Here is a 132,004-nt window from a genome sequence, read left to right as displayed (position 1 = left end):
CTTTGTACTAATGTAAATAATTTTTATGTATTTCATCTTGAAATTCATTCTTAAAGAGAAAGCAATTGCCCCAGGAAATTCAACCACATGTTTTTACATTTAAACAACAGACCGAAAGGATTTGAGATCTGTGATAATTTTGGGAGATTATTTTCTATTGTTCTAGCTATTTCCACTGGGAACCTATTACCTCCCTCTTCTCTGACAGATTATTTACTTCTCTCATCCCCCGCCCCCCTTTTTTTTCTAGAGCAAAGCCTGTGGATTTACTTGCAATTTTACTCGAGTGCAATAGAAATTTTACATTTCTAATAGTGCAGCCTATTGTAAATCAGGATGAAGGGGGCAGGCGTTTGCAGGAGCAGATAAGATGCGGCTTGGGACACCTGACATTGGATTACTGGGTGCAAGTCCCAGCTCTAATTCTAGCTCCCTTCTGGTGCTCACTCTGAGACAGCAAGTGATGACTCAAGTGATTGAGTCCTTGCCATCCACGTGAGAGACCTGGGTTGGGTTCTTGGCCCCTGCTGTAGCCTGTTGGTGGCAGGAATTTGGGGAATAAAGGATGGAATATCTCTCTTTCTGTTTCTCTATCAAATATAGTGAAAATAAATAAGTAAAAATTAAAAACATCAGGATATGACTATCATCTCTATTAAAATGCAGAAATTAGAATTTTTCTAAAAAACTCATCTGACCCAAATTTACCATCTAGGTAAATTTCCTAGGGGCAAAAACTGGGAGTAGGAATATATATTTTTTTTTCTGACAGGCAGAGTGGACAATGAGAGAGAAAGGTCTTCCTTTGCCGTTGGTTCACCCTCCAATGGCTGCCGCAGCCGGCGCATCGCGCTGATCCGAAGCCAGGAGCCAGGTGCTTCTCCTGGCCTCCCATGCAGGTGCAGGGCCCAAACACTTGGGCCATCCTCCACTGCACTCCCGGGCCACAGTAGAGAGCTGGCCTGGAAGAGGGGCAACCGGGACAGAATCTGGCACCTCGACCGGGACTAGAACCTGGTGTGCCGGCGCCGCAGGCAGAGGATTAGCCTATTGAGCCATGGCGGTGGCCAGGAAAATATTTTTTTTTAAAAACAACATCCAGGGGCTGGCGCTGTGGCACAGTGGGTTAAAGCCCTGGTCTGAAGTGCTGGCATCCCATATGGGCGCTGGTTCTAGTCCCGGCTGCTCCTCTTCTGATCCAGCTCTCTGCTATGGCCTGGGAAAGCAGTAGAAGATGGCCCAAGTCCTTGGGCCCCTGCACCCACGTGGGAGACCCAGAAGAAGCTCCTGGCTCCTGGCTTCGGTTTGGCGCAGCTCTGGCCGTTGCGGCCATGTGGGTAGTGAACCAATGATGGAAGACCTCTCTCTCTGCCTCTCCTCTGTGTAACTCGGACTTTCAAATAAATAAATCTTTAAAAACAACAACAACATCTAGTATTACAGAGTGCTCTTTTTCTACTTCTATGTTTTAGCCAATTTTTGAATGTGTGTTTTTTTTTTAACTTTTATTTAATGAATATAAATTTCCAAAGTACGACTTATGGATTACAATGGCTTCCCCCCCATACCGTCCTTCCCACCCACAACCCTCCCCTTTCCCACTCCCTCTCCCCTTCCATTCACATCAAGATTCATTTTTGATTATCTTAATATACAGAATATCAGCTTAGTATACATTAAGTATGGATTTCAACAGTTTGCTCCCACACAGAAACATAAAGTGAAAAATAATAGATGATTTTTTTTTAATGATGATGAAATCAGAGCAGACCTATTGTCATGTTTAATCCCAGTGAGAGTCAAGTTGGGAATTGATAATTTCTTTTTTTTTTTTTTTTAACAGAGGATCAGTTTAGTATGCATTAAGTAAGGATTTCAACAGTTTGCACCCCCATAGAAACACAAAGTGAAATATATTGTTTGAGTACTCATTATAGCATTAAATCTCAATGTACAGCACATTAAGGATAGAGATCCTACATGAGGAGTAAGTGCACAGTGACTCCTGTTGTTGACTTTACCAATTGACACTCCTGTCTATGGCATCAGTAATCTCCCTATGCTCCAGTCATGAGTTTCCAAGGCTATGGAAGCCCTCTGAGTTCTCCGACTCTTATCTTGTTTAGACAAGATCATAGTCAAAGTGGAGGTTCTCTCCTCCCTTCAGAGAAAGGTACCTCCTTCTTTGATGACCTGTTCTTTCCACTGGGATCTCACTCACAGAGATCTTTTGCCAGAGTGTCTTGGCTTTCCATGCCTGAAATACTCTCATGAGCTTTTCAGCCAGATCCGAATGCCTTTAGGGCTGATTCTGAGGCCAGAGTGCTGTTTAGGACATCTGCCATTCTATGAGTCTGCTGAGTATCTCACTTCCCATGTTGGATCACTCTCCCCTTTATTTACTCCATCGGTTAGTGTTAGCAGGTACTAGACTTGTCTATGTGCTCCCTTTGACTCCCAGTCCCTCCACCATGACCAACTGTGAACTGAAATTGATCACTTGGAACAGTGAGATGGCATTGGTACATGCCACCTCAATGGGATTGAATTGGAATCCCCTGGTATGCTTCCAACTCCACCACTTGGGGCAAATCAGCCTGAGCATCTCCCAAATTATACATCTCTTCCCTCTCCCATTCCCACACCCATGTTCAACAGGGATCACATTTCAGTTAATTTTCAACACTTAAGAATAACTGTGCATCAATTACAGAACTAAACCAGTCATATTAAGTAGAACAGATAAAAAAACTACTAAGAGGGATAATGTTTTAAGTTGTTCATTAACAACTTAATGAACTCATTAATAAAATGCTAAATGTCCTAAGTGGACTCAATGATTATCTAATTTTTCAGTGAACACTTATGAATAAATGGAATGACTATCAAAACTTAGGGAAAACATGTATCTTAAATAAAATCTACTTACATGCTGATTAAAACATTTGCAAGACCAGCCACATTATGGAATCTCCTCCTGCCTTAGAGATTTTTGATGACATTTAACAGAGGACATTTGGCAATATCTGGAGACATTTTTGGTTGTCACAACTAGGGGTGGGGAAGTGGAAGGTGCCACTGGTATCTAGTGAGTAGAGGCCTGGGATGCTGCTAGCCATCCCGCAATGCCCCATACAACAATGAATTATTGGGCTCCAACTGTCTATGGTGTAGAGGCTGAGAAGCCTGATGTACAGCCACCTTTCTGGATGGACTTCAAACTGCTGGACTGTCCAAGGGTGTGGACTAAAATCAAAAGAAAGGATGAAAGCACCCTAATGTCTTTTTCTTCCTTTTGATTTTTTAAGAAATCTGCAAAAGCACATGAAAGCAAAATATGAGTCCTAGTGCTTTTTATCTGGTACTACATTTGCCCTGAAGCATTGGATTTTTTTTTTTTTTGACAGGCAGAGTGGACAGTGAGAGAGACAGAGAGAAAGGTCTTCCTTTTTGCCGTTGGTTCACCCTCCAATGGCTGGCGCACTGCGGCCAGTGCATCGCGCTGATCCGAAGCCGGGAGCCAGGTGCTTCTCCTGGTCTCCCATGGGGTGCAGGGCCCAAGCACTTGGGCCATCCTCCACTGCACTCCCGGGCCACAGCAGAGAGCTGGCCTGGAAGAGGGGCAACCGGGACAGAATCCGGCACCCCGACCAGGACTAGAACCCGGTGTGCCGGCGCCGCTAGGCGGAGGATTAGCCTAGTGAGCCGCGGCGCTGGCGTGCATCAGATTGTTATTATCAGGTTTTCTTTCCTTTGCCTTTTTTTTTTTTTTTTAAAGAAATGCCTGTGTCTAACAGTATTGCTGCAAATGTAGTTTTGTGAAACTTTTTCTTAAGATTTTTTTATTTGAAAGTCAGAGTCATATACAGAGAGGAAGAGAGACAGAGAAAGCAAGACCTTCCATCCTCAAATGCCCAAAACAGCCAGGGCTGGGCCAGGCTGAAGTCAGGAGTCAGGAGCCTCCATTGATCTCCCATGTGGGTGCAGACGCCCACACACTTGGGCCATCTTCTGCTGTTTTCCCAGGCACATTAGCAGGGAGCTGGATTAGAAGTGGAGCAGCCAGATTCTGAACCGGTGCCCAAATGGGGTGCCAGTGTAACAGGAGGCGGCTTCACTTGCCATGCCACAACGCCAACCCTATTATCAATGTTTTTAAAATATTTTATTATTTTATTTGAAAGACGTAGAGGGAAGAGAAAGAGACATAGAGAGAGATCTCCCATTAACTGGTTCACTCCCCAAATGCCTATAACAGCCAGGGCTGGGACAGACTGAAGCTAGGAACCTAGAACCCCATTCCAGTCTCACATGGATTTCAGGGTCCTTGAGGCATCACGTGCTGCCTCCCAGGCTGTGCATTAGCAGAAGCTGGATCAGAAGCAGAGTGGCTGGGAATGAACCAGGAACTCTGATATGGGTTGCAAACACAGGGCCACTTCTTAACCACTGCACCAAATGACTGGCCGCCAGAGCTTTACCTTGCTCCTAGAGTTAGTATCTACCATCAAGATACTTTCCTTCATGACTCATCAAGTTAGGGTTTGGAAAATCTGATAGGCATCTTATTTTTTTTAGCAATGGCAAGTTTAGTTTATCATTTTGTTTTTGTGTTTTTTTTTTTTTTTATTCTTGTTTGCCTCTATTTAAGGCAGCTGTATCTGAAAATGGAACTCCAGTGACAGCTCAGGAAATAGTGTCCTTTCTGAATTCACATTAATTCTCTGATGATGTTTATCTAATTTTTAAGTACTCTACCTGTAGCGGAGACTAAGTGCTGAACATAATGTAATAGCAGGGGAAGAAAGAAAACAAATTAGGTAGGGGTTTGCTTTTAGATTTTATAAGCTATTTCCTTCATTAGGCTGATTTTCTGGCCTACAAATTCTACTGCAGTGAGATTCACTGGAGGATGTAGCCATGACATTAAATTCATAGGAAGGACTATTAGATGTACTGCGTTTGAATTAAAGTGATGAAGGAAAAATGAGTGTTTTTGTGTTTTGTTCCTTAAAATCCCATCTTGAAAAAGAAAAAGAAGGACATGGATTTGAAGAGCTACTCATTTGATAGGCATTGAGAAGCTGCACAGAGAATGAGCAATAAAGCATTCTTAGTTTCAAGGCCCTGGATCCACTCAGGAAATACATTTTCTCTCCAAATCTCTCTTCCCTCTAGTGTTTGTAACTATTTGCTGAGATTCTTTTGCTTTATTTTGCTTGTTACTTGAGTTTTCTTTCTTTTAGAGTAAGAACATTAATATCTGGCTTGTGGCTTTAAAAATGGGGCAAATACTTTCTCTGAGAATGGAGTTGCTTGGATTCTTGAAATTCAATGCTGCAAATTATACTGAAAGTCGTGAGAGAGAACCATGGGGATTATAAAAGGGAGAGCTGTATGGGCTCTTTAAAGATCTGAATAGCTAAAATGGGAAAGGCACATCCGCTTAAAAAACTTGGGAAAGAAACCACTCGATACCACTTAAAAATACCTACTAATTAAGAGTACATCAACCACATATTCGGATTTATTCCTTATAACACTGCAACTAGGTAAATTTTGTGTGAGAAAAATTGAGATTATTTGCCCAAAGTTGCATATAAGTGAATATCAGGATTTGAAACCAGATTTGTCTGACTTGATGTAAGCATCCTGCTATGCCTCCAGTCTCAGGCATACTAGATGGGCACTGTTTGATGGAGTAGCCAACCATCAAATGTGTATATTGAGAACTTGAAATGTGGCTAGTCTGCAGTGAATGGTGCTGCAAATTAATGTAGTTTGAAGACTTCCTACACGAAAGCATGTAAAAAAATCTCAATAATTTCTAAATATGTACTTCATGTTAAAATGATGATGTTCGAGGTACTGGGTTAAATATACATTTTTTTTTTTTGACAGAGTGGACAGTGAGAGAGAGAGACAGAGAGAAAGGTCTTCCTTTTTGCCGTTGGTTCACCCTCCAATGGCCGCGGTGGCTGGCACACTGTGGCCGGCGCACCGCGCTGATCCGAAGCCAGGAGCCAGGTGCTTCTCCTGGTCTCCCATGCGGGTGCAGGGCCCAAGGACTTGGGCCATCCTCCACTGCCTTCCCGGGCCACAGCAGACAGTTGGCCTGGAAGAGGGGCAACCGGGACAGAATCCGGCGCCCTGACCAGGACTAGAACCCGGTGTGCCGGCGCCGCTAGGTGGAGGATTAGCCTGTTGAGTCGCAGTGCCGGCAAGTATACATTCTTAAAGTTAATTTCACCCTTTTCTTGTTTTAATGTGGCTACTAGAAAAACTTAAAATTACCTATATGGTTCACATTATGTTCCTATGCAATAGTACTGACTTAGACCATTTCTACTTAAGTTTCCAGAAGTAAAAATTCAGGGTTTCCAATGGAACTTTCAAGAAATTAAAAACATCACTCAGCTACATTCAAGTCTTCTTAGTTTATTGCCTTTGAACTTAAACATAGGTCTTAAATTCCTATGGAGATATTTGAATTGTACAAGTTGGTCATCTAGGAATCCTACAGAAGAATTAGAGCATCCCATGATAATGTGGTTAAAACATAATTGATATTTTTTGTGATCCCATTTTACAAAAAAGCTCCATAAACTCCTGGAGCCATTTCACGCAGAATGAAGATGGTATCTGTGTTGATCAGGAATTGACAGTTGATCTAGAAATGTTACTCTGGTATGAGATATTAAGTCTCAGAGCCGGCGCCGCGGCTCACTAGGCTAATCCTCCGCCAGCGGCGCCGGCACACCGGGTTCTAGTCCCGGTCGGGGCGCCGGATTCTGTCCCAGTTGCCCCTCTTCCAGGCCAGCCCTCTGCTGTGGCCAGGGAGTGCAGTGGAGGATGGCCCAAGTGCTTGGGCCCTGCACCCCATGGGAGACCAGGAAAAGCACCCGGCTCCTGGCTCCTGCCATCGGATCAGCGCGGTGCGCCAGCCGCGGCAGCCATTGGAGGGTGAACCAACGGCAAAGGAAGACCTTTCTCTCTGTCTCTCTCTCACTGTCCACTCTGCCTGTCAAAAAAAAAAAAAAAAAAAAAAAAAAAAAGTCTCAGAGCATTCTCTGGGCTTCTACCACAGTTCTGGATGCCACAATAGATGCCAATAAGCAGAAATAAATAAGGCTCCTTACATCTATAGTATAAAGACTTTGAAGTCCAATGCTATGGCAGGCTATGTCCCATGAAGACTCCTTGGAGAAATGTATTCGAGATTTGTAAAAGCAAAGCCCAACTAGTTTCACTGTGAGCCTGTAAATTATGATATATCTCTTGAATAGTGTCAAAAGTCACCTCTTCCTCAAGCCTGTAAGTTAACCAAAATTAAGCCCTTAGTTACAAAATACATGTTTTATTTTTTAAAAGCCTTTGGATCAACTTTCCAAGATTACAGAATATTTTCAAACTGATGTAGCCTACATAAACTGGAAAGTACAGGAATGTAACACAGTTGATAGCATGATTAGTGAATGTCTTCCATGGGCAGAGGAGTCTAGCAAATACTAAGAGAATAATTAAGGGAGCAAAGAATACAAATTCTGCCCCCCAAGAAGGGGTCTCTCTTGTATGCAGAGCTTGTCCTCCAGCATTGGTGAATGCTGAGACCTAAAAACAAGGCAGTGGTTACATCTCAGCTCCTTAATTAGAAAAGACGGTCCTTTGGCCCCATACTTAAATGGAAAGTTTACATAAAACAATGGATGCAACCCATTCTCAAGCATGAATTAAGCCAAAGATCTTGTTATTTTCAGATAATCAGGCAGTCTTGTTGAGCAACTTTATTGGGACAGATGGAGTCCTATTCTACCATCACTGTCAACATTACCTGTCATCTGGTGTCACTTGGGCCACATTAAAGAGTAAGCAAACCTTTTTGCCAAAACCCTTGCATTAGAGATACTTATTTATTTTAAAGATTTATTTATTTTATTTGAAAGGCAAGAGAGAGAGAGAGAACCTTCTATCCACTGATTCACTCCCCAAATGACGGTAATGAGCTACGCTGGGTCAGGCAGAAGCCAGGAGCCAGGAGCTTCATCTGGGTCTCCCATTTGGGTGCAGGGTCTCAAGCAATTGGGCCATCTTCCACTGCTTTTCTCAGTCACACTAGCAGGGAGCTGGATTGGAAGTGGAGCAGATGGGACTCAAAATGGTGCCACAGGCAGCAGTTTAACCTGCTGTGTCACAGTGCCAGCCCCATCAGAGATATTTATACTTTGAAACTGAGGCATGTTCTAGCCAGAGATCATGAAATAATTGAAGATCTCCTAACTTTCATGATTCTGTTTGTCATAACAATTCAGTTCATATGTAAACTTTCCTGAGATAATTATAGTTTTCTCTAATCAAAGAAATGCCACATATATTTGATTAAATAACATTTCTACGAAGTCTAGGGTGACTGTGTCATAATGGATTACTCAAAAGTGACAAACCTTGGTGGACATTTTTCATTTTTTAAAGATTTGTTTATTTGAAACTCAGAGATCAATCTTTCACCTGCTGGTTGGCTGCAAAGGAAAGGGCTGGGCCAAGCCAAAGCCATAAGCGAAGAACTTCATCTGGCTCTCTCATGTGGGTAGCAGGAACCCAAACACCTGGGCCATCTTCTGCTGCTTTTCCTAGGCCATTAGCAGGGAGCTGGATCATAAGTAGAGCAGCTGGAACACTAACTGGCACTCATATTGAATGCTTACATTGCAGGTGGCAGCTTAACCCACTATGTCACAAAGTAGGCTGTGTGTAAAATAAAATGGTTTATTTGAGAGGCAAGGTAATAGAGAGAGACCTCTTCCATCTGCTGGTTCATTCCTCAAGTGGCCACACAGTTGAGGTAGGATGAAGCCAGGTATCAGAAGCTCTACCCTTGTCTCCAACACAGGAGGCAGGGCCCAAGCACTTGGGCCATCTTCCACTGCCTTCCCAGGCACATAAGCAGGAAGCTGAAGCACAAATGGAGGAGCAGGGACTTGAACTGGAATTCTAATAAGAGATGCTGATGTTGCAAGCAGAGGCTTAACCTGTTATCTTAAAAACAGAACTGAAGAGAAGAGGAACTGATTTAGCTACCTTCCTCTAGGATGTTAGTTCTGGTGTAGAGCAGTTAAGAGAAGACCTTTTGGGAACTTGGGAATATTCAGACAGGTAGTCAATGGGAAACTGAACTGGAGAGACCAAAAGTAGATACTAAATAAATGTACAATACATAGGGGGCTGGCATTGTGGTGTAGTGGATTAAGCTGCCACCAGCAGCACCGGCATCCCATATGGACAACAGTTCAAGACCTGGGTGCTCCATTTTTGATCCAGCTCCCTGCTAATGTACCTGGGAAGGCAGCAGAGCATGACCCGATTACCTGGACCCCAGCATCCATGAAGGAGACTCAGAAGAAGTTCCTGGCTTCAGCCTGGCCCAGCCCAAGCCATTGTGGCTATTTGGAATGAACCAGCAGATGCCCCCTCTCTGTCTCTCCCTCTCTGTAACTCTGCCTTTCAAATAAGATAAAATAAATCTTTAAAAAAGTACACTGTATGAATAAGTATGTTACAGATCCACTGAAGATATATGTAGGTGAAAAAGCCGTTTGTGCCTTTTTGATTATCAAAACTTGTACTTTATTTTTACTGAATATTTATATTTATGCTTTTTGTTACTATCCACAAATAGTTTTTTTTTTTTTTTTAAACTTGAAACACTTTGTGGTTCTAGTGTCAAAATAACCATCCTTCTTATTCTTAGGATTCCTTTTCCCTTGTCAATTTGCCTTTGTATGGTTTGTACAAAACGAGTACCTTAGAAAATCAACATCTCCTGTGAATTCACGAGACTGTATGAAAAGAGCCCGGCCTAGGAGGATTAGGCAGGTAAACCCAGTTGGAGATTAGATATACTATGATGTCCTGGGCCAAGCTACAGTTATATGCATGTCTAACAGGTCCTACTGACTTACCGTAAGTATAAGGATATCACAGGTTGACCAGTGTGATGCAGGATTGGGTGAATTGTAGTAGACAAGGCATTATACAACATTTATGGATAAAAACCTGGCTAAGTGCTTTCCTAAAAATGGTTTCTAAATAATGGTTTGTAAAATGGTTCTAAAAATAACAAAGATCTATGTTTTGGGATTTTTGTTTAACTTGTGAAGATTCAAGTCACTAAAATGTTAGTTCTCCTGGTTTAAAATGAAAGCAACTAGAGATGGACATATAGAGAAGACAGCTGAACTGCAACAGTATATTTAAAAAATTACATTCTGAATTATTATACCTTATAAAAATACATGTCAATATAATAAATACTCAAAAAAAAACAAGATATGGGACATTTAAAAATATATTTCTTTTAGATCAGCACCAAAAATATCTTTAGTTTCTGTACAACCTGTGTCAAATTCTTAAGTATACTTAATTGAAACTATTTCTGAGAAAAATCACAAACTCCACAGAAATCATTAAAGATATATCCAAGCAACTCTCAAATACATTTTGACATTAAGATCAGGCAATTCACTTGGACAGACATTAAAGTGAGTCCCAATGATTTTTTCTTCAGTAAGACATTTGATGTTAACTTTGTATTAGGGGAATATTTTACATCTCACACAAAGGAGGCACTACTACTTAGACACTTAAGAAAATTACTAGAAACATTAAGACTGAGGTACAGAATTTGTACAGCCTTCTACAATTTCAAAGAGGTAGTGATAGATACTTGACCTCCTGGCGATATCAAACGCAGTTTCTTCCAAGTTGTTTTTTAGGCCTGGTTCAATATAACGGTTCATTAGGAGAAGTTCAAGGGTATCTCTGCTGTCTCTGTTCCCAGCAGCAAGATGCAAGGGGGTCAGGAGGCCTTTTGTTTGGGCATTGATATCCGCATCATGCTGAAGTAAGAAAGAAGCCACGCTGGCATTATTCCACTTACAAGCGCTATGCAAGGGCGTCCAGCCATCCACAGTCACTGCGTGCACATCTGCCCCTTGAGCAATCAGCTCACGGACAATATCCAAGTGTCCGCTGTAGGCTGCTCGATGAAGAGGAGTATATTGATCTTCATCTCTAGTGTTCACAAGACTGGCCTTTTCAGAAAGTATTCGCTGCACTGTAGTAAGCTAAGAAAAAAAAAATGGATCTTTTAAAAATTCAAAAATGAAAACTGTCTAGTGGTGTTAGATTTAATTAAGCTAAATAAAAACTTGTTAGCAGATGACTTGAAAATAATTTAAGATCTGTGTTTTGTAAAGTAATGGTGAGTAATTTATTAAATGAACTGTAGGCACTCTGTTGCTTCTAAGAGTGTGAGTCTAAATCTCAAACCTTATAGTCACTCTTGGTCCAATTAAAGCTTATGCATAAAAGCTTTAGTCCTAGGTGAATAATACAGGCTATAATTGTATTTCACAATTTAGCTGTGAAAAAATGATTTTTTTCTGTAACAGGAGTATAATATAAATACAGATAGTATGTGAAACTTAAAAATAAGATTTAACAGAAGAATAAAATAGTGACAAGGAATCTATGGATTAAAAAGCTCAATTTCTTCTAAATACCTTAGAAGCCTATCTTCAGGTAGTGATTTTCTGTTTGGTCTATGGACCTCTGGTGAGCTAGTGTACTCTGAGTTAAAAAGCTATTCAAAAATGCACAATACTCTTTTAGTTACCAGTTTATTTAAAGAGATATGAGGGAACTTAGCAAAATGAAATACTAGAGCCCAAGGGGAAGGAATAGACACCTGATGCTAATTCTATATGGATGACACTGTGCAAATTACTACTGCCAAATCTCAATTTCTTAGTCTGTAAAAGGGAAGACTGTTACCTATCTTACAGGGAAATGTGAAGATTAAACAAAGTAATACAGTAAGGCACCTGGTATAAATGGGGTTGGTATTTAATAATAAATATTAATTCCCATTTTCCGTTTCATAAATGATATTTATCTTTAAGGTAATTCTACTGACTTCATAGAAATGACTTCTAAATGCAGATGTTACTATTTTTATAGATAACTGCCCTTAAACTCTCAAATAATACCTAACATAACACTTTCTAGCTTAGTGTGTGTTTTCACTCACATTGCCTCATTTTGATCCTCACAATCCTATAGCAAAGAGATGGGCATTATGATGGCCATTTTTTACAGATAAGAAAACAGAGGTTCAGAAGTAGTAGAATTTGCCCAGAGTTAAACTAAGTTCAAGAGCAGATTTTCTGGCTCCCAACCCAATACTTTTCCTGCTATTTAATGGTTCCCACTTTAATTTTAATTTTTTTTTACCCGATTTTTTTCAGCAGCCCAAAGTAGCAATTTGCTTGGATCTTTTTCCATTATTTTTTCTTGCAGTTGATACCACTCTTCATTTTCATCTTGCTCTTCATCATCATCAGAATTGCCCACCCAAAGACTGTGAGTACCAGTGGGAATAAGATGTCCATGTGTTTCCAATAATTCAAGTTGGTTAAAGTGCTCAGAAAACTCCAAGGAACTCTCTGGGTCTGGTTTTTCATCTTCATTTATGTTATCTTTTTCCATTTTTACCACTACTCTAAATAAAATGCATTTCAAATATCAAGGTTTGATTCATCAAGATCTGAAAAGAAAAACACAATACTTAGCAAAACTGTAATTGAGGCTTTATCAACAGCATAGATCAATCTTGTAAAAATATACAAATGAACCTTGTCTAAACTCTTCTGTGTTTCTCTAATGATATCTGCTACATATACTAAATATTGGAGCTGACAGATTTAAGTTACCAATGATCTTTAAAGATCTAAAGTGTCTTGTTTTCTTTTACTAAGTTGATGGTTCTATTATTTCAAATCTACTAGTTTAGGAATGATGGTATGCTAAGAGAAATGAATGCTTACAGTTTTAAAAATATAATGCAACACAGACAAGCACATTTGAGATTTTTGTAGGGAAGACAATTAAGGGCAGAAACCAAAACTTACAGTTCCAAGTCTCTATCAATGCACATATCTTCATCACAACATCTGTTTTAAAAAGTAGTCCTATTCACTGATAGACAGCTATAGTTCTAGTTGGCTCCTGGTTTTGAACAGAATTTTGGCTGTTATTCACTCCTTCACTCAACAAATATGATATGTGCCAGTCTGTGGGTACTGAGATTCCACAATGAACAAATCTATGTCTTATCAAGAAGTTTACTATCTAATAGAGGTGACTGGCAAAGACAGCATACTAAATACTATAACAGGAGCAAGTGAGGATACCATAACTATATGAGAGAGTAATAATTTATCCGGTTCTAAGGCATTAAAGAAGGTTCTCTGAAGGAAGTAATATTTATTCTGCTAAGCTACCGTATTAATTTATAAACCACGATCAGCTTCAAGAGTTACACAGTATATTAAACTTTAATCAATTAAAGAAAAATCACAATAACTGATATTTTAATACCATTTCTTAGCATCCCAATTAGTTGAAACTTATTAGTACTTTAAGGCTCTTTTCTGATGTTACCTCTTCCATTCTTGATCCGCCCAATTAGATCTCTTTCTGCTTCCTAGTTGTTTTGGTGCAAGTATTTTGTTTTATTTCACCATGAACTTTGTACTTGTCTTAGCCCCTTAAAAGACGATAAACTTAAGGCTAGGAACCATATTTAACTTATATTTAGGGACCACTGGTATACAGCAGAAATATCTGTTGCATTAAATTAGGATCTTATCACTTGATTTTGCCTGGAATGGATTCTGAAAAGCTATTCATGAATGATTCAAAGTTAATCATATGCCCAAAATATTGATTTCTTTCTACCTAATCTCACAAGTTTAATAGTATACAGTCTTTTTTCTTTTCTTTAAAGATTTATTTATCTATTTGAAAGGCAGAGTTACAGAGAGATCTTCCATCTGCTGGTTCACTCCCCAAATGGCCACAAAAGCTGGGGCTGGGTCAGGCAGAAACCATGAGCCAGGAGCTTCTTCCCAGTCTCCCATGTGGGTGCAGGGGCCCAAGGATTTGGGCCATCTTCCACTGCTTTCCCAGGCCATCAGCAGGGAGCTGGATCAGAAAAGGAGCAGCTGTGACTAGAACCAGCACCCATATGGGATGTCGGCTGTAGGCAGGTTTAACCTGCTGTGCCATAGCACCAGCCCAATAGCATACGGTCTTAATGTGTTATTAAATTTTATTACTAGAGGCAAGACCACTAAATTCAAGTTTTAAGTCTATCACTCATCAGCAGTAATTTCTCTGGGCCTGTTACTTTACTGCAAAACGTAAGGATGCAAGAAAGGATTTCTAACACTCTTCCAACTTTTCAGAGCTTACTGAGACCCCATCAGAACTGCCTTGTGTGTATTTTTTTTTTAAAGAGGATTTTATTTATTTATTTGAGAGGTAAGAGTTATAGACAGAGAGGAGGAGAGACAGAGAAAGGCCTTTTATCTGCTGGTTCACTCCCCAAATGGCCCTAACAGCTGGAGTTGGGCCGATCTGAAGCCAGGATCCTCACATTATTTCCTGAACCTTGCAACGCAAAAGTGATCATACATCAATTCATTAAACATGTAAGAGATGCCATAAAGTTCACTTTAATTATAGCAAATGTAGCACCATTATAGATCTCCTCCCTTTCCTTTTTTATAAAATTCCCTTTATATAAATTCTGAATTTACGGTTCCAGACACAATGAATTACTTGGTAAATTTAATGTTAAAAAGTCAAATCCAGGTGTATCGCCTTGATTCAGTTAGAAAAAAAACAAGATCAAGATTTTTATTTGAAGGACAGGTTATTGTGGCACAGCGGGTTAAGCCACCCCACATGCGACATCTGTCTCCCATACCTGTGCAGTTTTGTGTCCTGGTTGCTCTATTTCCCATCCAACCCCCTGCTAATAAGCCAGGGAAAGATAGCCCAAATGCTTGGGTTCTTGACATCCACATGGGAGACCAGGTGTGGACATCTGAGGAGTGAACCAGTAGATGGAAGATTGGTCTCTCCCTCTCTCTACCTCTGACTTTCAAATAAAGAAATAAATATTACATTTTTTTATTTGATGATATTCCACCACGAGTGGTAGGCATGTTTGCTAGTAAAGATTTAGATCATTTTTACAGCGATCCAAACTATGTCAATGCCCCACAAACCACTCAATAAAAGTGCAGCTGTAAACCCCATTTTACAGGTCAAGGCGCTAAGGTTTGGATAGCTTAAGACAACTCGCCCTGAACCGAGGGCCAGTCAATGAATCTGAAAGGCCAGATTCTAATTCAGAAGTTCCACACGATTTTTCACTACACTGTAGTTTACTGTTCTCAGCACAAAACAACAACAGATGCTATGCTCTGAAAACGGGGATTCGGGGGGCGACAACGTGGGAAAGGACGGGATAAAAACCTGCAAACCAGAGGCTCCAGACAAGGCCTGGTCACCCGCAGGCCTGCCAAGTCGCGCCTGGGGCCTTTGGAATAGCCAAAGCAGAGAGGCTTCTTCGGCCCTAGCAAAGACTCTAACGCGATCCGACCTCAAGATTTCAGCCGGAGTCGGCAGGGGACGGCCCCTATAGACCCAGAGGTTCTCTGTCGGCGCGACTCTACCACTGACCGCGGGCCAGGACCGGGAAAAGCTACCCACCTTCCGAAGCCAAAAATCGCTGTCGCTCACCTCGCTTCCGGGTTCGTTCCCTTGGCTGCACAGGATTGGCTCTGGCACGGCTGCGAGTTTTCGCTGCAACTTTGCCCGCCCCCTTATAGCTTTCGGCAACCAATGAAAACTGAAGAGGACTCGCGCTGTCTACGTCATCAACGAGGTATCGCGAGAGAAGCAGATGGCACTCTGTCGCGCCTAATTCAGGTTTGTGGCGGAGTAGGTTCGCAGACGCCAGGCGAGGCACTGCTGTTTGTTTTTCGTCTCCGGAAACTTGCCCCTTGTTCCCAGATAGAAGGTAGTCTCAGGTCCCGAAGGTGGGGCTTTGAAGAATCCTGTTGTGGGGTAATTTAGAAATCGTATCCGTCTTTTGTTTGTGTCGGTTTTCGGGCGGAAGCCCAGAATGAATTAGATGCTTTGGGAAGACGGGCCCGGTTGTCTGGAGAGGGCTGTTAGAGGATTCCTTATGGTTGCCTCAGAGGGTGCTGTGCGACCCGACCTGGGACTCCTGACGGGCGTGGGGTTCCGGGGTGGCAGCCGCTCCCCAGGACCGCCGGGCCGGGCTTTCACGTGAAAGCTTGTTTCTGTGCAGGCCACGTGTTTGTTTATTCGCGCTAGCTTTAAACGCGAAAGCCCTTACTTCGAAACAAAACCGCTCCTTTATAAAGTCTTGTGTTTGAGCAGGAAATACGAAGTTGCCTCCTTGCCCTAAGTAGCCAGGGCACGCAAACAGTTCTGCACGTCCAAGATTGATTGATTGCTAAAGCAACACTATGTGACCCATTTTGCCCATTTATTGAACGTACATTAATTGCCCAAAAGAGCAATAAAAACGAAAAAGGAGCTAAGTTTAATCATCATGGTGTCTCTAGAATGGCACTGGAATTGTGTTTTCTAAGCTCATTAAAAAGTAAAAGCACAGAAGTGCTTAGATGGAAATGAAGTTTTTCCAAAATTTCTAGTCTGTATATTTAAGAAGTCTATTCTTTGTAGCCTAAATCGTGTTGGTGACTTTTTCAATGTGCATTATATAATTTTCTTTTTAGAATTAGGAACAGAGTGGATTTTCTGACGTATTTGAACATACCCTGAGTACCTGGAGAAGAACCTTGTCCCGGTGACAATGAGTCCTGCAGATACACTGTGAGCATGTGACTCGACTCCTTGCCTTGGTGTTTCCAAATCCCATCAATTAGCATCACCATTAAAGAAAGTTTATTTAATAAATGAGCAGTAAATAAATAATTTGCAATTAGAATTGTTAGTTATCAAAAGTATATTTATTAGCTAAAAGATAATATACAGTTATAGATCAGAGTCTTGCACCAATTTCATTTGTTGCTGTAGTACACAAGCTTATGTTCCTTGGCTTAGTCTTAAAATACTGAATTTTTCTTGATGAAATCCTACTAGTGTGGTTCTTTTTAAGATTTTTTGAGTAAATAGCTCTAGTATTGAATAAGCTGGAAATGAGCTTAAGTAAATTGGAAATAAATAAAAAGACCATGAAAGTTATGTAGAAAAAGCTTTAGACTTCGTGTCTCATCTGTGTTCAACTCCTTGGTCAGTAATAGCCTAAAGATCTAGGACAAGTCAGGAATTTTCTGAACCTTGCCTTAATTTCTGCATTTGTTTAATTGGGATACTAATGTCCTTCTTAGATAAGTTTTGAGGTTTAAATGGGAGAGCACATGTGAAAATACTTTATAAGGTGTTATGGAAACATATAGTAATGTGATCTGATGTATTTGTTGGCAAAAAGTAATTAGAAAGTGTACATATCATTTTTTAAGCTTCTGAAATATTTGCTGAAATATTTTTGGATAATGTTCATTATGGCTTTGTGAAAACAGCCTGAGTTTTTTTTTTTGTAAGAAATTTGAACTTTTTTTGAGATTTGTTTTATTTGAAAAGCAGAGTTACAGAAAGAGGAGAAGAGAAAAGAGAGAGAGAGAGAAAAATCCATCTGCTGATTCATTTCCCAAATGGCTGAAATGGCCAGAGCAGAACCAATCCAAAGACAGGAGCTTCTTCTAAGTCTCCCACGTAGGTACAGGGGCCCAACGACTTGGGCCACCCTGGTGCCTTCCCAGGCACATTACGAGGGAGCTGGATTGGAAGTAGAGCAGCCATCACAGGAACCGGTGCCCACCTGGGATGCCTGCACTGCAGGTGGTGGCTTTACCTGCTGCACCACAATGCTGGCCCCCAGCCTAAGTTTTCAATGTGAATTTTTTTTGCCACTATTTGGGCAATAAGTCAGTTAATTTCTCTGTGTTAAGCATACTCATTTTTTTCTCTGAGGTAATAATAATTATATGGGAGGAGATGAGATCATAGCTATAAAACTGTTTTAAAGAATAAAAATTATATTATGCTTAGAGGGCATTAATAACTATTACATTGCTGCTTCATATCAAAGTACCCTTGAGTATTACCAAATGTCATTTGAATTGAAACAATTTTTTAGCTTGGCCAAATTTATTAATGAAAAACTAATTCTGTAGAGGGTAGAGTCAAGTGTTTTCGAGGGCCTGAATATAAGTTACTATTATCTTAGTTTAAAGTCTACTTATAAACTTGGAGAATGCCTTTTTACATTAACTCTGATTTTTCCTGAAAAAATGCAAAATCTTATAAATAGAAAGTTTTGATATAGGGGTCTAGCTCTTGGGCTTTTGTGGTGGAAAACAAGCTTTCAGGTCCACATTACTTTGCAAATATATAAAACTGGTTTCAAGGTTATAAATTTTTGAAGTAGAGAAGATTTAAAAATTTTATGTACATTTATTCTGTATTGAATTAATAGTTAGGAAAATATGTGATGTTAAAGATCTGTTGAGTATGTCAAATTTTCAGACCAAGTTTAAGACAAAAGAAATTATTTTACTCCATAACTTGTTATATATTCTATGTTTAGATATCATTTGCTTCAATATCTGTATAATGTTTTGTATTGGAATTTTTTCTTAATACAGTGATGATGAAAATACATTTAAAATCTTAGTTGCAACTGATATTCATCTTGGATTTATGGAGAAAGATGCAGTCAGAGGAAATGATACGTTTGTCACACTTGATGAAATTTTAAGACTTGCCCAGGAAAATGAAGTGAGTTTGGTTTAACATCTATGCAGTTTCTACTAATTGCCTTAATCAGTGGGGTCTTTTCCGATAAAAAAATTAAAACTTTGTTTTGTAGGCACATGTGCTCATATCACGTGTTTAAATATCACTGTACTTAAAAGTCCAAAGTAACTTTTGTGTGCTTTGTGTCTTTAATTCAAGTAGAAGCTATTTTTGTAAATTGTCTGTTAAAATTTATAAATATTTATGTGTTGTTTAGAGAGTGCAGGATCTTGTGGCACTTTATTTGAAATGTGCAGATGACTACTATAGTTTCAAAGAACTAAAATGTGAGCTAAGATAAATATCCAGAACACTCTAATGCAAGGTTATATATGATGAGAGCTCTAAAAAAATCATGAATAGCACTTCCTGGAAGTTTTGAGGTAGAAGAAATCTCATTTAGATGAGGGTAGCAATGGGAGCTTAATGAAGGCAGGGGCATTTTGCTTGGACTTTGGACGATGAGTAGACTTTTGATGAGGGATGAGCATAGAGAACGTACATTCCAGGTGAGGCAGCAGTGAGGACCCAGACCTGAGACAGCAGGAGGTGTGTGAGGGCGCCAGCAGGTGAATTTGGCTGATAAGTTAGAAAGTACACTGAAGGACTAGAAACGAGGGTGTGAGCTGTGATGAGGAGGGCTTCAAATGCCAGATTGAGGGGTTGGTTTCCATTCCAGTGGAAAATGTGGCAGAAGCTTATTAGAGCATGAGCTGGAGACCAACTTGAGACTATTTTAAAAAGTGGTGGCCTTAGGAATGGAAAAGAGGAAGTGAGTAAAAGAGATTACAAAGATAGGATTTGTGTACTTAGATTAGTTATTACAGGGAGTGGAGATGAAGGAGAAGGGTGACCATGACTGAATAGTTGAAGTAAATGGAGCTAACCAAAAGAGAAATAGGTAAATCTGAAAGAGGTATTTCTTCAGGTGGGAAAGTGGCGAGTTCTGAGTTAGACCTATTTAGAGTTTGAAAGTCAATAGCACATTTCAGGAAAGCATTCAGCAAGCAGTTGAAATGTGAGTCTAGACCCCAGGTCATGGCTGGAGAATAAATGGAAATGCTGATGACTGAGAAATTCATATCTCCAGCCTTTCCCACATAGTTCTGTTCAGTTTATCTACAAGGCCTTTTCCTCTTGAATGACATATGGAATGCCTCCACCATTCTGCAGCTTCACCTTTTAGACTTTTGTCAAGACTGTAATGATTCCTTTTTTGGTCCTCCTTCCATTCTTTTTTTCTATATCTGTTCCGCATAGCAGCCAAAGTGAACTTTTAAAATGATAAATCAGATCCTGTCATTCTGCAACTTAAAATCTCCCCAGTGGTCCTCCCTTGAATATAGACTGAGATTCACACCACAAGGCTCAACTTGATCTGATCCTTGCCAGGAGACCTCATCTGCAGCTCATTGCCTGGTTTACAGTGCTCCATTCACACTGACATGTTCCACTTAGAGACCTTTGCAGGTCTGCTTCTCTGCTTTGAAGCACCTTGATCTTGGCTTGATTGAAGTTCTCAGTTGAACTTTTAGCTTTTTGGACATAACCTCCAAGTACTCTTTTATTATATCACTCCATTTTATTTTTATTTATAGTGCTTTTCTTCATAGCACTATCTAAAGTATGTTATTGAGTTTACATATTTATTACCTGTCTTTATTAGACTGTGTTTCTTCATGCTGTATCCTAATACCTAAACAGTGTCTAGAAGCCAGTAGTAGGGGGCCCAGCATTGTGGCTTAGTGGGTAATGCCAGTTCGTGTCCTGGTTGCTGCACTTGCAGTTCAGCTCCCTGCTAATGGCCTGGGATGAGCCCAAGATGGCCCAACTGTTTCGCCCCTGCCACCCACGTGGGAGACCCAGATAAAGCTCCTGGCTCCTGGCTTCAGCCTGGCCCAGCCCTGGATATTGCAGCCATTTGGGGGAGTGAACCAGAGGATGGAAGACCTCTCTCTCACTCTTTCAATATAAATAAATAAATCTTTAAAAAATAGTAATAATAAAACAGTAGTAGGTACTCATGCATTTGTTGACAAAATGGGTGGTGCTATTTCCTTTTAAGATTAATTCTTCCTTCCTGAGGGCAAACTTATGGTTAAAGGAGGTCTGTTTCCTGCAAGAGATTCCTGCCTGTGCTTTCTAAATTTTTATTTTATTTTATTTTTTTAATTTTTTAACAGAGTGGACAGTGAGAGAGAGAGAGACAGAGAGAAAGGTCTTCCTTTGCCGTTGGTTCACCCTCCAATGGCCGCCACGGCCGGCGCACCTTGCTGATCCAATGGCAGGAGCCAGGTACTTATCCTGGTCTCCCATGGGGTGCAGGGCCCAAGGACTTGGGCCACCCTCCACTGCACTCCCGGGCCACAGCAGAGAGCTAGTCTGGAAGAGGGGCATCCGGGACAGAATCCAGCGCCCCGACCAGGACTAGAACCCGGTGTGCCGGCGCCGCAAGGCGGAGGATTAGCCTAGTGAGCCGTGGCGCCGGCCCGCCTGTGCTTTCTTTCTCTTAGGTTCTAAGACACTTCTTTCCCTGAATGTAAGCTTGTTTTACTTTGACCTTTCTTCCTCTCTGTTTCCTGTTTCCCTTTCCAACATCCACTCATCCTAACTGGTCCACTTCCCATGACCCCGTGCTGAGAATTCCAGATATGTTTGCACTTTCCCTTAAATTTATATTTAAATTTTTTGTTATTGAAGTTTAAATTCTTCCTGACTTTATTTTTAGTCCATTGTTACTTAGAGTCTTTATTATATTCACTTCTTTCTTGGAGTCTTTTTTTTTAACTTAAATTTTTTTTTAAAAATTATTAATATAAAGAGAGCAGATTTCATGTATTTTATAGGTACAGTAACAACTTCGAAATAATACCAGTTTTCAGAAAAACTGCAAGAATAATACAAATTCCTTTAGTCAGATTTTTCAATGTTTTATTAGATTTGCTTTATCCCCTCTTTCTATACACAAACACACGCACACACACACATATACACATAAATGCAAACTTTTTTTTAGTGAACCACTTGAAAGTAAATTGCATGTATAATCACACTATACATATCAAAACCAGTAAAAGAATGTTGAATGCAATACTATTATGTAATTTTAAGATGTTTACAGTTGTCATGGTGATGCCTATTTAGGAGCAAGTCTGTGACATCCGTGACTCAACCCAGGATAACGTTTTGGGTTTATTATTATCTATCTTCCCTCCTTGCCTTGATCTTTCATTATCCTGATATTTTTGAAGATTATGAACTGGTCATTTTGGATATGTCTGATAGCTCCTCATGATTAGATTTAGCTTCCACAGTAGGCAGGAATCCCATGAAAGGGAGTGTTTCCCAGAGTCACCAGTCTAAAAATTTTTTTTAGAATTCCTGCAAGAAACACACACAAAATTTATCGTCTATGTTTTGTTAGTGTTAGGTGCATTTACCTTGCTGTGTAACCAATTTTCAGAGCTCTTTTCATTTTGTAAAAGTGACACCTATTAAACGCTCCTCATTCTTGCAGTATATCTTTCATTTGCTTGTTTTGTTCCTTCCATTCCTTTGATTATGATCACTTTCTTCTTTCCTTTCTTGCTTGAAGACCTAGCTTAAAGTGAATGTTTTAATGAAAGTTCTACTGTAGCCACAGGGCTTTGTATTCTGGTGTCCTTTTGTATGATTAAGAACAAAGGTGTCTTAGATTGAGTACTTGAAAGCCTAAGTATGTTGGACTATTTTTTCGAAGGATGATCCTCCTTCACTGAGGTTGTTCCTAGATGCTATTCTACAAAATCTCATTTATCCTTCACAGCACAACTGAAATATCTCTCTATTAGCATTTGCCTGCTGATTCTCTATCCTCAGAGTAAAGTCCTCTCCTGAGTTAGAATTCATTGCAGGATCAACTGTGCCTCATGTGTATCTATCATGTGTATCTACTCTAGTTAACATAAGAGTCTGGCTTATGTTGAAGTACATAGAAATTTGTCTCTTCCTTTAGAGTTTGAAGGTATTTAGGATAGGAATATGATTATATCCTCAGGATCCAGTACTGGGATTTGCACAGTATCACTGTTGAGTGAAAACAGGATAGGTTGCTATTTCCTTTGTCTGTAGGAACCAGTGTCTATAGGAATGCTATTAATAATTACTGAATGGAGGCCGGCGCTGTGGCGTAGTAGCCTAACCTTCACCTGTGGCGCCAGCATCCCATATGGGCATTGGTTCATGTCCTGGCTGCTCTTCTTCCGATCCAGTTCTGCTATGGTCTGGGAAAGCAGTAGAAAATGGGCCAAGTGCTTGGGCCCCTGTACCCATGTGGGAGACTATGGATGGGCCCAGCTTCAGCTGTTGCAGCCATTTGGGGGAGTGAAACAGGGAATGGAAGACCTTTTTCTCTGTTTCTGTAATTCTACCTCTGAAATAAGTAAACAGATCTTTTAAAAAATTATTGAATGGATACTTTGATTGAATTAGATCTCTCCTATAATTTTGTTAAAGTGCTAAATTTGATTTGAGTTAAAAAAAATATGACCACTTTGGGTAACTTGAGAGAGAAACTTGGTATAGTAATTTAAGGATGACTTTTTTGTTTTGTTTTGTTTTTGACAGGCAGAGTTAGACAGTGAGAGAGAGATAGAGAGAAAGGCTTCCTTCCGTTGGTTCACCCCCAAATGGCTGCCTCAGCCGGCGCACTGCACCGATCCGAAGCCAGGAGCCAGGTGCTTCCTCCTGGTCTCCCATGCAGGTGCAGGGCCCAAGGACTTGGGCCATCCTCCACTGCCTTCCCGGGCCACAGCAGAGAGCTGGACTGGAAGAGGAGCAACTGGGACAGAATCCGGCACCCCGAGCGGGACTAGAACCTGGTGTGCCGGTGCCACAGGCAGAGGATTAGCCTAGTGAGCCGCGGCACTAGCCTTAAAGATGACTTTTTTTAAAGGTGATTTAGGAACTTCTGTTGGAGTCAGATTACTTAGCAGGCTGGAAGGCCCTTTGAATAAACAGTATGTAAAAATTTTAATTGCTGTAATAATGTTAGTGTTTTTTGATATTTTTCCTCCCTCTTCTATAGTTTTAAAAAATCTTACCTTTAAAACATACTAGTTTTAACCTCATTTTCTGTTCATTAGGTGGATTTTATTTTGTTAGGTGGTGATCTTTTTCATGAAAATAAACCCTCAAGGAAAACATTACATACATGCCTCGAGTTACTAAGAAAGTATTGTATGGGTGACCGTCCTGTACAGTTTGAAATTATCAGTGATCAATCAGTCAACTTTGGTTTTAGTAAGTAAGTATATTTTTGTGGTTTGCATGAATGTTTACTTGTGTATATTTTCTGTATAAGACACATACACATTAATAATTAGTCATTTCTTCACTATAATCTATTTGACAGTAAGTATACTTTTTGAATTTTCTTAACCCATTATACCACAATGCCTGTTCCAAGATAATTTTGGAAAAAATACACTTGAAATTGTTATTGTTATTTGCTTCTGAGAAGCAGACCTGGGAGGACCAGGGACGGGAATGGGCAGAATACGTGAAGTTGTACAGGTAGGAAGTGAGAGCTGAGATTTATTTTTATCTAAATCTTTTGGGTTCCAAAATATATGTTTCCCCCTTGCCCTCCACTACAAATAAAAACTTTATACCAAAGGTTTGAGAATTTTGAAGTTCTCTTAACTAAGCATTAATCAAATATACTACTCTTTCACACAATTTATAAGCACCATTTATTGTTGTTGGGTTTTCTTTAAAATGTTACACTTGGAGATATTTTCAAACTTGAATTAAAATGAATTATTGTCTATGATTTTATTTTTTAAAACTCCGAACTAGTGGTCATTTGCTGTTTTAGGTCATACAGTTTGCCTATGGTGGCATTAATATTTTGAAAGGAGATACTTAGGTGAAAGCAGCTTTGGTCTCTTCTAGAAACTTACATTTTTTTTTTTCTCCCAAGATTTCCATGGGTAAACTACCAAGATGGCAATCTCAACATTTCAATTCCCGTGTTCAGTATTCATGGCAATCATGATGATCCCACTGGGGTAACTGTTGTGTTCTTATCATTTGTTGAAATTTTAGAAATGTTTAGTTTTTCTGTGGAAAGCATTCTTCCCCCTTTTCCCAGCAGCTTCTTGTCCACAGTGAGTCTGAAAGTCACGTTGACTTTCTGTTACTGACGTAAGTGCTTATACTGCTATTTAGAACATTGTAAAATCTAAGCTAAGAGTTGGTATATGAACTGTGTTTGTATTTCATTGGTGCTGAGGTTAACAATAAGTAGTAGTCAGCAGTAGAAATAAACACCTGATAATTGTATAATGCTTTATAGTTTACCAGTGCTTTTCTATCTCTTACCTCGTGAGATCTCACACGTAGGAAATGATTGTTTCATAAGCATACTTAAATCTAAGTTAGATGATCTTATAGCTGTTTGATATGGAAGTTAAGACTACAAAGAGTCTAAATTCAAAGTATCTTTTTGTTTTATCTGGTCATTGGTATCTGTAATCTTCCCCAGGATTTTTTTTTTTTTTTTTTTTTGACAGGTAGAGTTAGATAGAGAGACAAAGGTCTTCCTTTCCATTGGTTCAACCCCCAAATGGCTGCTGTGGCTGGTGCGCTGCAGCCAGTGCACTGCACCGATCCAAAGCCAGGAGCCAGGTGCTTCCTCCTGGTCTCCCATGCGGGTGCAGGGCCCAAGGACCTGGGCCATCCTGCACTGCTTTCCTGGGCCACAGCAGAGAGCTGAACTGAAAGAGGAGCAACCGGGACAGAATCCGGCACCCCGAGCGGGAGTAGAACCTGGGGTGCCGGCGCCACAGGCGAAGGATTAGCCTAGTGAGCCGTGGCGCCGGCCTTCCCCAGGTTTTTAGATGTCTGCTTAGTATTACAAAGCACTCATTTCATGAATGATTTTTATTTTTTAGTGTCCAAGACATCATACATTTTGATAAGTTGTTAATTCTGTGTTTAGTGTGTGGTTTCAGTTGTTGTGGGTGATTTGTAATAGAAAAACATGACAAGTACTTTTATTCTTGTAATTTTGTTTTGAGAAGATACTATCCTAATCTATGTTTTTGTAATTAGTACACGAAATATGCTTTTAACAAGTAATACAATATATAGATCACTTATTTTTATATACATGTTAATATTATTTAAAAATGTTTTGTATAGGCAGATGCACTCTGTGCACTGGATATTTTAAGTTGTGCTGGATTTATAAATCACTTTGGACGTTCAATGTCTGTGGAGAAGATAGACATTAGTCCAGTTTTGCTTCAAAAAGGAACCACAAAAATTGCTCTATATGGTTTGGGTAAGATGATTTTATTTTACTATTATATTAATAAAAATTATTTAAACAGTTGGAAGAGTGATATTTTAGAGATGACTTTGTACTCATTTGGAATAAAGTGAGGCAAATCTGATTATTCCTTACTGGAAAAATATGTAAGGTTTTGGTAAAAACTTTTTAGTATTTAATGAAGACCAATAGCTGTTAATACTTTTTTTTTTTAAGATTTATTTACTTATTTATTTGAAAGTCAGAGTTACACAGAAAGAAAAGGAGAGGCAGAGAGAGAGAGAGAGAGAGAGAGAGAGAGAGAGGGTCTTCCATCCACTGACTCATTCCCCAGTTGGCCTCAACAGCCGGAGCTGTGCTGATCTGAAGCCAAGAGCCAGGAGCTTCTTCTGGGTCTTTCATGAGGACTTGGGCCGTCTTCCACTGTTCCACTGCTTTCCCAGGCCACAGCAGAGAGCTGGGTCGGAAGTGGTGCAGCTGGGACTTGAACTGGCACCCATATGGGATGCTGGCACTGTAGGCGGCAGCTTTACCCTCTATACCACAGTGCTGGCCCCAATACTTGCTTTTAATAACAGCTTTGATGAAAAACATAATTTTCCTTTGGTATATATTTAATGTTTTGTTGTTTTATTTTTGACTCAGTTATAGAATCCTGGAAATATAAATTATGGGATAATCAGCAAAATGCTTTTTGATACAGATTAAACATCCCTGGTCTGAAAATCTGGAGTGCTTCAAAATCCCGAACTTTTTGAGTACTGATATAATGCCATAAGGCAGAAAATAGTACATCATGAAACTTTATTTTATACATGGAATATTATAAAAGTTATAAAATATATGAAATTTTCTTCAGACTATGTGTATAAGGTACATATGAAACATAAATTAATTTTATGTTCAGACTTGTCCACTGTACATAAGATTCCTCTTTATGTGTATATAAATATTCCAAGTTTGGAAAAAATCCAAAATCTGAAACACTTCTGGTTGCAAGCATTTTGAATAAGGGATACTTAACTGGTACTTAGAATGTACAGAAAGTTAATAGTACAGGGCCCTGTGCCGTGGCTCACTTGGTTGATCCTCCGCCTGTGGCGCCAGCATCCCATATGGGTGCCGGGTTCTAGTCCCAGTTGCTCCTCTTCCAGTCCAGCTCTCTGCTGTGGCCCAGGAAGGCAGTAGAGGATGGCCCAAGTGCTTGGGTGCCTGCACCTGCATGGGATACCTGGAAGAAGCACTTGGCTCAGCTTTGGGTTGGCGTAGCTCCGGCCATAGTGGTCATTTGGGGGGATGAGCCAACGGAAGGAGGACCTTTCTCTCTGTCTCTCTCTCACTGTCTAACTCTATTTGTCAAATAAAAAAAAAGTAGTGCAAAATAATATTACTAGGATTATTAATGAGAAGTTGAATATAGTTCCCTATTTTATTTTAAAGGTATGCATGCCTAAAATGGAAAATGTTCTTTAAAAGCAACTAACTGGTGTTATAACAACAAACTAGAATAATACTCACTTAAAAATGATTGTAGAATTCAAGTATATCCCTAAATAATAAAATCAAATACTTTGAGAAACACATAATTTAGAAGCAAAATATATTCAGTTTTAAAAGCCAAATAAGAAACCAGTTTAAAAATATTGTGATTTCCATTTCAGGGGCCATTCCAGATGAAAGGCTGTATCGAATGTTTGTCAATAAAAAAGTGACAATGTTGAGACCAAAAGAAGATGAGAACTCTTGGTTTAACTTATTTGTGGTTCATCAGAACAGGTAAAAGTAGTTTCTGAACAATTTTGAGCCAGATACTCAGGTTCCCCAGATCCCCAGATCAGTGTTGGTAAGCCTACCTGTTTTAGAAAAAGTGCTCTTATTTTTTCAAGGTTTTCTTTTTCTTTATTTCTTTTTTTTTTTTTTTTAAGGTCAATCGATCTATCTATCTATCTATCTATCTATCTAAAAGGCAGAGTTACGGGGTGGGGGATCTATCTATCCATCTTCTATCTGCTGTTCACTCTGCAAATGGCTGCAATTGCCACGGTTGGGCCAGGCCTAAGCCAGGAGCTAGGAGCCAGGAGCTTCTTCCAGGTCTTTCACATGGATGCAGGAACACAAGGACTTGAGCCATGTTATGCTGCTTTCCCAGGCAGTTTAGCAGGGAGCTGGATTGGAAGTGGAACAGCTGAGACTTGAACCGGCTCTCATGGGATGGCGCACTCAGGCAGTGTGGGTGGCTTTACCTGCTGTACCACAGTGCCAACCCCTTTCAAGGCTTTCATGTAGGATCAGGCAGATTGCTTTGTGTGACTTCATTTTGAAAATGTTTTTCATATATATTAGATATATTTTCTATAAAAAATATAGGTATATATTATATACCTATAAAAGAATGTTTGGGGGCTGGTGCTATGGCATAGTGGGTAAAGCTGCCACCTGCAATGCCAGCATCCCATATGGACACTGGTTTGAGTCCTGGCTGCTCCTGTTCCAATCCAGCCCTCTGCTATGGCCTGGGAAAGCAGTAGATGGCCCAAGTCCTTGGGCCCCTGCGCCTGGGTTGGAGACCTGGAAGAAGCTTCTGTCTCCTGGTTTCAGATTGGCTCAGCTCCAGCCTTTGCGGCCATTTAGGGAGTGAACCAATGGATGGAAGATCACTCCTCCCCCGCCCTGTATCTCAAATAAATAAATAAATCTTAAAAAGTGTTAAAAAATGCTTGTACTATATGACAAGGTGTAAGAATAACCATAAAGTGAATAACTCCTAAATTTAGCAAAATTACACCCAATACATTATCCATCCTCTTCCCTTCAGCGTCGCAATATTTCAGGGGGTACATTATTTTCAATTTTGAGTTAATTTTTCCATTGCTTTTTTTATTATTTAAACATATAAATGTCCATAATTGATACTTTTTTTACTCTTGATTTACCTGGAATCATACTGTATATTTTACAGTGAACTTATGTTCAACATGATGTTACTGAATTTGTCCCCTTGATACCTCGGAGGGTGATTTATTCTTACTGATGTGTACAGTTATACTTTTCCTCCTGTCAACATGTTTTATTTCTAGTGTTTTTGTGTTTATAAACCTTGCTGTTTTATACATACCTCCTGGTGTATATGTTTGTCCAGAATATGTAAATATGGTTAGATTGATTTTGTTAGTAGTTTTAAGAAGTTTGATCTGTTGGTAGGGGGGATGATTGATTGAAAGGAAGAGAGGCTTAACAAAGCAAGATTTATGTGATCACTGAAATAAAGCGTGAGGTGCCAGGAGCGAGGATATTGAAACTGATACAGAGGGCCAAACTCGGGAAGTTGTCAAGGAAGACTCCAGAGAATTGGGACCTGATGACATAATTTATTATTTACTGAACACATTATTGAATAAAGACTCATGCTATGTGCTGGGTAAAGCAAAGGCTTGAGGAGGTAGACTCATTTTGCATTAGGTACATTCTGCAGTAAATAGTGTGTTTTACAGAGGAACAGACCAGAGTTTTCATGTGTGTGGTCTCCTTATCACTTTTTTTTTTCTTGACAGGCAGAGTTAGACAGTGAGAGAGAGAGAGAGAGAGAGAGGGAGAGGGAGGGAGGGAGGGAGGGAGAGAAAGGTCTTCCTTTTTCCTTTGGTTCACCCCCCAAATGGCTGCTACGGCCGGCGTGATGCGTCGATCCAAAGCCAGGAGTCAGGTGCTTCCTCCTGGTCTCCCATGCGGGTGCAGGGCCCAAGGCCTTGGACCATCCTCCACTGCCTTCCTGGGCCACAGCAGAGAGCTGGACTGGAAGAGGAGCAACCGGGACAGCATCCAGCGCAGCGCCCCAGCCAGGACTAGAACCCCGGGGTGCCGACGCCGCAGGTGGAGGATTAGCCAAGTGAGCCGTGGCGTTGGCCTCCTTATCAATTTGTACCACTGGGAATTGTTCCTTATCTTGCTTAGGTCATTTCAATTCTACTACACTTTTTAGTCTGCTAGTAAAGGTATAAGGTGGAAGGAAAATTTCTAAGTGATTTTAAGAATTTAAGCCAGAATGAACAGTAGAATTGGCAGCATTGATAAGGGGAATAGTTACTGATGTGTCTTATTGCTGGAGATAGTAACCTTGATTATTTAATTAAGGGGATGTATAACAGTTTTCTCCAGTAAAAAATTCCTATTTTCTAATTTGTAATTAATAGATATTTGGGGGAAAATAGTTTGGCACTATGTAAATACCCTGTTTTACCTTAAACTTCTGCCCACTTAGTTTAACATCCATTCTTATCTTGTTTCCTGCAATTAATACTATAGTATCATAGTTGTGGTTTTTGATTTCTCTTATTTTTTCTATATTTGTTAATTTGAATTTTGTAAAGAGTATTTGTACATTTTCCATTTATTTACTAATTTCGTAGTTTATTTGTGTTATTATGTGGCTTTAAGTATCTTGATTTTATTCTTTGATAATCCATTACCATCAGTTTTTGCTGTATTTCCTCAGATTGTTTTCAGCCTTTCATGATGGCTTCTGTGTCCTGTCCATGTGCTCCTTCCTTTTTTTTCTTTTGCGCATATTCTTGGCTTTGTGGCACCACAGGTAATCCAGGCTCATCCTGTATTTTCTTGAAATTAACCACTTTTCTGAGCAACCCTGATATTCTTTTTTTTTTGAGGCTGGTGTTTGGAAACCTGCATATGGGTGCTAGGTGTGCTTACAGCTTCCAGAGCCATATCAGCCCTATCAACAAGGTTAGGAAACACAGATGTAGGAGTAATGACCCAAGCACACATATAGCTCTCTATTTCTATACCGCTGTATTTGTGTGTTTAAAAAAATCAAAAATTTATACTGATTCTAATCTGGCCCTATAAGGCCAACTTTATCTTCCTCTTTTTATTATTTATAACTTTTTTTAAAGAAGAATTATTTTATTTATTTGAAAGGCAGAGTTACAGAGAGGCAGAGGGAAGAGAGAGAGAGGTCGGTCTTCCATCCGCAGGTTCACTCTCCAGATGGCCACAATGGTGGGAGCTGTACTGACCTGAGGTCAGGAACCAGGAGCTTCTTCCCAGTCTCCCATACAGGTGCAGGGGCCCAAGGACTTGGGCTATCCTCCACTGTTTTCCCAGGAACATAGCAGAGAGCTGGATTGGAAGTGGAGCAGCTGGGACTCGAACCTGTGCTCATATAGTATCCCAGCACTGCAGGCGGTGGCTTTACCCACTATGCCACAGTGCTGGCCACATTTATAACTTCTTAAATGGAAGCCTGGCTCATATTGTCTACAATGTATTTATTTATGCCTTTCAATCCTGACTTACACAGAGAGCAATCTCAAAGCTACTGATTTCCACCCCTGTAGAAACCAGTTTGCCACCTAGAAAGCAGTGTTTGTGTAGGTTGTTTCGCTATTTCAGTCAAAGCTCCATTTTCCAGTTACTTAGTACCTTTCTTCTCCACTCCATTATTTTTACTCAAAGTAAAAGAAACAGGTGATATTAAAAACCACTGGACATATTTATATTGATCTGACTTTAATTTTCTGTCTTCTTTTTGGTGTATGACCAGACAACATTGTAGATTTTTAGTGTTGATAGAGCTCATGCTTTTCGGACTTGCCACAGGGGAATTGTCTGTAAAGTCTTTCATGACCTCTCTCCGAATGTAGGATTGACTGCTTTTTTTTTTTTTAGGTCACCTACTTGACCATCCTGCACCTTTGCAAACCCCTTGAGGTCATTCATAGATATTGAGTATTTCTGCGTTCCCAATCCGTTGCCATTTCTGGTGCATAGAAAATTGTAATAAATCTTTAGTGAATGGAGAAAGATCTGAATAGACTTGACTAATATGAAATTTTTCTGTTTCTGTGAATTTATACTATTTTCTTAAAAACCTTGGTATAGGAGTAAACACGGAAGTACTAACTTCATTCCAGAACAATTTTTGGATGACTTCATTGATCTTGTTATCTGGGGCCATGAACATGAGTGTAAAATAGCTCCCACCAAAAATGAACAGCAACTCTTTTATGTATCACAGCCTGGAAGTTCAGTGGTTACTTCTCTTTCCCCAGGAGAAGCTGTAAAAAAGTGAGTAATTGTTATATATTCTGAATCAATGTTGCAGAAGTTCTTGCTATAATAACTTAGTAACCATCCCATATGATCAGAGTACTGGCTGTGGTGTTATCCATATGATTGATGTGTTTGTGGAGGTTGATCATTCTGGGCAGTCTTTTTTTTTTTTTTAAGGATTTATTTATTTGAGAGGCAGAGTTTCAGACAGAGAGAGGGAGAGAGAGAGGGGTCTTCCATCCTCTGGTTCATTCTCCAGATGGCCGCAGTGACCTGAGCTGCGCTGATCCGAAGCCAGGAGCCAGGAATTTCTTCCAGATCTCCCACACAGGTGCAGGGGCCCAAGACTTGGCCATCTTCTGCTGTTTTCCCAGATCATAGCAAAGAGCTGGATCTGAAATGAGCAGCCAGGACTCTAACCAGTGTCCATATAGGATGTTGGCACTGCAGGCGTGGCTTTACCCACTATGCCATAGTGCCGGCCCCTCTGTGTAGTCTTACTGTTTTTTTTTTTTTTTTTTTTTTTCAAATATTAAGCTATTGTCAACGAGAGCATCCACTGATATAGACTTTTCTGCTCATTAGGAAAATGCAAGACTAACATTTTTACTTATTAAATTTTAAATTAGATGCTATAAATCAGGGGTAGGAAACATCTGGTCTGTGGGACTTATAAGGTTGACAAAATCATTTGGTCTGGTCCTGCCAAGGCAGCTGTGAGTAGGACTCAACATTCAGTAGATCTGTAGCAGGCTAATTTTTAAATTAATGATTTTGTGTGGCCCACAGATGATGTTATAAATATCCAGATGGTCCTTGGCAGAAAAATGGTTTCCCTCCCTCTGCTCAGTGATGATTATCAGTGTCACAAAATCCATTTATAAAGGACCCTCTCCAAGAGCGTTTAATTGAGATTCATATGAGTATAAATGTAATATTACGTATTTCATTTTAAAGATTTTTCAGCAGAATGATGTGGTTTTTAAAAAAATCAGTTAAGAATGATTAAACTCAGTTTTTAAAGAAAACATTTATTTATTTGAAAGGCAGTTACAGAGAGGCAGAGGCAGAGAGAGACAGAGCAAGCAAGAAGAGGTCTTCCATCTGCTGGTTCACTCCCCAAATGGCTGCAACAGCCAGAGCTGGGCCAGGAGCTTCCTCCAGGTCTCCCACGTGGGTGCAGGAGCCCAAGGACTTGGGGCATCTTCTGCTTTCCTAGGCCATAGCAGGGAGCTGGATCGAAATTGAAGTATCCGGGACTTGAACCAGTGCCCATATGGGATGCTGGCACTTGAGGTGGTGGCTTTACCCACTGTGCCGCAGTGCTGGCCTCTAAACTCAACTTTTATAATGGCTTTTACCCTTTGAATGCACTCAAGTTTAATTGTTACGATAATAATAAGTGTAAAGAATATGGTAGAAGATGTATAGGTGTTGGATTATTCCTTCATGATTCTTTGCTGGCTCATCTTAAGTATGTGTGTACATGCATACACACATATTGCATATATATATATAATATATTCCATATACAGTACCCTCATAATCCTGATAGAATTTTATTACACTTCTTGGGATGTCTTTTATGAGACTTTATATTAGGACAGGAAAAGTGATGGATGAATGGATTTTATTCTGAGGAAGAAGAATGTTTACTGTTTTTAATCTGTGATAACATTAAGATTCCATTCCCCAAATATTTTTAAAGGTACAATTACATAAAGAAATAGTTTGTAGAAACCAAGTTAGAAATCTGATAACTTTGATGTGCATGTTTTCCTAAGATTTACATTATGACTAGGCTGACCCTTCTCTCCCTTTCAGACATGTTGGTCTGCTGCGTGTTAAAGGGAGGAAGATGAATATGCAGAAAATCCCGCTTCACACGGTGCGGCAGTTCTTTATGGAAGATGTTGTCCTGGCTAATCATCCCAACATTTTTAACCCAGATAACCCTAAAGTAACCCAAGCCATACAAAGCTTCTGTTTTGAGAAGGTAATTCTTTGAGATAAATCCATGAGCCCTACTTTACTTGAGAAATCACTTACCTTCTATCACATAATTCCATAGAGTGGTGGGAAACTTTTTTGTATTTATTATGGTCTTCTGAAGCCAGAAAAGAGCCACTATCATTCTGTGAATGAGTTCAGTAAATGAGTGTAGGTGTGTCAAACCTCTTTTTTTTTTTTTTTTCTTTGTTTAAGTTATTGGGATGGAGGAATGCTAGGTAAAGCAAAAAGCTTTCATTGAACCCCTCTCCCAGTTCCTTTTCCTCCAAGTTCCAAAAACATACACATAATTTTGTCTCCTTTTTTCTCCTTAGTTGGTGACTTGTTCATTTTATTTGTGAAAGCAGGCAGTGAGTTTGGGGAATAGGAGGATGTTGTGACCCTTGGGGAAAATCCTTAGTTAGCCTAATAATCTCCATTAAGTATCCCATTAGCCCAAAAGCTACTTGAAATAAAGTCTTTTTTTTTAACTTTTATTTAGTAAATATAAATTTCCAAAGTACAGTTTATGGATTACACTGGCTCCCCCCCCCATAACTTCCCTTCCACTCGCACCCCTCCCATCTCCCCCTCCCTCTCCCATTCCATTCACATCAAGATTCATTTTCAATTATCTTTATATACAGAAGATCGATTTAGTATATATTAAGTAAAAGTTTTTTAATTATTTATTTGAAAGTCAGAGTTACAGAGAGATTTTGATCTTCCATCTGCTGGTTCACTCCCCAGATAGATGGCCGCAACAGCCAGGATTGGGCCAAGCTGAAGCCAGGAGCCAGGAGGTTCTTCTAGGTCCCCCACATGGGGGCAGTGGCCCAAGCACTTGGACTATCCTCTGCTGCCTTCCCAGGCCATTAGCAGGGAGCTGGATTGGAAGTGGAGCAGCTGGACTCCAGCTGGCATCCATCCAAATAAAGTCTTTAAAATGTGTTTGCTATTCACCTTGTAGCTTCTGTACACCTTGTACTTTCTGTTACAAGTAGATTGCCACCCTTAAGCTTCTAGAGCCACTTCTGAAGTTGGGTGAATGCACTAATAAAATGTGGGTTGACAACTCAAAGCCATTCATTGCTGACACTTACTCAGTTCTAACTCTGTGCTAGCTGTTTTACTTTATATTTTACTCTCAAAAAATCATGTAAGGTAGTGATAACAATAATCAATATGATCACTAGTATTCACTGACTGCTTTTATGTGCTGTGCATTTTTTAAAAAGATTTATTTATTTATTTGAAAGGCAGAGTTAGAGGCAGAGAGAGAGAGAGAGAGAGAGGTCTTTCATCTGCTGGTTTACTGCCCATCTTGGGCCATCTTCTGTGCTTTCCTAGGCTCTAGCAGAGAGTTGGATCGGAAGTAGAACAGCCAGGACTTGAACTGGGGCCCATATGGGATGCCAGCACTGAAGGCAGTAGCTTTACCTGCTATGCCATGGTGCTGGCCTCCTCTGCCACTAACTTTGATGGTTTCTGTGTTAAGCTTTACCAAAAACAAGACATTTTCCCATGGTACTCCAAAGACTTATATTATCTTTATAGTTGAAAGAGTATTTTTCCTGGTATTTCCAAATCAACCCCACTGAGTTTCATTGGGCTTAAAGTTGAGTGTATAACCCAAAATTTGATCCCTGAAGCTAGAAAAAATGCACTGGAAATGGAAGATGCATTGACTGATTTTTCCATTGATTTCATCCAGTCTTGAGTCATGTGCCATTCTCTGGCATCAGCTCTAATTTTTTTGTTTTTATTTTAAAGATTAATTTATTTATTTCAAAGGCAGAGTTACAAAGAAAAATGAGAGACAGAGATCTTCCATCCACTGATTCACTCCCCAGATAGCTGCAATGGTCAGAGCTGGGCCAGGCTGAAGCCAGGAGCTTCTTCTGGGTCTCTCACGTGGGTACAGGGGCCCACTTGGTCCATCCTCTGTTGCTTTCCCAGGCACATTAGCAGGGAGCTAGATTGGAAGTAGAGCAACTGGGAATTGAAATGGTGCCCACATGGGATGCTGCTGCTGCAGGCAGCAGCTTAACCTGTTACTCCACAATGCCAGCCCTAAAATAAAGATACTGGTTTTGATGTTTTTGTCATATGCTTTATTCTAAAACCATGTAAAAATTACGATATGAAAAATTGAAGCAGAGCTTTATATTAAAATTTTCTGCTTCTTTCTCTTGGAAAGTTTTAATCCTTTAGTTCAGCCTTTTTAACATTGTGATACCAATAGCATAGATTTAAATTTCTAGACTCTAGGTAACTGAATTTTCTTAAGAAGTGCATTTCTGAGCTCTCTTAGGGGCTTTATCCTTTTCTGAGACCTTGAGATTTGTAGAAGCTACTTCAATGATTTTTTTATCTGATGTAGAACTTTCAATTATGCCATGTGGTTCTGTTGAATGGCTTAGAAAATATACATCTATACCTTTAGAAACATTTTTATTTACCATAAGTCCTTAGTGATCTTTCAGTACTTTTTCCTGGGAGCAGATGTTGATAGCATGCTAATATGGCATCTCACACTTAAATCTGTTTCAGGTATATTATTAACATTAAAGAACATCTTGTTCACGTAGATACATCTGCAGTAAGAATTTAGAAACTTAGATAATGTTAAAATTATCGTAGATCATCCTTGAATGATCCAGCTTGCTTCAGTTGTACTTAAAAGTGGAGAAATTTTACTGTATAGATGCTAGGTATAATTTTTTTAAAATTTTTTTTGACAGGCAGAGTTAGACAGTGAGAGAGACAGAGAGAAAGGTCTTCCTTCCGTTGGTTCACCCTCTAAAATGGCTGCCACGGCCGGCGCGCTGTGCCGATCTGAAGCCAGGAGCCAGGTGCTTCCTCCTGGTCTCCCATGTGGTGTAGGGCCCAAGGACTTGGGCCATCCTCCACTGCCTTCCTGGGCCACAGCAGAGAGCTGGGCTGGAAGAGGAGCAACTGGGACAGAATCCGGCGCCCCGACTGGGACTAGAACCCTGGGTGCCAGTGCCATAGGCGGAGGATTAGCCTGGTGAGCAACGGCACTGGCCATGTATAAGTTAATACTACTCATATCTTTCAAAATGAGTGTGTAATATGTGTCACATACCTAGTTGTTACTGAGGACAGAGCTGACAAGGAGACTTGAGAAAACAGGCTGTAAAAACCATTGTGGGACAAATCAAGCCAGTAGATTTCATGCTAGGTTTAAACAGAAGAATGTTGTCCTACTCCTTATCAGCATGTGACCTGCCACCCAGTTACAGTGAGAAACAAACTGATCTTTTCTCACCTTTTTATTCTGATCTTAACAATGACCCAGGCTTAATTCCACAGATTCACTCCCCTAATGGCAGCAACGGCTGGGGTTGGGCCAGGCTGAAGACAGGAGCCAGGAGCTTCTTCCAGCTCTCCCACATGGATGACAGGGTCCCAAACACACAGGCCATCTTCTGTTTCTTTTCCCAGGCCAATAACAGTGAGCTAGATCAGAAGTGGAGCAGCTGGCATTTGAACCAGTTTCCATATGGGATGCCAGTGCTGCAGGGGGTATCTTAACCCACTGGGTTTTAGCACCATCCCCAGCCCTAGGTTTTTAACTTTGGCTTAGTTGACATTTTAGACTAGATAATTCTTAGCTGCAAGAAGCTGTGTTGTATACTGTAGAATGTTCTGCACTGTTTTCCTTGTCCTCTGCCCACTAAATGCTAGTAGCACCCTTCCCCCAAGTCATGACAATCAAAAATGTTTTCAGTATTGTGACAAAATCACTTACTGGATCTAGTGTACCTAAATCCTGTGGACTTTGAATGGAGGTGTGGAATTCGAGAGGAATGTTTTTGGGGTCTGATCTAAAAAAAAATCCATGTGCATTTCAATATCCTGAAGTGTCTCCTTATGTTTTCTTCCAGTAGTTTCAATCTTTCAGATCTTACAGTTTGGACTTAAGTCTGCTTTGTGTTGATTTTTCATTCATGGTGACAGTTAGGGTGCTAGTTCCATTTTTCTGGATGGATGTGGAGATCCAGTTTTCTCAGCACCATTTACTGAAAAGACTGTACCTTTGTCAATGATCAGTTGGCTGTATCCTGTTCCATTGATGTATATGTCTGTTTTTATGTTACTAGAAGTACCTACGGATTCTGGCCTGGTGACAGGACTATTAGTATCTGCCTAGTTTGAGTTTTACCTGCACAGTCCTAAGGCACAGGCTGACTGCCCAAGGATGGGGGAAGGGTGATGAGGCAGCCCATTGATTGCCCAGTCTGACAGTAATCTGCCTCACACCTGGTCTCACAGTGGCCAGATGCTGTGCAATCTTGGGGATATATACCAGTCCCACAAGAGTCTGTTTCACTGGGACACAGGTTTCTGCCTGATGCAGGAGGATGTCTGGAAGCTAAGGTTGCAAGCACTGGTCTAGCGCTAGAGGCCTTTGGGCTTTATCAGCCTCTGGTTCTCACAGCCGCAGCCTGCTTTGACCTCCAAAACAAGGTCTTGAGTTTTCTTTCCTGCCCTATTTCACAGTGTCTGGTTTCTTGTCCGGTGGTCTGCTGGGGTTGGGGAGGGATGGTGAATTCTGATCTTTCTACCTGGCTAAGAATGGTCCAAAATCTATATATATGTATGTATATAGGTATATTTTTGAAAGGCAGTTACAGAGGGAGGGAGAGACAGAGATCTTTATCTTTGGTTCACTCCCAAAATGGCTGTCTATGTTTAGAGTTGGGCCAGGTTGAACCCAGGAGCTTGGAATTTCATTCAGATCTCCCACGTAGGTGCAGGGGCCTAAGTACTTGGGCCATCTTCTGCTGCTTTCCCAGGTACTTGGGAGCTGGATCAGAAGTGGAGCAGCTGGGACTTGAACCGGTGCCCATATTGGATGCTGGCATTGCAGACTGCAGCTTACCTCACTGTGCCACAATGCCACTCCAAAAGGACCCAAAAATCAGTCTGCTGGCACAATCCTGGGAGGATGTGGGACCCTATCAGATCTTGATTTTTAACATGGTAGGACTGGTACTGTATTTCAAGTCTAAAGTCTAAACTGTCCTCCCAAGCAGTAGATGTTTCTGTTTACACTGTGCTACCTGTTGCTGGGAGATGGGTAATACAACAACTCTTCCCTTCCTGTTTTCTTTACTGTGTCTTTTCTTCTATTGTACTAAAACCAGGCACTGTGATCTTTCACCTGGGTTCTGGAGCTGTTGTGAAAGCTACTTGGTGTGTGAATAGCTGTTTAAATTGCTGGCTGTGGGGAGAGGATCACGGGAGCCACTACCCTGGGAAGCAACAGATGATAGCTCAAATTTTGCTTTGCCCCTCTGCTGAACCATTCAAGAACAGAACTCCTGTCCAATTATTCTCTCTTAGCCCTTGACCTAGTACAAGGCAAAAAAAGTGCAGTGTGATGTTTGAATGCAAAGAATTGATTATATTCTTACAGATTCATGCCATCTAATCACTAGTACATGTGGCTATTTTAATTTAATTTAAATTACATTAAAAATTCACTTCTTAGGTCAGACGTATGGCACAATGGTTGAAATACTGCTTCTGCATCCCATATTGAAGTGCTTGGTTTCCATTCTGGGCTCTGCTACCTATTACAAGTTTCCTGGTACATTCTAGAAGGCAGTAGGTAATGATGCAGAGTACCAGGATCCCTGCCACATGCCACACATGTTGGAAATCCAGATGAAGTTTTTTTTTTTTTTTTTTTTTTTAAGATATATTTAATTATTTAAAAGGTACAGGAGGAGAGACAGAGAGAGATCTTCCATCTACTGGTTTGCTCCCCAAATGGCCACAATGGCTGGGGCAGGACCAGGCCGAGACCAGGACCAGACCGGGACCAGAAGCTTCTTCAGGTTCTCCCATGTGGGTGGCAGGGGTCCATCTTCCATTGCTTTTCCTAAGCCATTAGCAGGGAGCTGGATCAGAAGTGGAGCAGCTGGTCCTCAAACTGGCACCCGTATTTGATGCTGGCATCCTAGGCAGCAGTATTACTTTTACACCACACCAGCTCCTAGATGGAGTTACTTACTTCTGTCTTTGGCCTAACCCAGCTCTGGCTATTGTAGGCATTTGGGGTGTGAACCAGTGGCTGGGAGATCTGTTTTTCTTTCTGCCATTCAAAGAAATAAAATAAATAAAAAAAATTTAGTTTCTTACTTGTAATAGCCATATTTCAAGTTCTGTGTATCCATATGGTAATCATATTGAATTGTGTAGATATAAAACATTGCAGAAAGCTCTGTTGGACTGCTTTGTTGTAGTTTAAAGGACAAGATCAGAGGGGACAGATGTTTGGTACAGCAGTTAAGTTGCTTCTTGGAATGGCTGCATCCCGTATTGGAGTGTGTGGTTTAAGTTCTGGCTCCTTCAGTTATGATCCAGATTCCTGCTATATGCACCCTAAGAAGCAACAGATGATGGTTCAAGTATTTGAACCTCTGCCACCCATACCAGAGATGCGGAATCAGTCCTGGGCTCCTGGCTTTGGTGTGGCCCCAAACCCTACTGTTGTGGGCATTTGAGGAATGAACCAACTGATGGAAGATACTTATCTCTATTTCTGTTATCTCTCTCTCTCTCTCTCTGCCTTTCAAATAAAAAAAATACATAAATAACAAAATTTTAAGGACAAGATTACAAAATTTTAGACTTGAAAGAGATCTAAGGCCAAAAGCACTTGTTCTGTATTGTTCTTGAGGTCATAAACAAGGTATAAGATGGTGGATTTTAATTCCAACATAAGGATTTTCTAACAGCTACAGTCACTCAGCTATAAAGTTGCCTGTCTGAAGATAGCTAATCACTATGCACACAAGCATTTGTGAAAATGATTCTAGTCCTGCCTCCTTGTAACTTGATTCTCACCTCAGGAAAAATATAGAGCAATTTTTTTGCTCGAATTTTTTTCGAAGTCTAAATTCTATAATATTGTTCTCTTCTAACATGAGACAACCTCAGGTATTTCTAAACATTGCTCAGATTTTCTTTTATCTTGAACTCTTCCAAGAGAAATAATCCCAAATGCTTTACATGTAGACTCCTAAATATCCTTGTCAGTCTCTTAAGGGATGCTATTACTGAAAAATCTAGATTTCCTTGGTTTTAACTTGGTAAGATGAAGGAACCTATATTGAAACATGAATAAAGAATTGGAACAGGAATAATGTTTCAGATTTCTTCTAAAATAATTACTTAAGAGGCTGAGATTTTATTAAGAACTTTTGTGAAGGTAAACATTAAGGAATAGTTGTTAGTGGGAACATTGCAAGATGTGCTTTTTAAAGGCATTAAACATCTCCTAAAGTGGCCAGTGCTGTGACGCAGTGAGTTAAAGCCCTGGTCTGAAGCGCTGGCATCCCATATGGGTGCCGGTTCTAGTCCCAGCTGCTCTTCTTCCAATCCAGCTCTCTGCTATGGCCTAGGAAAGCAGTGGAAGGTGGCTCAGATCCTTGGGCCCCTGCACCCACGTGGGAGACCCGGAAGAAACTCCTGGCTCCTGGCTTCGGATCCGTGCAGTTCTGGCTGTTGACACCATTTAGGGAGTGAACCAGCAGAAGGAAGACCTCTCTCTGTCTCTCCTTCTCACTGTCTATAACTCTACCTCTCAAATAAATAAATAAACTCTTTAAAAAAAAAAAAATCTCCTAGGAAGTAAAGATGATCATGTAGTACAGGAAAATTCCTGTGGTATTTAGCTGATTTAAGGTAAATTTAGTATTTGTTTTTAATTTTTAATATTGTTTTTCATTTTGAGATTGAAGAAATGCTTGAAAATGCTGAACAAGAACGTCTGGGAAATTCTCGACAGCCAGAGAAGCCTCTTATACGACTGCGAGTAAGTTCTGTTTATATAAATTAAACTTTATTATAAATAATCTTTAGAATGTAATAATTTTTTTTGATTTATTGAAGAGTAGTAAGGGGAGTGCGTATGGTAATAAGAATAATCACCATTGAGGCAAAATAATGAACTACAAAGATTTGATTTTAACCATAGTTTGATTTGTTAGGGTTGATATTTTTCCTTGTTTTTGTCATTGTATAAATATTTTATTTAATAGATTGGCTCATATCTGTGACTTTTCTTTTGCTCTCACTCTTCTTGTCCTGTTCTAGGCATCTGGACCTTGTGGTCTCAAGCATGTCAGACACACTCTTTCCTCCCTCTAGTTGCTGAAATGTCACCTCACTGAGGCCCCAGCATAATAAAGCTGTCAGCCCCCATACTTCTATCACTCCTAGTTTCATGTCACTTCTCCTACTATGTATAATTTATTTATGTTATTGTTTGAATTGTTTCCTGTGCCTATATGTGTGCTTTTCCATTGTGATATAAACAAATAAATATCAATAGACCATTTCTTTGCCACTGTGCTTTTGCTTTCTCCTAGCTCCTTCCTTGTTTGTTTTCATTCTGTTCTAAGCCCTTGAGACACATGTGGCCTATCTTCTGTTATTTAGTCCATTGCAATCAAGTTTAAATTGTAACCTTCAGTCATCAAATCCAGTAATTTTTTTTCTCATCTTACTCTTTGGCATTCTTTGGATTGTCTTTATCCCCTCCTATCTCTTAGTTAACCTTCTTTTCAGTCAAGACATTTGTTTTTTTGTTTTTTGTTTTTTGTTTTTTTTTGACAGGCAGAGTTAGACAGTCAGAGAGAGAGACAGAAAGAAAAGGTCATCCTTCCGTTGGTTCACCCCCCTAAATGGCCACTATGGCTGGCGCACTGTGCCGATCTGAAGCCAGGAGCAGGTGCTTCCTCTTGGTCTCCCATGCGGGTGCAGGGCCCAAGCACTTGGGCCATCCTCTACTGCCTTCCTGGGCCATAGCAGAGAGCTGGACTGGAAGAGGAGCAACCAGGACTAGAACCCTGCGCCCATATGGGATGCCGGCGCCGCAGGTGGAGGATTAACCAAGTGAGCCATGGCGCCGGCCCCAGGGCATTTGGTTTTAATGATTGTCTCTAGAGTGTTCACTCCCAAATACATATATACATAGCATTCCTTGTTGATCTGTATGTCCAGGGTCCCCTAAAACCTGATACTCAGAGTGTGGTCCTTAAACCAGCAATGTAGCATCATATGGGAAACTGTTTAAAATGCAGAATTTCTGACTCCATATCAGACTCGCTGCATTATAACAAAATCTCCAAGAGGTTTTTCCTATATATTGAAATTTGAAAGTCTTGGGGGTGTAGTGTGTGGAGGTAAGGTCCAGAGCCAAACTGCTTAGGTTTGGTTCTGGAATTGCCTTTAGTTGTAGAACTTTGAACAACTGGATCTCTTGTTCCTTGGTTTGTACTTTATACACTTAGGCGGTCCCAGTGACTTCAGTAATATCTGTTGTATAGTAAACAGTCTGGTTCCGTTTCTCTATCCCACTGTTGTTACTATAGTTGGACCACTGTTGTCACCTACAGACCTATACCTGCAGCATCCTATCTGAACTCTGCCTCCAATTTTCCCTTTCCTTGCCATGAGGCCTCCCTCTACACTGTGTCAAAATGTTCTTCCTAAAGTAATCTTGCACATCTATCCTGCTGACAATTACTTGATCCTATACTAACAAGAACAAGTGTAAACTTTTTAGGAGAGAACCCAGAATCTACAGGATCTGGTCTAAATGAACTTCTTTGATGACTTCTTCCTTTTCCTGTCCATGCATCCTAAGCTGCAGTCATATGGACGAAGTTACTGCACTCTGGGTCCCATGGAGTTATTTAGCCATGTGGACCCTGCTGCATAGAAGGCACTCCCTTCCTCCTTTCTTTGTACCTCCTTCAGCATCTGCTTGAAGCTTCCCTCCTCAAAGAAGCCTTTTTTGGCCTCCCCTCAGGGTTGTTGCTTCTTCCTTTGTATCCTCATTCTATATTGCACAGCTTCTTAGAGCACCATTTACTGTCTCACAATTATTTATTAATTTTTTTTTTCCCGTCAGTTTGTGAATGTCTTGACTACCAAGATTTGTATCTCTAGCCCTTAATGGAATGCCTAGAATATTGAGGGTACTCAGTCAATTTGGTGTAATGGATGAATTTTGTAACTCTTAGGAGCAGAGATTTATGAATATAGCTAGTGTGGAGTGTAATTGTTAATGTGTCTGAGAAATTGTGGGGAGACCAATAGCTTTAGCATTGATTATTTCCTCTTTTATAACATGGCAGCTGTAGAGATGGTCTGGATAATGCAACGTCATTTTAGAGGAACCACATGGTCTTCATCAGGCAGGGATATTTCTCATCTATTCCTGCCTGGTACCATTAGAATTAACCAGATTTAGTAGAACATTGGCATTCCTTTTCCTAAGCGCAGTAAATTATTAGTTCTGTCATGAAACCAAAAGCCAGAGAGTTGATGTATCTAATATGGTAGAAGTATATTGTATCAACTACCGGATACCTATTAATTCATTGAACAAACCTTACTGAGTAGCTTCTGTTAGAGATGCTGGGGGACACAGCGATGATAAACAGGTGAGGTTTTGAATTTGTTGAGCTTACAGGAGATGGAGGCGTGACGAGAGACGTGATAAACAAATAGGAAATAGATGAACAAAATGAACGAAAAACTTTGAGCATAGTGCTAAGTGTGATGAAGAATGTAAGTGGGTGGTGCTTAGGTTAGGGAGCACTCTGAAGAGGCTGGTGATGTGGGGCAGGGCTGGTGCCCAAAGCATACTTTGAGAACTGCTAGTTTAGGAAAATTATTTATAAATATCTCTTCAAAGGAGAGGGAGTATTACTCTTAGTAAAGGTCTGTTTACCACTGTAGACTTCCTTAGAAAGAGCCTGCCTTGAGAGAGGTTAATTCTAATGAGATACTATGTTTTAAAGGTAATAGTCTATTTCCTTCTGCTCATCAGTTTGATTTTTTTCTTCCTGAATTTTTTCAACATTTATCGTTGTTTATTGTAAAGACACATCCTTAAGATAAAGGATTAATTAACATATGCATCTAGGACTTGTATTTTATTTTAGTAGGGATTTTTCTTCCTTTTTTTTTTTTAAACTTAGAATTTTGTTTAGAAATCCTGCCTCCTTTTCAGGTGGCATTTCTGGTATGTACTGAGACTGTTAGTGTTGTTGGGAGATGTAGTTTTTCCATTATTGTGGAAATTCTTGCTATGTTTTGTTTGATCCATTAAAGTATTTTACTTAAGTTTATAAATCTTGAAGCCATTATTTTCTCAGTAGAATAAATAATATAACACTGTCATAATCTTTAAAATGTATTATAGAGAGTAGGCCTTTAGCCTAGTGGTTAAGATTCCCATATTGCACCTTGGAGAGCCTGGCTTTGATTCCCAACTCTGGCTCCTGAGTCCAGCTTTCTGCTAATGCAGACCCTGGGAGACAGAACTGATGGCTCAAGTGATTAGGGAGCCTGGGTTGTATTCCTGAATCCTGGCTCTGTCCCCATCCCAGCCCTAGCTGTTTCAGACATTTGGAGAGTGAAACAGCAGATAGGAGGTCTCTCTCTCTCAAAATAAATAAAATTAATTAATTAATTTATTAAATATTTAGTTACTTATTTGAAAGGGACAGTTACAGAGAGAGAGGGAGAAAGAGAGAAATCAATCTTCCATCTGCTGGTTTACTCCCCAAATGGCTGCAACAGCGAGGGCTGGGCCAGGCCAAAGCAGGAGCCAGGAGCTTCATCTGGGTCTCCCAAATGGAGGATTTGAGCCATCTAGTGCTTTTCCAGGCACATTAGCAGGGAGTTGGATTGGAAGAAGAGCAGCTGGAACTCGAACTGATGCCCATATTGGATGCCAGTGCTGCAGGTGGGGGCTTTACCTACTATACCAAAGCACCGGCTTCAAAATAAATAAAATTTAAAATGCATTTTAGAAAATTAATTTATGAATTAAAAATATTGAGCATAGACACTGAAAAATGAGTGTGTTTCTCAACAATTACCAATTATTTCCTAGCCTTCATAGATTATTCTGTAATTACAGGTGGACTATAGTGGAGGTTTTGAACCTTTCAACGTACATCGCTTTAGCCAGAAATTTGTAGATCGGGTAGCTAATCCCAAAGATGTTATCCATTTTTTCAGGCACAGAGAACAAAAGGTAAAAACAGGTAAGATAGTTATTTTTATAAGCTAAAAAGTATTCTTTTAAAGTTTGTGCTAATCAATTTTTAGTAACAAAAAAAGTATAAAGTAATAGGGGAGGTGTTTTAGTATGATTGTGGTATCTTAGGCAAATAAAAATAATTAGAATAATTATCTTCATCTTCTACAATTAAGTAACAAGTACTTTTACACCTGTGTATATCAATGAAAAGATGGAAGGCTTTCTCTGGAAATGTAGTTTCTTGAAACAGTATTGCTTAGTAACAACATACACAGACTTTAGAGGTTTATTGCTCACAATAAATATTGATTACTTATTATACTTTTTTAATGTTCAGAGAATTTTTGTTTTCAAATTTTGAATTAAGTATTTTGACTAGAGTGTACAGTGGTTTGGGAAAACTTCAGACTTTTAAAGAGGTATCCCATAGTTTGATCTTTCTAATGTTAGATGTAATTAATTTCCAATTAAATTTCACCAAAACAAATTGCCCCTTTTTTTAGAACTTAAGTAGCAAGGTCATCTGACTGAAACAGTGCCTTTTCATAAGACATGCTAATCTTTTTAAATATAGTCTCTTCTCCTTAGAGATATTGAATCAGAGAATTTTCCATAGAAACATGGTCCTTCTTTCCCAATAAACTACCTAGATTTTTATTAGCCCAAATTACTGGGCTTTTATTTTCGTTGTCAAATTGTAATCAGATACCAAGTATGCTCTGAATTCAACCTCAAACAATCATTCAAATATTTAAATGGGACTCACATAGTAGTTTTTAGGAAAAATATCCATTTATAGAATTTTATTTTTATGCTCTAAATTTTAAATACTTTCTGATAATGGTTTACTAATTGTATATCCATTTCTTTAACAGTTATAGGGAAACAGAATATATAACTAGTAAACAGAATATATAACTAGTACCTTATTTTACTTGAGCTTAATCCCTAGTGAGTTTTGTTTTAGTAATCCCTTTTTTTGTTTAAACAAAAATTGCTCAGTGGGAACACTTCTGTCTTATTGGAAGCAGTCAGTAATGTGTGACACTGTATAAATTACTTAATGTCTTTGGTGTATAGTTTTCTTTTTTTTTTTCTTTTTTAAGATTTATTTATTTGAAACTCAGAATTACACAGACAGAGAAGGAAAGGCAGAGACAGAGAGAGAAGTCTTCCATCTGCTGGTTCACTCCCCAATTGGCCACAATGGCTAGAGCTGTGCTGATCGGAAGCTAGGAGATTATTCCAGGTCTCCCATGCAGGTACAGGGGCCCAAGGACATGGGCCATCTTCTACTGCTTTCCCAGGCCATAGCAGAGAGCTGGATCAGAAGTGGAGCAGCCGGGACTTGAACCAGCACCCTTATCGGATGCTAGCACTGCAGGCGGTGGCTTTACCTGCTATGCCACAGTGCCAGCACCTGTAGTTTTCCCATCTGTAAATCAGGATAACTATTTGCCGGCCTCATAGGATTGTGAGGATCAGATGATATATTGGATGTAAATGATCTTTACATAGTGTGTCATAATAAAATGTTGTGATCATATTTATGAAGTAATATTAACTCGCTTTCCTTCAACTTCAAAAACATTTTTATTGGCCGGCGCCGTGGCTCAATAGGCTAATCCTCCACCTTGCGGCGCCGGCACACCGGGTTCTAGTCCCGGTCGGGGCGCCGGATTCTGTCCCGGTTGCCCCTCTTCCAGGCCAGCTCTCTGCTATGGCCAGGGAGTGCAGTGGAGGATGGCCCAAGTGCTTGGGCCCTGCACCCCATGGGAGACCAGGAAAAGCACCTGGATCCTGGCTCCTGCCATCGGATCAGCGCGGTGCGCCGGCTGCAGCGGCGGCCATTGGAGGGTGAACCAACGGCAAAGGAAGACCTTTCTCTCTCTGTCTCTCTCTCTCACTGTCCACTCTGCCTGTCAAAAATTAAAAAAAAAAAAAAAAAAAAAAAATTTTTATTCAGTTTGCAAGAAACACACTGAACTTTGAACTGCTATTATTTCTGGGCCTTTGTAGGTACTTTTCCCCTGCCTGAAAAAAAACAAAACAAAACAAAACAAAAAAAACAAAACAAAACTTTTATTTGAAGTGCAGAGGCAGAGATCTTCCACTGTGGTTAACTCCCCAAATCTTTGCAACAACCAGGGTTGGGCCAGGTTGAAGCTGGGAACCCAGAATTCAGTCCAGGTTTCCCACATGGGTAGCAGTGGCTCAGGCATTTGAGCAGTCATCTGCTGCCTCTGCAGGAAGCAGATCAGAAATGGAGGAGCAATTACTCAAACCAAGTGCTCCGATATGTGATGTGGGTATCCCAAGCAGCACCGTAGCTGCTATGCAAAATTCTTGCTCCCTTTTTTCTTCTTGTCAATGAATCCTGTGTATTCTTCAATCGTTGATTTCAATGGTATATGCATTGGATACCTGCACTTTATGTTAAGCCTTTTTTGAGAAGAATTAATTGCTTTCTTCCATGTGTCATATTCTCTTATGCCTCTAACATTCTACATCATTGTACTCATGTATTCTCATGTACAGAGATCCTGGCTTTTTCACATCGTTGTGTTTTCAGCAGCTGCACCTACTAGATAACACTCAGCGTTAACTGACAGAGGTTATTGTCAGAGTAGATACTGGTCCCCTGTGTCCTGACTTCCTGCCCAGCATTCTCTCTTCTGTACCTGCTGTTTCTGGAGACAGTGTTTTGTTTAAGGATGCAGCAGATGGACTTTAAGCATGCTATTTTTTTGTCTCACAGAGAGTTAAGAAAGATAAACAGATTAAATTGATAGTTCTTTTTTTTTTTTTTTTAAGATTTATTTTATTTATTTGAAAGAGAGGTAGAGTTACAGAGAGAGGTAGAGACAGAGAGAGAGGTCTTCTATCCACTGGTTCACTCTCCAGGTGGCTGCAACGGCTGGAGCTGTGCCGATCCGAGGCCAGGAGCCAGGAGCTTCTTCCGGGTCTCCCACTTGGGTGCAGGGGCCCAAGGACTTGGACCATCTTCTATTGCTATCCCAGGCTATCGCAGAGAGCTGGATCAGAAGAGGAGCAGCTGGGACTAGAACCAGTGCCCATATGGGATGCCGGTGCTTCAAGCCAGGGCTTTAACCCACTGCGCCACAGCGCTGGCCACAAATTGATAATTCTTACTGTTTCATCACATTCTTAAGTGAAACTGGCTTGATTTGAACTGTGAGTATGTGGTGTGACTGATAGTTTTGTGTCACTCCTTTGACTCATCCCAAGGATCTGGCAGTTTTATACACAAATGCCTTTATAAGATCAGTGCAAATGTCCATACAGTGAAAAGACAAATAACATTGTGTTTTCTGAAAATGGATTTTACACTGAGAACTCCCCAAGTGTCTTGAGAATGCCTGCCCCCCTCCACCCCACACCAGGTCTGTGGACCACCTGTGAGAACAGCTGTCAGGCAGATTACTTAAGGATATGGAAATGGGATACTGACTATTAGCAGAAGACCAGCTATTGGCAAAGACAGCTCATTTTTATGCCTCAAAATTTACTGTGTTAAGGAAGCTACAGTTGATAGTTTGGCCACACATGAGCAACCTGCCATGAGTTTAGCCACTTTCCCATTATAGAAGCTACTGTGTATTTTTGATGGAACTTTTTTTTTTCTAGGAGAAGACATCAACTTTGGAAAGTTTATCACAAAACCTTCAGAAGGAACAACACTAAGGGTGGAAGACCTTGTAAAACAGTATTTTCAAACTGCCGAGAAGGTAATTTCTTACAGTTCACAATCGTTTTTTCATTCCTAAAACAAATGTTTATTGAGCTCCTATCGTATACCAAGCACAATGCCAAGCCCTGAGAGGGGACTCTGAGGAATGAGCCTCGCTGCCTCTCAGCTGGATCCACTCAGGAACACTGCAGCGGTGTTAATGACCCACGGCACTCCCTTGGCTCTAGCCAAAGGGCTCCGCAGATTCCAGAGCAGTATGTGACGTGACGGGTTGGCAGAAATAGCTGAATACAACCCAGTTCACATTTTGACTGATGGCCATCTCATAATAGCAGATTTAGTTTAGGATATGTGTAATTGATAGTTGAAGCAAAATGAATGCTCAAGATGTGTCTCTGAAGTAAGTAGGGTGACAGGCTTATTACATTGATGTGTAGTTACTGCATACCAAGAAAAAAATACTGCTTCAATGGTTAGCATCATCATGTGACTGTTGTTGTCCTCTTTTTATCTCTACATAAAGGTCTTAATCCAGGATTTGATTTGCTTTTCTTGCACTTGGGTGTAATTTCAGAATTACCTCATAAATGCAGTGATAGTGAAGCCCCTCAAACTTATTAGAAATTGAGTATCCATGTTCCAAAATGCTTGGAATCAGAAGTGTTTCAGATTTGAATTTTTTTTCTTTTAGATTTGTGAATATTTGTGTATATATAGTGACATATTTTGTGAATGGAACCTAAGTCTAAAAATGAAATTCCTTTATGTTTGATAAACATCTTAGCCATATAGCCTAAAAGTAATTTTACATATTCTTAGTGCATCTTTGTTTTGACTGAGACCCTTCATGTGAAATCAGTTATGGAACTTTCCACTTGTGCTGTCAGGTTGATGCTGAAGAAGTTTGGATTTTGGAGCATTTTGGATTTTAGGTTTTCAAATTAGACATGTGTAGCCTTTATTGTGAGGATATGCTACTCTGAGATCCTCTGGTTATAGTCTTTTCCTATTACTATTAAATCAAATTTCCATGAACTTAGTATAAAACAATGCAGATTTATTATCTTAGATTTCTGTGGTCAGAAAACTGACACAGGTCTCATTGGACTGAAATCAGGGTGTCAGCAAGGCTGTTCTCCCTTCTGGAAGCTCTTGGAGAATCTGTTTCCTTGCCTTTTCATTTCTAGTGGCACCTACATTTCTTGGCTGTTGGTCCCCTTTTTCCATCTGTAAAGCCACCAGTGTTGTATCTCTCTCACCTTTTTTCCACAGTTACAGCTCCTTTTGCCTCCTTCTTCCACATTTCAACACCTTTTTGATTACACTGGGCCCACTGGGGTATTTACAGCCCGCTAATTAGCAACTTCTGTTTCATCTGCAACTTTAATTTCCCTGTCATGTAACATATTCATAGGTCCCAGAGATTACACTGGTTAGCCTAATCTGCTGATCATCAGCTGCTGTTTCTGGACTCTTATCCCCCAGCCACCCAGGCCTCTGCATTTTCACCTGTCCTGCATTCCCCTCACATTTCTTGTTTAACTTTGTTTTTTTCTAGCCCTTAATGTTTATCAGTTGCTGTCCTGCTTTTGGAATTTTCTTTTGGTGACTAGATAACTTTTTTGTCTTTATACCCAGTAGTTAATATTCCAAAATTTTCTTCACTCTTATATAGTTATTTTGTAAGGAATAGATATCATTTCCTCATTCAGTGATTTGTTCTCATACAGAATGTGCAGCTGTCACTGCTAACAGAAAGAGGGATGGGTGAAGCAGTCCAAGAATTTGTGGATAAGGAAGAGAAAGATGCCATTGAGGAATTAGTGAAATACCAATTAGAAAAAACACAGCGATTTCTTAAAGAACGTCATATTGATGCCCTAGAAGATAAAATCGATGAAGAGGTGAGTAACCAATTTGGGTTTCCAGGTCTATTTAGACAGTTTCTCCTTAAGAGTAGCGCAGGCCGGCGCCACGGCTCACTAGGCTAATCCTCCGCCTTGCGGCGCTGGCACACCGAGTTGTAGTCCCGGTCGGGGCGCTGGATTCTGTCCCGGTTGCCCCTCTTCCAGGCCAGCTCTCTGCTGTGGCCCGGGAGTGCAGTGGAGGATGGCCCAAGTCCTTGGGCCTGCACCCCATGGGAGACCAGGAAAAGCACCTGGATCCTGGCTCCTGCCATCGGATCAGCGCGGTGCACGGGCCACAGCATGCCGGCCGCGGCGGCCATTGGAGGGTGAACCAACAGCAAAAGGAAGACCTTTCTCTCTGTCTGTCTCTCTCTCACTGTCCACTCTGCCTGTCAGAAAAAAAAAAAAAGAGTAGCTCTGAGCGGATGGGCATTCGGCATTCGGTGTAGCCATTGCTGCTTAACATGTCATCCAATATGGGATTATATGGTTTGAGTCCAGCTTCTTCACTGCTGATCCAGCTCTGTGCTAATGCATACCTTGGGAAGCAGCAGATGGTGGCTCAAGTACTTTGGTCCCTGTCACCCACATCAGACATGCAGATTAGTTCTGCAGGCATTTGAAGATTGAACAGAAGATTTCTCTGCATCTGTCTACCTTTCAAATGAAACCAAAAAGAGCGAGAGAAGAAATAAGAGTAGCTTTGAGTTTTTTTCTGATAGACCACTATTTATTTAACCTCTCTTATTTGTTTAGTTTCCTTATCTTTACAATTGAGATGAAAAACTGAAGATTTATATAATAAGTCTATAAAGAACTGAGGACAAAATCTCACATGTTTGGTGAAAAATAAATGTTAGTTTTGTTTCACATAGATAGTGTCTTCTTTTGAAAATCCTGAAGTGCTTGAAAATGAACTTTGTAAGATGAAAAATTCTGTGCATTTCAGTTTTGTCATAATTTTTATCAACATTTTGAATTTTATCTACAACATGCATTCTTTCTAAGCATAAAGGCAATGGAACTATTACAGCAAAAGCTTTTTAGATTTGATAACAAATCTAAAGAGACTCTAAAAATACATGTTATCAACAGTAGTGTCTAGGTAGTTGAATTATAGGGGATCACTTTCTATATTTTCCATAGCCCACCTAAGCAAAAGAGCAAAACATTGTTTTAAAACATGTTAAATGTTTGTTGGCATGTCAAAAAACTATCAAAAAGCAAAATTAAAGGATACTGTTATGAAGAAAACGTTTTTATGTGGACAGAAAAAAGTTAATACTACTAATATTAAAGAGTTCTTATAAATCTTAAAAATAATAGAATATTTTAAAAAGATAATGAATAATGGATATGGATATTTGGTTCACAAAAGAAATATAAATGGCTAATAATACAGGAGCAAAGAGACTCAAATGTATTTTTTGTCAGATTGACAAGGTTTTGCAAAAAGTGGTATTTAGCACACTGCTGATAAGAGTTTTACATTTGAACAGCTTTACTGAAAAAGAGTTTTGCAGTGTATATCAAACACCTTAAGAAAATTAGCCCATTAATTCAGCTATAGGAAATTTTCCCAAGAAAATAGTAAGAGATTTTTGTATGACATTTTTATCCACAATGAGGAATAAGTAGAAGTGTTTGGTATAATAAATTTTGGCACATTGCCAAGGCAGAATGCTCTGCAGCCATTTAAAATTAAATTTTTTAAGAACATGGAACAATATTTCCAATATAATATTAAATGGGAAAAGCATTCTAAGGATGCAGAACTATACACACTATGATCCCAGTTAATTTTCCTTTTTTTATGAGTGTTTCTGTACATCTAAGTAAAGGTTGAAAGAAAATATTCCAAACATGTTATCAACAGTAGTGTCTAGGTAGTTGAATTATAGGAGATCACTTTCTATATTTTCCATAGCCCATCTAAGCAAAAGAGCAAAACATTGTTTTAAAAACTTACTCCCTTCGACTTCCGTTTAAATTGTCTTAGTTATTGTGGTTCTCTTTAAACCTTATGATATCAGTGTGTAACTAGTATTCAATACTAGGTACTTTGAACATCCGGGCAGGTAATCCACACTCTAAAGCTAGTCATTCTCTGACACTTGTTATGTTGGATTTGTTCATTTTTTAGTACGGGTAGTTTCTTGTGTACCTGAAATAAGGCATGAGCATCGCAACCCAGAATAATGACTCCTGAGTTACAAAGTGTGAGAGTGTGAGTGTAGGTGTGTAGATGAGCCCTGGGTGGGTCTGCCAAATTCAAAATCAAAACCTTTATTTGCTGTTTACCTGTCAGTAAGTTATCTAACCTCTCTGTATCTCAGTTTCCTCATCTGGGTATAATGGGCGATGATAATAAAACCCCCTTCGTTATTGTGAGGATTGAAATAATCAATATGTGTAAACTCCCTAGATACTAACTCTAAGTCTGCTCAGTTTTTCACTGTCTCTTATTTCTCTCCTATGAATGACTTAGCACTTTTGTTAAGTGCTGCACACCACCTAGAACACTATTCTGTATTTTGTCATTTTTAAGAGATAATTATTTCTCTGTTTCCTCTCTGCTGAATCACAACACACATGCTGATATTTCTTTCAACTTGAAAGCAGGCACACTCTCAATTCCATTTCCCTTAAACTACTACCCTGTTCCTTTGTTTCTCTTGTATAGCAGAATTGCTTCAAAGAGTTCTCTCTATTTGCTGACTTAATTCTTCTCCCTCCACTTTCACTTAATTCCAGCTATTCAGGCTTTCTGCGCCATCATTCCTGTGATCAGGGTCACTGGTGACCTCTCTTACTAAATCCACTGTCAGTTTTCTGTCTGAAATCTCACGACCTTTTTTTTTCATTGGCTACCAGGACTGTCCCCTCTTCTGTTTTTTTTCTGCCTTTATGGCTGTGTATTCTCAGTTTCTGTTGTTGATTGTTCTCATGTTTCCAGCCTGTTAAATTAGAGTCCCCAGAACTCAGTCCTTGGATGACCCCTTCATATACCTGTTTCCTTTGTGATCTTATCCATCTTTCTCGGTTTGGTGATGACTTTCAGAAGCCTAGCCCAGGGCTCTTCTCTCAGCTCAAGACTTTCACAGCCAGCAGCCTGCTAGACGCTTGTGCTTGTGTTTAGTAGCCATCTCAACCTTTTATTACTGTGTCTCATTCTGAATTGTTGATCCTCACTCTCTGCTCTCCCTGTGGAGTTCTTGTGGAAGTGCCATTCAGAACTTTACAGTCATGCTTAATCCTTTTTCTGTCACCTGTATCCTGACTATCTATAAATCTTTTTGACCTGACTATATCTGACTACTTCATTTTTTTTTAAGATTTTTTTTTAACTTTTATTTAATGAATATAAATTTCCAAAGTACAATTTATGGATTACAATGGCTTCCCCCCCATACCGTCCCTCCCACCCACAACCCTCCCCTTTCCCACTCCCTCTCCCCTTCCATTCACATCAAGATTCATTTTCGATTATCTTAATATACAGAAGATCAGCTTAGTATACATTAAGTAAGGATTTCAACAGTTTGCTCCCACACAGAAACATAAAGTGAAAAATAATAGATGATTTTTTTTTAAATGATGATGAAATCAGATCAGACCTATTGTCATGTTTAATCCCAGTGAGAGTCAAGTTGGGAGTTGATAATTTCTTTCTTTTTTTTTTTTTTACAGAGGATCAGTTTAGTATGCATTAAGTAAAGATTTCAACAGTTTGCACCCCCATAGAAACACAAAGTGAAATATATTGTTTGAGTACTCGTTATAGCATTAAATCTCAATGCACAGCACATTAAGGAAAGAGATCCTACATGAGGAGTAAGTGCACAGTGACTCCTGTTGTTGACTTTACCAATTGACACTCCTGTCTATGGCATCAGTAGTCTCCCTATGCTCCAGTCATGAGTTTCCACGGCTATGGAAGCCCTCTGAGTTCTCCGACTCTTATCTTGTTTAGACAAGGTCATAGTCAAAGTGGAGGTTCTCTCCTCCCTTCAGAGAAAGGTACCTCCTTCTTTGAAGACCTGTTCTTTCCACTGGTATCTCACTCACAGAGATCTTTTGCCAGAGTGTCTTGGCTTTCCATGCCTGAAATACTCTCATGGGCTTTTCAGCCAGATCCGAATGCCTTTAGGGCTGATTCTGAGGCCAGAGTGCTGTTGAGGACATCTGCCATTCTATGAGTCTGCTGAGTATCTCACTTCCCATGTTGGATCACTCTCCCCTTTATTTATTCTATCAGTTAGTGTTAGCAGGTACTAGACTTGTTTATGTGCTCCCTTTGACTCTTAGTCCTTTCATTATGATCAATTGTGAACTGAAATTGATCACTTGGACTAGTGAGATGGCATTGGTACATGCCACCTTGATGGGATTGAATTGGAATCCCCTGGTATGATTCTAACTCTACCATTTGGGGCAAGTCAGCTTGAGCATGTCCCAAATTATACATCTCTTCCCTCTCTTATTCCCACTCTTATGTTTAACAGGGATCACATTTCAGTTAATTTTCAACACTTAAGAATAACTGTGCATTAATTACAGAATTAAACCAGTCATATTAAGTAGAACAGACAAAAAAACTACTAAGAGGGATAATGTATTAAGTTGTTCATTAACAGTCAGGGCTATGCTGATCAAGTCACCGTTTCCCATAGTGTCCATTTCACTTCAGGAGGTTTCCTTTTTGGTGTTCAGTCAGTTGTCACCAATCAGGGAGAACATATGGTATTTGTCCCTTTGGGACTGGCTTATTTCACTCAGCATGATGTGTTCCAGATTCCTCCATTTTGTTGCAAATGACTGGATTTCGTTGTTTCTTACTGCAGTATAGTATTCTAAAGAATACATATCCCATAATTTCTTTATCCAGTCTACCGTTGATGGGCATTTAGGTTGGTTCCAGGTCTTGGCTATTGTGAATTGAGCTGCAATAAACATTAGGGTGCAGAACGCTTTTTTGTTTGCAGATTTTATTTATTCATTTTGAGAGGTAGAGTTACAGATAGAGAGAGGGAGAGACAGATCTTTGATCTACTGGTTCACACCCCAGATGGCTCCAACAGATAGAACTGTTCTGAAACCAGGAGCCAAGAGCTTCTTCCAGGTCTCCCATGTATGTGCAGGGGCCCAAGTACCTGGGCCATCTTCCACCGCTTTCTCAGGCCATAGCAGAGAGCTGGATCGGAAAAGGAGCAGCCGGGACTAGAACCGGTGCCCTTATGGGATGCCAGCACTGCAGGAAGAGACTTTACCCATTACGCCACATCGCTGGCCCCCTGGCTACTTCTTACCACTTTCCTTGCTACCATTGGTCTAACATATCTCACATTTCTTAACCTGGATTTTTCCAGTAGCCTTGAAACTTCTACTCTGCCTTTCTTCCACTCTAATTCCCCTACCATGTCCCCAATTCAGTCGTCTGGTGATCCTAACATATTCTAGGTCTAGTCATTCTTACCTTTAAAAAGTCCTTATAGTTACTCACAAGGCATTATTCTATACAGCTTTCTATTACTTCTTTACCTTCATATCTGCTTCTTACCACAGCACTTCCTTGTTGTTTCTTAAACACCAAGCATGATTTTGCCTTTGTTCTTTTATACATATTCTTTTCTTTGACTGATTTTCCCCCAGTTTGCGGGACTCATTGCCTGCCTCTTAAAATCTTAGCTCATATATTCTCACTGAGTCCTTGTAATCAGCCTGTCAAGTTGTAACCGTTCCTTAGCACTCCTTACCCCTCATTGTGCTTTAATTTTTTTCAGTGCATTGATCCACAAGATTTCACAGGCTCAGATATTTGAAGGGATTCACAGTACTCCTCTGAACATTCTTACTGAAGGTTTTTATTTAAAGGTAAAGGATATAGTATTGTGAGAAAAGAGTATAGACAGGCATTTAGGATGTGAGAAACACCAGACATAAGCTCCCTGTGTCATTTTACACAACGCTTCCTGGATTGTATACCAAGTTTTCCCTCTTGTGTAATCAGGGGAATGCATGTTGAACATCATCTGCAGATGAACTAACCCTGGGGATGCCAGAGGCTCCTCAGAGATAAATGTTCCCAGTCCAGCTATAAATTGACTTTGGTTATAGACACCTTTCAAAATACAGTGTAAGTTCTTATTGTGTTACAACACCCCCACCCCATGCACACAATAGCTTGCCAACTACATGACAGTGGCACTTTTGATAATTTTGTTTATTGTTGTGTATTATTACCTGCAGTGGTGCATGGTACATAGTAGGTGCTGAATAAATACTGCATAGATGATTATATAGAAAGGACTTTCTCCAACTGTGTGGCTATATTATAAGAGCCTTATGAGCAGAATTCATTTAAAAAGGAATCTGTTGTGCCTGTCTTGGTACAAAGACCATGGTCAGTAAACATTTCCTATTTGACTGTTGACCCAAATGGAACTTTAGGGGCCCACATCCATAAGATACCATCCAGAGAGCCTCCTGGATGTCTTACTACCAGGTGCATGAGAGTAATTTGAGCAGCGTAATAGATTTTTCAAGCCTTGTAAAGGAGAAATCTTTAAAAATTATTTCATGAAGTATAATACCCATTGGATATAAGGAATTTTTTTCCTCTGTAATTTGACAGTTTTTCAGTGAAACAGAACATTTTGGCAACACGTAAAATAATTTTGCTTAGGGCAGTATTTTTTTTAAGAGTATATTTTGGAAACTAATATAAGTTACTTGGAAAATGTGATTAGTCTTTTGGTGAGACAAAATATTTAAATTTCCAAGTTTTTTTTAAAAATAAGATTTACTTTTTTATTTGTTTTACTTATTTATTTTAAATTTTTATATAATATACACAAACTTCATGTATTTCAAATATACAGATTTAGGAACATAGTGGTACTTCTCATCCTACCCTCCCTCCTGAAAATGCTCCCAGCTTTCTTCCTCCTCCCTCTCCTATTCCAACTCTTAATTTTTATAAAGATCTATTTTCAGTTTACTTTATACTCATAAAATTAATCCCACACTAAATAAAATGTTCAACAAATAGTATGAAGAAAAAAAATACACTATTAAGTAATAGTAGAGACAAAGGCTATAAATGATCATTGAATATCAAAATGTCAGTTTCACCCCAATACATTATGTTTTAGGTACTCTGTTAGTTACCACAGATCAAGGAAAACATATGGTATCTGTCTTTTTGGGACTGGCTTATTTCACCAAGTATAATGGTTTCCAGTTGCATCCGTTTTGTTGCAAAATACAGGACTTCATTTTTTTTTTTTTAACTGCTGAGTGGTGTTCTGTAGCATAAATAAACCATCATTTCTTTATCCAGTCATAAGTTAATGGACATCTGTGTAGATTTCATATCTTAACTATTGTGAATTGAGCTGTAATGAATATGGGGGTACAAATAACTCTTTCATCTGCTGATTTCATTTTGTTTGGGTAAATTCCCAGGAGTGGGATGGCTGGGTCATGTGGTAGGTCTGTATTAAGATTTCTGAAGTATCTCCATAACGTCTTCCTCAATGGCTGTACCAGTTTACATTCGTACCAACAATGGATTAAGATACCTTTTTTCCCACATCCTTGCCAGCATTTATTGTTTGTTGATTTCTGTATGAGAGCCATTCTTACTGGAGTGAGGTGAAACCTCAGTTTGGTTTTGATTTGCATTTCCCTGATGGCTAGTGATCCTGCGCATTTTTTCAAGTGTCTGTTGGCCATTTGAATTTCCTCTTTTGAAAAATGCCTGTTCAATTCCTTTCTCCACTTCTTAAATGTTGTTTTGTTGTTGAGTTTCTTGAGCTCTTTATAGATTCTGGATATTAATCCTTTATCAGTTGCATAGTTTGTAAAAATTTTCTAGCATTCTGTCAGTTGCTTCTTCCACTTTGCTGAGTATTTCTTTTGCAGTGCAAAAGCTTCTCAGCTTGATGTAATCCAATTTGTCAGTTTTGGCTTTGATTGCCTGTGCTTCTGAATGGGTCTTTTCTAAGAAGTCTTTGCCTGTTCCAATATCCTGCAAAGTTTCCCCAATGTTCTCTAGTAATTTGATGGTATTGTTGTAGTTTTAGGTCCTTGATCCATGTTGAGTGGATTTTTTTGTGAGGTGTAAGGTAGGAGTCTTGTTTTATACTTCCGCATGTGGAGATACAGTTTTCCTAGCACCATTGGTTGAAGAGACTGTCCTTGCTTCAGGGGTTGGTTTTTTAGCTCTTTTTCAAAGATTAGCTGGTTGTAGATGCGTGGATTAATATCTGGAGTTTCTATTCTGTTCCATTGGTCTTTACCAGTAGCAGGCTGTTTTGATTTATAACTGGTATTGTGATGCCTCTGGCTTTGTTTTTGTTGCATATGTTATAGAGATTCTTGAGTTGTTAATTTTAAGCTTCATTCCATTGTTGTCAGAAAAAGTGCATGATGTGATTTTGGTTTTTTTGAATTTGCTGAGACTTGCATATGATCTATCCTGGTCTACGCTGGACAAAGTTCCATGTACTGATGAAAAGAATGTGTATTCTGCAACTGTGGGATGAAAGATTCTGTAGATATCATCAGTTAGGTCCATGTGGTCCATAGTATCAATTAGCTCTGTTGTTTCTTTGCTGATATTTTGTCTAGTTGATCTTTCCATTGATGAAAGTGGGATGTTGAAGTCTCCGTTACTATTGTGTTAGAGTCTATGTCTCCCTTTAGATCCATTAACATTTGTTTTAGCCAGGCACCCTGGCATTGGGTGCGTATACATTTATTATAGTTACATCTTCCTGTTGAATTGATCCCTTAATCATTACATAGTGCCCTTCTTTGTCTTTTAGTAATTTCTGTGTTAAAGTCTATTTTGTCTGATATTAGGATGGATACACCTCTTTTCTGCTTTTTCCATCCTTTCACTTTCAGTCCTTGTGGATCTTGTTGGTAAGGTATGTTTCTTGCAGGCAGCAAATGGGTCTTTTTAAAAAAATTGTATTTAAGTTATACAAGTTTCATGTATTTCATATATACAGATTTAGGAACATAGTGATACTTTCCACCCTACCTTCCCTCCTACCCATGCTGGAACCCTTCTTCCTCCTTCTCCTTCACCTATGCCTACTCTTTAATTTTTACAAAGATCTGTTTTCAGTTTATTTAATGATCCTTGAGGTTAACCCTATACTAAGTAAAGGGTTCAACATATAGTATGAAGGAAAAAACACCATTCCTCAGCTGAAGCGACAGGGGCTGTAAACAGTCATTGAATCTCAGAATATCTGTTTCACTCCAGTAGATTACATCTTAGGTACTCTGTTAGTTACCACAGATCAGGGAAAACATATCTGTCTTTTTGGGACTGTCTCATCTGACTAAGTATAATGGTTTCCAGCTGCATCCATATTGTTGCAAAAGACAGAATTTCAATCCATTCAGCTTTTGGCCATTTACATACTAGATTACTATTGATAAGTAATGATTTGGCCCAACCATTTTTCCATGAATATTCCTATTGTTTGCTTTGTATTTCTTTTTTTTTCCTTATTGGGAGATTTTCTGCCTTCGCATTCTTTGATAATAATGATTATTTTTCTATGCTCCTGTGTGTAGCAACATCCTTAAGCATTTTTTGTAAGGCTGGTCAAGTGGTAACAAATTGTTTTAGTTTCTGTTTGTTATGGAAGGTCCTTATTTCACTTTCATTCATAAATCATATCTTTGCCTGGTACAGTGTTCTGAGTTGACAGTTTTTTTTTTTTTCTCTTAAGACTTAGACTATATCTCTGCATTCTAGCCTATAGGGTTTCTGATGAGAAATTAGACTGTGGGTCTAATTGGAGATGGAGAGCCTCTGAAAGAAATTATGTTTCTCTCATATAAATTTTAGAATCTTTTCTTTATGTTTTACTGTGGAAAATTTGACCATTATGTGTTGTGGTGAAGATCTTTCCTGGTAATGTCTATTAGGAGTTCTGTGTGCACTGGGTACTTGGACTTCCCTTTTCTTTCTCCAAATTAGGAAAGTTTTTTTCTGTAATTATTTCACTAAACAGGTCTTCTAATCCATTCTCTCTTTGTACACCATCAGGAATTCCTAGGACCCATATGTTTTTCTAATGTCTTTTTTTTTTTTTTTTTTTTTTTTGGTCTGACTGAAAAATTTCCGAAAATTTGTCTTCTAGCTTGGATATTCTTTCTTCAGCCTCACCAAGTCTGTTGTTAAGCCTTTCAAGTGTATTTTTATATGACATATCGAATTCTTCATTTCTAATATTTCATTTTGATTTCCCTGCAGAATCTCAATTTCAAGGGAGAATCTTTCATTCATGTCATATATGGATTTCTTTAATTTGTGAATTTGCTTCTTATTGCTTCTGAGTAATCCTGTGATTAATCTTTTAAATTCCATTTACAGTATTTCATCAGTCTCTTCATTGTCACATTCTAATATGGAAGTGTTGTTGTTTTCTTTTGTAGGGGATCATGTTGTCCTCCTTGTTTTTGTTTCTTGAGTTTTTGCATTTATTTTTAGGCTTTATCACCAGTGGTATAGGCTGCTGCAGTATGATCTGACTTCACTCTCCTAAGCTGGTACTTTTTTCTGGCTCTCGGCTGCTGAGGTCATGTGTTGTGTCCATGTTTGTGCTACATATCTGTACCTTCCACACCATTCCATGGCATTTCTGTTCCCTCCATAGAATTTCCACTGTGGTTTTTTTCTCTAACTGGCCCCTGATAGTGTACTTCCTGCACTTTTTTTTTTTTTTTTACTATTTACCCCTACCCTAGCCTAGAGCAATATACTCTTCCCCATTCCACCATCTTAAAATTCATCACATTCATCAAGATTTATTTATATATTTGAAAGGCAAAACAACTGAGAGAGAGGAAGAGATAGAGCTCTTCCATTTGTGGATTCACTCCCAAAATGGTCACACCAGCTAGGGCCAGGCTAAGCCAAAGCCAGGAGGCTGGAACTCTGTCCAGATCTTCCATGTATTTGGCAGAGCCCAAATATTTGGGCCATCTGCTGCTGCTTTCCCCTAGCAAATTAGCAGGGAGCTGGATCAGAAGCAGAGCAGATGGGACTCAAACTAGCACTCTGATAACGGATGCCGACGTTGCAGCTCATGTTTTAATTAGCTATGTCCCAGTGCTGGACTTAAATTTCTGAATTTTAGGTTAAAATGGAAAAATTTCTTAATTAATGTAGTTCATTTGTATTTATGTTAACAGGAATAAACAACATGTTTGGATTTATTCTATTATCTAGGTTCGTCGTTTCAGAGAAAGCAGACAGAAAAATACTGATGAAGAAGATGATGAAGTTCGAGAGGTAATTTTTCTGTTGTTAATTCCTATGCTTATGCATCAGTTTGTTAAACTCAATACCGACAGGTTTGTTTAGAATAATCAGTCCCCAGGTATGGTAGATAGAAGTGAGCAAGTGTTAACTGAAGGTAACTGCCTTTGATTTATTTCAGTTCAGCCTGCAAATATTCTCTTTGCTGACATTACTCTTTTTCTTTTGCTGTGGTCTAAAATGAATTTATGTGTTGGGGGGGCATGTACAAGAGCACTTGTTAATATGTTATCTAATTGCTGTCATTGCATCCTGTGGATGTAAGCTGCAGTCTTACCCTGTGGAGTTAATATTATGCTGTACAAAAACAGAGAAACAGTGTTTTGGTTAGTATTGTTACCATTGTTAAATAGACAGTTTCCATTATCCCTTTTAAAGTGTTACAGTGAGCTAGAGCACCATCATCACTGTCTTCTCGGTCTCTATATGTTAAGAGGGACAAGTTAACAACCATTTGTTTAAGTTTTGGGTCAGTAACTGAAGCCTAACTGAAATGTAGTTTCTTATTTTCTGATTGTCTATAGTGTTTATGATCGCTATCTGGTATTTACAAGGTTATTTTATAAATTATTTATACTAGGGTTTTGTCTTGATTACTTTAATTCAGCAGACGTTTTTAGAAAAAAAAAAACATTTATTTAGTTAAAAAGCAGGGTTATAGAGGGAGAGATCTTTTATTGCTGGCGCACTCCCCAAATAGCTAGAATGACCAGGGCTGGGCCAGACCAAAGCTGGGAGCCTGGAACTCCATCCTGGTCCCTGACATGGGTGGCAGGAGCCCAGCTTCTTAGGCAATTGTGCTGCTTTCTCAGATGCATGATCAGGGATCTGGATCAGAAGTGGAGCAGCTGGGACTCCAGCTTGTGCTTTTATGGGATACTGGCATTGCAGGCAGCAGCTTATCCCACTGAGCCACAGTGCCAACCCTAGAGACCTCACTTTTATAATACAGTAATTCCCTTGATAATTAATTGCTATACTGATCCATGAATGATCTAATCTATTCATGAGGCAGAGCCTTTGTGACCCTTTCACTTCCCAAAGGTCCCATCACTCACAGGATGTTAACATGTGACCTGGAGATTAAGTTTCCAGCACATGAAATTTCGGGGATCCATTCAAATCAGAGTACTGGATAGTTTTTCAACATGCCATAGGATGTTACAAACTTCTTCATTCTCAGCATACTATTTAGAACTTAGGTAATAGAATTTGATAACTTCCCCAAGCTATAATTCACAGCTTTGCAGAATCGTTTAGCTCAGAATATGAAACCCACTACTGTGCATACTGAATAGACAAGCAAAAGTGTTAAAGATAAAAATTATAATTTACAGTCTTGTGTTCATACAGAAAAACTCTCAAGTCTTTAATTATAAGTTCACATTTAAATAAAGGGCCAAACAGTAAATATTAGGCTTTACAGGTTATATACTCACACTGGCAAGAAAATAGAGAAATTGGAACCCTTGTATATTGCTGATAAGAATGAAAAATGGTATAGCTGCTGTGGAAAACGGTATGGTGGATCTTCAAAAACTGACACGTAGAATTACCATATCATCTAGCAATTGCACTTTTAAGTATATGACCAAAAGAATTGAAAGCCAGAGACTCAAATAGCTGACAGCTCTAGAGGCCCAAGATTAGTATACTAGTGTTCTTAACAGCATGATTCACAAAAGTCAAAAGGTAGAAATAACACAAAAGTCCATCAATAGATAAATTGATCGATGTAATATATAAAAATGCAGTGGAATATTACTCTGTCTTTAAAAGGAGTGAAATTCTGATTCATACTACAAGATCGATGATTGTTGAAAATATTAAGGTTGGGGCCAGGGCTGTGGTGCAGCATTAAAGCTCTGGCTTGCAATGTCAGCATCTCATATGGGCACCAGTTGAGTCCCAGATGCTCTACCTCCAATCCAGCTCCCTGCTAATGGCCTGGGAAAGCAGTAGAAGATGGCTCAAGTCCTTGGGCCCCTACACCCATGTGGGAGACTCAGAAGAAGCTCCTGGCACCTGGCTTCGGATTAGCTCAGCTCTGGATGTTGCACCATTTGGGGAGTGAACCAGTGGATGGAAGACCTCTCTCTATTTCTATAACTCTTTCTTTCAAATAAATAAAATAAATCCTTAAAAAAAATCAAGATCAAAAAAGCAGGTACAATAGGAAGAATGTATGACTTCACTTATATGAGGTACCTAGAGTAATCAAATTAATACAGACAGAAAATAGAATACTGGAGTAGAGCCTGGACTCTGACTCAGGCATTCTGTATGAAATAGGGAATCCCAAGTAGTGTCTTTAACTGCTGCTCCAAATTCTTACCCTTCTTCATAATTTTATAGTGAAAAAAATAAGGCAGGTAGTTAGAAAATAACAAATGTTCACGTGAATGACTAGATTAATAATTGTTAGGATGCTGCATTATCTGCTAATGTGTACTTTCTCCTTGTTATCCCTCTTAGGCTATAAACAGGGCCAGAGCTCTTAGGTCTCAGTCAGAGGACTTGGCTTCTGCTTTTAGTGCTGATGACCATATGAGTATAGATTTAGCAGAAGAGATGGCTAATGACTCCGATGACAGCATCTCGGCAGCAGCCAACAAAGGAAGAGGCCGAGGAAGAGGTCGAAGAGGAGGAAGAGGGCAGAATTCAGCATCGAGAGGAGGGTCTCAGAGAGGAAGAGGTTAGCACTGAATATAACCGTGTACACTTCAGACTTGACAGTCGAGTGGGAAATACGAATTGTATCTTGTCAGAGTTAAGAGTTTGTATTTCTGAAACAACGCTTTAAAGATGTATTTTCATAATGCATAAAGATGGTCCTGTATTTTGAATGGCCACATATAAATAGGGTTAAATTACTCTTAACATACTGTTTTTTTTAAGCTTTAATGTGTTTCAAGCAGTATCTAATGGTCATATGTCATATTCATTCTCACATGTAGAAAGTAATAATGAAGCAGATTGGAGTTGTTAAAGAAAAATGGTTGACTAATAATGGCCATTTACAGCAGGAAGAAAACTCCAGATCATAAAAATACTGTTGTCACTGTCATAAGGTACAATGTGTTGATAAAAAGGTGCTCTTAAAGTTTGTTTAAAAAGAAAATTACCAAAACTTGATCTCTAAAAGCTTTCATTAACTTTTTTTTTTTTTTTTTAAAGATTTATTTATTTGAAAGGCAGAGGTGGAGGGAGGGAGGGAGAGAGAGGTCTTCCATCTGCTGGTTCACTCCCCAAATGGCTGTAGCTGCCAGTGTTGCACCAATTCGAAGCCAGAAGCCGGGAGCTTCTTCTGGTCTCCCATGGGAATGCAGGAGCCCAAGAACTTGGGCCATCTTCCACTGCTTTCCCAGGCCATAGCAGAGAGCTGGATCCAAAATGGAGCAGCCAGGACTAGAACCAGTGCCCATATGGGATGCTGGTACTGCAGGAAGAGACTTTACCCATTACGCCACAGCGCTGGCCCCTTCATTAACTTTACTTGCCGTCATTTTATTAAATGTGAACATTTTTTGTCATTGAATAGCTTAAACAATAGAAAATGTTCATCCAATGACTTTTTTTTTTTTTTTTTTTGACAGGCAGAGTAGACAGTGAGAGAGAGACAGAGAGAAAGGTCTTCCTTTTCCGTTGGTTCACCCCTCAACGGCTGCTGCGGCCAGCACGCTGCGGCTAGCACGCTGCGGCTGGCACACCGCACTGATCCGAAGCCAGGAGCCAGGTGCTTCTCCTGGTTTCCCATGCGGATGCAGGGCCCAAGGACTTGGGCCATCCTCCACTGCACTCCTGGGCCACAGCAGAGAGCTGGCCTGGAAGAGGGGCAACCGGGACAGAAATTGGCGCCCCGACTGGGGCTAGAACCCAGTGTGCTAGTGCCGCAGGCGGAGGATTAGCCTATTGAGCCGCGGCACCGGCCCCAATGACTTCTTGATATATAAGTTTATCCTTAGGCATGTATAATTTTTTTATTGAATATTTATCCATAGAAATTTTAAGCTGATAAATTAGATAATAGTTTAGTCAAAAATATCCAGGAAGAGCAAACCTCATCTTTTAATGATAATTACTTTTTTTTAATCCTTACAGTTACAAAATGTTTTTATAAATTTTATTTGGGACAGTATGAACATGTGTGTCATAAAAGTAGTCTCTGACGATTGGTCAGACTCTGTAGATGTTTCTTCTCATTTATGCCTTTGGCTTTTTACAAATAACTGTTTGACATAACTTTATTTAGCTTTTATTTTGGTGGTGGTTTTAAAAAACCTTCTGTACTGGGCCAGTGCTGTGGCGTAGTAGGTGGGGCTACCACCTGCAGTGCCGGGATCCCATATGGATGCTGCTCCACTTCAGATCTAGCTCTCTGCTATGGCCTGGAGGAGCAGTGGAGGATGGCCCAAGTGCTTGGGCCCTGCACCCATATGGAAGACCGGAGGAGGCTCCTGGCTCCTGGCTTCAGATTGGCACAGCTCCAGCCGTTGCGGCCAGCTGGGGAGTGAACAGCGGATGGAAAACCTCTCTCTCTCTGCCTCTCCTTCTCTCTCTCTGTAACTCTGACTTTCAAATAATGTAAATAAATCTTTAAAAAAAAACCTTCCGTACTGATGAGATTGTAATTGCTCTTTGTTGGAACAACAGGTACTGGTCTGGAGACTTCTCGAAGCAGGAATTCAAAGGCTGCAGTGTCAACATCTAGAAATATGTCAATTATAGATGGTGAGTGATTGTCTAGCACCTATTTATAAATTCCAGCCTAAGAAGACCTAGGAAATTTCCATGTGTAACCTTCATTTGTTTGTGTTAAAATCAGTGGGGAACTAAAAGGCCGTTAAGATCCCAGGGTAAATTATTCTTTGAAAGATCTTTGCCATGCATCAGAGCTTCTGAAGAGGTTATGCCTTAAAGGTTACTTTCATAATTCCTTAGTTTTAGACAGATTTGATCATAATTTCTCTTTGACAGAGCAATCAGAAAAGCATAGAAAAGTGAGGCAGTTGTTACCAACAACAACAGAGAAAGAAAAGGAAATTTCTCCTATTGAAATGCTTACAGTAACTTTTCTGCATCTGTCCATCTCTGCTATCAGTGCAGAGAATTTGTGTGAACTATTTAGGGAAATTATATTTAGGATTCTTTGAATTAGTTTTGTGTATGTTCTGTGGTCAAAAAATTGGCTTTAACCTAAGAGGATATGTTAAACTATACTTAATATTATAGTATATGAGACCAACCTAAGTTGTTAGATTTACAAAATATATGTTAAGATAGTTAATGAGTTTTCTTGCAGGCTTCTAGTGTTTATTCATGTGCATTTTACTTACATTAATGTATCTTATTTAAGATTATTATCTCCTTTTTATATCCAGGATTAATTTTTTTTAAAGATTTATTTATTTGAAAGTCAGAGTGGCAGAGAGAAAAAGAGAGAGAGGGAGAGAGAGAGGTCTTCCATCCAGTGGTTCACTTCCCAACTGGCTGCAATGGCTGGATCTGCGCTTATCTGAAGCCAGGAGTCAGGAGCTTCTTCTGGGTCTCCCATATGCAGAGGCCCAAGGACTTGGGCCATCCTCCACCACCTTCCCAGGCTATAGCAGAGAGCTGGATCGGAAGTGGAACAGCCGGGTCTTGAACCAGTGCCTGTATGGGATGCTGGCGCTTCAGGCCAGGGTGTTAACCCACTGTGCCACAGTGCTGGCCCCAGGATTAATTCTTGACAATTTGGAGAGTTAGACTAAATTTCTTAGAAGTTAAATTTTCAAGGGTAAATATAAACTGCATTTATGTTCAAAAGGACAACTTGCACAAACAGAGTCGTGAGAAGTAAAATAAACATAGATCAGTAAGAGCCATGTGGGGTAGCCTAATTGTTCAAACCTAGTGATGTCTCAAGCAGGATTATATAAGAGTGCATCTCTGCAGTAAAGATATTCTTCTGTACTGCCATTGAGCACATCATGCCAAGAATTCTATGCTTATCCTTGGAGCTGTATTTCAAGAAAGGTCTCAACTGTATATGATTGTTCAGAAAAAAACCCAGGCAATAACAAAAAATGGTTGAAGGAACTTGAATAGCTAACCTGGGAAAGACTCATGTTTTTATAGAGATTAAGTTCTTTCATGTGGAAGGTGGAATAGAGTTGATTTGTTTAGTCCCAAAGGCAATGATTTTTTTTTTTTTTTTAAAGATCTGTTTATTTACTTGAAAGAGTTACAGAGAGACAGAGGCAGAGGCAGGGAGAGAGAAAGCCTTCTGTCTGCTGGTTCACTCCCAAATGGCCACGATGGCCAGAGCTGAGACGATCTGAAGCCAAGAGCTTCTTCTGGGTCTCCCACATGGGTGCAGGGACTTCTACTGCTTTCCCAGGCCATAGCAGAGAGCTGGATCAAAAGTGGAGCAGCTGGGACTTGAACTGGCACCTGTATGGGATGTTGGCACCACAGGCGGTGGCTTTACCTGCTACGCCATAGTACTGGCCCCTGCAATAGTTTTAATCTACGTACATAGCCATATGAATTTTCTAAGAATCTGATGAAAGCTGTGTTTCCTCTCAGTAAATACTTACCTGTAATTCCATTCAATTTTAAAGGATTCAGGTACTGCCATGAAGCCCATCCATGTTCTCCGGATTAAAAATTTATGGTTCAGTGAGAATGGATGGGAAAAGCTAGAAACATACAATTTAAGTGTGTTATCTGATAGAATGGACCTGGAAGATTTAAGAACACGTTTGCTGCTCTCATTTTATAAATATAGGAACTGAGCTAAGCAATTTGCCCTTGGTTGATAAAACTACTAATAGTACCAACAGTAGCTAACAATTCATGAAATAGTAACTGAATGCCTCTTAACAGCACTGTGGGCTTGGGACTTACATTATTCTTGTTTTACAGAAAAGGGAAGTGAAGCTTTGAAAAGATAGGTAAATTATCTACAATCTCATAACTAGTCAGTGCTAGAACTTGGATTGATCCCATATTCTTTGGCTTCCAGAATCAGTAGTTGACCCCTATACTAGTTTCTAGAGCAATGTAATATTAGAAATCTAGCTGCTGGTTCTTCATAGAGGAGTCTTTGCATTATACAGAATGACCTATCTAATTAGTTACAAAGTAAGTTCTTTTGGAAATTTATATTCATTAAATAAAAGTTAAAAAAAAAAAAACAAAGTAAGTTCTTACTCCATTACAGGAAGGTTCAGCATTTACTGGATGACAGCTGACAATGGAGAAAGGATATGTATACCAAATCGATAATGGCTTGTAAGGAACCTTCGTACCAAAAATTCAGTTGCTGTATTTTCACTCAGATATTATTGAGTACTTCAGGAGAGCCTCTTAAGACCCTTAGCCTTTGACTTCAGGAACATGTTCCCTTTGTTGCCGTTTCAGAAGCGGCATTCAGAAAGATGCTTTTCTTTCACAGGCATGTCCAATATAAAAGCAGCCAAATGGAAGAAAAGAAAAGGCAGCGTGATGTGTTATTGTAAAGTAGGCTGAGGGCCGGCACCACGGCTCAATAGGCTAATCCTCCGCCTGCGGCGCCAGCACACCGGGTTCTAGTCCCGGTCAGGGCGCTGGATTCTGTCCCGGTTGCCCCTCTTCCAGGCCAGCTCTCTGCTGTGGCCCGGGAGTGCAGTGGAGGATGGCCCAAGTGCTTGGGCCCTGCACCCGTCTGGGAGACCAGGAGAAGTACCTGGCTTCTGGCTTCGGATCAGCGTGGTGCACCGGCTGCAGCGTGCCAGCCGCGGCGGCCATTGTGGGGTGAACCAACGGCAAAAGGAAGACCTTTCTCTCTGTTTCTCTCTCTCTCTCACTGTCCACTCTGCCTATCAAAATAAATAAATAAATAAATAAAATTTAAAAAAGTATCTAGGCTGAGTTCACTGTGTGAAAGCTTTGTGAAATGAGATAAGTCAGTCACTCTCCTAGTTTTGTAAACTGGGAATAATAATCTGTATTGGGCTATTCTGAAGGTTAAATGAGCAAAAAGCCTGGCACATACTAGGCATTTATGGAATAGTACTTACTGTTATTTTTAAAAATGGGAAAGAAGAGGAACATAGAAATAGAAAGTGAGAAAAATATGGGACATTTCATGTTAAACCACCAGGAGTTGCTTTATTACACTGTGTCACAGATTGCTTTCCTTCACCTCAGACCAAATTGGCTTTTTTTTTTTTTTTTTTTTACAGATAGAGTTAGTGAGAGAGAGAGAGACAGACAGACAGAGAGAAAGGTCTTCCTTCTGTTGGTTCACCCCACAAATGGCCACAAGGGCCAGAGCTACACTGGTCCGAAGCCAGGAACCAGGTGCTTCCTCCTGGTCTCCCATGCGGGTGCAGGGCCCAAGCACTTGGGCCATCCTCCACTGCCTTCCCAGTCCACAGCAGAGAGCTGGACTGGAAGAGGAGCAAGCGGGACTAGTACCCGGCACACATATGGGATGCTGGCACTGCAGGCGGAGGATTAATCAAGTGAACCATGGCGCCGGCCCCCCAAGTTGACTTTTAAAATCCTGGCTTGATTGTTTTTACGTGAAACTTTCTATGATAACAGTGTGTAAAATTAATCACTTCACATGAGGTTTCAGGTTCCCATTTTTGTTAAGCAAACAGCTTAACATTATGCTAATTGCTTTTTAAAAAAAATTTTTTATTATTTTATTTTTGACAGGCAGAGTGGACAGTGGGAGAGAGAGACAGAGAGAAAGGTCTTCCTTTTCTGTTGGTTCACCCCACAATGGCCGCTGCAGCCAGTGCGCTGTGGCCGGCGCACTGTGCTGATCTGAAGCCAGGAGCCAGGTGCTTCTCCTGGTCTCCCAGACAGGTGCAGGGCCCAAGCACTTGGGCCATCCTCCACTGCACTCCCGGGCCACAGCAGAGGGCTGGCCTGGAAGAGGGGCAACCGGGACAGAATCCAGTGCCCTGACCGGGACTAGAACCCGGTGTGCCGGCGCTGCAGGTGGAGGATTAGCCTAATGAGCCGCAGCGCCAGCCGCTAATTGCTTTTTTAAAATTATTATTAATCTGTTTTTCCCTCAGCTTCCTGCTTTTGGTGTTGTACTGTTCTGCTATGATGAATATAAATATGGTATTTTTTAAATCCTGCTTAGGGTTTCTTGGGCTTCACAATATGTGAATTGATGTCTTTCATCATTGCTAAAAAATGCTTTAGCTGTTACCTCTGTGCTACTCTTACTCTTCTCCTTTTTGGGTCTTCAATTAAATAAATGTAAGATCTTTTTATTCTGTCTGCCCATAATTATTCTCTTGTATTTTCTACTGTTTTATCTTCCTTCATGTACATTCTCAGTAATTATTTCTGATCCATCTTCTGACCCACTCTATTTTTAAAATCTCCTTGTGAATTTTTAATTTTCATTGTTTTGGCTGGGTATAGAAATCCTACTTAATTCTTTTTGCATATGATGTGTCACTTTTCATAGTTTTTAAAATTCCCTGGAGATATTTTTAAGCCTGACTTTAATTTTTTGTGTGTGAATAGTGAGGATATTTGTTTAGTATTTTATGTCCAATATCCCAATGTTTGGCTTCTTTCTTTTGGTTTTCATTCATGGTGGCTTACTTTGTTACATGCTTTGTTATCTATTGACTTAGAAAATGATCAGTAGGAATAAGTGAGACCCCAGCTGAAGCTATCTTCCCCCAGAGAAGATTCATCTTTGTGTCTCCAGGTTTATAGGACAAGCCTTACACCACTTGAGATGAAGTTTGTAACTTGAGTTATTTGGACCAGTAGTAATAGGTGCTTGTGAAATCCTGTCTGTCTCTCATTCTGTTTAACCAGTGGTGTCCCAGCTTAAGGTGAGGAGGAAATGCCTCAGGCTGCCCAGCCAGGGACAGCCTTGGATTATGGTAGTTCTCTCCTGTTCCTTCCAGGATTCTCAGAACCAGTGTTAACATTTCTGCACATCCACAAGTGTCCTTTGGGGGACTCTTTTGCTTCTCTGAGTTCTAGCTTTTCTTCTGTTTCCTTACCAGGTGGTCAGCTCTTCAGTGCCATTGAGAATTTCATTTTATTATTATTGTATTTAATAGTTGAGGTAGCAGTCTGAGTTCTTATTTTTAATAACCTACCTTACAATGAATAGATGCAGAGGTTTTATCCTCGTTTGCTTTATTTAAAACTCAACTGTGGCTGCCTCTTTTGTTTTTATGAGCATGTTTTCACTTTCCAATATCAGCTCCTTTCAGAGCCACTATTCCAGGGAGACTTTCAAAGAGTACTGCTCTGTTACCTGTTAATAATGTGGAATAAAGCTTTTATTTGAGTAGAGAGACAGGAGACCAGTTATTGTACTTTAAAAGTTTTACAGGTTGACCTATTTTTTAAAAAAAAAAAAAAGCCATAATATTAATCTATGGAAAGAGGCTATGTAAGTAAAACAAATTAGTAAGAAACATCAGATTTACTGAATTTTGTTCTGGGCAAAAATCTTATTGGGGTGCCTTTTGCAGCATAGCATGTGTTTAAGAACTTGTGCTCTGGAATCAGGCCTGGCTTGGTCAACCAGATCTTCACTTACCGGTTCAGAGTGCGTGTGTGGTAAGGACCGGTAAAGCAGAATCTGCACTGTTTTTGTTCATCTTTTGTTTGGCCTACTGTCATACTCATGATACTTGAGATTGAAAAAAAAAGTTAGAGTCTGTATAGCATGAAGTGTAAGAACAATGTCCTCAAGTCAGAAAGATCTTGATTTATAGCTGTGTGTCCTCCAGCAAGTTAGTTAAGCTTCCCATCTTTAAGTTTCATTGCCCTCATATGAAAGATGGGGTAATGACAACATCTACCTCATGGGATTGTTTTGAGGATTATTGAAAAAATATATGTGAAGTACCTGGCACAATGTGGGTGCTTTAAAGATTTATTTGAAAATCAGAGTTACTTAGAGAGAGGAGAGGCAGAGAGAGAGAGAGAGAGAGGTCTTTCATCCATTGATTCACTCCCCAGTTGGCTGCAACTGCCGGAGCTGTGCCAATCTGAAGCCAGGAGCCAGGAGCTTCTTCTGGGTCTCCCCCATGGGTGCAGGGGCCCAAGGACTTGGGCCATCTGCTGCTGCTTTCGCAGGCTAGAGCAGAGAGCTAGATTGGAAGTGGAGTGGCTGGGTCTTGAACCAGCATCCATATGAAATGCTGGCACTACAGGCAGTGGCTTTACATGCTGTGCCATAATGTGGCCCCCTTAGCTATATAATTTGCAAAGTGTCCTGACTTCAAAGAGTAGATAGAGTTATAGTGAAGTAGGCATAAGTATATAGAGTAGTGAGCACAGCACCTTATGAAAATCAGTAGATGATTTCTGCTCTTACTGTGAGTGACACAGTGTTTTATAATAAATGAGGGAAACAGATGTTATATACATTGTTTTAATTTATCTTTTGTCTGATGATTTGATCTTACATGGTGGTTTAGGTGATTTAACTGATTACCTGCAGTATTGGGCCTGCTGTTGAAATGTGAACTGATTTGTTAATATGAATATGTGAGACATTTTTTATTAGGTCAGATTTGGAGTTTTTAAGACTGACAAAATAACCATGGGGTACTAACTATTCTTGTCAGCACGTTGGGACAGAAACAAAATTAAAACTGTAATTTCTAGGTCCCTACTATAAGTGGAGGAATGAAGAGGAAATAAAGGGCAAGTTCTATTGTAACAAGCTCCATGGAGTATGGAGATTCATTGTTGTACTGAAATTTTACTGGGAAAGGTAAAAATTACCCTCACAGCCAGTAGCAGTTATAATTAGGAGTTATAACCAGATTTTTCCATTGAAATCAGTTGGCAGAGGATGGTGACTAAGCAAACTGAAGCCACTTCTTTTACATTTAACTTAACCACTATGAGGACCCCTGCTGCTTATATATTTGCAATAATAGGCACATGTGTTTGAATAATTACTTCCTGCTAGGCATTTGCCAAAGCAGTTTATATTAAGTACTTCTTTATCCTTTCAACAATTTTTCGCATGAAATATTAACACTAATTTACAGGTAAAAGTTTCATGTTTTCAAGGATCTCAGAATTTGAGAAATCAGTTAATGTGTAAATATTGAGCAGAAATCTTTTTCGAAAGCATTCTGATTACTGGCTTTCCTATTCAGTTTCTCCCCAGCCTTTTTTAAAAAATAGATCAAGCTTTTTTCTCCTATTTATTTATTTGAGAGGCAGAGAGACAGCATGAGCCAGCAGAGAGAGAGAGAAAGAGAGAGAAAACTCCAATCTTCTCTTTTACTTCCCAAATGACTATTACAACCAGGGCTGGGTCAGGACCAAAACTAGGAGCCAGAACTCAATCCTGTTCTCCCCAATGGGAGTCAGGAACCCAATTTCTTTCTTTTTCTTCCTTTGTTCCTTCCTTCGTTCCTTCCTTCGTTCCTCCCTCCCTCCCTCCCTTCCTCCCTTCCTCCCTTCCTTCCCCCCTCCCTTCCTTTCTTTCTTTCTTTCTTATGAAAAATTTTTTTTTATTTATTTGTTTTACTTGAAAGGTGGAGTTACAGAGAGGGAGAGGCAGAGAGAGAAAGAGAGATCTTCCATTTGCTGGTTTATGCCCAATATGGCTGCGACGGCTGAAGCTGGGCCAGTCTGAAGCCAGGAGCTTCTTCTGGGTCTCCCATGTGGGTTCAGGGGCCCAAGGATTGGCCATCTTCTACTGCTTTTCCAGGCACATCAGTGAGGAGCTGGATCGGAAGGGGAACAGCTGGGACTCGAACTGGTGCCTATATGGGATGCCAGCACTGCAGGTTGTGGCTTAACCCACTACACCACAGCGCAGGCCCAGGAACCCAATTTCTTGAGCCTTTATGCTGCCTCCTGGAGTGTGTATTAGCAGGAAGCTGGAATCAAGGAGCTGAATTTCAATATAGAATCAGGTACTCCAAAGAGTGATATAGGTATCTTAACAAACAGCTAGGCCAATTGCTACCCCTTAGTCTTTTCAGGAGAGATCAGTAATTAAGTAGTACAGATAAGAACCCTGCCAGTGCCTTTTATCTCCTTGGACATGACAGGGTTGGGAATAGAACCTGGTATGGGGAATATGAGCAAATAATAATATAGATAGCAAGATTCTTCAGGTTTTCTGATGAGGAGAATTTTTAGACATTAAAAGATATTTATTTAATAAATATAAATTTCCAAAGTATAACTTTTGGAACATAGCGGCTTTTCCCCCCATAACCATCCTCCCACCCACAAATCATCTCATCTCCTACTCACTCTCCCATCGCATTTTTAATTATCATTTTTAATTATGTTTATATACAGAAGACTTCTGGGGTTCTGACTCCTAGTTTTGGTCCTGACCCAGCCCTGGTTGTAATAGTCATTTGGGGAGTAAAAGAGAAGATTGGAGTTTTCTCTCTCTTTCTCTCTCTGCTTGCTCATGTGCCTCTCTGCCTCTCAAATAAATAAATAGAAGAAAAAAGCTTGATCTATCTTTAATTATCTTTATATACAGAATATCAACTTAGGGCCGGCGCTGCGGCTCACTAGGCTAATCCTCCGCCTTGCGGCGCCGGTACACCAGGTTCTAGTCCCGGTCGGGGCGCCGGATTCTGTCCCGGTTGCCCCTCTTGCAGGCCAGCTCTCTGCTGTGGCCAGGGAGTGCAGTGGAGGATGGCCCAAGTGCTTGGGCTCTACACCCCATGGGAGACCAGGATAAGTACCTGGCTCCTGCCGTCGGATCAGCGCGGTGCACTGGCTGAAGCGCACCGGCCGCAGTGGCCATTGGAGGGTGAACCAACGGCAAAGGAAGACCTTTCTCTCTGTCTCTCTCTCTCACTGTCTACTCTGCCTGTCCAAAAAAAAAAAAAAAAAAAAAAAAATTCAACTTAGTATATACTTAGTATATACCAAGTAAAGATTTCAACAGATTGCACCCACACAGACACACAAAGTGTAAAGTACTGTTTAAATACTAGTTTTACCATTAATTCTCATAGTACAACACATTAAGGACAGAGATCCTACATGAGGAGTAAGTGCACAGTGATTCCCGTTGTTGATTTAACAATTGACACTCTTATTTATGATGTCAGTAATCACCCAAGGCTCTTGTCATGAGCTGCCAAGGCTGTGGAAGCCTCTTGAGTTCACCAACTCTGATCTTATTTAGATAAGGCCATAGTCAAAGCGGAAATTCTCTCCTCCCTTCAGAAAAGGTACCTCCTTCTTTGAGGGCCTGTTCCCACTGGGATCTCACAGAGATCTTTCATTTATGTGTTTTTTTTTTTTTTTTTTTTTTAATTTTTTTGCCAGTGTCTTTGCTTTCCATGCCTGAGAAACTCTCATGGGCTTTTTAGCCAGATCCGAATGCCTTAAGAGCTGATTCTGAGGCCAGAGTGCTGTTTAGGACATCTGCCATTCTGAGTCTGCTGTGTATCCTGCTTCCCATGTTGGATCGTTCTCTCCTTTATAATCCTACAAGTTAGTATTTGCAGACACTAGTCTTGTTTATGTGATCCCATTGACACTTAATCCTATCTTTATGATCAATTATGCACTTAAATTGATCATTTTAATTAGTAGTATGGCATTGGTACCTGCCAACTTAATGGGATTTGGATTTCCCTGGCACATTTCTAGTTCTACCATTAGGGGTAAGTCCAAGTGAGCATGTGCCAAACTGTACATCTCCTCCCTCTCTTATCCACTCTTATATTTAACAGGGATCACTTTTCAGTTAAATTTAAACACCTAAGAATAATTGTGTGTGTGTGTGTGTGTGTGTGTATGTGTGTGTTTTGACAGGCAGAGTGGACAGTGAGAGAGAGAGACAGAGAGAAAGGTCTTTCTTTTGCCGTTGGTGCACCCTCCAACGGCTGCAGCCGGCGCACCACACTGATCCGAAGCCAGGAGCCAGGTGCTTCTCCTGGTCTCCCAGACGGGTGCAGGGCCCAAGCACTTGGGCCATCCTCCACTGCACTCCCGGGGCATAGCAGAGGGCTGGCCTGGAAGAGGGGCAACCGGGACAGAATCCGGCGCCCCGACCGGGACTTGGACCCGGTGTGCCGGTGCCGCAAGGCAGAGGATTAACCTGTTGAGCCGCGGCACCGGCCAATTGTGTGTTAATTAAAGAGTTCAACTAATGTTATTAAGTAGAACAAGAAAATACTAAAAAGAATAAAATAGTAAGCTGTTTCACACAGTCAGGACAAGAGCTGATCAAGTCATTGTTTCTCATAGTGTCCATTTCACTTCTACAGGTTTCCTTTTAGGTGCTCAGTTAGTTGTCACAGATCAGGGGGATCTTCCAAGGCTATGGAAGCCTCTTGAGTTCGCTGACTTTGATCTTATTTAGACAAGGTCATAGACAAAGTGGAAGTTCTCTCCTCCCTTCAGAGTAAGGTACCTCCTTCTTTGAAGGCCCATTCTTTCTACTGGGATCTCACTTGCAGAGATCTTTCATTTAGGGTTTTTTTTTCCCCCAGAGTGTCTTGGCTTTCCTGCCTAAAATACTCTCATGGGCTCTTCAGCCAGATCCGAATGCCTTAAGGGCTGATTCTGAGGCCAGAGTGCTGTTTAGGACATCTTCCATTCTATGAGTCTGCTGTGTATCCTGCTTCCCATGTTGATTCGTTCTCTCCCTTTTTTATTCTATCAGTTAGTATTCGAAGACACTAGTCCTGTTTGTGTGATCCCTTTGACTCTTAGACCTATCAGTGTGATCAATTGTGAACTGAAATTGATCAGTTGGGCTAGTGAGATGACATTGGTACATGCAACCTTGATGGGACTGTATTGGAATCCCCTGGCACGTTTCTAACTCCACCATTTGGGGCAAGTCCGATTGAGCATGTCTCAAATTGTTCATCTCCTCCCTCTCTTATTCCCACTCTTATATTTAACATGGATCATTTCTCAGTTAAACACTTAAGAATAATTGTGTGTTAATTACAGAGTTCAACCAATAGTATTAACTAGAACAAAAAAATACTATAAAGGATAAAGTATTAAATTGTACATCAACAGTCAGGACAAGAGCTGATCAAGTCACTGTTTCTCATAGTGTCCCTTTCACTTCAACAGTTTCCTTTTAGGTGCTCATTTAGTTTTCACCGATCAGGGAGAACATATGATATTTGTCCCTTTGGGACTGCCTTATTTGACTCAGCATATTTTCCAGATTCCTCCATTTTGTTGCAAATGACCGGATTTCATTGTTTTTGACTGCTGTATAATATTCTAGAGTAAATGTCCCATAATTTCTTTATCCAGTCTACTGTTGATGGGCATTTGGGTTGATTCCAGGTCTTAGCTATTGTGAATTGAGCTGCAATAAATATTAATGTGCAGACCTCTTTTTTGTTTGCCAATTTAATTTCCTTTGGTAAATTCCAAGGAGTAGGATGGCTGGGTTGTATGGTAGGGTTATATTCAGGATTCTGAGGAATCTCCAGACTGACTTCCATAGAGGCTTAACCAGTTTGCATTCCCACCAACAGTGGGTTAGTGTCCCTTTGTCCCCACATCCTCTCCAGCATCTGTTGTTGGTAGATTTCTGTATGTGAGCCATTCTAACTGGGGTGAGGTGAAACCTCATTGTGGTTTTGATTTGCATTTCCCTGATTGCAAGTGATCTTGAACATTTTTTCATGTGTCTGTTGGCCATATGGATTTCCTCTTTTGAAAAATGTCTATTGAGGTCCTTGGCCCATCTCTTCAGTGGGTTGTTTGTTTTGATGTTGTGGGCTTTCTTGATCTCTTTGTAGATTCTGGTTATCAGCCCTTTATCTCTTGCATAGTTTGCAAACATATTTTCCCATTCTGTCGGTTGCCTCTTCACTCTCCTGACTGTTTCTTTTGAAGTACAGAAACTTCCCAATTTGATGCAATCCCAAATGTTAATTTTGGTTTTGACTGCCTGTGCTTCCGGGGTCTTTTCCAAGAAGTCTTTGCCAGTACCTATATCTTGCAGGGTTTCTCCAATGTTCTCTAATAATTTGATGGTGTCGGGTCGTAGATTTAAGTCTGTAATCCATGTTGAGTGAATTTTTGTGTAAGGTGAAAGGTAGGGGTCTTGCTTCATGGTTCTGCATGTGGAAATCCAATTTTCCCAGCACCATTTATTGAATAGACTGTTCTTACTCCAGGAATTAGTTTTAGATCCTTGATCAAATATAAGTTGGCTGTAGATGTTTGGGTTGATTTCTGGTGTTTCTATTCTGTTCCATTGGTCTATCCATCTGTTTCTGTACCAGTACCATGCTGCTTTGATTACAACTGCCCTGTAGTATGTCCTGAAATCTGGTATTGTGATGCCTCCGGCTTTGTTTTTGTTGTACAAGATTGCTTTAGCTATTCGAGGTCTCATGTTTTCCAGATCTGAGAAGAATGTCTTTGGTATTTTGATTGGTATTGCATTGAATCTATAAATTGCTTTTGGGAGAATGGACATTTTGATGACATTGATTCTTCCAATCCATGAACATGGAAGATTTTTCCATTATTTGGTATCCTCTTCTATTTCTTTCTTTAAGGTTTTGTAATTCTCATCGTAGAGATTTTTGACATCCTTGGTTAAGTTTATTCCAGTGTATTTGATTATTTTTGTAGCTATTTTGAATGGGATTGATCTTAAAAGTTCTTTCTTAGCCATGGCCATGCCTGTATATACAAAGGCTGTTGATTTTTGTGCATTGATTTTATATCCTGCTACTTTGCCAAACTGTTCTCTGAGTCCCAATAGTCACTTAATGGAGTTCTTTGGATCCCCTAAATGAAGAATCCTATCATCTGCAAAGAGGGATAGTTTGAGTTCTTCCTTCCCAGTTTGTATCCCTTTAATTTCTTTTTCTTGCCTGATAGCTCCGGCTAAAATTTCCAGAACTGTATTGAATAGCAGTGGTGAGAGTGGACATCCCTGTCTGGTACCAGATCTCAGTGGAAATGCTTCCAACTTTTCCCCATTCAATAGGATGTTGGCTGTGGGTTTTTCATAAATTGCCTTGATTGCGTTGATGAATGTTCCTTCTATACCCAGTTTGCTTAGAGTTTTCATCATGAAAGGGTGTTGTATTTTATCAAATGCTTTCTCTGCATCTATTGAAATAATCATATGATTTTTCTTCTGCAGTCTGTTAATGTGGTGTATCACATTGATTGATTTGCGAATGTTGAACCATCCCTGCGTACCAGGGATAATTTGGTCTGGGTGACTGATCTTTCTGGTGTGTTGTTGCATTCTGTTGGCCAGAATCTTATTGAGGATTTTTGCGTCTGTGTTCATCAGGGATATTGGTCTGTAATTCTCTTTTTCTGCTGCATCTTTTTCAGGTTTAGGTATTAAGGTGATGCTGGCTTCGTAGAAAGAATTTTGGAGGATTCTCTCTTTTTCGATTGTTCTGAATAGTTTGAGAAGAATTGGAGTTACTTCTTCTTTAAATGTCTGGTAGAATTCAGCAGTGAATCCATCTGGTCCTGGGCTTTTCTTTGTTGGGAGGGCCTTTATTACTGTTTCAATTTCTGACTCGGTTATGGGTCTGTTTAGGTTTTCTGTGTCTTCATAGTTTGATTTAGGTAAGTTGTATGTGTCCAGGAATCTATCCATTTCTGATAGATTTCCCAGTTTGCTGCCATACAACTCTTTGTAGTAATTTCTGATGACTATTTTTATTTCTGTGGTGTCTGTTGTTACATTTCCTTTTTCATCTCTAATTTTATTGATTTGGTTCTTCTCTCTCCTTTTTTTGGTTAGTTGGGCCAATGGTGTGTCAATTATATTTATTTTTTCAAAAAACCAACTCTTAGTTTGGCTGATCTTTTGTAGTGCTTTTTGTATTCAGTTTTCTTGATTTCTTCTCTAAGTATTTCTCTTCTACTAGTTTTGGGTTTGGTTTGCTATAGTTTTTCTAGATCCTTGAGATGCATTGATAGCTTATTTATTTGGTGCCTTTCCAATTTCTTGATGTAGGCACCGATTGCTATAAACTTTCCTCTTAACACTGCTTTTGCTGTATCCCATAAGTTTTGATATGTTGTGTTGTTATCTTCATTTACTTCCAGAATGTTTTTGATTTCTCTTTTGATTTCTTCTATGACCCAGTGTTCATTGAAGAGCATGTAGTTTAGTCTGCATGTGTTTGCATATGCTCTAGGGATTCCTGAGTTGCTAATTTCCAGCTTGTGTTCTGAGAAAATGCATGGTATGATTTTGATTCTTTTGTATTTGCTGAGACTTTCTTTGTTGGCCTAGTATGTGGTCAATCCTAGAGTAGGTTCCATGCATTGCTGAGAAGAATGTGTATTCTACAACTGTAGGATGAAAAGTTCTGTAAATATCTGTTAGATCTATTTGGTCTATAGTGTCAATTAAATCCGCTGTTTCCTTGTTGATTTTCTGTCTGTTTGATCTGTCTGTTGCTGAAAGTGGAGTATTGAAGTCCCCCAGAGTATTTGTGGTTTTAAATTATCATTCTTTCCTTGCCTTGTATAGTTTAAAGTTTGTCTTAATATTTTTATATTAACAAACTGAGAAAGGATAGGAGAAAATACACTTCAGTTATGTATTTGAAATTCATAGTAGGTTTTGAATCCAAGGGAATGAATGGGAAAAGTAAAGGGTTAGCTGAACTTCAAGTTTTTAACCCAGTTCATAAAGCAACAAAATTGAGGAATCAGAGGAAAGTTGCATGATGGAATAAAAGATAAGCTAGAATTCCCTCTGGTGTATTTCTTTCGTTTTCTTTTTTTTTTTTTTAAAGATTTGTTTATTAATTGAAAGGCAGAATTACTGAGAATCAGAGAGAGAGAGAGAGAGAGAGAGAGAGAGAGAGGTCTTCCATCTGATGGTTCACTCTCCAAATGGCCACAATGGCTGGAGCTAGGCTGATCTGAAACCAGGAGCCAGGAGCTTCTTTCAGGTCTTCTACTCTGGTGCAGTGGCTCAGAGACTTGGGCCATCTTCTACTGTGTTGCCAGGCCATAGCAGAAAGCTAGATTGGAGTTGGAACCATGTGGCAGGTGGTGTTTTTATCTGCTACACTGTAGTGCCAGCTCGTCTGGCACATTTCTTAGGCACTGAATCTGGCCACCAAGGTACAGGTGAATGATAAAGCTGCTTCTCATTTCTAGAACCACATGGCTCCTAATACAGCCATAGGGAAGGTATCATTGACTGCAAAGGAGGTCTTTTAAGGAAGTTTACCTTCATTGTATTTGTAATGCAGTTGGTTAGGTGATCAGATGTAATCCTGCAGGTCTGCTTTAATAAAATATTTTTAGTGTGGGTGCATTTATGACTACTGCTTTTTACAGTATTTGAATAAGTTGCAAAGTTGTGAGACTGATTGCTAAGCATTGAGTTATTTGAACATAGAATCTGCCTCCCTCCAGATTTTAAAAAATATATTGTTTTATAGTTGTCATAGATTTTTACAGCTAAAGTAATGTGCAACTTTTTCAGTCATTTTAAGAGTAATGTGTATTTTATCTCTTTCACTCAAGCCTTTAAATGTACAAGACAGCAGCCCTCCCAAAAAGTTGCTACTAAGAATTATTCAGAGGTAAGAGAATTTTATGGTTGTGTTTTGATAATTTGTTCTTTCCTGCTTTGTGAATTATTGATTGTTTGATTTGCAAGGTAAATAATAGAAGGAAAGGTGTAGAACTAAAGCTGGAGAGAACATTATAAGTTATCTAGACTGAAGACCTTTAGGATTTGTTTTTTGTTGTTGTTTTTTTTTTTAAGGCAATAATTCACATTATTAGAAATCAATAAATGTTGTGTCTTCAATTATATTTTTAAGGTAATAGTTTTGAAACAGTTTTTTCCATGCATGGGATACCAATGTTGAAAGTGTTTTCATTGCCTATAGAGGTTTTGTTTACTCCTGGGTTTCCTTTTACTATTTGTACTCATGTAATGCTTTGGTGGTGCCTTCATGGTGGACGGAAGACACAATACATACTGAAAGTTGGAATCCAGGAGTCTCTGTGTTTTTCTGTAGATTTAAGCTGGGTCTTCCTCTGGACTCTAAATCTGGCATGAGCTTGACTTTCCTAATCCTTCATTTTCAAAACCCATGTGTCTTACTCCCAAGTCATTATTCTTCCTCCCACATCAAGTTTTCTCAGTAGCGCACTACTGACATTTTGGGTAGATAATTCTTTGTTGTGAAGGACTGTCCTGTACACTCTAGGGTGTTTGGCAGCATCCTTGGCTTCAGATGCTGTTCTTTTAGTATTCCGCCTTTAGCTTTATCCTTGTCTGCCCTTCAGTTAGATGAAAACATAGAAAATGTGTATCCCAAGTGTCAAGATAACACAAAATATAGAAGGAATAGTTAATATTTTGGAAGATAGAATCAAACTATCTGTTGAAACTGAACACTTAAGAAATGTTATTTAATATGGTTAAACATGCCAGATAGATACCCAGTCGTCTCGACACAGTCTGCTACCTCATTTAAAATTGGAGATGGAACACTGATGGTCTAACTTCATCATCGGAACCCAAGAAGAAATCACAGGGTAGCCTCACATGAGCCCATGCAGACTACCCAGGTTCCTGTGGGGCCAGTAAAGAAGACAGTTCTTTTAGACACCTACTAGAGCATACCATTTGTGAATGAAGAGACACATTAAAGGGACAGCAGGCAAAGGTTTAGTTGTTTTTTTTTTTTTTTTTAAGATTTAATTATTTTATTTGAAAGGCAGAGTTACAGAGAGGCAGAGGCAGGCAGAGAGAGAGAGAGAGAGAGAGAGAGAGAGAAAGGTGTTCTATCTGTTGGTTCACTCCTCAGAAGGCTGCTACAGCTGGAGCTACACTGATCTAAAGCCAGGAGCCAGGAGCCTCTTCCGGGTCTCCCATGCAAGTGCGGGAGCCTAAAAACTTGGATCGTCTTTACTGCTTTCCCAGGCCATAGCAGAGAACTGGATCAGAAGTGGAGCAGCCGGGACTTGAACTGGCACGCATATGGGATGCCGGCACTGCAAGCAGCAGCTTTACCCGCTATGCCACAGCGCCGGCCCCAGGTTTAGTTTTAATAGCTGTTGCATATATGGTTTCTGCCTCCTTTTTGTACCATTTTTGGGTGGTGTAAGTTTTTAAAAAAATACTTTGAGATTCAGTTGCTTAATTCATATTTAACTACATGTTCTAGTCCCATGCTAATCATTTATTGCTGTTTCCCCCACCCCCCTTAGGTGATTGAGGTGGATGAATCAGATGTGGAAGAAGATCTTTTTCCTACCACTTCAAAGACAGATCAAAGGTCAGTGCAGTGACTTCCTGCCAAAAAAAAGGAAAAAAAATTAGAAAAAAATAAAAATTTCCAAAATTTCAGTTACACACTTCACTTTCCTATGCCATAGAAATTCAACAGATATAGTTTTTTTTTAAACATTTATTTATTTATGAAAGGTAGAGTTACAGAGAAGCAGAGGCAGAGAGAGGTCTTCCATCTGCTGGTTCACTCACCAAATGGCCACAATAGCTGGAGCTGGGCTGATCCAAAGCCAGGAACCAGGAGTTTCCTCCAGGTCTCCCACGCAGGTGCAGGGAACCAAAGACTTGGGTCATCTTCCTGTGCTTTCCCAAAAGCAGGGAACTGGATCGGAAATGGAGCAGCTAGGACTCGAACTGGTGCCCATGTGGGATGCCGGCACTCCAGGTGGCAGCTTTACCCACTATGCCACAGCGCCGGCCCCAACAGATTTAGTTTTAATTATGAAAGTATATAGAGAATGAAAGACAAAGGCCTAGTTCATAGACTTAAGATAGTGTTAGTGCAAGTATGTTCACTGAAAATATAATAGTCTATGCTACTTCTCCTTTTCTTTTTATTACCCAGTGATTTTCTTAATGGATGTCAGTGTTCTTCCCAATTAACAAAATAATTTTGCATTCTGTTAATAGCAAGCATTTGATTTTAGCTTTCCACCATTATCATATTTTCATGTACTTAATTATACATGTGCTAAACACTCAAAAAGAGGGCCATAAAGATGTATTGTGCCTTCCAAGCATTTGTATGCTCTTCCTGACCTTTTCAGTGTTTGCCTGTTGCTGTTAAGCTTGACTTGATTCATTATTAACATTTCCATTTAGAAGTTAACATTTTTGGTGAACACTGCTTAACTACAGCTCGATGAGTGGAAATTTTTACCTAAGAAAATAACAGCCCTTTTTAATACTTACTTTCTGTTTGAGCATCGAATTAAGTCTGATGGGAACATAATAAATGTTATATGGTTTTGGCTTAAGGAGCTTAAATTGTAGAAGAGAGATGAACACATTTGGACTTATTAAAGGATAATTGAATCAGCACAAAATTATGTGGAGTTTTCTGATGCAGACCATTAATTATTATTTATTTAAAGATTTATTTATTTATTTGAAAGGCAGAGATACAGAGAGAGAGAGAGAGAGAGAGAGAGAGAGAGATCTTCCATCCGCTGGTTCATTCCCCAAATGGCCACAATGAGAGAGAGAGATCTTCCATCCACTGGTTCGTTCCCCAAATGGCCACAATGGCTGGGATTGGGCCAGGCGGAAGCCAGGAGCCAGGAGTTTTCTTCCAGGTCTCCCACATGTGTTCAGGGGCCCAAACACTTGGCAGTCTTCTACTGCTTTCCTAGGCACATTAGCAGCAAGCGGGATCAGAAGTTCAGCAGCTGGGACGTGAACCGGCACCCATATGGGATACCAGCACTGCAGGCTGAGGCTTAACCTTCTTTGCTACAGCACCAGCCCCTAATTATGAATGCTTATAGGCCCTTGGAAAAAAGAGCAAAGACTATACACTATGGTAAAAGAGAAAGATTCACAGAGGGAGCAGAATTTACCTCAGATTTCAGGTAAGAATTACTTGGGCTTAGTAGGCAGGGGACTGATGATCCCAGCTGTGACTGATGACCTGAACTGGAACTACAGAAATGAGATGACAGGAAAGGTTTGCATCAGTATTTCTCTAGCGTTCAACTCATATATCATTACCTACAGAAAAATATTAAATAAGTTTAGTTCAGTGTCTACCTAGCAAGAGAAATTGAATACTAACAAATGAAATTTTGTTACATAGTTTAAGCTTGATGGGGCCAAAAGCCATTGCAATGTCTTAAGATATGTCACCCCATCCCACTGTACCCTGGGAACCAATTTTTGTTCCTTAGCTGTGATACTGAGCCCATTGAGAATACATACCTTATGTTAATTAAAGGTCAGTATTGGAAAAGTTGATAAGTATAGCCATGACCATTTATTAGCTCTGCTAAACATTGTGCTAGGTGTTGAGATAGAAAGATGAAGAAAATGACCCTTTCTTCAAGAAATTTACATTTTAGGGTATGCCAAGTAAGATAAGTTTTTTTGGTCAAGAGTAATGACATCCAAAGGAAGTGTCAGTCTATTCCTGGGAAAGATCATAGGACTTTACAACAATAGGTACCATTTGAACAGATCATCAACAGGTGTATTAGACTGTGTTGAAGGAAATGATCAGGGTCCTGAAGAAAGAGCCATGTCACAGGCACAGTTGTCCACTTTGAAAGGGTACTCCAGGAAAGCCTCTGAGGAGGTTATATTTAAGTTGAAGTTTTAGGAATAAGAGAGAAGGGAGGGAGGGTAAGGTGGAAAGTATCATTATGTTATTAATACTGTGTACAGGAAATACATGAAATTTGTTTCTTTTATATAAAAAATTTTAAAAGAATGAGAGGCTTTGTGTTGTAATGAGCAGAGGGAAAAGCATATGCAAAGTCTCTTGAGGAAGAAAACAGCTTAACATAGTTTAGGAGCCAGTAACTAAAAGCTGGTGGAAAAGAAAGCTGTTTAAGATGAGAATAGAAAAGAGGCAGTGCTAATTCATGCAGCAGGTACAGGTGAGGATGGTAAGGATTTTGAACTTATTATAAATGCATTGGGGAGCCAGAGGAAACAGGAGAGTTGCCATCTGATTTATAAAGGATCCCTGAGGTTGCAGGAAGCTTGGAGTACAAACAGGCTGATTAGAAGGGGAGGGCACTGTAGGTAGTTGAGATAAGAGATGATGGAGGCTTGCACAGGCTGATGGCAGGAGTAGTGAAAATATATGGAAATAGTTGGTAGATGGACATGATGAAACCTAGGGATGTATTGAAAACTGAAATCAAGGAGAATGAGCAATCAGTGTTGATTTTCATGTTTCCTGCTTCAGGATTTAGGTTATGCCTTAAATTGAGAAAGGCATACAAGATGACAGGGATAGTTAGTCGTTTGTCATAACCATAAAATCCCAAGTTCTGCTTTAGATTTGGAAAGTTTGAGATGACTGAAATTACGTGAAAGGGTTTATAGGCAACTTGATATGAGTCCTGAGCTCAGATGAGCGAACTAGATTTACCTCTGGACAGCATACAGTTGGTACTTAAAGCCATAGAGACAGATAGGATCACCTTGAAAGAGAAGGTGGAGAAGAGGGCTTGAGTTCCCATCCTGGGGTTTCGAACCTCTAGAGCTTGGGTAAAGTTGAAGAATCAACAAGAAAGGCATGAGAAAAATCTAGGAGACTAGCAGGTTACAGAATTCCGTGCTAGACTTTTTAGAAGTAAAAAGTACCAAGATGGTAGGAAAGTGTGTAAGGTCTACCACTTACTAAGTGTGGACCATGGGGAGATCATTTGATTTCTCTGTGTCTTGGTGTCCTCTTTTGGAGGTCCCTCAAAATAAAGGTAATAAGAATTGTATTTATGCATAGGGTTGTTCTGAGGCTTAAATGAGTGTGAATATTCATAATGTGATAAGGAATACTGCCTGCCAAATAGTAACAGCTATATAAGCATTAAATTAAAAAGCAAAAACCTCAGGAAAAGCCGGCGCCGCGGCTCACTAGGCTAATCCTCCGCCTAGCGGCGCTGGCACACCGGGTTCTAGTCCCGGTTGGGGCGCCAGAATCTGTCCCGGTTGCCCCTCTTCCAGGCCAGCTCTCTGCTGTGGCCCGGGAGTGCAGTGGAGGATGGCCCAGGTGCTTGGGCCCTGCACCCCATGGGAGACCAGGAAAAGCACCTGGCTCCTGGCTCCTGCCATTGGATCAGCGCGGTGCGCCGGCCGCGGCGGCCATTGGAGGGTGAACCAACGGCAAAGGAAGACCTTTCTCTCTGTCTCTCTCTCTCACTGTCCACTCTGCCTGTCAAAAAAAAAAAAAAAAAAAACAAACCTCAGGAAATAGGACAAAGTAATAAGAAAAGTAGTGAGTAAAAAAGTACTGATATTCCTGGCAATTAACTTTAAAGAGGAGGCTGGCGCTGCGGCTCAATAGGCTAATCCTCCACCTAGTGGCTCCGGCACACCGGGTTCTAGCCCCAGTCGGGGCACCGGATTCTTTCCCGGTTGCCCCTCTTCCAGGCCAGCTCTCTGCTGTGGCCCAGGAGTGCAGTGGAGGATGGCCCAAGTGCTTGCGCCCTGCACCCGCATGGGAGACCAGGAGAAGCACCTAGCTCCTGGCTTTGGATCAGCGCGTTGTGCCAGCCGCAGCGGCCATTAGGGGGTGAACCAACGGAAAAAGGAAGACCTTTCTCTCTCTCTCTCTCTCTCTCTCTCTCTCTCTCTCTCTGTGTCCTGTCTGCCTGTCAAAAAAAAAAAAAAAAAAAAAAAGAAGAAGAAATAACTTCCAGCTGTAAAACTCCCTTTTTACTGTATCGACAATGGAAAACCTACTTGTCCTTGGAAAAATTGTTCTAAAGTCTACCTTTGTTGTATTGGAAATAAGAGAAACCTTCCAGAACTGGCAGGTAATAACCCTGGTCTCCTCACAGTGGCGTGTGAGGACCTGGCTCTGTCAGGCCAAGTGGAGGAGGAACGATTGAGAGGGAATCTGTTAAACCTTGCGGTGAGGGAACTCACGTCCTTTTTTTTTTTTTTTTTTAAATTAATTTATTTATTTGAAAGAGTTACAGAGAGGCAGAGGCAGAGAGAGAGAGGTCTTCCATCCACTGCTTTACTCCCCAGATAGCCCTAGTGGCTGGAGCTTCACTGATCTGAAGCCAGGAGCCAGGAGCCAGGAGCGTCTTCTGGTCTCCCATGTGGGTACAGGGGCCCAAGGACTTCGGCCATCTTCCATTGCTTTCCCAGGCCATAGCAGAGAGCTGGATCAGAAGAGGAGCAGCCAGGACTCAAACCAGCACCCATATGGGATGCCAGCACTGCAGGTGGTGGCTTTACCCACAGCGCCACAGCACCGGCCCCAAGGGAACTCACATCCTTTGACCACCTTTCATGTGCCAGGCATAACCTGCAGCTAATTTAACATGCTCTAATGCCATGACAACTATCTTGTTGACTAAAGAGCTCTAGACAGGAATTCTGGTTTCTGGCCACACATTATTTCTGAACAAGCCTCAGCATTCGATGTGATCCCACACCCTGCCTTTATTTTTGATCCATCCTTGTAAGGCTGATCAAATTAAATACTTTTAAATATCCATAACGAAACTCATTTATTGAATCCAATGGTCAGAACAATTTAGCCATTTCTTTTACTTCTGCTGATTGCTGAGGACAAAGGGCCTCTCATGGATGACAACTCTGGGTCTTTGGGACCCTCTACTGCAGAATTGTGGCTGTGGCCATGTGAGCCAGCACCCATCACAGATGCCTGGCTTACTTCTCCTGAGACCCAGTAGTTGGTTGTCTGGGGATGTATCAGAAGGCGGGGTTAAGTCTCAGTGAGTGTTTTCTTTCTGTAACTCTCCTCTCAACCCCTCTTTTGCCAGCCTTAACACTGGGTTTATGCTTTTAATGATCTTTTATTTCTGGCCTCTAATGGAAAGTCAGCAATTGACCAGTTCCTACTTGGGTTGGGACTCTGTAGATGGACCAATTGATAAATTCTCTGATTCTCACTTCTGAACCTTAGTTGTTCAACTGATTTGCTTGAGAAATCCTGGTCCTTATCCACACATAAGGACGTGTGGGTTTTTCTGTTTCCTCCTGACACAGGATCCTTTGATTCTCAACTTATTTATTGGAACAAGACTTTGAAACATATTTCTTTGGCTATAGTATCTCAAAGCTGTTACAAAATAACAAAATAAGTTAATAAAATTAACAAAATAAGTTAATAAATTGCTAGGAATTTACAAACATTGCTTTTATTTAAGACAGGAATTGGCAAAGTTTTTCTTAAAGGGCTAGATCATAAATATTTTAGACTTTGCAGGCCAAGAGGTAAAAATCATGGATATTATGTAGGTACTTGTATAATCACTTAAAATGTAACCATTTGAAAATGTAGAAGCCACTGGTAGCACACAGGCCTTAAAAACCAGGCCAAAAATAGGTGGCAGGCTGGATTTTGTCACTGGCTTTGGTTTGCTGATCTCTGATCTAACTCCAAACTTTTTATTAATATAAGCATACAAGTTTCATTAGAGTAGGAATCGTGATTTTCTGATTTACTAGTATTTCCCAGAGCTATCATAGCACTGGCCAAGAGCAGACACTTAGTAAACATTTGCTGCTTGATCCAGATTGAGCTGAGTAACACAAGCAGGGGCACAGCTCTGCAGAGAGGTGAACCTTTCTTGAGATCCTTTTATCCTATGGTGGACACATTAATGAGATTTGAATAAAAATACTTCAGGGTTGCCTTGATTTTCAGAAGTGGGGCCTGATAATAGATACATTTTAATACCTAATAAAGAGGACAATAAAAACATAAGTAACCATCTGTGTAGTGTTGAATATGTGTCAGGCACTATGCTGAGTGTTTAAGCATATTAACATACTGAATCCTTTCACTAGCAATCAGGGAAATGCAAATCAAAACCACAATGAAGTTTCACCTCACCCCAGTTAGAATGGCTCACATACAGAAATCTACCAACAACAGATGCTGGAGAGGATGTGGGGACAAAGGGACACTAACCAACCCACTTTTGGTGGAATGCAAACTGGTAAAACCTCTATGGAAGTCAGTCTGGAGATTCCTCAGAAACCTGTATATAACCCTACCATACAACCCAGCCATCCTACTCCTTGGAATTTACCAAAGGAAATTAAATTGGCAAACAAAAAAGAGGTCTGCACATTAATATTTATTGCAGCTCAATTCACAATAGCTAAGACCTGGAATCAACCCAAATGCCCATCAACAGTAGACTGGATAAAGAAATTATGGGACATTTACTCTAGAATATTATACAGCAGTCAAAAACAATGAAATCCGGTCATTTGCAACAAAATGGAGGAATCTGGAAAATATGCTGAGTCAAATAAGGCAGTCCCAAAGGGACAAATATCATATGTTCTCCCTGATCGGTGAAAACTAAATGAGCACCTAAAAGGAAACTGTTGAAGTGAAAGGGACACTATGAGAAACAGTGACTTGATCAGCTCTTGTCCTGACTGTTGATGTACAATTTAATACTTTATCCTTTATAGTATTTTTTTGTTCTAGTTAATACTATTGGTTGAACTCTGTAATTAACACACAATTATTCTTAAGTGTTTAACTGAGAAATGATCCATGTTAAATATAAGAGTGGGAATAAGAGAGGGAGGAGATGAACAATTTGAGACATGCTCAATCGGACTTGCCCCAAATGGTGGAGTTAGAAACGTGCCAGGGGATTCCAATATAGTCCCATCAAGGTTGCATGTACCAATGTCATCTCACTAGCCCAACTGATCAATTTCAGTTCACAATTGATCACACTGATAGGTCTGAGAGTCAAAGGGATCACACAAACAGGACTAGTGTCTTCGAATACTAACTGATAGAATAAAAAAGGGAGAGAACGAATCAACATGGGAAGCAGGATACACAGCAGACTCATAGAATGGCAGATGTCCTAAACAGCACTCTGGCCTCAGAATCAGCCCTTAAGGCATTCGGATCTGGCTGGAGAGCCCATGAGAGTATTTTAGGCATGGAAAGCCAAGATACTCTGGGGGGGGGGGGGAACCCTAAATGAAAGATCTCTGCAAGTGAGATCCCAGTGGAAAGAACAGGTCATCAAAGAAGGAGGTACCTTACTCTGAAGGGAGGAGAGAACTTCCACTTTGACTATGACCTTGTCTAAAGAAGATCAAAGTCAGCGAACTCAAAAGGCTTTCATAGCCTTGGCAACTCATGACAAGAGCCTAGCGTGATTACTGATGCCATAAACAAGAATGTCAATTTGTTAAGTCAACAACAGGAGTCACTGTGTACTTACTGCTCATGTAGGATCTGTCCTTAATGTGCTGTACATTGTGATTTAATGCTACAACTAGTACTGAAACAGTATTTTATACTTTGTGTTTCTGTGTGGGTGCAAACTGTTGAAGTCTTTACTTAATATATACTAAATTGATCTTCTGTATATAAAGATAATTGAAAATGAATCTTGATGCAAATGGAATGGGGTAGAGAGCGGAAGATGGGAGGGTTGCAGGTGGGAGGGAAGTTATGAGGGGTGGGAAGCCATTGTAATCCATAAGCTGTACTTTGGAAATTTATATTTATTAAATAAAATTTAAAAAATACTGAATCCTTAAAACCTATTATCCCCATTTTACAGATGAGGAAATTGAGGCACAAAGAGGTTAAGGAATTTGCCTAAGCTTCATAGTAAATACAAAAATCTATAATTTTGATGTAATTCCAGGGTCCTTTTCTATATTGTTATTTTTTACTGTTTCTTATGTTTGTTAAAGGGGATTATGTACTATTGCTTTTTGTGGCTGCTGGGAGATTGGAAAAACTTAATTAAAAAATTGGTTTTGATGAATTCTGTAGTTCATTGTCTCTCTCTCTCCTTTTTGCCTCAGGTGGTCGGCCACATCATCCAGCAAACGCATGTCTCAGAACCAAATAGCTAAAGGGGTTGATTTTGAATCGGATGAGGTAATAAAATTGTTAAATTTTAATTTTTACTTATAAAATTTAAATTGCTAGCTAGTTGCTAAAAGTAGTTTTATAAAAAAATATACATTTATTTGAAAGGCAAGGCAGAGAAAGAGATCTTCTATCTACTGCTTTACTCCCCAAAAGACTGCAACTGTCAGATCTGGTCCAGACTGAAACCAGGAGCCAAAACTAGATCCTGGTCTAACTACACAGTTTTCAGGTGCCCAAGCACTTGGGCCATCTTCCAGGCCATCTTGCTGCTGCCTTCTCAAACACATTGGAAGGAAGCTGGATCAGAAACAGGGTAGCAGGGCGTGATATGGGATGCCGGTGTCATAAATGACAGCTTAGCTTACGCTGTGTCACAACACTGGCCCCTAAAATTATTTTCAAAAATATTGTTTCATTAATAACCTTCCTTTGAACTATAATGTTGAGTCATCAACAGGTAACATCTGTTGAGTGTCCTTCAATTTAATTACTAGATGTCGCTCCCCCTCTTCGTGGAGGAGCAACACAAGACCCTGCGCTGTTCTTTCGTCTGCTCGGCCCTCCCCGGGTTTGCTGCTGGTCCTTCCCGGGTTGGCTGCTGGTCCTTCCCGGGTTGGCTACCATCCCTTCCACCTCCGTGGAAGGGCAGTTCCCCCTGGCCACATTCCCCACTTCTGCAGGGGAGCGGCACATAAGCTGCTAGCCGCCGCAGGTGCTCATCGTGCTCATCGCCTCACTTAATCAGGCAGACCGAATCCAAGCTCTCACATTGCAGTGTTGTAGGGAGGCCTTTCTATTTCTCTATTTCTCTATCTCCGGGCATTCCTATTTCTCCCATTTTACTTCTATCTTCCAGCATTCCTATTTCTCTTTTACTTCTAAACTTCTGTTTCTCTTATCCCTGCGCTTTCCGGCGCCTCGCCCCGCCGGCGGGTTCCCGGCTCTGCGCCGCTTCAGCCCGCGCCTCATCTGCGCGGCTCGGCTTTGCGCGGCTTGGCTTCGCGCGCTCCGCGGTCTCCACGCCCTTCGCGTCTGCACCACGGCCTACGCCAGCCCCGTTCCCTATCTATTCACGCCCCGTGCTCTCTCTGCACGCGGCGGCTTCTGCGAGTAACACAGCGTAGCTTACGTGTCCGCCACTAGCATTCAATCTAAGTTCCCCGGGCTAGCCTGGCGAATTCAACCCAGCATACGTCTCCGCCCCACGGTTTGGCTTCCCGTCCTTTGCTCCCCGGGCTAATCAGACGGATCCCAACCTGGCTTACGTTTCAGCTTCTGGTTTCAACTTTTCGCCCCCTATTCCCGGGCTAACTTGAGAATCCCAAAGTGGCTTTCGTATCCGCCTCGGCCTGCCCCCCGCGGCTTCAATTTCCCTAACATTTTTCTCTACCCGGTATGTTTCCCCAAGCTTTCCTCCAACGATATTCCTCCCTCATTTCTCCTGGCCTCTCCCCACAGTCCGCATCTGAGTCTGTTTGTTCTAGCTTTCACTTTCGCTTTCGACCTTAGAGATTTCTCCCAGCTTCCCCCCGTAGTCCGTATCTGAGTCTATGCCTAGGCTTTCAATAGCTTCTTCCGGCACCTTTTTCGTCCGGCTTTTCCCTAGGCTGTTTGCTAGTCTCTCTCTCCGATATTTCCCCATTTCTTCCCGTTTCTTCCCTCCTAAGTTTGCTATCCGTCCTGGGTTTCCTATCCGAGCTAGGTTTCCTATCCGAGCTAGGTTTCCTATCCGAGTCACGGCACCATTATGTCGCTCCCCCTCTTCGTGGAGGAGCAACACAAGACCCTGCGCTGTTCTTTCGTCTGCTCGGCCCTCCCCGGGTTGGCTGCTGGTCCTTCCCGGGTTGGCTACCATCCCTTCCACCTCCGTGGAAGGGCAGTTCCCCCTGGCCACATTCCCCACTTCTGCAGGGGAGCGGCACACCGCCGGCCGGCTCTCTTCGGGGGCTGCACAGGTGTTCCTTCAGCTAGATGTTCCCCATAGATGTTTCCGGTGCATGCCGTCTCTCTCCTCCTTTATAGTCCTCCTCCGCCAATCCTAACTCGGCTGCCCACATGCCGAGTACGCTGCTCTCCTCTAATCAGGAGTAGGTCCTACAGTTTATTGGCTGAACTGGAGGCAGCTGCGTAGAAGCTGTTTTCTCCTCTCCCAGCGCCATATTGTGGGAGAGCAGATGCACAGAATAAGTCTTAATTCCAGTAACTCAGTCTAGTCCGGATTGCTCCCCACAACTAGATATAAAAGGCCTGATGATATTTAAAATGTGATGTTTGGTCAGCTCTTAATTTGCCAGTTAACAGAAGAATCAAAATGGTTCTTTGAGCATCTACCATTTATATTTGGAGGGATGAGGAGGAGGAGAAGGAGGATGTCAAAGCTTTTAATGTTACTTCAATAGAATATGTATTAAACTGTGACTCTCTGTCAAGCAAAACTGATGCCCTAATGTGGGATTGTAGGCACCCTGAGAAACATTTTGCATGCCTGCCTCAAGAATCAATTTTGTGTTATCTTCATCAAATTTTATAACTTAGAATTACTTAAAGTTTGTTTTCGTTTTCTTTAATTAAATTCTTAGTTGATTTGATAATTCTTTCTATGTTTACCATGTATATAATATACAGCCCAGAAGTATGGGAACTTTTGAAATACTCCCTCTACTTGCTTTGCCAAAAAAACAAAGATTGCTTTGCTGGATTGTTTCAGGCTTCTTTGTAAGAGTAGCTATCTAACATTAAGTGGAAATAAGAATTACAGCTATTTCCAAGTTAGATTTCCTGCATGTGTCTTCATTATTTTTTGGCAATGAATTTCCAGAACAGCAGATACCTATAATAAAATGTAAATGGAAAGAAAGCTTTTAAAAAACCAGATGGAAAGGACTTGCTGTAAGTTTTTTTTTTTTAGCTTATCCACACCTCATTTGCTTTTATTAATGTAAATATTTGTGGGAAATGCACGTGTATATACATTGCAGGGTAATTTTATTTTAATACTCACTAAGAGTTTACTTGGACTTATATATTTCACATTTATAAAGGAAATACAAAAATGAAATCTACGCTATGTGAAAAGAGAAAATCACTGTGATAGCACTTCGCTTTAAGAACTTCTGTCAGTGAGCCATGCAGCAGTCACTAATCCAATATCTGTTTGTCATTTCAGGATGATGATGATGACCCTTTTATGAATATCAGTTCTTTAAGAAGAAACAGAAGATAATATATTAAATGGAACTTAGAAATTTTCAAAACACAAGAGTAATCAAAATGTTGCAGATTAAGAGTGTACAGTTGAAGATGTTTAAGTATCACTGTTAACTGAAAAAAAAAAAAGACTTAACAGAGAAACTGATGTGAAGAATTTATATTTTTGAATATCATATCTTGGACATGATTCCACTATTTACAAAATCTCCCAGCTTAAGGACATATCCAACAACACTGGTTGTCTTCATTATAATCTGTTTATTATATCATGACCTGGGAATACTCCACAAAATTTAGATTATTTGTTTTCCTGGCATCTATTAGTGTCTTAGGGGAAGAGCTTGGTTTAAATATTATTGATTAAGGATAAAAATAATATGCTATTATACATTATACATCACTTTCATGATCAAAGACTATATCAGTATTTTAATGTTATATTTGGCCAAATTTGAGAGAAAGAGCTTATAAAACCTGACCTTGTCATAATTTTAATAATTTCATAGAGGTTCTAGATTTCCTGAAAGTGAAACAGTGTATAGGGAACTGTGCCTAAGCTCACTTTGTTACTATGTATGAGTTTTTTTTCCTAATGCTCATTGCACAATCATTCACGAACACTTTAAATGATTAGAAGTACTTGTAGTTTGAATAATTACATGTAAGTTTTCATTTTAAAAAGAATAGTCTGTTGAATTACTAAGCCTTTATTTCAAAAGATTATGTTCCCATTGAGTAGTAGCAATTTTCTCTGTTATTCTCCATCAGTAGTCTCCTTCTCCCCCATCTATTTCTGGGAGAAAAAGAATTTAAAAAATTTTAAACTATATCTTCTGGAAAATATCAGAGAACATTTTTTAGGGAGTTGGTAAAATGAACAGTTGAAGCTTGTGGTTATATTTAAAGTACTGAAATATAACTTCAGTGGAATACTGTTGCTAGTGTTTCTCAATATTTTATCTTAACTTGGTTCCTATAAGACATTTCTGAACAGGCAGTTCCAGAAATCTTAGTAAGTCATGTTTAAGTTTATATTTTCTTATCTGTTTTAAGGGGGAAGTAAGAATTTTTCCTTTTCAGATTTAAGTTTAAAAATCCCATTCTCTTCCTTAACACTCTGTAAAAAGACCCCTGAGGCCGGTGCCGCGGCTCACTTGGCTAATTCTCCACCTGTGGTGCCAGCACCCCGGGTTCTAGTCCTGGTCGGGGTGCCGGATTCTGTCCCCGTTGCCCCTCTTCCAGGCCAGCTCTCTGCTGTGGCCAGGGAGTGCAGTGGAGGATGGCCCAAGTACTTGGGCCCTGTACCCCATGGGAGACCAGGAGAAGCACCTGGCTCCTGGCTTCAGATCAGCACGGTGCGCCAGCTGCAGCGGCCATTGTGGGGTGAATCAATGGAAAAGGAAGAGCTTCCTCTCTATCTCTCTCTCTCACTGTCCACTCTGCCTGTCAAAAAAAAAAAAAAAAAATCCCTGAGAGTATTCCTTCCTTCCTTTAATCTTAGGAAGCAGCTATATTTAAAGACTCCTTAAGACAATTACAGATCTTGGCAGAACAGCAACCAGACAGTGAATGCTTTACTGAGAGTATTCCTGGCCAGTAGAATAATCATACCTGGAACATATCAAATTGTAAGAGAGAGAACAATTGGGTAGTGGCTGCCTCTGTTTTATTCCAACATGACATTCTAATAGGTTTCTTTAAAAGTATTTTTTTACACTTGAGTGTAAGGATTACTTTAGCAGGTAGCATTAACTCAGCTGAAGACACTGTCTTGTAAAACATTCTCAGATCCGCCCACATCTTTATTGCACTTTAATATTGTTGATATTTGCGTGGAGCAGAGAAGAAATCAGGAGCTAACTCTGCTTCTTATGATGGATTGGCAGGTAGCAGGTGCAGGCAGCGCCTGGGCAATGGGGTATTACCCCTGCATGTGGCACGCTAGCTCTGGCCAATCTCTGGGGCAGTGTGGCCAGTGGCTCATCTCCTCCCCAGTTACATATGCCTCAGGGAGGGTCATCGTGAGGGGCTGGTCACTGAAGATCCTGACAGGTTTCTGGGAAAAAAGAATAAGATTTTCTCCCTTCAAAAAATTTTTGCTCTAGGTTATGAAGAGAGACACACAATGGGCTGCACTTAGCTACCAGAAACAGTGAGTTACAGAGGATGAGAATCTCTTCCAGGTGTACAGGTCATTTTGCAAATACTGTGTCATTTTTTGAATAAAGGAAAACCTTTTTTTGAGCAAATACTGTGGCATAGTTAAAAATGCCACATGGCCTTGATTTTCTGTATTGACACAACAGAATCTATTGTTAATGGTTCTTTTTCAGTTTTCAGACCATAGATTTAGATGGGTTAGAGGCCTTTAGTATGATTCCAGAGTACCTGTGGTTGCTCTTGGGGGCTGTGAGAGAGCAGCTATAACACTGTGAGGAAAACATTTGTGTGGAATCTTCCCATGCTTACCAAAGAATGGACCTTTCTGGTGTTTTGTTTCCTCACGACAATACAACAGTGTATTTACAAGGGTGAAGAGGCACTGTAGTTCTAGGAAATAGAATTGGTGCTTAAATCCAGCAGTTAGGCATATGACCTTTAATTCAGATAGGTGTAAAATATTTTTTCCTATACTTTTAAGATTGCAATAAAGAAGTCACACAGTTTGACAAATAATTACAAAGTGAACCTCTAGTAGGGTCACGTTACAGGTCAAGAAATGGAGCAGCACCGAGGCCCTGAAAGCTTACCCGTGCTTTCTCTGGGCCTGACTTGTGTCATTAAGAAGTTCTTTCTTTTGCCACAAGGTGGTGCTTTCACCACAGAAGCAATTAGGATGATGCAAAGGCTAACCTAAAATTAAGAAGGTAGTGTAGTTTTGCAGTAAATGAGAACCTATGCAGTTTAGCATTCTAACCTATGCAGTAATACCACAGCTAGCCTTTAATTATATATGCAAGTTGTTTTACATATTTCACCTGATTCAGCCTCTTACTATGAAAAAATGCCAGTTTGTTAAATTTTACATACCTATAATGGTTCAAGAAGAAGGAAAATGCTTTGTATTTTAATGAAGAGAAAAATTCTTTTTTTTAAAGGTTGAGTAAGAAAAGGTCTCCCAATGTAAAATGTTTCTTTTGGAAATGTACAGTATTTAAAGGCAATTTTCCCTCAAAGTAATCTGATGTCTTTTTTTTAATCTGTCATGCATTTGATTGTTAGTGTTTTGTGGCTTTTTTATTAAGCTAATAACCATTAAGATGATTATAAATGTTTTACATAATAAAGATTTTGTTAGTTGAGTCCACAGTTTCCATATTCTTTAAGTGAAAACTGTCCACATTTCATCATTTGCTTATCTGATTTCCTTTTTTTTTTTTTTTTTTTTTTCCATTCTAGGATGTGGAGTTTTCCTTTGCTCATTTTTCATCTTATTTCATCTGCAGGTTCATTCTTCAAATGCCAACAAACAGCCAGGGCCAGGCCAGGCTGAAGCCAGGAGTCAAGACATCAGGCTGGGTCTCCTTTGTAGGCAGCAGGAACCCAAATAGTTGAGCCATCATCTGCTTCCTTCCCAGGGAGTACATTAGCAGGAATCTGGATTTGAAGCAGAGTACCTGGAATTCGAACCAGGCACCTTGTTGTGGGATGTAGGTGTCCCAACCCTTAAATTAACTGCTGTGCTGTTTGCTTGCCCCTCATTACCTTTTAATAGTTTAGAAATTAATGTTTATTAGTTAGGTCTGAAAGTACTGCAGTTTTTAAAAAAGTATTTGTTTATTTACGTCAAAGACAGTTAACAGAAAAAGAATACTGCAGTTTTAGTTTGATTTCTGTGAAGCCAGTTTGCATTGCTTGCTACAGCCATGCTCATTTGTTTATTTCTGTGACCAATGACCAGGTCTGATGTTAGCTCTTTTTAATTAGCAAAAGCAATGCATATCTGTACTTCAAAATTCATGTATATTGAAATGTGTATCAAAATGTATGTCCTTGTAATCCTTTTTACAGATACAACTTGTCAGCAATTAGGTGCATGTTTCTCCAACTGCTTTTGACATGATTATCAAGCACTGTTGGAACTAGAACTCCAAATTGTAGGCTCAGATATTTTAGTCCCCGTGTCAAGGTCTGAGTTCACCTAGTGCACACCTTGACATCCTGATTTTCCTACTTCTATTTATCAGCTTCTTAGCTAAGGCATAATAACCTATTTTGTGGATAACTATTCTGCTTTTGAATGTGTGATTTAAATGTTACTGCTCAGTTTGGATCAAATAAAAGATACTTATCCAGTGGTGCCCTGATGTCGGAAGTGGCAGTGATTTTAAAGGACTCTTAGCTGGTGATTGCACATTATGACTGATTAGCTTGAAGAGGTACAATGGCTGTTAGGCTGATGGTCCCAAGTCACATTCTGTTTTCTCTCAGAGCCACTGTGCTGATGGTTCACGTGTGAATACCCAAAGTAGTGCATAAATACCCTTGAGCATAATGTCTGCTTAATTTCTAGGGTTTCATTTTTGTTATATTTTATTTAAAAATCAGTATTTTCTACATTATAAACTTGTAAATACAACTCCAGTCTACAAACAGTGCATTTGAACCGATTGTAGGGTATGGTCTGACTTTGAACACATTTTTCTAGAGGGAATAAGAGGCACAACCACAGTTTCTTGCTCCTTCAATAGTCTAGAAATTAGACTTGTGAAATGAGTGCATCTGTTTTATTTTCATTAAGATGCTTGCCATAGGGTATTTAGCCTAGCAGCTAAGATGCTGGTTAAGATGCTGTGTTTTGGGGCTGGAGCTGTGGCGTAGTGGGCTAAGCCTCTACCTGTGGTGCCAGCATCCCATATGGGTGCCAGTTCAAATCCCAGCTGCTCCACTTCTGATCCCGCTCTCTGCTATGGCCTGGGAAAACAGTAGAAGATGGCCCAAGTCCTTGGGCCCCTGTACCCACGTGGGAGACCCAGAAGAAGTTCCTGGCTCTTCGCTTCGGATCAGCTCAGCTCCGGCCTTTGCAGCCATCTGGGGAGTGAACCAGTGGATGGAAGACCTCTCTGTCTCTACCTCTCCTTCCTCTGTAACTCTACCTCTCAAAATAAATAATGAAAATATATATTTTTTAAAGATACTGTGTTCTGGGGCCAGTTCTGTAGCAGAGCAGGTTAAAGCCACTGTCTACAGTGTTGGCATCCCATAAGGGCACTGGTTCAAGTCTTGGCTGCTTACTTCTGATCCAGCTCCATGTCAATGTGCCTTGGAAAGCAATAGAAGATTGCCCAAGTGCTTGGGCCCCTGCACCCACTTGGAAGACCTGGAGGAAGCTCCTGACTCCTGGCTTCAGCCTGGCCCGGCCCTGCCATCTTGCCTTTGATTTTGGCCTAGCCCAGTCCAGCCCAGTTTCCATTGTGGGCATTTGGGAAGCAAACCAACAGATGGGAGCACTCTGTCTGTCTCTGCCTCTAAAATAAGTAAAAATTAAAATGTTTAGGGTGGGCATTTGGCATGGTAGTTAAAATACTGCTTAGGACACTCGCATCCCATATCAGAGTGCCTCGGTTCAAGCTCCGGCTCTGCCTCTTGTTAATATATGCCCTAGGAGGCAGCGGTTGATGGCTCAGGTGGTCGGAAATGCAAGACGAGTTCCAGGCTCCCAGCACTGGCCATTGTGGATGTTTGAGGAGTGAACCAGCCAATGAAAGATCTCTATTGATCTCTCTCTGCCTTTCAAGTAAAATTTTTAAATTTTAAATAAAATGTTTGCTACAAACAATGAAATAAGTCTACCATAAATATACCCAGAAACTCTGATTTTTAACATCCTTGTATTGATAGCTGAGATTTTCATTAGTTCTTTAAATCCAGATTTAAAACTATTATTTTGAAGTAATACGTAATTTACAGGAAATTTGCAAGAAAAATAGCTTTTTATCCTTTATAGAAGTTGGCAATTTTTTTTATTTTAGCTTTCCAACTTTTAAAATATTTTATTTATTTGAAATATGGAGAGAGAGATTGAGATTCCATCCATTGGTTCATTCCCAAAATGCCTGAAATAGCCTAGGTTGGGCTACGCCAAGGCTAGGAACCAGAAACTCAATCCAGATCTCCCATGTGGGTGGCCGGGACTCAAGTACTTAAGCCATCATCTCTGTTCCCAGGGTGAACATTAGCAGGGAACTGGATATTCACCATTTTTTTTTTTTTTTTGACAGAGTGGACAGTGAGAGAGAGAGAAAGGTCTTCCTTTACCGTTGGTTCACCCGCCAATGGCCGCCGCATCCGGCGCACACCGCGCTGATCTGAAGCCAGGAGCCAGGTGCTTCTCCTGGTCTCCCAGACAGGTGCAGGGCCCAAGCACTTGGGCCATCCTCCACTGCACTCCCTGGCCATAGCAGAGAGCTGGACTGGAAGAGGGGCAACCGGGACAGAATCCGGCGCCCCGACCGGGACTAGAACCCGAGGTGTCGGCGCCGCAAAGCGGAGGTTTAGCCTATTGAGCCACGGCGCCGGCCCGGATATTCACCAATGTTTAACATTTGTCATTTTAAAAATTCTGTATGGATGGGCACTATGGACCAGTAGGTTCAGCTGCCACTTGGGATGCCTGCATGGTCTGAGTCCTGGCTTCCAGTCCAGCTTCCTGCTCTCGCACATCCAGGGAGGCAGCAGATGATGGCTCATGTACTTGAGTCCCTGCCAGTCACGTGGGAGACCCAGATGGAGTTCCAGCCTCCTGGCCTTCATCAGCCCCAGCTTTGGCTGTTGCACGAATTTAGGGAGTGAATCGACAGATGGAAGATCTCTTCCTATCTGTCTCTGCCTTTCAAATAAAAATGATGTAAATAGTTTTCAATTGATTTGTTTTAGATAAAATCTATAATGAATGATAGAACTGAGAATGGTTTACACCAGGATTTACAGGAATGATTAATGTGTGCATGAACTAAAAAGTTATTTAATAGTGATTTTTCACAGGTGGTTCTATTTATTTTTTTCTAATTTACTCTTTTTTTTCTAATTAAAAGCACATGATAGTCTAGAAGAACATGAAAGGTAATAAACAGCATAAAGAGTGCTATATTAGACTGGATTCTTTGATGTGAAGTTTCAGATATTGAGTATAGTCATATTTAAATATCTGGTAAACAAACTTCTTTATTGCATGACCAAACAATATGAATTTTAAAATGACAGACTGGAAATGCAAAGAGATAATAAGCCATGATTTTATTAGTAACTAAGCCATAAGAGGTATATCACTTTTACTTATTAAATTAGAAATTTTTTCATTCATTCAGTAATGAGTGCCAGCCACACAACAGGTGCTAAGCAAATGCCACCCCCCAAAATGTTATAGACATCATGTCGCAGAGCTTGGGGCCTAAAAGAAACCATTTATTGAGCTCTTTTTATGAGGCAGGACTGTGCTAAGCAGTTTATAAACGTCATCATGTCTCATCACCACAGAACCAACTAAGGTAGGTATATTTTTGTACTGAATGGAGAAGCAGATGTCCAGAGACTGCCTTGCATGAATCACACAGCCATAAGGGCTGGAGGATTGAGCCCAAGTCTCACCAACCATTGCATCATTAGCTTCTGAGCACAGAATATTTTTAAAGCCTAAAATCTGTCAAAGGGACTTTTTAAAAAGCATTTCTCAAAATCCAGTGAATAAGTGCTGGCTAGGGTACAGTGAAAAATGCTCCCATGTTGGGGCTGGGAATATAAATGGATATATCCTTGCTACAAAGCAATCTAGCAAAATTGTCACTAACCTTAAAGCATTTTCATCTCCTTTACCTGGGAGTATAGTTTTTGGAATCTCCTAGTCCATAATATATCAGAGGAAAGGATATGGATTGAGGCTGGATGACAGATGCAAGTAAATTTCTAATGCCACGTCTCCATATAAAAGTTTATGTAAAGTGATGATTCCATCAAGCAGCATTTTTATAGTGCCAAGTATTATGTGGTGGTACTCCATGAGACAAAATACTTTATAGCCATTTAAAAGGATATTTCTCAGGGGCTGGCATAGTGGCACAGTGGCTACAACCTGCAACACTGGCATCCCACATGAGCACCGGTTTGAGTCCCTGCTGCTTCACTTCCAATCCAGCTCCTTGCTAATGTGCCTGGGAAAAGCAGCGGACGACGGCTCAATTGTTACAGTCCCTGCCACCTACCTTGGAGACCAGTAAGAAGCTTCTGGCTTCAGCCTCGCTCCAACCTGGCTGTTGTGGCCATCTAGGGAGTGAACCAGCAGATAGAAGATTCTCTCAGTTCTGACTTTCAACTAAGTAAATCTTAAAAAAATAAAAAGTATGAATAGTGAGATTGTGATTTTTTAATTTTTTTCCCCACAAATACCATTTGTCCTCATAGGAAAAATCCAGTGGTTTACAGAGGGCCATGGCCAGTTTTTACCCATAGCAGTTCCCTTTTTGTTGTCCGCATCAGAGGTGAGTCACTGATTTTAGTCAGCTCAGCCAGTCAGCCAGTCAGCCATGGAGCTGGGTTGCAGTATTCGGTTCCGTGTACTGAAGATTTCAGCAGAGAGGAAATCAAATCACTGGCTTTGTTGTTGATGCCCTGCCTGAACTCTGCAGAACACAGCCGTTTGTGTTTATGACAGGTATTTCCATTGTCGGGAAGTGATGATGAACGTAACAGCTCTGCTTGCTTTGGAATTTGTTTCCTTTAGCAGCATCTGCATTTTCACATGTTCTCATGTTAACTTAGTAAGAGGCTGTTATGTGCCACCCCACACTAGGCTTGGTTTTGAGGGCAACAGTGGGTCTGGCAGTGGGGCACAGCTTGTGGAGCCACCGCCTGCCACACCGGCATCCCATAGGGGTGCTGGTTTGAGTCCTGGCTGCTCCACTTCTGATCCAGCTCCCCATTAATGTTCCTGGAAACAGCAGCAGATAATCCAGGTGCTGGGGCTGCTGCCACCCATGTAAGAGACCCAGATGGAGTTCAGGCTCCTGGCTACAGCTGAGACCAACCCCAGCCATTGTGACCATTTGGGGAGTAAACCAGAAGATGGAAGATTTCTCTGCAACTTTGCCTTTCAAAAAAAAAAAAAAAAAATACAGAGGAACAGCTGGGGGCCTGCCTTAACTTAGTTGACTGGGAGGGGCAGGTGTCTAGAGTTACTCCTTGTGTAGGAAAAGGCTGTGGTAGAGGTTAAGTTCCAGGTGAATCCAGGCTGGGGGTCCACAAGCTTTGCAGAAGGCACTCGGTGGTGGGGATTTTCAGTTTGCATTTGCATAAATGGTGGAGTCATTTTCCTCACAAAATTTAAATTAGAGTTTATCACTCTGCCTTTAACTTTAGGCTTTTTTTTTTTTTTTTTTTTTTTGACAGGCAGAGTGGACAGTGAGAGAGAGAGACAGAGAGAAAGGTCTTCCTTTGCCGTTGGTTCACCCTCCAATGGCCGCCGCGGCCAGCGCGCTGCGGCCGGCGCACCGCGCTGATCCGATGGCAGGAGCCAGGAGCCAGGAAACAGGTGCTTTTCCTGGTCTCCCATGGGGTGCAGGGCCCAAGCACTTGGGCCATCCTCCACTGCACTCCCTGGCCACAGCAGAGGGCTGGCCTGGAAGAGGGGCAACCGGGACAGAATCCGGCGCCCTGACCGGGACTAGAACCCGGTGTGCTGGCGCCGCTAGGCGGAGGATTAGCCTAGTGAGCCGCGGCGCCGGCAATAACTTTAGGCTTTTATGATAGCCTTTGTGGCTGGGTATCTTGTTTGTTTTGGTTTTCGGTGTTTTTTTTTGTTTTGTTTTGTTTTTTTGCTAGTTTGGTGGATCAAGCTCTTTTACATTCAGTTCCCGTATGTTTACTTCACTCTGTTTTTTCCTCTGAGAGAGATGATCACTGCCTTTCCAATATCGCATCCTTCCTTGCTTCTGTTGCCTGCCAGCTAGACTGTAATTGCTAGAATTTGTCTTTATCGTAGCATGAACTTTATGAAGTAGAAGTCAGTATAAAATTAATATGAAAAATGACAACTTTTTCTGGCGTTCAAAATTAATGGCCTCAAGTAGTAATTCAATAAAAATCTTATTAAAGTATTTTTCAGAAGAGAGTAAGGTCAATGACAGTTACTGCTTATATCCTTGAAAATGAGTTGCACATCCAGCAATGTTTTCTAGAAATATCTTTGAATAAAAGTTTTACTTGCTATAGTAAGGCACAACCTATTTTAATCATCATCCCCTGCCACCCATAACATACCGTATTATCCAAATGACTTAAATACCAAGGTTAATTATACTGTTTCATGTTCTGAGGACCTGATTTGAAACAAAATACACAGCAGAAATAAGAGCAAAGAAGGAAAAAGAGCCTATTAGCAATTAAGAGCATCCTGTTAGAGCTGGTGCTAAGAAATATAACTCAAAGAATTACAGAAAACCACCTTGCAACATTAATTCCATGGCTCTACCCATCATAGGAAATGTATCTTCTCTTTACCCTTTATGAGATCTAATGGAGAAATTCTCATTTTAAGTGATTAACCAACAATCAAATGAGAAAAAGTTATTTTCACAGAAGGTAGGTTTTACATTGCTTACAGGAGATGTTTATCTGATTTTAAATGACTAGCTATGTCCCAGGACCTTAGGTCTCTTCACCTGTACTCCAGGTTCTTGCCTCCCCACTAAGAGGATAATAAGTCAAAGCATAGGCATAATACAGTATACAAAATAAGGCAGTATTTATTTAAAAGAGAGGATGAACATACATTCACACATGAGTGCGGGCCACTCTACAGCGAGAACTACTTGTCATGAATGGGGCAGAGAGTTGCCTATCAAGAGAGAGGAAGAGGAAACCTGAGTCGGATCCTCAAGCATAGTCAAGGCCAGAGAAGCTCCCCTCCCCTGTTATCAGCCCGTTTGGTGAGGTAGGGGTGGTGCCTTAACTGAGTAAACAAATAGGGTGGAGTCTTAGCATCTGTGAAGCTTTCTAGGATTTCTGTGACACCTCCACCTGGAGTTTTACTTCTAAGGGGCCATCATGGTGTCTCCTCCTTCTGGTCCTGGATGAGACACAGGTGCATCCTGGGAAGGTAGGCATATCAAAGTGACAGGCGAAGGGATAAAGTTACAATGCAGGAATGCAGGGCTGGCATACATTCCAGCTCACCTATTTCACTTTAACTCCCTGCCTATTTTTCTTGTCATTACCAGAGAGATTATGTTCAGAGAAATTAAGACTTGTTTTGCAGATTGTCTGATTCCAGGTCCAGTCTCTTTTTTTTTATTTTTTTGACAGACAGAGTGGACAGTGAGAGAGAGAGATAGAGAGAAAGGTCTTCCTTTTTGCCGTTGGTTCACCCTCCAATGGCCGCCACGGCCGGCGCGCTGCGGCCAGTGCACCACGCTGATCCAATGGCAGGAGCCAGGTGCTTCTCCTGGTCTCCCATGGGGTGCAGGGCCCAAGCACTTGGGCCATCCTCCACTGCACTCCCTGGCCACAGCAGAGAGCTGGCTTGGAAGAGGGGCAACCGGGACAGAATCTGGCGCCCCAACCGGGACTAGAACCCAGTGTGCAGGTGCCGCAAGGCAGAGGATTAGCCTAGTGAGCCGCAGCGCCGGCCTCAGTGTCTCTTCTACAGCTGCTCACGTTCCATGTCTCATCACCATGCTAGGCTGTAGGAGGTCACATTGGGCATTGGATAACTTCTGGCCAGGAAGAGCTGACAGTTTAGTGGGAAAGACAGAAGTGTAGCAAATAGACTACAACAAGGGAAGGACAGCGGGTTTGAAGAATGAAGAGTTTTGCTGGCTCTTGGAGAGTAAAAAGAATGATTCTAGGCTGAGAAACAGCATCTTCAAACACAAAGCCTCAAGGAAATTGGTGAAATGACTCCAAGATGAAGAAAGAAACCAGGAAAAGAGGCAAGTATAAGTAGGTGAGGGGAGAGGAGGACATGATGAATTTAGTTTGGCGCTTTTTGAATTTTAAGTGTATGGGGTATTCCAGGGGCAATCGTCCTAGTGACAGTGAATATATCACATAGGAATGGAGCTTTTGAAAAAGTGGTGATAGAGATACTGAGCTGGGAGTCATTGGTGAGTGCTTGATGGTTAAATCAGTGGAGGTGGCTGAGATCCCCTATGGGACATTTAATTCAACACGAGCAGAAAATGGTGAACAGGAAACAGTAGACAAAAGGACCTTCCTCCCCCCGCCCGCCCTGTCATGGTGTGACCTTGCTTAACAGCAAGCTGCCTGTGGCTGCCTAATATACTTAGAGCTCACAATAGTTCTTTGCCTACCTGTTGCATAGTAACTTGCAATCCCATAATAGTTGCTTTTACAAAAGATATCTGTTGAGCTGTCTTTACAAGGCCCCCCATAAAACTGGATGGAACTGGTTGCAGCCAGCCTTGTAACTGGAGCCTGCACAGATAGACACAGGCTGACCTGAGAGCTAGTGGTTCATTATGTTGAGTGACACACCTCTGATTACATTTCACTAACCACCCTAGAATGTAGGATGTATATAAAGACATGATTTGGGGTTGGTGCCATGGTGTAGCAGGTAAAGCCACCACCTGCAGTTCCAGCATCCCGTATGGGTACTTGTTCAAGTCCCGGCTGCTCCACTTCCGATCCAGCTCTCTGCTATGGCCCAGGAAAGCAGTAGAAGACGGCCCAAGTCCTTGGGCCTTGCACCCACATGGGAGACCTGGCTCCTGGCTTCAGATTGGCTCAGCTCTAGCCATTGTAGCCATCTGGGGAGTGAACCAGCAGATGGAAGATCTCTCTCTGCCTCTGCTTCTGCCTCTCTGAAACTCTGCCTTTTCTTTTCTTTTTTAAGATTTATTTATTTATTTGAAAGGCAGAGTTACACAAAGGCAGAAGCAGAGAGAGAGAGAGAGAGAAAGGTCTTCCATCTGCTGGTTCACTCCCCAAATGGCTGCAATAGCCTAGAACTGGGCTCATCCAAAGTTATGAGCCTGGAGCTTCCCCCGGGTTTCCCATGTGGGTGCAGGGGCCCAAGGATGGGCCATCCTCTGCTGCCCTCTCAAGCACATAAACAGGGAGTGGATTGGAAGTGGAGTAGTAGGGATGCGAGCCAGCGGCTATATAGGATGCTGGCACTGCAGGTGGTGGCCCTACCTGCTACACCACAGCGCCTGTTTCTGCCTTTCAAATAAATGAATAAATCTTTAAAAAAAGACATGATTTGTCAAGGTACATGCTCAAAAGACTTTCCTTACCCCTTTCCTCTGCACTCACCCTGTTCTGTCACTTTGTTTCACCCAGTTCTACCCCATTTGCCCTAACTCCATAAATTCCCAACCCTTTCTGTACAAGGAGATGGTTTTAGGCTTCAAGATGACCTGCCCTTTGTGCTACAGGCCTGTAGTTAGTATATAGTAACTGGTCTCTTTCTCAGAAGGTGAGCTATTGTAACAGTAATAGTGTGCATGGGAGCAGGGGGACCTCTCTGACAATAATGGCATCATGTAGCTCCAAACTTTACCTAGCGAGCCTATGGTATAACTAATGCTGCTTTTTATACACACTACATGTTGAATGGGTTATTATGAGTCTGCCTACAATCCAAGCCACTATTAATAAAACTTCCTATGGGAAGGTGTAACGTAAGCTTGAGCAATTTACAATTTCATCGGAGGCCACAAACTTTTTGTAAATTGGAACTTGGGTATACTTCCTTTTATATATGTTAAATATACATGTGTACGCTCCAGTGTCCCTGGAAAGTGATTCCTAGTTAGCCTGGCCACACACTTGTGTCATTACTGCATTTGAACATATATTCCACTGTCCTTGACATTTCAGGCCTGCTTTCTTCCTTTGTATTTCAAGTAGATGACTTCCAACTTGGGCTATTGCAGGAAATTCTGAGCAACTACCATGCACCCAGCATTCTGCTATTGGTGTTAAAGGGGCATTATTTGTGGTGTCTGCAATACTTAGGTGATGAGTTTCTCAAAGCCTCTGTGTGATATTGTTATTTATTATTCTATAGTTGCTTGTTTCATTTTTATTAAAATGTCTATGAAATGATTTAATATTTTTGTTTGTTTTGATACTATTTGGAGAGTTCAATGTTAAACTGCTCTTTGGCATGTTTAATCCATGCAGAGTTTTTTCATAGCAAACATTTTTTCATGAACTTTTGTTATTTTTTGTTAAGATTTATTTATTTATTCAAAAGAGTTACACACAGAGAGGGAATGGGGAGACAGAGAAAGAGAGGTCTTCCACCCACTGATTCACTCCCCAGATGGCTGAAATGGTCAGGGATGGGCCAGGCTAGAGCTAGGAGCTAGGAGCCAGGAGCTGCTTCTGGGTCTCCCATGTGGTGCATGTCGCTCCCCCTCTTCGTGGAGGAACGACACAGGACCCTGCGCTGTTCTTTCGTCTGCTCGGCCCTCCCCGGGTTTGCTGCTGGTTCTTCCCGGGTTGGCTACTATCCCTTCCACCTCCGTGGAAGGGCAGTTCCCCCTGGCCACATTCCCCACTTCCGCAGGGGAGCGGCACACCGCCGGCCGGCTCTCTCGGGGGGCTGCACAGGTGTTCCTTCAGATGTTCCCCTTAGATGTTCCCGGTGCATGCCGTCTCTCTCCTCCTTTATAGTCCTCCTCTGCCAATCCCAACTCGGCTGCCCACACGCCGAGTATGCTGCTCTCCTCCAATCAGGAGCAAGTCCTACAGTTTATTGGCTGAACTGGAGGCAGCTGCGTAGAAGCTGTTTTCTCCTCTCCCAGCGCCATATTGTGGGAGAGCAGATGCATAGAATAAGTCTTAATTCCAGTAACTCAGTCCAGTCCAGGTTGCTCCCCACAGTGCAGGGGCCCAAGCACTTGGGCCATCTTCTACTGTTTTTCCCAGGCCATTAGCAGAGAGCTGGATTGGAAGTGGAGCAGCTAGGACTGGAACTGGCACTCATAGGGGATGCCGGCCCTGCAGATGGCAACTTGACCAGCTGCTCCACAGCGCCAGCCCATCACGAACTTTCTGAAGACCTCTCATCTCCATAGATTTCAAACAAACGTGGCTTTTAATTTTATTTTCCATAAACTTTTTCAAGTGCATTCAAGCATGGAACAATTATTAGAGCTGTGGAGATTTAACTAAACTTTGGAACATACTGATTATATGCAATGTCCTTAGTTTTATTCAGAATATACAAAAGGAGTTGTCCATTCTGTCCCAGCAGCTTATGTCTTTCTAGAACTCCTTAGTAAGAGCGATGGCAATTTACAGGACTCCTAAAGCCTCTCAGGAAAGAATTTCTTTTAAGAATTTAGCCTTAGTGTGAGGTAAGGTGGGAAGAAGCTCTTGTTTAATAAGACCAGGATGTTCCAGAAATCCAGGGTAATGGTCCTGGGCAGGAAGTTCAGGAGGGCACAGGAGGCCCATGCCTGGCTGGGGAGAGCTGAATGCCTAGGGAAGGGGTGGGGTAGACTTCATGCCCACTTCAGATACTGTCAATACTCACCACCCCTTCAGAGTATGCCTGGCCAACCTCCTTCTGCCAGCTTTGAGGGCTTCTTTTGCCTCTGGAGTCCACTTGAGCTGCCTCCTTGGCAGCCCAGAAGTCCAAGAGAATCAACAGACTCCTAGAAGATGACTTCAATCCACAATTGAGGGCAGCTGGTGTATGGCTGTCCCAGCCCGCTCACCTGTTGGCTGCATTGGCGCTGTCTAAGCTGTATACTAGCTATAGGAGCAGCATTAAGTTCCAGTCACCCACGGTGGTAACTGGATTGACAATATACTCTTCATTGGCCACCTTCCCATCCTAAATTAATGGAGAAAAACAACAAGCTAAAAGCTCAAGGAAAGGTTTAAAGCAGGTTGTTCTGTGCTTTGTGTGTGTGTGTGTGTTTAACTACAACCAACCTGAAGGCAGTCCTCCTTGGCTCTGCCATGTAATCTCTATCAATCATGCCCCTCCCTACGCGGGCACCTCGAAGCAGGTCTCACCTCCATGTCTGGATCACCTGAACAACCTTCAGACCTCCTGCTGCAAACCAGAGCTTTCTCTAGTCTCCTCTCAGATGCTAGAGTGTTCTTTCTGAAATCCAAACCTCATCATGTCAGTGTCTTCCTAAAGCCCTTCCAACATTCCCCTTGCCCTCAGGAAATCATCAAACCCTTAGCTTGACCTATGAGGCCCTCTTGTTCAGGCTCCTGACTCCAGCCCCCACTCTCCACTGAGCTTACACAACCCGGTCTAGCTACTTCACACTTGCAGTCATTGCCTGTGCCTTGTTCACACTCGCCTCCATGCCTGTGGGTGGGCTATGACCCCTTCCTTAGGGAGTACTCTGTCTTCCCTCTGCCGCCTCCTCCATGTCCTGTCTCCTGCTGCTCCCTTAGGATTGAGCTAAAGTGTCACTTACTCTGGGAACACTTCCCTGTCTCCCACCCGGAGAGATGCATCCTTTACTTTATTATCAACCCACTTGTCCACTTATCAACACACTTTCTAATTCCTTATTAACAGGAGAACTTGACCTGTCCACCTGGAGTTCAGTGGAGTGCAGGAGCTGATGTCTACTGTTCCAGAAAAGGTCCAAAGTGAGAGGTGACTGGAACTTCCTCCCATGTCCTAGTGTTGTGCGATGACTTTGGTGGCAGGGTCATGTGGACAGTTTGGAAGGTACCTGGGCTTGAGCATTTGTTAAGAGTCTGCTTAAGGGCACTGCTCAGCAGGGCCAGAGATGACCCAATAGGAAGAGAGTCGATGCTGGGTAGGAAGTATAGTTACAAGTAGCCAACTAATTACTGCGTCTCTTGTGCCAGAGCTCATTGTGATGGGACTTATACACAGGGGTAGACCCCACAAATAAGAAAAGAAAAACCCTTAACCAACACCAGGGACGTCAAAAAAACCTGCGCAAGATTTCACAGCTAGCAAGTGACAAAGCCGGGATTAGCCCCTGGTTCCATAACCACAAGGTCAGGCAGTGGGTGGCTGGCAGGGACAGCCCGCACAGTGGGAGCGAAGAACGGTGAGCTGGAGAAGGAGGGGGGACGAATACCATAATATCCCTGACAGAGACAACTTCCAAAACGGCCCAAGAAGCAGACACGCAGCGAAGCCCCTTACTTCCGTGGACTCTGATCCGTCAGAAGGGCTGTGGAGAGTTTCTGTGCCAAGCAAAGCCCCTCGTGTTGCATTCCCGGGGCTGTTAGAGACACAGTAAGCCTTTAATAACCTCCTCAGCACACCTGAAATCCAGGTGTTTGAAGGAGGGGCGGGAGGAGGTGGCTGCCAAAACTCAGGGGTCTCCGTGTCATTGTTTTGTTCTGTGAGCCACTTCAGTGCCGACCCCGCGCCAAGGCTAAACCTCAGCTAGTGACACAGGCAATTCATTCTTGTCCTTGAACAAGGAGACCCGGGCACCGCCGCCGTGGGACCTCCCCACCAGCCCGCTCATCTCCTGGGGAGGCTTGCACCTGCCGCCTGCTCCCTCTGTAGGACGCTAAGTAGAACCACGGGGGCCCTGGGCTGTGCGTTAGGGGAGGAGCCCGCGCCGAGGGAGCTGGCCGGCGCGGGAGCCCCCGCCGCGCCGCTGGCCACGCTGCGGGGAGCGAGGCTTGTCAGAGCCCAAGCGTCACGGTCGCCGCCGCGCAGCCCATTGGGCAGAGGCGCTCGCTCGCAGCCTGGTGGGAGCCGAGACGGAAAAGTGCCGAAATCGCCCCGCGCGCGCCCACTGGGTCTGCTGCGCGCCGCGCTGCGCGGTGCAGGGCTCCCTGCTCTCCCGGGACAGCCGCGCGCGCTCTGCTCCGCGCAGCGCCCCGCCACATTGCCAGCCGCTAGCTCGCGATCGGCGAGCAGGGTTCCCCGCACCATGGTCCCTTACTTCTTGCTGCTCTTCCTCTTCTCCTCGGTGCGGGCCACCGAGCGCCCCGAGGGCCGGGCAGACCAGCAGAGCCTGGAGGCGGCCCTGGCCGTGCCCAACGCCTCACACTTCTTCTGGAACAACTACTCGTTCTCGGACTGGCAGAACTTTGTGGGCCGGAGGCGCTACGGGGCCGAGTCCCAGAACCCCACGGTGAAAGCCCTGCTCATCGTGGCGTACTCCTTCATCATCATCTTCTCGCTCTTCGGCAACGTGCTGGTGTGCCATGTCATCTTCAAGAACCAGCGGATGCATTCGGCCACCAGCCTCTTCATCGTCAACCTGGCGGTCGCCGACATCCTCATCACGCTGCTCAACACCCCCTTCACTCTGGTGAGGGTCCGGGGCCGGCTGCCCCTTTGCGCCCACTCCCCACCCCCCGACACCCCATCCTCCGTGTCTCCCTGTGGGGCTCCCTCACGGACCCCTATTTTTCTTCCTTCTCATCTCCCTGTCTCCTCTGCCTGTCTTCACACTTCTCAGTCTCTCCCCTCTCCCTCTCATTTCTAGGTTCTCAACTCTCTCCTCCTCGGTTTCTCTTAGTCTTTCTGTTCGTCTCTGCCTCTCTCAAGGCTTGCTGTCTCCCTTTTGCCTCTCTTTGCCTTTGTCCTCTTCAGTCTCTGTGTCTGTTTAATCCGGCTCACCTCTTATCTGTTTTCTCCTTGCCAGTGTCTGTGGGTTTGGTTTTCGATACTCTCTCCCTTTCCCCCCTTTCTCTTTTGCATTCACTCCCCCGTCTCCTCCCTCCCTTCTCTCCATCGCCTTCCAAGCCTCAGCTTCTGAGGCTGGTGGCACTGGATCAATCATTCAAGTAGATGATTTCCCATTTCATCTCACCGAGTGTGGGCTTGCTCCCTAATCACGCTCCCTAATCATCAGCTGAGGTTTTTAAGTCACCCCCCCACCCCAGAAATGCCTACCCCCACCATAGGAAGCTGCTTTGTGCCACAACTGGAGGCTCAAAGCAGTTGTGAATTGTTAACAGCACATTTTCCTGGGCTACTTATTGGAATTTTATTTCCCTCCTGAGATTTGACAATGAGACTGTGTATGCGGCTGTGTTGCAGGGAGAATGGAGAGGAGGTGGACATGGGCTGATGGCTTCCTTCCCAAGGTCTGGCTGCCCAGCATTGCTGGTGCTGTCTATGGCCAGACAGTGCGATTCTAAAGGACAATTTGGGACCGTGAGGGCTTTGACTGAGCAATCAGAATGACAGTCACACTGCATGTGTTTGTAGCATGAGCTACATGGAAAACAAGACAAACCTCCCAGATAAGGAGTTTACAGGGTAACTTTATTGTTATTTGAGTTATTATCAAAGCAGTAGCTGTTTATCCCTCTCTGGCGCACACACAGACACACACACACAGACACACATACAACTAGAAATGACTGGCAGGCAACTAGAAGAGGATGAGCCCGCCATTCCATCCACCTGTGTGAATGTGCTTCCACACCTTATGTGGTAGAGGTATGGGCTTTCTCTTGCCCTCACTTAGGAGAATAGTTGTATTTTGCAGAAGAGGAAACTAAACACAAAAAGGCTCAAATCCTTGTCCAAGGTCACCTTGGCAGAGCCAGGATAAGAATTGCATCCCCTAGCTCACCTTCAGAGGTCTGGGAGTCTGGAAGCACCCTGGGACAGTGTTTATCTTCCACTACTCCAGACCATGGACTTGTCTTGCTTTCCTGCCAGGATGCATCTAATCCATTGATGGCCAACTGAGATCCTCTAGGCACTAACCAAGGTCAAAGGGACCTCCCAATACTGCCCCTCTGTTGTCTTGAAGCACAAGAAAGCAACATCTCTGGGGCCTCTTGCCTCCTCCCTCGGGTCCTGAGCTGAGCATGTGGGATGCTGGGGCTGAGCTGGGCCACCCTGATGGCATCTGCAAGGCCCCAGGGCATGGCCTTTGTGCTGTTGCCCAGACCAGGAGGCAGGGCCAGGTCCTTAGCAGACACGCAGGGGGTGGGTTGGACGTGGGTCTTAAGCTAGACTTCAACTGAGAGCTGGCAACCTCTGCCCCAGGGATTCTCCTGCAAGAGAGAGGACGGTCCTGGGAACCCAGCTATGCACCCAGGATAAACCAGAGCAGCCTGGCCTTGAACCTGGCCCATGGACCTTGCCCCAACCCAAATTCCTACTAGAGCATACAGGCACTTGCAGCCAGGGGGAGGGAGAAGGTTGCAGGGAGGGTCTTCCAGCCCCTCAGCTGGCTCAGCACAGACTCCCCAACTGAACAAGGCATCCTGCCCTTGGCTGGTGGTGACAGTGTCCTTTCTCCCTGATCCCCCTTCCTATGCACTTTATACACTACAGCCCGGTTCTGACCATTGAGAGAAAAGCGCTTATAGACAGTTCCCTGGTTCAGACATACAGAGAATGTAGTGGGTCCTGGAAGAGAGAATCTTTCATTCTGAATGATTCGCAGTCCCATGAGAAGGTCAAAGGAGACTTCACATTGACTTTTCAATGGGACCTGGGTGAGAAGAGATTTCCCAGGTCAGTGCAGACAGAGTGACCAGTGGGCTGAGAGAACGTTGTGTGGCTTCGTGTTGCTGGAGGAACAGAGATGAGAAGCACGGTGGAGGAGTGGGCGAGAGAGGGAGAAGCCAAGGAGGGCTGGAGCCACATCGCAAAGGGGCCTTGATGCTAACAGGCTCAGTTCTGAGAGCCATGATGATTCTGAGCAGGAAGGTAACAAAAATCCAATTTTTGGCTAACAAGAAATCCACCCAGCAGTGTGCTCTCTAAATTACAGATAGAAGAATGGGACAGATAGGAGAACGGGGAATGCTGGGAAGAAGCTGTAATAGGGCCATGGCCTTGGGACTGAAGAAGAGGGAATGGATTTGAAAACTGGACAGCAGCAGAACTGCAGGAGGTGAGAAGCAGGAGGAGTAGAGCCGTCTTGTTCTGGGACTGCTCCAAAGCCTGAAGCGGCTCCTCCGTGCCTGTCCCAAAAGACAGTGAAGCCCACGGCCTGCTGTCCTTGTCTCGTGATCTGGCTGCACTTGTCTGGACTCTTAGCCATACATTCCAGCCAAATCGACCCACGCCGGATGCCTCAGACAGCTCCCAGGGTGTCTGATGCAGTGCCCATGCCTTTGTTGTCGTCCCCGCATGTGCACCTCACCCGCCTCACGTTGTCATAGTGGCCGTTTGCAGCGTGAAGGACTTGCTGTGAGGCACTGCTGCACCTACTCCACATGTGTTACCTGTCGAAAGGGTTGGCCCCATTTTACAGATAAGGAAAGTGAAGTTCAGAGGCATGAGTGAGTGCTTTGCTCAAGGGGACGGCCCTAAATGACAAAAACTCTGCTGGAAATCACTGGACTACCCGTGTTTCTGTTGGGCTGCTTTGCTCCATTTCTCCCTGTCATCCTTCTCTCTCTGCCCACCCCCACCTCTATTTGGTGGGCTCCTAGCCCTTTGTCTGGGCCTCTGTAGGGCACTGATGGCTTTCTGTCTTGCATTGCAGTTAGTTCCGCCCTCCTCTGCCCAGACTGGAAGTGCCTGCTTCAGAATCGATGTTTCATCTCTCTTGGGCACATACATTACTCAGAGGAGCTGCTCAAGTACTAATTGAGTCGAAAATGTGGGAGGAGGACCGGGCCTGCTCCTAGAGCCCCATTTCCCCACCCACACCTCTCCAGGCTCCTGGGCCCCCTGCCCAGATAATGAGTTGCAAGGCCAGCTTAGCCAAAATTTGCCAGCACCGCCCACACACAGAGTAACTTTTCAGACATGTCTCTCCCACTGGACTGAACTTGGATGGGCCAGAAATGAATGTTATTACTACACATAAAAACTAGTTACTATTTATTTCTAATGACAGCCAGCTAGCAAGCTGCCAGATATGGGGTTCCTCCTTTTATAGACTTAAAAAAAATTTGGTCTTACTTTAAGGTAGAAATTTTGAAGCCTTTGTTTTTTGAAAATGAGAACAAGGTTCAGAAAGGTTACATATGTTGTCCCAGGTGGCAGAGTAAGAAAGTATGAGAGAGGGAGGTTGGAAGTCTTATTCCAAAGCCCAAGTCCTTCCCAGCTCTCGTGGCACCTAATGGCCTAGAAGCACCATCAGGGTTGTTTTTTAATTGAGTGAACAAGCATCAGTTGTGCTGGGGGAATCACATGGTTAGAAAGTCCGGAGAAGCAGGGCAACTGGGAGGGGGCTCCCGAGGTGGGGGCATGGCAGGGGTGGGTGTCATGGGCAGAGTCTGGCTCCTGACCTCTGGTGGGCTCGTCTCCAGGTCCGCTTCGTGAACAGCACGTGGGTGTTCGGGAAGGGCATGTGCCACGTCAGCCGCTTCGCCCAGTACTGCTCCCTGCATGTCTCAGCACTGACGCTCACGGCCATTGCTGTGGACCGCCACCAGGTAAGGGTGCCTCTGCCCAGCACACAGGCCTCTCAAACCTTGCTTTGTTTCCTGGGACCCTGGGGGACTCCTGGGGACAGGGTTTCACCCTGGTTTTCAATGAGTGTGTTTGTTTTTCTTATTAGTTAATGTGAGGACTTGGCTTAGGGATACTAAATCCTTTGTTGCTGTTGTTGCCAAAAGCTGTTTCCAACTTGCTGTTCCAGTGAACCTTCACGATTTGGCATTTTCGATCTCATAGGTTAATGAGCTTGTTGGTGGGGGTTGGGGGAGGGGGCAGAAAAGCAAACCTGGAAGACCGTGGATGAAAGGAGAGCAGGCCATGATTCAGCTCTGGAGAGCTGAATGTTGGAGGGGAGCAGCCCAGGGTGTCCAGGCAGAGGAGCTGCTGGCTGGGGAGGCACAGTGGCACCCCGGGCCAGGAAGTCCCTGCTCACTCTTGAGCCTCTTCAGAAGCACATGGGAGATGTGTTGGAGGGAGCCCAGGGGGACCCGAAGGGTGTGTTGGGACGAGGCCTGGCACATCCTAGTTCAGTGAGCCTGTGTTGCATGTTTAGCCATACACTGACTCGGCCATCAAAGCTCAGAAAAGTGCACATATAGCTTTTCCAAGGTCATGTGGTTGTGAGTGATGAAACCAGAAATAGAACTGAGGTCTGGCTGGCTCCAAGCCAGCCCTCTGATCCTCAGACCACCCTGCTCTGAGAAGACTCAAAGGAACCTACCAGGCCAGTGTCGTGACGCCCACCAGGACAAAGAGAGACAGCAATGATTCTGCGTGGCATGTGAAGGTGCTGCTGGACCAAGGGCTGGGAGGTTTCCAAGTGCAGATTCAAGGATGCCCTGCAATATGAGGAGGGCTTTGCTGGCGGGAGTGTCTGGTGGTTGGCACACCTGCCTGGGAGGTAATGAGTTTCTTGTCACCTGCCATCATTGAGCAGTGTCTGGATGACAGTGTGATACGGATATTTCTGAGGCGTTTCATGCATCCGATAAGAAACTGATGAGCCGGACTGGGGAGTATCTTTATCTCTGAAATGCTTCTATTTTGTAGGAATTAACTCTTTGTGTATCTTGAAGATGCTTTAGCGCAAAGTGAGAAGTTTGCATATGAATCTTTCCTACCTTTTTCATTTTTAAAAAAAGATTTATTTATTTGAAAGGCAGAGTTACAGAGAGAGAAAAGGACACACACACACACACACACACACACACAGAAGAGAGGGAGAGAGAGAGGGATCTTCCATGTGCTGGTTCACTCCCCAAATGGCTGCAATGGCTGCAATGGCTGAGGCCAGACCAGGCTGAAGCCAGGAGCTTCTTCCAGGTCTCCCACATGAGTGCAGTGGCCCAAGGACTTGGGTCATCCTCTGCTGCTTTCCCAGGTACATTATAGCAGGGAGCTGGATCAGAAGTGGAGTAGCCAGGACTTGAACCAGTGTCCATGTGGGATGTCAGTGTCACAGTCAGCGACTTTACCTGCTTTGCCACAATGCCAGTCCCTCCTGCTTTTTCTTAACTCACTCCCTTAATTCAACTAGAAGGGCTTTGTATTACCTTCAGGTGACCTGTGCTTACTGTCCCTTGCCCACTGAGCACAGCCAACTGACAGTTGACTTGGGGACTAGGGGTGAGGTCTTGCTCATGCTGACCACATACATGGCTGTGCTATACACCCAAACATGGCCTTTGTCACAGAGCTCCCTGTTTCAAGCCTCTGCCCCAGGCTGCCTCCCACTTCAGCAACCCAAACATGGAGGGTTGTGAGGGGCAGAGATGGCAAATTCTTCCAGAAAGGAGAAGTGCTGGGCAGCTCCTGAATCCTCATCACTTCCTCCCATATGGCTGAAAAAATGGGGAGGAAAAAAAATCCCCAGGACACAGCACTGTAGAAAGTCCAGTGTGTTCTGGGATGGCACCCTAAGGCAGAGGTGGTGTTATGACCCCTCTCCCCATGACCCTGTGCTCACATATCCGAAAATGCCTTCTCTAAGAGATAACAGTTCTTAGGACAGTTATGATGCCACTCTCAGTTTCTCTGTTTCCTACGCAGCTTCCTGCTAATGCACACCCCGGGAGGCAGCAAATGATGGTTCAAATACTTAGGTTCCAGCCACCCATATGGGAGACCTAGATTGAGCTCCAGGTTTCTGACTTCACCCTGGTCCAGCCCCAGCTGTTGCGAGCGTTTGAGGAGTGAATCAGTGGGTGGGAGATCTCTGTCAGTTTCTCTGCCTTTCACATAAAGTGGGGGAAAAAATCATTGCCGTCTTAAAAATGAGGATGCTTGCAAATTCCGAGGTCTTTGTTTAGACCTTGTAGAATTGATTGACATGTGATATCAATTCCAAGATGCACTGCAGCCTGAAGCCTGGCTTTACGATAGGCGACAGAGAGGTGGGCCCCAGTGCGTTTTTGTAGCACTCTCACAAGTGGTGTTCCGAGCTCCCCCACGGGTGTCAGTGCAGCTTTCCATGAGTAACGGGAGTCTCCTCTGTCTGTCAGCCTCACACCCTCTGAGTGCTTCCTCACCTAGGGGTTCTAGAATCCTGGGAAGCTGGGAGCAGAGGCCCAGGAACTAGAGGCTGCACATGGCTTGCTCCTTTGTGAGCTTTGCTGTAGGTGCCTGGCAAACTGATCTCTCTGACGCCTCCCCACCTCTCCCTGCACCCTGGTGCTGCCTGGGTATGACCAGCCAGAGGCATTGACCTGCCAGGAGTCTCTGAATTCAGATGACACCCTCTTTCCACCCCTTCTCTCACCCCCAGCCACCTGATACAGCCCAATCATGAGGGTAAGGGGTGCCTGGCTTTATAAATAGCACCTGCTCTACATGACAAGTGAGTGGCACCATCAGAGTTCTTATTTGCTTCAAAACTTCTTCAGCACACTGATCTGTGTATGCTTGCTTTCCAGGTTATTATGCATCCATTAAAACCCCGGATCTCGATCACAAAGGGGGTCATCTCCATCACCGTCATCTGGACCATGGCCACCTTCTTTTCACTCCCACACGCTATCTGCCAGAAATTATTTACCTTCAAATACAGGTGAGATGAATTAGCAGGAAGCAGGGGGAGGGAGGGCTCCACAAAGGGCGATCTGAATGGGCTCTGGATCCACATCTCAGAGTAACGAGCAGCCCCTCCCCGAGCTGTCCCCTGCCCCTCTCCCAGCTTCTCTGGCTTTGGGACCATGGCTGTTCTTCACGTTTTTCTGCAGTCTCGCTTTTCTGATTCTCCCTGTGGATGGTGTGCAAGGACAAGGCGATAGTTTCTCAGCTTCTGTCACCAGGGGGCGTGTCCACCTGCAAACTGATATCAGAATTATCAAAGCCTTGTTTAAAATGAGCAGGGTCTAAATTCCTCATGCAATTTAGAAACAAATGTGCCTGCCTGTGTATGTTGGACGCAGCCTCTGCTACCTCTCCCACCCCTCATTCCGCTTTCTTTGTCCTGTGCTCTCCAGAGAGAGATTTTCTATTGCAAACATTCGGGTTTTACAGATTTGCAAGTTCACCAGAAATGATCTCTCTGCCAGCCCATCAGTCTGGGAAGAGGAGGCCCCTTTCTGAGTTTGCTGCCTTGATGATCCCAAGTCTTAGATGACTGTCACTACAACACAAACCATCAGTACTTGATGGATGGATGGATGATCTTAGAGTGACTTTTATCATTTTACAGCTGTTGCTTCAGATGAAGTTCCTTAGAAATGGGTTCTGAGACAAAGTGAAGTACACATGCAAATGATTGATTGATGCAGAACTACCTAGGGGAAGTGGGCAAGGGAGTCAGGGAGAAGGAGGGAGGACGGGAAGGGGAGAGACCAGGGAAGTTACTGATTTCAGGGGAAGCTGCACCTGTGCCACAGGGGGTGGGGAGCAGGATAGAAATGCAGAATTTGCCCCACCTTGAAGCAAGGGAGCTGGGCTTTGCTATTATTCCATGTGTTAGTCATTGATTCCAGCCTTTCCTGGGGTCAACAAAACCCCTCGCTCTTCTGGCTCTTGGTGTGTCTGTGTGAAGGGTCTTAGTGTGTCTGTGTGAAGGGTCATTATTAGGGGCCAGATGATTGCAGGTGCCAGCTGTTTTCACTGCGCAGGCAGGCGCTAGGTGCTGGGAGAAGGATCAGAGGGGATCCAGGCAGGGTGCTGCGAGTGTTGTGACAGTAGCCATGTGCTGCCCACCTGAAACACACACACATACTTGTGACAGAAGCAGAGCAAGAACAAGCTGGAAGCAGTGATTGGCATAGTGGGTAAAACGCTGCTTGGGGTGCCTGCATCCTGCTTGGAAGTGCTTGGGTTCCGCTTCCAATCCCAGCTTCCTGCTCAAGATCACCCTGGAGGCAGTAGGTGATGACTCAGATGCGTGGGTCCCTGCCAGCCATGCGGGATTGAGTTCCTGGCTCCTGGCTCTGGCCTGGCTGTTGGGGATACTTGCGGAGTGAACCAACAGATGGAAGATCTATCTCTGTGCCTTTCAAATAAGATGAAAATAAGTGAATAAATTTTAAAAAATTAAAAAGAGGAACAAGCCCTGAAGGCTGATTTCCATTAATTTATTAAGCCCCATCCTCAAATTCTAGAATATTCAAATAAATCATACACCCAGAGCCCCCAACACTCAGTCTTCATCTCCCTGCATACTCACAGGACTTTATTTTGTGCAATAAAAAGAAAATGGGGTTTTTATTTTGTTGTTGATGGCCTCCACCACATATGAGGAGCTCTTGAAGAAGTCTGTGGGAAATGCATAATGAAGCAGTTGTGCATGGGTTTCAAAACTTTTTGCATGAAAATACCCTTGCATGTGAATTCCATTTTCCATGAACGTTTTGAAGCAACATTGTATAGCAAGAGCAGAAAGCCACATAGCTATCCTAAGATCGACTGGGTCTCACACAGACTAGGCATAGTGCAAGGGGAAAAGGTGCAGAGAGATTCAGGTGGATTCTTTTTTTTTTTAATTTTTATTTATTTATTTTTTTGACAGGCAGAGTGGACAGTGAGAGAGAGAGAGACAGAGAGAAAGGTCTTCCTTTTGCTGTTGGTTCACCCTCCAATGGCCGCCGCGGCCGGCGAGCTGCGGCCGGCGCACCGCGCTGATCCAAAGCCAGGAGCCAGGTACTTATCCTGGTCTCCCATGGGGTGCAGGGCCCAAGCACTTGGGCCATCCTCCACTGCACTCCCTGGCCACAGCAGAGCTGGCCTGGAAGAGGGGCAACCGGGACAGAATCCGGCGCCCCGACCGGGACTAGAACCTGGTGTGCCGGTGCCGCAAGGCGGAGGATTAGCCTAGTGAGCCGCGGCGCCGGCCTCAGGTGGATTCTTTACCCTTATAGAACCCCCAGCATAGCAAGGGAGCAGAAATATAACAGATAATTAGGCCCCTGCATCAAAGGTGGCGTCAGTGACTGATGTAGAGGGGTGTGGCAGAGAGAGAGGCTGGTGCTTCTCGGGATGGAGCCTTTTGGTACTGATCCCGCCTCTCTGTCACTCTCGACTTCTGCCCCCAGCGAGGATGTGGTGCGCTCCTTATGCCTGCCCGACTTCCCCGAGCCAGCCGACCTCTTCTGGAAGTACCTGGATCTGGCCACCTTCATCCTGCTTTACATCCTACCCCTCCTCATCATCTCCGTGGCCTACGCTCGCGTAGCCAAGAAGCTGTGGCTGTGCAACACCATTGGTGACGTGACCACAGAGCAGTACCTCGCCCTGCGGCGCAAGAAGAAGACCACTATCAAGATGCTGGTGCTGGTAGTGGTCCTCTTTGCCCTCTGCTGGTTCCCCCTCAACTGCTACGTCCTCCTCCTCTCCAGCAAGGTCATCCGCACCAATAATGCCCTCTACTTTGCCTTCCACTGGTTTGCCATGAGCAGCACCTGCTACAATCCGTTCATTTACTGCTGGCTGAATGAGAATTTCAGAGTGGAGCTCAAGGCATTACTGAGCATGTGCCAAAGGTTGCCCAAGCCTCAGGAGGACAGGCCGCCCTCCCCGGTCCCTTCCTCCCGGGTGGCCTGGATGGACAAGAGCAATGGCCGGAGGGCTCCACTGGCCCATAACCTCTTGCCCTCATCTCAGCTGCAGTCTGGGAAGACAGACCTGTCATCTGTGGAACCCATTGTGGCAATGAGTTAGAGGAAGTTGGGAAGAGGCTGGGGAGGGCTAGGAAGAGCCTGTTTCCTCACACTATCTTAACAATGCTCCAGTCAAGTGCTCGCAGCAGCTGTAGGACTCTTAAGTGCCTAGGAAATTGCCCAGGCTTCAGTTCCTGCTGGATGTGAAAAGAAAAAGACAGCTGTCAACCACATGTGTATTTATAAATTCCTGTCTAACAGGCATAGTACCCGGGGCCCCTGAGCCAGAGAACCAAAGGCAGCAACTTCAGCCCTGGTGGGAGCTGAGTGAACTGCCGTGCAACCCTTCCTATCACAGAGCATCCCTAAGGGAAACCGGAGTCACGCTTTGGGGTGGCTGCCCTGGCTGCACAGCGCCCTGCTGGAAACAGGTGCACCAGGCCAGGGAAGCGCTAGCATGGAGGCTTTTATGTCTTGCTTTGTGAAGTCTTTGGACCACATCGTCACTGGCCTGGCCCTCTCTGTGGCAAGAAAGGACTAGCTTGGGTTCCTTAAAGCAAAGAGAAAGATTTACCACTTTGAAAAGCTCAGAAAAGAAGCACAAAGGAGGAAATAAAAGGCACCCCAGTATTAACTTATGACAACCTCTGTTCACATGCTGGGAATTTACTTGCTGATCTTTCCTTGTGCATACGTGTGTGTGTGTGTTTGTGTGATTCTAACTATGCTTTTCCGTGTAAACTCTATGGATCAGCAAGAAACATGCACAGCAGAGTCTGAGCTTTCTCCCAAGGGTTAAAGAAGAGATGAGAGAGGAACCTAAGGGGAAGACTCGCCGCACTGGCAGAACTGGCCCCCTCTTGAGCAGGTCCTGGCTCACCTTTCTCTCCTAGACGGTAGCTGCTGGGGTGAGCCAGGAAAGGAGACGCAGCAGGAGGTATAAGTCCTCCTTCCCTGCTAGTCCACAGAAACAAGAGGTGGTGGAACATTGCTCTGTTTTCACAGCAGGCAAAGGGACAGGCTTTCCAACACACCGGAGAAAATAGTGCTTAGACAACTCATCTGCCAAGCTGTCTAGACAGGCCATTTTTCTGCATTGTCTGAATATTTTCTCTCACCAGTTTTTGAAAGAAGATTTGCTGTGAATATCATCAAGGCAATTCACCTGTCACAACAACCTATGGGACCCTTGAGGCACCTTATTCCTTTGCAGGGCACACTTGCCCTTAACCCAGCTCCAGATTGGGCAGACAGACCTGTCATCCATGGAACCCACTGCAGCTATGAGGTAGAGGAAGTTGGGAAGAGGCCGGGGGAGGATCTGTCTCCAGCTCCTATTCCAGAGATTGAACGTTTTCATTACCTCCCATCTGGTCTTGGTTGACTCATGTGTCACCCAGAAGGGAGATGTATCAGGCAGAGTGGAGCTTCACTCCCCAGCCCCATGCAATAGCTGCTGTCATACTGGTTTTAGGGCTCCTCCCAGCCAGATCATGAAAGCAAAGCATGGATATGGAGGTGAATGGGAAACAGATTTGGAAGAGAAGGAGTTTGTCTGAGATTCATTTAGATCTCTTGGTTGTTAATTAAAACTGAACTTGGCTACATCATCTGCCTCCCTATAATGAACCATGGGGGTCTGTGTAATAAGGATGTTTGAAAAAGTTTAGGATGCAACATTTAAAAAGATCTTTTACTGACATGTTTAAAAAGTGACTTTTGGTGGGGCAAAAGATACCTTCTAAGGCCATTGGGGTCCCCCAGTGGGGTTTTCAGGCCAGATGGGCCCTGTGCTTGTGCCTGTAGTCATTGTCTCCGTGGTGTCAAGAAGTAGCTAATAGTTCCATTGCTATACAGCCATAGAGATTCTGTGGACACGATGGGAACAGGCAGAGGGACACCAGGTGTCTTGCTCTGGGATTCAGGGGGAAAGCTTCCTTTACCCTGCTCTGAGGGTATCCGGAGACACTGCCAAGGCACAGAACCCTCTTGGTTTGGCTCGCCTATCAGCACCCTGTCTGCTCCCTTTCCCATGTTGGCTGTGTGCTGCAGAGTGCAAAGTGCTTTCTAACTGTGAATGTGAAATTGGTAAAACTTGAGTTTTTCTATTGTGCTGTAAAGAGTGCTTTCTTGTGAATTGTTCCAGTCTCAATAAAATATCTTTCTGGCTGTGCCTCTGGGACTTGTGATTTTGTCAGTATTCACGTGGATTTGACTGAGGGAGCATGGAGGGGATGTAGCCTAACACCAGGAATTGTTTTTTTTTTTTAACTTTTATTTAATGAATATAGATTTCCAAAGTACAGCTTATGGATTACATTGGCTTCTCCCCCACTATGACTTCCCTCCCACCCGCAACCCTCACCTTTCCCACTCTCTCTCCCCTTCCATTCATATCAAGATTCATTTTCAATTTTCTTTATAAATATAAGATCAGTTTAGTATACATTAAGTAAAGATTTCAACAGTTTGCACCCACATAGAAACACAAAGTGAAAAATACTGTTTGAGTACTGGTTATAGCATTAAATCTCAATGTACAACACATTAAGGACAGAGATCCTACATGAGGAGTAAGTGCACAGTGACTCCTGTTGTTGACTTAACAAATTGACACTCCTGTTTATGGCATCAGTAATCTCCCTATGCTCCAGTCATGAGTTTCCAAGGCTATGGAAGCCTTTTGAGTTCACTGACTCTTATCTTATTTAGACAAGGTCATAGTCAAAGTGGAAGTTCTCTCCTCCCTTCAGAGAAAAGTACCTCCTTCTTTGAAGACTTGTTCTTTCCACTGGGATCTCACAGAGATCTTTCATTTAGGTCATTTTTTTTCCCCCAGAGTGTCATGGCTTTCCATGCCTGAAATACTCTCATGGGCTTTTCAGCCAGATCCGAATGCCTTTAGGGCTGATTCTGAGGCCAGAGTGTTGTTTAGGACATCCACCATTCTATGAGTCTGCTGTGTATCTCGCTTCCCATGTTGGATCACTCTCCCCTTTATTTATTCTATCGGTTAGTATTAGCAGGCACTAGACTTGTTTACGTGATCCCTTTGACTCTTAGTCCTTTCATTATGATCAATTGTGAAGAGAAATTGATCACTGGGACTAGTGAGATGGCATTGGTACATGCCACCTTGATGGGATTGAATTGGAATCCACTGGTATGTTTCTAACTCTACCGTTTGAGGTAAGTCAGCTTGAGCATGTCCCAAATTGTACATCTCTTCCCTCTCTCATTCCCACTCTTATATTTAACAGTGATCACTTTTCAGTTAATTTTCAACACTTAAGAATAACTGTGTGATAATTACAGAATTAAACCAGTCATATTAAGTAGAACAGACAAAAAAAATACTAAGAGGGATAATGTATTAAGTTGTTCATTAACAGTCAGGGATATGCTGATCAAGTCACCGTTTCTCATAGTGTCCATTTCACTTCAACAGGTTTCCTTTTTGGTGTTCAGTCAGTTGTCACCGATCAGGGAGAACATATGATATTTGTCCCTTTGTGACTGGCTTACTTCACTCAGCATGATGTGTTCCAGATTCCTCCATTTTGTTGCAAATGACTGGATTTCATTGTTTTTTACTGTGGTATAGTATTCTAAAGAGTACATGTCCCATAATTTCTTTATCCAGTCTACCGTTGATGGGCATTTAGGTTGGTTCCAAGTCTTAGCTATTGTGAATTGTGCTGCAATAAACATTAGGGTGCAGACCGCTTTTTTGTTTGCCAATTTAAATTCCTTTGGGTAAATTTCAAGGAGTGGGATGGCTGGGTTGAATGGTAGGGTTATCTTCAGGTTTCTGAGGAATCTCCAGACTGACTTCCATAGTGGCTTGACCAGCCTAACACCAGGATTTCACATGTGGGAAGTCGAGTACAAAGAGAGGAAACCTCTGGCTCTTCATGTAGTGTCTCTCACTGAGCCGGCTGCCAAGCCCTTCGCCTGTGATTGAATCCGCACCTGAGCTCAGTGTGCTGAGTCAGGATGAGGTGAAGCCATCACCTGTGGCTTGAGAGCCCCTGTCTTGCCCTGCACTGGGCACTGCCTTCCCTGGATTTACCTGGTTCCTGCTCCACTGGGCCCGGGGTCCCAAGATCCAGCCAGGTAAGTGGGGTGGGAGCCTTCCTTGCATACATAATTACCTTGATGCCATTCAGAGCCCAAGAAACCTATTTTAAACAATTTCACAGACTGTTGTAAATAGAGGTAATTTGCTGAGCCTGGAGGAAAAATTGAAAGCAAATGCAAGGTGCAGGGAAGGGAATGAGATTTGTTAATGTTTTCCATGTGCAGTGCTAGGGGCTCCTGAGCTCACTTTCCCTCACAGTGATCCTCCACAGTGGCCATTATTACTGTAGCTGAGAAAACTGGGATTCAGCAAACCTCAGTAGCTAAACCTCTGAACAGCTGAAGATGCCGAATCTTGGAGATTAGGTTCTGAGAAGGTATGTAGAAGAAATATATTATTCCAGTGTTCTCTAAATTTTCTTGATTATGACATGATTTTTTTTTTTGTGGGGAGAGTAAACCTGTTAACCATCCTGACAACTAGTGTTTGAGTTGCATATTCTGGGAAATTGACTAGGTGAGCCCCAAGACCCCTTGCAGCTCAGTAGTGTATGGATCCTGGCTCTGGTAGGGTCAGGATCATGGTGCACTTAATTCTGATTAGAATCATCTTCCAAGCAAGTTCCCAAGTGATGCCCATGCTGTTGGTGCCTGCTTGGCTGACCAGGGCAGGTTGCCAGGGCAAAGAGCCATCTCCTCGCCAGCTTGGCTGGAAGTATTCAGGCAGCACAGGCAGAACACAGCTAATACTTCCATGCTGCCAGCTTGAGATGCATCACCAGGGCCTCTGTGTGGCTGGGAGCCCTTCCAGGGTGTCTGAGGAATCTGGGAATACTGGGAGTCTTACAGCATCCTTTGGGGAGCCATCCTTGTCTCAGAGAGCAGCCTGAAGATGGTAGATACATGTGGTCAGCTTCCCAGTGCCGTAGACCCTGGTTCTTAGCATCTCACTTCTATATTCCTCAGTTCTCCTTCAATTTTAAGGAGTAAGGGGAGGGGGGAAAAAACCTGTAATGATGGGTACATCTTGAAAAAAGGGAAACAAACCTAATGTATTTAATGTGAAAAAACCCTGGACTCACGTCTGCTTTGTGAGGGTTTGTAAGTTCTCTTGCAGGAAACAGGCTGTTTGCTGCATCATGGGACAAAGTTCTGGGTTGTAACTGCTCCTCTTCCTCTCTTGACTTTAGTCTAGTAGGGACCTTGCTTCAGGTTGTTTATGAATTTAAGATGCTCAGTTTAAAGATGACGAGGGCAAAAGGATCACAAACACAGGGTGTTAGTTCTTTCATGCAGTGGAGAAGGAGTCTGGACTGGTATGGGGGTGGTGATGTGGGGGCCATAGGGTTAGAGATAGAGCATTGTCCAAGGGTTAGCTTTTGTTTGAGGCCATGGGTTCATAGGGGTATATATGATTGAAAAAGAATCAACTAACTGGATGACTAAAAGCAGGTCATACATGAGCCAATGTCAAGGATGTGCCATCAACCAAGGATTGTGATGCATCCACATTTGTGTCCAGTCTATAAACACACAAAGAGTAAACCAATGGAGATGGAGTTGTAGCAACCCAGGCCTTCTGTTTTCTTTCCTGCACCCTTCTCATCAACTTATGTCTGTATTCGTATTATTAAGAGGCAAATAGAACTCACTGTTGAGACAACCAGGATATGAAAATTATATTTCCTTTTGAAAATAACCCTGTTTTTCCTAGTGTTACAACATGCCTGTTTGCTCAGTCTTCTATATCACTATCACAAACTCTAACACAATTTTTCAAAATAGTTGAAACCCCTTTGTGATATGGGCACACACATCCAGTGCTCTGCCAGCCCCCAGCCACACCCACTGAGAACTCCTAACTGCCTGAGCTGTCTTGGCTGGGCTTGTGCTGTCTGCACCTGCAGAACACCTGTTCTCCTGGCTGTCCCTATTGTGCTCTCCATGGTTGGATCCAGGTCAGTTCCCCAGACACCTGACTTCCACTTTTCTGGTTTCTTCTTTTGTTTTGGAAGACCTCATCCTCCAGCAGTTTTCCAGAAAAGGTATATCAGGCCTCACTTCTTTGAGATCTTGACTGTCTGAATGTATCTTTACACTTACACTCAATTAGCAGTATGTCTGAATACAGACTAATCAGTTGGAAATACTTTTCTCAGAATCGTGAAGGCATTTGTATTGGTTTTATTTTGCTGCCATAACCAATTACTATAGATGTAGTGGTTCAAACAACACAAATTGATCTTATAATTCTGTAGGTAGATAAGTCTGACACAGATTTCTTGGAATGAAAAGACATCAGC

General features: G+C 41.9%; 3 protein-coding genes across 7 annotated transcripts; 2 read left to right on the top strand and 1 right to left on the bottom strand.

Moving 5' to 3' along the window:
- Positions 1-10,324: 10,324 nt before the first annotated feature.
- Positions 10,325-15,775, bottom strand: ANKRD49 (ankyrin repeat domain 49). 2 transcript variants are annotated; one of them, XM_008262532.5, is made up of 3 exons: positions 15,649-15,775; positions 12,289-12,601; positions 10,325-11,120 (listed from the first exon to the last, which is right to left on the bottom strand). In XM_008262532.5, the coding sequence occupies exons 2-3, from the start codon at positions 12,541-12,543 to the stop codon at positions 10,659-10,661; spliced, it is 717 nt and encodes a 238-aa protein (XP_008260754.1). In that variant the 5' UTR covers positions 12,544-12,601; positions 15,649-15,775; the 3' UTR covers positions 10,325-10,658. The 2 variants fall into 2 exon arrangements, with proteins under 2 accessions (XP_008260754.1, XP_002708672.1); XM_002708626.6 differs by lacking the exon at positions 15,649-15,775 and adding an exon at positions 15,619-15,646.
- MRE11 (MRE11 double strand break repair nuclease) lies at positions 15,724-100,546 on the top strand. 4 transcript variants are annotated; one of them, XM_008262535.5, is made up of 20 exons: positions 15,724-15,837; positions 16,677-16,773; positions 18,609-18,741; positions 23,883-24,043; positions 24,722-24,809; positions 25,945-26,086; positions 27,736-27,850; positions 31,970-32,155; positions 33,965-34,136; positions 41,901-41,981; positions 46,107-46,233; positions 49,878-49,978; positions 51,672-51,845; positions 63,109-63,171; positions 65,674-65,893; positions 67,852-67,929; positions 83,680-83,738; positions 85,381-85,448; positions 93,965-94,040; positions 97,201-100,546. In XM_008262535.5, the coding sequence occupies exons 2-20, from the start codon at positions 16,754-16,756 to the stop codon at positions 97,255-97,257; spliced, it is 2,121 nt and encodes a 706-aa protein (XP_008260757.3). In that variant the 5' UTR covers positions 15,724-15,837; positions 16,677-16,753; the 3' UTR covers positions 97,258-100,546. The 4 variants fall into 4 exon arrangements, with proteins under 4 accessions (XP_008260757.3, XP_008260755.3, XP_002708673.3 ...); XM_008262533.5 differs by having other exon boundaries at positions 15,780-15,975; XM_002708627.6 differs by having other exon boundaries at positions 15,788-15,928.
- A 14,182-nt stretch (positions 100,547-114,728) lies between these two features.
- Positions 114,729-127,795, top strand: GPR83 (G protein-coupled receptor 83). The gene is made up of 4 exons (XM_002708629.5): positions 114,729-115,492; positions 119,415-119,540; positions 122,457-122,590; positions 125,058-127,795. Exons 1-4 carry the CDS (start codon positions 115,109-115,111, stop codon positions 125,680-125,682), a joined length of 1,269 nt encoding a protein of 422 aa, XP_002708675.1. The 5' UTR covers positions 114,729-115,108; the 3' UTR covers positions 125,683-127,795.
- Positions 127,796-132,004: the final 4,209 nt, after the last annotated feature.

The sequence above is a fragment of the Oryctolagus cuniculus genome, chromosome 1 (assembly GCF_051225735.1).
Source record: "Oryctolagus cuniculus isolate XC-2025 breed Fujian yellow rabbit chromosome 1, ASM5122573v1, whole genome shotgun sequence".
Lineage (NCBI taxonomy): Eukaryota > Metazoa > Chordata > Mammalia > Lagomorpha > Leporidae > Oryctolagus > Oryctolagus cuniculus.
The sequence above is the reverse complement of the archived record's forward strand: the minus strand, read 5'-3'. Positions and strand labels throughout refer to the sequence as shown.

Excerpts from the sequence above, each read along its gene's own strand:
- ANKRD49 (XM_008262532.5), bottom strand. The coding sequence starts at position 12,543 with ATGGAAAAAGATAACATAAATGAAGATGAAAAACCAGACCCAGAGAGT. Across the intron at positions 11,121-12,288 it reads GGGCTGCTGAAAAAAATCGG|CTTACTACAGTGCAGCGAAT; the intron begins GTAAAAAAAAAT and ends TTTTTTTCTTAG.
- MRE11 (XM_008262535.5), top strand. The coding sequence starts at position 16,754 with ATGAGTCCTGCAGATACACT. Across the intron at positions 16,774-18,608 it reads ATGAGTCCTGCAGATACACT|TGATGATGAAAATACATTTA; the intron begins GTGAGCATGTGA and ends TTCTTAATACAG. Across the intron at positions 41,982-46,106 it reads AGCCTCTTATACGACTGCGA|GTGGACTATAGTGGAGGTTT; the intron begins GTAAGTTCTGTT and ends CTGTAATTACAG.
- GPR83 (XM_002708629.5), top strand. The coding sequence starts at position 115,109 with ATGGTCCCTTACTTCTTGCTGCTCTTCCTCTTCTCCTCGGTGCGGGCC. Across the intron at positions 115,493-119,414 it reads TCAACACCCCCTTCACTCTG|GTCCGCTTCGTGAACAGCAC; the intron begins GTGAGGGTCCGG and ends GCTCGTCTCCAG. Across the intron at positions 119,541-122,456 it reads TTGCTGTGGACCGCCACCAG|GTTATTATGCATCCATTAAA; the intron begins GTAAGGGTGCCT and ends CTTGCTTTCCAG.